Source organism: Acomys russatus, chromosome 13, assembly GCF_903995435.1.
Source record: "Acomys russatus chromosome 13, mAcoRus1.1, whole genome shotgun sequence".
Lineage (NCBI taxonomy): Eukaryota > Metazoa > Chordata > Mammalia > Rodentia > Muridae > Acomys > Acomys russatus.
Genome location: NC_067149.1, coordinates 45,318,330 through 45,461,924, shown reverse-complemented (window position 1 = coordinate 45,461,924; position 143,595 = coordinate 45,318,330). Strand labels below are relative to the sequence as shown.

Sequence of the window (143,595 nt, the reverse complement as noted above, 5' to 3'; positions counted from 1 at the left end):
GTCGATTAAAAACACAATAATCCAGGTGAAATCCCCGGTTCTTAAATTCCAGGCCCAGGATGGCTCCACCCAGTCTATCTCAAGGTTAATCTCAGAGATTATCCATGGTGTGTCCAAGGACAAAGCCCACCAAGACAGCTTTCACCTGTGACAAAGCTTACACTCCTTCCCATAATGAGTCTTGGGGCAACAGAGCGAGATCTTGTCTCAAGAACTAATTTAAAAAATCCAAATCAAAGGCAGATGGGCAGACGGGTAACGGTATGGCAGGACCCTGATGAATGAATGCCATATTGGTGATTGGCACTACGGGCTCTTCCAGATTCATATACTGAGGTGCTAGGTCTCAATGTGATTTTATTTGGAGATAAAAATCTGGGGCAGGGTAATTAAGGCTAAGGGATTTCACAATGGTGGATTTCATATGTCATTATACGAACTTAAGAAAGACCATGTTAGGACCCAGAAAGAGGATGGCCATATGCAATAGAAGAAGCGAGCCTTCACCAGAGACCTCATTTGCACCTTGACTTACGCTGCCAGAAGTATAAAACTAAATGTCTTGATTAAGCCACCAAGGCTATGGTATTTTGTTACGGTGATCAAAATAAATAAATAACATGGGTAGAGTGGCTGTGTAGAGAGGTGGCCAGAGGAGCAATGGCTGAGTGGGTGGTAGAGGAGTGGACTGATGACGGTGGACGAATGGATAATGAACAGGTGAGTAGACATATGACTGAATATATGAGAGGAGACTGGAAGGCCAGACGGGAGGCTAGTGGCTGGAAATATGGTGGGTAGATGATTGGAGAGTGGATGGCTAGACAGACAGACAATGCCTAGACCCCTCCTGAAGACCTCCTGCCTACTGCTTCGGGCTCAGCACACTGCAAGCAGTTTTCTGTGGGAGCAGTGTGACAGTCTTGGGAATTGATTTCCTGGCTTTTCAGCTTTCTACTACACAGCGCCAATCTGGAGCCAAAGGGTCCCTTTGCCTAGGGGAACCCTGATTACAATGCCACCGGGACTCACACACAAGTATCCGAGACTCCCCGGAGAAACATCAAGGTGCTCTGTGGAGGACCCGAGAGGTAAGAGGAGGAGAAGCTCTGCTCCAAGGAGCTGGTGGGCCACTTCCATCAGCTCCTACTCAGCCTTTAGTCATCCCCTGACATGCGGACGAGAGACGCGAGGGGCCATCCTCTTCCTCCTGGAATCCTGAACCCAGCTTAGGAGCGAAGAAAGACAGGCAGAGCCCTGGGGTAGAGTCAGGGAGACCCAAGCAACAGGTTCAAGCCAGGAACCAAACCATTTGTAACCCGAACCGCAGCAGTGCCCCGGAGAGCGCTGTGTGCTCCACTCTCTGCACAGTTCAGGGGCCCTTCAAGAATTTCGGAAGCTTCATATAAAATGTTCTATTTCTTTTGCAGCCTCCTTTCGTGTCACGGTGCTTCCAGGCCTGTTTACTATCAACTTATAACCAAGAAAAATAAAATAAAATTTGAAGCCATCAGCAGTAATTTCACTCATTTGCACCTTGACTTACGCTGCCAGAAGTATAAAAATACATGTCTTGATTAAGTCACCAAAGCTATGGCATTTTGTTATGGTGATTTGTTTAATGTTGGGTTTAATGACAAGACCAAAACATTTAGTTTGCTTGTAGAGTCACCAACATTTTTGAAATTTACACATCTACTTTTGTTTGTGTCAGAACATTGCAAACCCTTCGCGGAGCTAACTCATCTGAGGGGTTTTCTTTTGGGGAGGCCTGAGTGTTCCACCAACTCTCTTGATTTTGGAAAGCTGAGTCTGGACCCCCTGTTGTAGCTGTCCTCCGCTCCCCCCCACTACCCCTAGAGTGCTGGCCAGAGAGGGGGAGTCTTAGGAGAGGAGCCGCCCCCACCCCCAGGGCTGGCTCCAGCCTGCCAAGGAGGCCTCCCTGACATGCAGCCGGCCTTCTGTTCCCATCTACACAATTGATTTCAGTTGACCTCTGCCTTCCATTTTACACTTCAGTGCTTCTGTGGCCTGTAAACCTCTTTGAACAAGGGCTTAGACACCCAACAAAGCTAGTGGGGGCACAGGGTCACACGGTCACAGGGCCGGACTCCTTCCTGTCCAGTCTAGGCGAGTCCTCAGCCTTCAGCTTTACCATCCTCTCTCTTCTCTTCTTTGTAAATTATACAAATTGCATTGCCATGATGGTAAAGACACACTTTGTAATCTCTAAATTTAGAAAATAGGAATTTTCAGGAACAATGCAAAAAATTCCACATGCACTTTGCTTAGGTTCACCAGCTGCTAATAAGATAAGGGCACTGTCTTATGGGGACTCAGTATAATACTCAAAACCAGGTCATTGAAAAGTGTGTGTATATTTGTGTGTGTTGGGGTGGGGGGGGGGGTGTACAAGTTAGTGCAGTACCTGCAGAGGCCAGAAGAGGGCACTGGATTCCTTGGAGCTGGAGTTAAGGCGAGCATCCTGACATGAGTGCTGGGAACTGAACTCACATAATGGAAGAGCAAGATATTCTCTGAACCCCTGAGCTATCTCTCCAGCCCCTAAACTAAGAAATTTAATGATGAGGCAATACCATTGCTAAATATTCAATCTATATTTAGATACCTTCCATTGTCCCAATATGGTCGTTTGTAGCATTTATTTTGTTATTTGTTTGGTTGGTGGGTTTTTTTTTTTTAATTTTTAAAAATTTGTTTATTCACTTTACATCCTGGTCATATCCCTACCTGTTTGGCTTCCTAATATAAAATCCAATGTCGGACCTTATGAGCCTGTAACCCGTGCCCAGCGGCCTTTCCTTAAGACATTTTCAGAAATGAAAGCACAATCAACGTGAGTGGACAGGTGTCACTGCCTGCTCTCCTCCCATGCTGTCACCCAGTTGCACATGCCTGCCATGGACCTATGAGCACATAAATACATGTGTGTGCACAGGCACATATCCATACAAGTGCCTGTGTATACACCGGCACCCAGAGTCTGTGAAACTGCCAGTCTGTGGCTAGAAAACATCAGAGCTTCCCTGGCACCTGCAAGCCACAGCGTCCTCATCAGAAACATAGAAGAATCTATTATCTCTTATCTCTTGCAGACACATCTTTGGGGATGGGGCTATAGCTCAGTGGTGTAGTGTACTTAGCACACACATGGCTGTAGGTTCAAATCACGGCACACACACACACACACACACACACACACACACACACACACACACACATTGTTTTTTGTTTTGGAACGTACCAGCTATTCGGTACACTGTAGCCACCATCCCTTGCTGTCCTTTTTTCCTTTCCCAGGAAAAGCACAGAGACCCACCCACTATCTGACCCACACAATCAGCCCTTCTTGTTCCTTAGAGCTGTGTGAGACCTGGAGTCCATTCCCGCCCCCAGCAGAAGGATCCATGTTCAAGCCCCACCCCTTCCTCCCAGGCTCTCCCTGGCTTCCTGTACTCACACTCCTTTAGGGACTCCACACGGGTGAGGCTCACCCAGGGCCAGGCACATGACCTGTACACAGGACTTGAGGCCACCCTGAGTAGTGACTGCAGCTTCTTCTCTGTGATCATCTGATGATGACTGGCCTGCTTCCAATCCTGTGTAAAATTAGAACAAGCACTTTCCCTCCAGCGTGCAATAGACTTACGTTTACCCTGAACGACCCCTGCTGGTTTTGACAGACTTGAGTCTTTTTCCTGCCCATACCTTGTTCTCTTAAAGGCAGTTGTAGCTGTTTATAAAAATATTACAGGAACATGAGTTTATCGGGGCCCTTACAGTGCCTACAAAATGTCTCTGGCCCCTGGAGGTTGGTGCGAGCCTGTATCACACCTATCTTGGCGGCCCTCTCATCTGAAGCCTATCTTTCCTGGGAAGACACTAGGGCCAAGTAAGGGATCTGTTTCCGAGCTCTGAGAGCAGAGGTACTGAGGCACCTCACAGATGGCTGTCCTGAGTTTAAACTCACTTGTTTATGAATCCATCCTGTCTTCCCTGTGTCAGAGAAAAAACCAAAAAGAAAGAGAGAGAGAAAAAAAAAAAAGAAATCAAGAAAACAGTAGCATCCACTTTTCTCCTTTCCTATCTACCCCAGAACTGTGAGCTCAGCCCTTTGTGCCTGGAGTTTATGCTGGAACTGTGGCTCTACCGAGCCACTCCGTCACATAGGAGCCTGTCACTCACTGGCATCCACCCAAGACCTCTCCCACTGTAATATGCCAGTGGGCATTCAAAAGGTAGCCCACCACCCAAGGCCACTCTGAGGGGGCCTAGATCCCCTGTCAGCCCTTTACTCACAGCTGCGTATTGTAGAGCAGAGACGCCATCCAGCACACCCACCGAGAGTGACTGTCTCTGGACAGACGTTGGCCTAGGAGGCGGCCCTCCAGGCCCACCACCAGCATCCAGATGCTCTTCGTCGCACATGCTCACTTGCCTGTAGCTAGGCAGGGACTTCAGAGTTCGGAGGCAGGGGTAGGGGACCATGTGCAGAACCCAGGAGGAAAACAGCTGCTGAAGAACCCATGACCTTGTGGAGCAGCAACAGTGCAAGGAGGTCTGATCTGGGGCTCTCCCTGTGACGTAGCCTTCAGAACCCACATCAAGGGCTGACAGGAGCATAGGATGTTCAGGGATATTATCCGCAGCTTTGAGATGTTTTTAAATTATTCGTTCCTTCCCATCTTAATTTGTTGCCTGTGCGTATTTCTGTACAAGCTGGCCGTTTACACTTTTGTGACATACCCGTTCAAGGCTTTCCATCACGCTACTCATCTGCTATTTCCGAAGAGGGGGAGCCTTGGTTTGGGAAGGACCTCTGTGTAGTGCACTGAGTGTGTGAGCGTGTGTGTGTGTGGATGTACACATACGGGAATACCACCCTGCGCCAGCATTGTGTCGCTTGTGTATACGATTACCTGGATCTCTGTTGATTACTAAATGTAAACAGCACCACTCAGTGTTGTCAGAAACGCATTCATGGTGATCAAGGTCAGAGCTGGGCTCCTGATTTGGCTACTCTCCAGGAGCAGCCTGCTTCCCAAGAGCCCAGGAAAGGGCTGCAGGCAAGCTTATCAGCATAGGTACATACCCTGACCTGAATTAACTTGGGACATCAGTACTGAGGGCCTGGGATGCAGCCATTCCTTGTGTGCTTCTGTCCCATACCTTCCATCCTGCTCAGTACATCACCCAGACAGGCCACCCGCCCATCTTCCCCTCACTCGCCCGCAATTCACTCGTTCACCCATCTATCCCTTTGCCCAATCTCTGTCTGTAATGGTTCACCTTGAGTTTTTCTACCCGTTGAGACACAAGTTCACTCTGTCTGGCCAATTTGACGATATTTATAATCACCTAGGAGGCAAACTTCTGGACGTGTCTCTGTGGGTGTCTCCAGATATGTTTAAGGGAGGTGGGATGACCCACTCTGAATGTGGGTGACACTATCTGATGGGCTGGAGTCCCAGGCTGGTTGGAAAGGAGGACGCCAAGTGAGGGAAGCCCTAACATTCCTTTGACTCCTTCCTGACTGTGCACACAGTATGCCTCACTGCCTTACGTTCCTGTTGCCATAGCTACAACCACTCTTGCCAATCACTCAGACAGACCCAGTCTTCTTCAAATTGTTTTCGTCAAGTACTTTGTCACAGCAAGGAGGAAAATAACTAACATATTACCTGTGCACCCACCCATCCAATAATCTGTTCGCATTCTCATGGCTTACCTTTTCGCTCTTCCGCTATCCACCACCCACTCACCCAGTTCTCTTTCCGGTAACCTCACTAGAGTGGCTTGAATCGCTCCAGAGTCCCCAGCCCCAAACTTCATGCTGCAGCCCATGACTGTGAAAGCCTGTCCACATCTGGGATCCTGGGACCCAATGGGAGCTCAGCCTGTCCATGTCTGGGATCCTGGGGCCCAATGGGAGCTCAGCCTGTCCATGTCTGGGATCCTGGGACCCAATGGGAGCTCAGCCTGTCCATGTCTGGGATACTGAGGCCCAATGGGAGCTCAGCATGTCCACGTCTGGGGTCCTGAGACCCAATGGGAGCTCAGCCTGTCCATGTCTGGGATACTGGGGCCTAATGGGAGCTCAGCATGTCCACATCTGGGATACTGGGGCCAACAGCTCAGTGGCAATCAGGAGGCCCTCAAGGACGTCATCACTTTGCTGATCCGCATGGCCTCACTGCTGCCCTTCCCACTCTGTAACTACCTGATGTGACGTATATCCTGGCCTGTGAGCCTAAGTACCCAAGGCAGCTGTGAGTATGGCCTCGGTGAGTGGACCTGCTGGAGTCTGAGGCTGAGACACAGACATACCCCACGTCCTAGTGGAGAATGAGGACAAAGCAGAGCTGCGGCTGCCACAAAGAAGGGCACTACCAGAGGAGGGCTCCCGGTGTTGTTTCCACTGATGAGTGAGAGGGAAATGATACAGTGATGGTAGCAAGTGTCATGTTTAGCAAATTCTAAGCACAGGACAGAATGCTGTAACTTGAACAGTTCTCAGGTTAACCTGCTGTCCAATCCTTCATCCCTAGAAGGAAGAGGCTTATGGGTCATGATGCTCCAAGCTGCCCGAAGGACTGGAGTCAGGCATGGGTGGCAGTAGATAATGCTGATTCCCAGCAGCTCCCTGGAGCAAGTGGTCTAGAGACCAGAGGCCTCCGGAGACCTGAGGTTAGACCATGTGGGCATGGCTATGCACGCTCCAGGACAGTGACAAGGTAACCATCTATGATACTATAGGTAATGTCCTTCCGGGGAGAGAGGGGGTGTGGCAACTCAGACCTAGTCATGGCTAGGCAAGCTTGTGAGTGAACCCCAATATCAAATCCTCTTCATTTTAGCTATGGGAAGGGCTGCACCCCGTCTGTCTCCAATACCACTTAATTTTTGGAGTTTAAATTTTATTTTACTTTTTAGGTTTTTAAAGATAGAGTCTTGCTGTGCAGACCTGTACTTCACAGTCTCCCTCCCTCAGCCTCCCTAATGCTAAGGTTATATGCTCAACAAAATTCTTAAACGCTCTTTTAAAGTAGTTTTTCCTCAACTCTCTTCTTATTTAAAAAATTGCCTAAACATTTTATTTAAACTATAAAAAAAAGTAAAGAACAATATAACAAATTCCAGTATAATCCAAATGCCAAAGACTTGATAAATGTTGACATCTGGTGGTCTCTAAATGATAGAAGTTTTACATTCATGTAAAAGTAATAAAATATACAGATAATATTCCCTCCTGACTTGGAAGTCATGTGATTTCCCTCCTCCCTGGAAGCAGAGCCTGGCGTGACCTTACTCACAGTTTGTGTTTTCGTGTTTCACCGCACATGAACATGCATAGGCACACACAGAGGGCATTGTCTATGAACACCATGTCTCAAGCTTGATTCTGAGCTTACCACATACGTGTGTGTGTGTGTGTGTGTGTGTGTGTGTGTGTGTGTGTGTGTAGATCTAGTCCATCTATGATAACCTGTCCACACATCCCAGAAGTATCTCACAGTTGAATCATCTACTCCTTACCGGCTCCCGACTTTGCGCCATAACAAACAGTATCACAAGGCACGCCACTGCGGCTTAAGCTTCCTCATTGTGTAGAAGGGTCTGGCTCAGGGGCAGTTTCAGCAGCTTCGGGAACACACTTTCAAAGCCACACATGTCCAAGCTCTGCTTCTGCAGGTGGTTGGGTCAATGTATTCTTGTCCCCACCCTAGGCCCTAGTGTCCACCATGCTCTTCATGTACTCATTTGGGCATTACCAGACATGATTTCCCCCCTAAACTGACAGTATTTTATAGTTTTAGTTTGTAGTTTCTACTATTAGTGATGCTGAGCACCGATTTCACTTTTTAAAAAAAACATGTATTTGATGAGTGGAGGAAGTGACAGGCCATGTGGACATCAGGGGATGTCCTGTAGAGTTGGTCCTCCCCTACTTCCATGTGGGATCCAGGGATCAAACTCAGGTCTTCAGGTTTGCAGCAAGTGCCCCCTCCATGGCCCTTGACTTCATATATTTTATTGACCACTCGTATTACCCTTTCAGTGATTTGTTCATTTTTATTCTTTACTGACATTTCTTATAGACTGCATTTTTCCATTGATTTTTACATCACTGATCTTCCATTTTTCCCCATGTAGAATAAGCCCGTCTCTTCATTGATTGCTTTGCTGCCTAAACACTACATATGGATTACACATCTTAAGGTGCAAGAATTCCCCAGAGTACAAAAGTCCACATCACTTACTCAGACTTTTATGTCCCCTGACGATGACGCAAGCCCAGCCCACAAAAGAGTATCGGTTAGCACCTTTCCTCGCGAAACCACACCGTCACGGTTGTGGAATATTAGTCTCTCAATGTACAGTTCGTGTTATTTGCTAATTTAGCCAATCCTTGGTGTTGAGGTGGAGTTCATCCCAGGACCCCTTGTTGATGCCAAAATCCTTGAATACTCAAGTCTTCCCATAAACTCACACAGCACTGTGTATAACTGAGGCACGATCCGCCCATACACTTTGTTTCTTGTGCGCTTATCAGTAAATGCTGTGAATATAGCTGTTACACTTACATTTATGGACTCATGGGTAAGTTTGTACATGTTCAGGACAGATGCAGTCCCCACCCTTCAGAGTGCCGATTCTGAGAATGGGTGTGGGGGACTGCACCACATGGGTTTTGGACCTACCATTATGAGGGAGAATGTTCTAGAACTCTCTTGTTTTCACTTACTGAGCTGTATTTACAATAATGAGTTCTGTAATAATGTTTTCAGATATCAGTTTATTGTTAATCTTTGAGTTTGGTTAGGGTAAGAGAAAGCAGCAAAGACCCGAGGATCACAGGAGGCTTCTGGGTAGTTCCCCACCCTGGGCTGGCTACAATGAGGCACCCTGGGAGCAAGCCTGAATTCCTTCTGGGTATGGCATGGACTCCTTAGACTCTCAGGTCTCTGCCTGAGGCTGGGGTGCTCTAGGATGGCTCTCGAGGGACACACTAGCTGTAGTGAACCTCTCGGCCGAAGTGCACAGGCCCCCAGGGGCACATGGAGCAGCAGGCTTGCGAAGCTTCCAGCTTCACTGCTGCACGTGATTTTCATCGCAGAACGTCTCAGAACTTTCTGCATTTCAAACGTAAGCCTTCGGGCTCTGTCTCCCACAGGACGTACTGGAGAGTGTGGCTTGGCATCAGCAGGGCATCTACCATGTGGCCCTCTTACTCCTATCACCAAGCCCATGGCTTCCCATGGCTGTCACTGGCTACTTGCCCTTCCTGAAGTCTTTTACTGGTGATATCCTGACTGCTTGGCTCAGAACACAGAAGGATGGATTTGAACCACCAGCAGAAGCCTGCAGCAGGAGAAGAGGGTCCAGGAGAGGAACAAAGACTCTAGATAGAAACTGAGGACCTTAGGGTTCCACACATAGAAGCAGATCTGCCAATGGGTTTTGTACTTCGTGCCTCTGCCCTGGAATATGTAAACGCCACCTTAGGCCAGTACCAGGAGCCTTTGGCTCAGCAGATGAAATCCAAGGTTCTAATCTCATGAATGAGGTCTATGGCCCAGAAAGCTAAGCCACACACTTGTCATTTGTGATCATTAGTTTTAATTGCCAATTTGACATAAACTAGGATCACCTAGGAAGAGAGTCTCGAGGGTTGTATAAATCAAGTTGAGTAGGTCTGGAAGGGAGGGGGGAGCGGTTGTTTTGATTATGTTAATTGATGTGGGAGCACCCCGCCCTCTGTGGGTGGCATCATCCCTTAGGCTGGGGAATTGAGGCGTAGGAAGAGTGCCAAGCCCACGAAGCACACTAACATTCAGTCCCAGCTGTGGGTATCATATAATTAGCTGTCGCAAGAGCCTGGCACTATTACTTTCTTGAAATGATGGGCTATAACTTGAAATCGTGAGCAAGTTAAACTATTTCTCTCCTAAGATGATTTTTTGCTGGGAGGTCTTATCACAACAACAGACATGAAACTAGCACGTAATTCATCCTACTAGAATAAGCTAAAAGGGGTATGGCTAGCCACAGCACCTGCCTAGAGGAGTTCCACTGGAAGACTAAAAGGTAGTGTATAGGTGAAATGAGAACAGAGACACACAGGCTGCCTCTCCCCCAGAAAGGCAGGGGACTCCCAGACAGAGCTTCTCCATGGATGTGAAAGGCACTGACAGAGCAAAGCATAACGCATATGCATGAGGTGAAGAAAATGAAGCACACAAGAATTACGGAGGGCTGGGGCCGGGGCCGCAGGCCGGCCACAGGATGGGGACTGTGTATAAAACAAAAGGGCATTGATCACTTCTCAGAGGGATGACAGGATGTTCCCAAACTCTTTGCTTTTCCTGAGTGGGAGCAGGCCCTCTGTACAGCAGCTCCGGGGCTTTGGATCTGTGAGCAGAGAGGACACAGTCCCTCCCAACTGTAAGTAGTACTTGTAAGGGTAGTCAGAGGCAAGCAAGCTCCCCATCTGCAGTCAGGCCTGGACCTCAAGGAGCCCCACCCAGCAAAGAGAGAGAACACCTGATATCCTGTAGGAGACATGTCTGGGCCATGCTCCTTGCAAGCTTGCCTGCATAATGCTCAGGAAAACATGCCTTTGTTGTGGAGAACGGAGGTCTGGGATGCTCCCTGCTCAGTTCCCGTCCTGGTTGACAAGAACACTCAGAAAACTAGTGCGGTTAGTGAAATGGTTTGAACGATAATGGTCCCCATAGACTCCTGTGTTTAAATACTTGGTCCCTAGTTGTTTCAACTGTTTGAAAAGAATCAGGAGGTATGACCTTGTGGGAGGAGGTGTGTCACTGGGGACAAGCTTTAAAGTTTCAAAACACAGCACTCCCAGTGCACTCCCTCTGCCTCCTCCTTAAGGATCAAGATATGAGCTCTCAGATGCTCCAGACAATGTATCTGCAGTGCGCTGCATGGTCACAAAGGACTCTTACTCTCTAAAACTGTAAGCCCAATTAGACACTTTCATTTCTAAGTTGCCTTGGGCATGGTGTTTTATCACAGCAATAGAACAGTAGCTAAGAAACTCCATGCCATCTTTTGGGTTATTTCCAGCTTGAAAAGACCCTGGGAGAAAGCAAGAGAAACACTCACAATAGAAAGCAGCTCTGGGTGGGCGCCATGCTTCAGAGAAGAAGTCAGAGAAAGCAGGCTTGGCACACAGGCACCAGCCAGATGCCAGAAAGGGTCTGTCCAGTGCAGGCCGCAGAGCTGAGGTCTGGGTGTCTGGTCTTCTTCTTGTAAGAGAACAAGCTGTTCCCTGGACTCATCACCGAGAGATGCCAGCTCAGCTCAGAGCCAGAGTGAGCCTTGCAAGGACACGGAGGACAAGATAATAACCCCATCTCACTGAGTTCCATTGTTCTCATCTCATTGTCCCTTTCATCCTTTCACATGGAGCTGCTACTAAAGCTTCTTGTGGCCCTGAGGTCAGGTATCACAGGTGACATTTTGGTAAGACTTGTGTCAGGCAGGTGCCGGGCTTCTACCACCTAAGGCACAGGGTAGTGAGAGAGCTCTTCCTGCCAGGTACTGAAGATGACCAGGGCCACCTGGGGAGGCACGGGGCAACCCCGGCATCTGGAACCATGCAGGCCTGTCTGGAGGAGATAGGGGCAGAGGAACAAAGATGAGCAGACCAAGAAGGCAGTTGACAACCCCTGTATACTCCCCTGGCCAAACCTACATTGCCCTAAAACACCCCTCTGCCCTACCCAGGGACTACAAAAGGACAACCGCTAGCCCTGGAGCTGGCACATAATCCTGGTGGCAATCGTGAGGGATCTGAAGTACCTGCTCCTCTCTAGCTTTGGGTTTCTTCACACTTGTGTCCTCTGCCCCCTGGACAGGAGAACCGCTGGGCTAGAAGGCCTGTCCTACAGGTGGACCATGTCAACAGCCCAGACCTGAGCATGGTCTCTGAGTTGCCTCTGACTCCTGCTCCTGGGCAGGCTTCCCTGAGCACAGGCTCTAATCATCCAAGAAAGAGAAGGCTACCCTCTGGAGGTTTCCTACCATCCACAGAGTGGGTGGTCCTTCACCAAATGGTGAGTGTTCTGCATGTGGCTGCTAGCTAGAGCATCTCTGTGCAGAGATGCTGTTCATGGCCACTCCCGCCTGCCTCTCCCTCAGCTCCTGCTCTCCCCACACACAGCAGAACTCCTGCTCTCCTCATGCTCATCTGTCCCTACTACATGAGCTGCATCCTGCTCTTCAGTGGCACCACCTCTGAGCTCACTCTCAGAAGTAGCCCTGCTTTTAAAACTCCGTTCCTCAGAGCCCAGCGTGGTGGCACACATCTGTAATCCCAGCACTCGGGAGGCAGGCGGATTGCTGTGAGTTTGAAGCCAGCCTGGTCTACAAAGCGAGCCCAGGACAGCCAAGGCTACACAGTGAAACCCTGTCTCAGAAAATAAATAAATAAATATAAATATAAATGAAATCCATTCATCACTTAGGCCTATAAGGAACTCCAAGTAGAATAGAAAACCTGGTATCTCCTTATTTTTCATGTCTACCTCAGTTTGGGTCACTCTCTTACCTCTGTGTGTAGATATGTTAGTAACTCAAGGAATTTCTACCCCAAACCCAGTGCCACCTAACCTACCTCACACATGAAGAGTAACTGAGGTATCTTGCTTTCAGCTTTTACAACGTCTTGTTTCAGATCTCTAAACAGTGCCTAAAGGTCATTGTCCTAAACCTGCAGTAAGATTAGATCCCAAGACCAGCTGTGAGCCTCGGGACAGACCACCAGGGCTCCCGACTCAGACGAGGGCAGTTGCCCTCATGATGCTGAGGTTGCACCCTAGATCCCAGGAATCGTAAAAGCCAACATGTTCCCTCAAGAACTAAGGATGCCTTCAGACTAAGCCTCGCCTTGATGAGGACTGACTCATTTCGCAGATGTCCTGCCTCCTGCTCCAATCACGCCTCTAATCTAAAGCTCTCAGGTCAGTATTTTAAAGATGAACCCCTTTGCTTACTCTTCTTCCAAATCCACGTACTGATTAGCTCTACCGCTCAACCCCTTGCTAGGACTCCTCACTTTGATTGGTTCCTGGGATTGCAGCTGTGCTAGCCTGGTGGCGCCGATGGCCTAGGGGCTTTTGCCCTAAGTTCTAGTTTCAATATGAATCTGAGAACAAGTCACCCTTCCCCAACACTTACTGTGAAGTGTCTCTGAGACCCTACAGTAGTTGAGCTACCGGTTAGGGCTATGCCTCTAGAAGTTGAGCCTTGGAGTTCCCACAGCACTAAGGCAGCCCATAATACTGTCTCTGTAACAGCAGAGCAAATCCTGGTTAATCTCCATGCAGATCTCAAGGGCCCTGGCGCTGAGCCGCACAGTCACATATACACACACATCTGCAGGAACCTCTACCTCCCTGGGCTCCAGGGAGCTAATTACATCATAGGAAACTGTAGTGTGAATCTCACACCGTCCCAAATGTCCCTAGTGGAGGGGTCGAGACAGCACATGTGGTAGAGTGAGGGGGCTCAGCTGCTGCAGTTGTTCATCGCAGCTGGAGGCCAGCCAGGTATCATGGGCAGCTGGCCCAGCGATGAGCCATTCTGAGGCCAGTATCTGTAAAGTGAATCTGAGCAGAGAGGCCTTTAGTGGGAGTTGCTTCTACACTCAGATCCTGGGCCTGGGGCATGAGGTTTCCAGGATTTGGCATGGTGACCATCAGCACTGTAACCCTCATGGTGACTGGCAGAATGCCCTGAGTGCAGAGGCACGGAGCACAGGAAGTGTCCGTGACATCAACTGTCAGCCGGCCTGCTGAGTAAGATGAGGTGACGTGCCAAACCAGTGGGACACAGGTGTGTGTGACCCTCCAAACTGAAATGTTTTTATCCTGAGGAGATGCTCCTTAAGAGTCATAAAGTTCCAGCTTGAAATGTTCCTTCCCAATCCTTAAGGCTTAAAAACCAAACAAGTCTCAGCAAGTCCCTGAAACTTACAAGATTCACAAGATTTCTCCTTCATCCAAGGTTATATATAAGCAAAAAGAACTGCTAGGAAGAGAGGAGCCCCTCTGACCTGTTGAGATGCCTGCAAGTTATTCTGAGAATGCCAGGATTGTAGCTTTCAGGAATAACTCATTGCCCATGCTGTGGTGGGATTTTCAGTGATGTGTTGTATTTGAGTTGTTAATACTCTTGTAAGTAACTCTTCACCCATGCTCTCACAAGTATCTCCAGTGTACTCACCAGCTCGCCAAGGTGGACTTGGGTAGAGTCATGGTCTGTTGTCAGTGTCCTGACTAGGGTGAGGAGATGTTATCCAATCATCCTAGGAAAAATAGTCTCACACACTGTCAAGGAGCAGGCAAGAGAAAAAACCATTCCTCCAGAGAAGCCTTTCCTGAGGAAGGACACTTGAGCTGAGGCTGAGAGAGAGCAAGACAAGTGAGGGGAGGGGAACCAGGGGCACCCAAGGAGGGAGAGGACTGCAAGATAGGCTGGCAGGGCCACAGAAAGGACCTGCTAGATGCAGCCACTTGCAGATGTAGCAGTATGGAGCCTGCCCACTTTTCTGAGTGCCAACTCATTTCTTTTTTAAAGTAACTTCTTTTCAGTCTCTATATGTCTTTTTCTTTCAGAGGCTGGCAAAAATTTGAGCTTCCTCACTTCTTCTCCAAAGGTAAACCTCTCCACTCCCTGTCCCTGCTTCTGCCATGTGGCTGGTTCGAACCTCTGCTACTGAGCCTGCCTGCTTTCTTGACGCCATGGCCTCCTTCCTCTTTTCTGTCTCCTTCCTCTGGCAGCTGCCTGAGACTTACAGCCTATCTGCTCTGTCATTTCTTTTCAAACTCTGATAAAATTGTCCTTAATTTAAAAAAAAAAAAAAAAAGGAAGTGGTGCTGGAAGATGAGCCACCCGTAGGAATGGGGTCTTCTGCCTGCAGGAAGTTGCAGGAAGGTCTGTGTGGAGAGGCACAGGCCACTTGGCTAGTGTGGGAAGACCAACGAAAATCACAAGGCCAGTGGAGGTAGACAGAAGTGAGGGGTCCCAAGGACAAAGGGCTGACAGAGCTGCTGAGCTGTGGGAGAAAGGCCAGCTGTGTTGAAGGTGACAGACACACTATATTGGGGAGCCAGGTGACAATAGGGACTGCGGTAGCTGAAAGGTGGGTGACGGCAGTGGGCAGTTGCAGCGTGTGCTAAGTGCAGAGAAAGGTTGGGCCCTCCTGAGCCTCGGCGGTGATGTACTGAAGATGTCAGGAGTGTTAGGTGCCTCCAGCTTTCAAGCACCTGTCCCTCCCCTGTTGTCTCTCCCCTATTCCTGCACCTTCTCCAGCCAGCTGCTCCATCCCCAGGGGTACCCCAGGCAGCTGGTCTGGGGCTTTGGAGAGGACACCCCTCACCTTGACCAAAACTACCACTCCTGCATACACCTGGAGGGCACCTCAGAGAGGAGCTCTGTGGAACCAGAGCGCCTCACAAGCTGCTGAATTCTCACCAAGTCCTAATGGTTTCTGTGCCCCTAATCAGGAGCCGCAGACCTCAGCCACAGCCACGGAGCAGCGCAGGATTTCTCATTACTTCCATGGGGCAATGGAGACTTCTAAGCCCTCTTCCCTCAAAAGTGTCTTTGTGGCCTTTGCTTAAAGTTCTGGCTCCACCCTTGGGCAGTCCAAAGAAATAGTCTCTCTCTCTCTACAGGCCCTGCAACCCCAGGTTGGAAGCCCCCACCCAGGTATGTGTCTCTGGATCTTTTATGGCCAGGCCCTCAGCCCTGCCCCACAGAGAGTTCCCTAGACCTCACCTATGACAGAGATATGATTCCCTTGGTACATCAGGAGGTGCTACAAGAAAGACTCCATATCTTCCACTCTGGAGATCACTCGCCCAGCTTCTCCCCTATTCCAGAGACTTCTGTGGTTCCTCTATATGGAAAGAACTTGCGAGTGGAAGGGTGAGATGGGCTGCCCATCTCTGTTGCATGCCTCTTTCCCCCCCATCTGTTATCCCCTGGGGTCCCATTGCCCTCACCCTATGAAGTGATTCTGGGTTAAGTCTGGTCTCCTAGATCTGTAGGCATGCAAAACAGGCAGCCGGACATGGTGCTGAGAAATCCTGGTGATAGCCAGTCCCAACACAAGCCTTGTGCCAATTAGATGGAGATGCCCTCTGTGTGTTTCTGGTGAAAGCCAGAGTGGAGGGTATATGGGGATGTTTACCCAGACGTGCAAGGATACTGCTTGAGCCCATCAATTTACTTCTGTGCATATGCCAGGCCTGTGGCAAGATTTAATTAAGGCCAAGTCAGCCACAATCTTTGGCTTTTGATGCTGAGGCCCGAGCAAGATGGGCATGCTGAGTGGGCCTTTCTTTTCTCCAAGACTTCCTGGTTAGATGCCCTCTCTACTTCTGGGTCCCTGATCCCTCTGCTTGCCAGGCCTGGCTCTAGAACCTGGCCTCTGCTGTTTGACAGGCACTGCAAAGAGATGAAGATGCCTGCCTGGCTGTCCTGGGAGGCCTAAGGTACCCAGTATGCTCCCTGGAGTATTCGTGTAAGAGGCTGTGTCCCCTCAGTGCAGCAGCCAGTAACAGGACCTGAGTCCTTTCTAGGTCATTCTATATAGGACTCGGTACCCAGTCCCCAAATAGTGTGAGGGTGAGTCCATGGTCTTACTCTGGGAATGTGGTAAGTGTAGGAAGAATCTAAGCAGAGTGAACACCCAGAAGAGCTGTGAGGGCTGAGAAAGGTGAACATAGTGACCCTTCTTCAGAAAGGGATACATGATGGCTGAGGGAGAGAGCAAGCCACCTGTCCCCTCAGGGTAAAGAGGGATGAGCACAGACATTCTCCTTCAGAAGAGCAGAGACAGAACACCTCCAGTGAGAGTGGCCAAGAGAGACTCGAGGAAGGATGTAGCTAAGGCGGAGCCCAAATAAATGGCATCTATTCACAACCACTCACCTCATGGCTGTCAGGGCACAGAAGCTGATACAAGACAAGAAGGGGAGGAAAGGGCTCTGAACACCACAGCCCATGACAGACTAACACCCGGTCTAGTCTCCAGAGCTGCATCCTCAGCCCAAGCATCCTGCTCCTCTGCCGTCGGAGCCAAAGCTCCGAGAGCAGACAGGGAGCCGCCACTTACCCTCTGCCTTGCCCCTCATGACCTAGTTCAGAACCAAATAGAGACCTGGGGGGGGGGGGTGGTCCGTGCACCTGGGGTTAGGGGTAGCCAGAGTCTCTGCATGTGGTGAAGCAGTGTGGCTGCCCACCTTGCTTTTCAGGACAGAAGAAGAATGAAGCCACATACATCCCTGCTACCTTACTGCATTCTTGCTTGCACTCTGCACAGCTCTCCAAGCTACCACTGGTTCCTGCTGAAGTCCCTGCTCCCTGCCTGCTACTCTAGGGAACTGGGGGCCAGAGGCAGAGAGCGTAAGCTCTGCGCAAACATCCTGCCATCTCCCAAGGATATTTTCTTTAATAAGAGACTGGAAATGTCAGCCAGTCTAAACAAATAGCAAGTTTTATGGAGCATGAACAGCCTGCATACAACCCTGGAGGTGACTTTGGGAAGAAAAAAAAATCATACCAGAAAGCAGGCACAGAATCTCTTGATAGGGGAGCATTTAGGGTCATGATGACTGAACCAGAGATACAGGGACACCACCACCCCCTATCCCCCAACCCCGGGAAGAAAGGAGATGTACCCTTGGGCCTGGATACAGTGTGTCTGTCCCAGGACTCTAAGGAACTGTCTTAGCTACGTTTCTATTGTGACAAACCACTGTGACCAGGCAGGCAGCAGGCAACAGGCAGGCAGGCAGGCAACAGGCAGGCAGGCAGTAGGCAGGCAGGCAGGCAGGCAGCAGGCAGGTAGGCAGGCAGCAGGCAGGCAGGCAGGCAGGCAGGCAGCAGGCAGCAGGCAGGCAGCAGGCAGCAGGCAGGCAGGCAGGCAGGCAGGCAGCAGGCAGGACACTGAAGCAGCAGCTCACATTCTGATACATAGGCATGAGGCAGCGAGAGCTAACTGGAATGACATGGGCTTTTGAAACCTCAAAGGCCACGCCTACTGATTGACCTCCTCCAGTAAGGCCACAGCTTCCCAAAATCAACTGGAGAGCAAGTATTCAAACATAGAGCCTCTTGGCATTATTCTAATTCAAACCACAGGGATTAAAGCCACATCAGATAACGGTCCCCTCCTGAAGACCCTCAGGCAGAAGAACAAAGTAGGTGGATGCTACTGGACACACCTTGGACAGCCTCCCTCATACCTCCTCAGAGGCCTGTTCTTGGAGCATCTAAGGTTTGTCTCATGTTCTCCGTGTTAGGGAGGTCCCAACTTAGGACTTGGGTCCGAGGGACCTGCTGAGTCCAGCAGTGGGGAAGTACTTTGTTCCCTTGTGCCTGACTATGGGCTTGGGTCTTGCTGGGTTTAGGGTCAGAGGTTGAGGCTCATGGGGCAAAGCGGTAGGCCATAAGCACCCACACTCTTCCTGGGCAGCACGGATCCAGTTGTAGCCAAACTCAGAGTATGGGTAAGAAGAAATAGGTAGGTCAGCGGCCTGGGTCCTTAGGAATACATCGCCTCTAGGCCCTTCCTGCCTCACTCTCGGCGTCCTATCTGCCATACAATGAGTAGCCTCTGAAACATGCTTCTGCATCATGATATGAACCCAGAACCACAGTGTCCAGTAACCATGGGCTGAAGTACGCCTTCCTTAAGTTGTTCTACTAGATATTTGGGGTCACAGTAGCAAAAAGGAAATCCGCCAGGAGCTAGGACCAAAGTCCATGGTGAGCTCTACAGGCACATCAAGGCCTCCCTGAACAGCAGCGAGAGACTGAAGGGTGAGGTAGAGTCCATGTCAGAGGTCTGACTGGCCAGAAGCCTGTAGAAGGAAGCCATGATGAACAGAAGCAGAGACTAGGTCGGATGAGGACATTCATTTTCTGCCTGGGTCTCTCTTATTCAAGAGGACCATCCTTGGCAACTAGCCACCATGCCGTGAGGGACCCCAGAGTTCCTGGAGAAAAACAGCACAGTCTGTGTTCCCCAATCTGCTACAGTAAGTTGAGCAGAGAACAGTTGGCCCCCATCACATGCAGCCCAATGTACAGTTTCAGGAGCAAAACCCACTTCGTTGGTCAAACTGCTAAGCTTTGCAGGGTTGGGTTGTCAGCATCAAGAGGCAACAGAATCGGTATTTGGGGGCCTGATCCCCAAGCTGAGTGTTGAGCAATGCAAAGCTGAGCTACAATGTCATCCCCTTCACGTCAGACTCTCATCTGAGAGAGTCTCTATCCTGAGGGACACGGGGCCCAAGCGGCCTTCTATCCCACATGGTCTGAGGCTCCAGACAAGGCTAGACCTGGAATCCAGAATCTCTGTCTCTCTGGGGCAGATTCTGAGCTGCTCGATTGTGTGCTGTCTCACTTTTCACTGTTCAGGGCTCACTTTTCACACACAGCTATGGCTCCAGAATCAGCTGAGTCCCTTGTCTGGCCTGTCCCCACTTGACCTTGGAATAGGCACATCGGGGGAATGATTTAAAAGGCCTTGTTCTCAATTCCTCCCCAGTGGTCCACGTCTGTCTGCCCACCCACTACTGGGACCATAGCAGCTCTCAGCCTCAGCCACCCGCCCCATCAATCAATATTTTTAATTACTTTTACATGATTGACTAATAAAATTCTCCACTGCCTAATTGATTTTTTGATGGGGAGATGAATTTTATTTTCCCCTCACCTAAATGGCAAGTTGTATTTCTTTTGGTCATCTTAGAAGAAAAAAAAATGGGAGAGAGCAGGAACATGGAGAGACCCAGAGGTCAATGAAGACTATAGGCCCAAACTGAGATAAATTCATAGACAGCCCCAATCAGCATGTGCACCAGCAGACACCAGAGGCTCTTCCTAGGCTAGGCCCACCACGTTGGTCAGAGGGACACTGGACACGGGTTCTGCAATCAGCATGTGTGATGCATTGCTAAAGCATCAACGGTCCCATTGTTTTTCAACTTGAACTGTAATGTCTCCTTTCTGTTTTGTTTATTCATGTACTGCCATGTCGAGGATCAAACCCAGAGCCCCCTCCCACATGCTAGGTACATCCACATTATAAGTTCCCATCTCTCTTCTTTCTTTTTTTAAATAAAGACTTATTTATTTATTGTGTATACAGTGCTCTGCCTGCATGCACACCTGCATGTCAGAAGAGGGCATTAGATTACATTATAGATGGTTGTGAGCCACCATGCGGTTGCTGGGAATTGAACTCAGGACCTCTGGAGGAGCAGACAGTGCTCTTAACCTCTGAGCCATCTCTCCAGCCCTCTCCTTCCTTTTTAAACACAATCACTGAGCCTCATATTATTAAAGCAGCTTATTTATTGCCTGTAATTTGGAAAAGGCAGGCAAATCTAATTAAACAAAAAGAGAGCTTGCCACAGGCCATGGTGTCAGTGGTCAGAGGCCACGACTGAGTCTGGTTTCACTGCCAGTCATCCACCCTCTCCTATAATAGCCACATTTTATATCCTGTTCTCTCCAGTGCCTAACGCAGACCAACCCAAGAGACCTCCAATCCCACCCTTTCATTTGAAGAAGCTACTCAGGTCCAGCAATATGAGAAAATGGGTCCCAATGAAAATGCAGAGTTAAGAGAAATATAATTTTAATATTTATTATGGGGGAAATCAGACATATGGACAAGAAAAAGAGCAATACGATGAGCTCCCATGTCTCATCAACGCCCGCCACCAGTATCTATAGCTTCATCAATCCTCACTGCTGCTCAGTCAGTCTAGCTCTTCTCAGAGACAAAAGCTACTACACGCATCAGGCTCGGGGCAGAGCATTTGTCTGCTGTGCAGACAGCCCTTAACTTGAGACTTAGCAACACACACACATACACACACACACACACACACACACACACACACGCACACGCACACGCACACGCACACGTTGTTCTGAAACTGAACAAAGAGCAACTAAGGGAGAAGGCAAAGCCTCTTGGCTTCTAGTTTGGTACCACACAGGAGATGGCCACCACCATCATCTGTGCTTTGCAGGGACTTTGAGGCAGGTGGGGTGACATCTTTACAGTAGAGAGAAGGATGGTTTCTGGTGTGCCCAGGGGAGACTGGAGGGAGCTGGCAGGAAACAGGTGTGTGTGATAGGTAGGGGGGTTGCGGGGGGCGGGGGTAAGGGCCGGCAACTTAGGTTTGTTTTTCTGGCTACTCCTAAGTAGGACATGGGGAGGAGTTAGAGAATTTGTCATCAAGGTCTGGCCATTTGGGGTCAAGTATTACACAGGTTATGCTGATACCTGGATTGTCGCTGGAGACAGAAGGCTAGCTTCCCAGATGGCTTATAACATGGTTTGCTTACAATAGAAGTCTAGGATCCTGGGCTGGTTGCTTCAGAGTGTGGATCAGAGGGGTTTTTAGGGGGGTCCCCCATTTTTTTCAGACAGGGTTTCTTTGTGTAACTCTGGCTGTCCTGGAACTCACTGTATCGACTAGGCTGGCCTAGAACTCAGAGATCTGCCTGCCTCTGCCTCTGCCTCTGCCTCTGCCTCTGCCTCTACCTCTGCCTCCTGAGTGCTGAGATTAAAGGCATGCGCCACCAATACCCAGCTATTTAATAGTAACCACTGTCTGTAGAGTCACCTTCTCCATGAAGACGAGCAAATTCAGCTGCAGGCCAGTGATAACTAGGTACCACTGTGTAGAATGTGGTGTTTTAAGTTGTTTTTAATTGCTAAAACAGCTCAGAAAGTGAGGAGGCAGTCTGTAAATATTGGTTGAATGAAAGGAGGAAATGTGAATGAGTGGGGGGGTGGGGCGCGTGGATTTAAATCCCAGACCTCAAGATCCCGGCAGCACAGGAGGAAGCTGCAAAGGAGGAAAGTGGAGGATGGGCAAGATGACACACTCATTTCTAACAGAAGTAAATGCAGCTGCTAAGTAGATTTCTTGAGAGAAAAATCAAATGCAAACATTTAAACTCCAAATTTAAGAATAACTACCAGAAAAAAAATAAATAAATAAAACAGACTTAGCAGTTTTCAGTAATGTAATTATATAAAAAGCTTAATTCACTTATTTAGATTTGTTAGAGGAAGGACTTACCATAGCCTTGGCACTGTTGTTGGGGGTGCAACAGTGAACAGACAAAAATTCACACACACACACACACACACACACACACGAACAGAAAATAACCAATATCAAAAAACGTATAGTAGATTAGCTGGTAATCAGTGTTTTAGAGACAAATCAGAGAGGGAACAAGCGAGTGCCGAAGGCAGCTTGTGGTTTTAAACTGAGTGGTTAGGGAGGCCTCTGAGTCAGGACAGAGCTGAAGAATACGGGAAAGCAAATGATACGGATGGAAGGGAAATGAATCTCAGCCAGGAAGCACGGGAAGTTCAAGCAGTCTGCAGTGAGGGTGTGGCTGGCACAGCAAGCCAATGTGGCTGACGCGGAGAGCACTGGGGTGGGAGGCAGCAGGATGTGAGGCCAAAGAGAATCCCAGGTGGTACTCTGTGGATAAGTGGACGACCATGGAGGCAAATTCCTCACCAGAGCACTTGCAAATCAAACTCAAGAACCTGTCCAAAAGATCAGTCACGATGATCAAGTTGGCTTCACTGCAGGGATGCGAGATGGTTCAACACAAGTAAATTAACAATCATAATTCACCACATAAATGGGAGGAAGTCACGTGATCGTTTCCATTGATGCATTGAAAGGCCCTTAACAACAATCAGGCATCCCTTTATGATGAAAGAGAAACTATGGGTGGAGGGAAACACACCTCAATGTAGTAACAAGTATTCATGAAACACTGATAGCTCCTGTCAGGTTAACTGCAGAAAAAGTCGAAACACTCCCACAATGTCAGAAACAAGGCCAGGGCCTCCATTGTCACCACTATTCGCTATAGTGCTTCAAGTCCTACTTACATCAACAAAACAACAGAAAGAATAAAAGGGGATGACTAGGAAAGAAAGTCCAAGCATCCCTGTTTGCAGATGAATTGGTCCTACATATGACAGACCCCAGACTCCACCAGGACACTGCTGGAGCTAACACTTTTATCAAAATGGCAGCTTACAAAAGTAACCTGCCAAAACCAGTAGCCTTCCTACATACCAATGACAAACATAAGACACACTGGAGGCTGGGGAGACCGCTCAGCAGTTCAAAGGCTGCTCTTCCAGAAGTCCTGGGTTCCAGTCCCAGCACACACATGGTGGCTCACAGTCATCTGTAACTTCAGTTAGGGATGGGGGAGGGAGGGATCTGATGCCCTCTTCTGGCCTCTGTGAGCACCACATGTTCGTGGTGCATGTACACACATGAAGGGAAACATTTATACATATAAAATAAAAGTTAGATATTAATAAGACATGCTGAGAATGAAATCAGGGAAACAACCCATTCACAGCAGCCTGGAGTACACCTTGGCATAAACCTAACCGAGGGAGTGAAAGGCCACAGAGTGAAAGCTTTAAGACACTAGAGGAAGAAATTAAAGATGCCAGAAGATGGAAAGACCTCCCATGCTAATGGATCGGAAGAATTAATATCATGAAAATGACCATCCGGCCAAAAGCAATCTACAGATTCAATGCAATCCCAGTTAAAATTCCAATGTAATTCTTCACAGAAATTGGAACCAAGAATCTAAAATTCAGATGGAAGCACAAAAAGCTGAAACAATACTCATGACAAAACACAGTGAGAGACATCAGTAGTATCAGCATATGAATTTCAAGTTACACCAGAGATACAGAGAGGTAAACAGCCACAACAGCATGATACTGGTGTGTATGCATGCACATATACATATACACATGCACACACATTCACACATATATACACGTATTCACACACATAACACACACATGCACACACATACACATATTCACACATGCACGCACACACACACACACACACCAGCCATCTGATTTTTGAAGAATAAAAAAAAGATGCCAAAAATGCACAGTGGATGGTGAGAAGATGGCATCTTTAACAATCATGCTGAAGAAGCTGGGTATCTACATGTAGAAGAGTGACAGTTAGCCTAATCTCTCATCTTGTGCAAAAATGAATTCCAAACAGGTCCAAGGTCTCGATGTTCATCCTGCAAGTCCGGCATGTGTAGAGGAGAGGGTAAGGAGTGCACTTGAGGTTAGCGCTCAGTAACGACTTTGGAGTTTGACTTTGGTCACACAGAACCAGCAATCGACCGTCAAGTGGGACCTCATGAAATTAAAAAGCTCCCATATCACTGAGCACACTGTCAATTAACTGTAGAAGTACAGAATGGAGGATAAAGGGCACTGGAGAGATGGCTCAGCGATTAAGGGCACTGACTGCTCTTCCAAAGAACCCAGGTTCAATTCCCAGCACCCACATGGCAGCTCACAACTGTCTATAACTTCAGTTCCAGGGGATCTGACCCCCTCACACAGACATATATGCAGGCAAAACATCAATACACATGAAATTAAACTAAACAGAAAATTTATCAGGATGGAGGAAAAAAACTCTTTGCTAACTATGTATCTGACAGAGGATTAGTGTTTTAAATATACAAAGAACTAAAAAAAGATCTAAATGTCAAAAAAACAGACAACTCAATTAAAAATCAGCCATGGAACGGAACAGAGTTCTCAAAAGAAGTACCAATGGCTAAGAAATGCTTCAGAAAGTGTTCGTCATCCTTAACTATCAGGGAAATACAGATTAAAACTACTTTGAGGTTTCACCGTACCCCAGTCAGAATGTTAAGATTAAGGAAGTTAATGATAACAAATGCTGGTGACAGTGTGGAGAATGGAGAACCTTGATCACTGTTGGTAAGAGTGGAACTGGTACAGCCACAGCAGAGGCCACTTGCTGAATGCCCATATAAAAAATGCATGCTCGTCCATGTGCAAGGCTGATCTATTCACAATAGCTAGGACTGTGCAGTAACAACCTAGATGCCCATCAACTGATAAATTGATGATTGAAATGTAGAATTTTATTCAACTGTAAAAAAAATTTTTTTTAATTCAGGCAAATGAATGAATTGGAAAACTTTATATTGAGTGAGGTGCCCCAGACCCACACAGATATACATTGATTATTGTCATTCATATGTCAATTTATGTGTTTAACTTGGAGTACCTATAGAAGCCAAGAAAGTAGAAAAGGGCCACTGTGAGGAAAGGAGAGACCTTAAAGGGGGGAGGATGGCAGAATGCAGGTGTTGTGAAAGGGAAAGAGGGTAATAAGGAGGGGAGTTTAAGTGGGGAGAGGGTTCAGGGGTATAGCAGAGGAGTGGGGGATGCTTGAAAAATCCACATGGAACTCTATTTTTTTGGAAACCTATTTTATAAGCTCTGTGTGTGTGTGTGTGTGTGTGTGTGTGTGTGTGTGTGTGTGTGTGTGTTCATATAACACTATGTAGGGATAATGCCCCCTGCAGAAGGCATCAAATTGCCAAATAAAAACCTTAGTGTCAGGTGTAAGATGCCTCCCTTGGAGTTGTTGGTCATAGGTGTTCCAGAGACTCCCCAAACAATACAGACTATTATCGTTGCTCTTGGCTGCTGACAAGGACTTGATGATAAGATCCTGTTGTTGAAGACATGACACACTTTAGTCACTGGATATGAAGAATCAACATTGTATTGATCAGGAAGCTTCCTTCATGCTGGCTAGCTTTCATGGTACTGGAAGGTTCTTTGTAGGAGGAAGTGAAAAGTCATCAGCAGCCGTACTCAGCTATAAACCTTCTGTGCTACAGTAACGGCCTGAATGGCAAGAAATGCCCAGGGTGCAATAGTGACACAAATGTCATAAGGGTAATCAACCACTTTTTGGGTTGATTTAAGGACTGTTCCAAAGGAAAAAACACATACCTAGCACTGCAAATCTGGCCAAGAACACTTGGCTGGGGAGTTCATAGGCTCTTTGCATGAACCTTCTATTATTGTCTTGCTAAGTTAACATACGTCAGACTATCATCTAAATTCATGTATGTACACCCATAGACTCATGAAGTTGTCAGATCTCATTGGCAAAGTGGTAATTGTACAATGGATGACGGTTAACACAGAAACTCATAGCTGCTCCAAGTGTAGAAAATAAACAGCTGTGGTATGCTCAACCACAAATGGAACGTCCATATCATACTCCCTTATTCCAAAGCCCAGGTACCTCAAGAGCAGCAACATTTCAAGAATTGGAGAGGACCAGGGTAAAACACTGTCTTCTGTACAGGACAGGACCACTGCACTCAGGAACTCAAAGTAGCCGCAGTTGCCTAAACAAGGCCTGCGCTACATGAAGCCAGTCAGCATTCCTGTGGAGAAGAGTGTAAAGCTCATGAGCACCTACCTGTGACTACTCATAGTTGGTGGCAGCTGGAGTCAAGCATGTCAGTTTTCTTTAAGCTCTTGGTAAGTCGGCCATTCTCCAGCGAATGGTCCATAGCCATCAGAATATGGTAGCACAAACTGCACTGGTTTGAGTACGCAGTTGAGGAGAGGGGGGGGGGGGGGGAGGGAGGGAGGGAGAGCATGAAGTTGGAGGAAGATTAGCGGACCTGGGAAGAGTTGGGGAGGAGGGAGCAATGATCAAAATACATTGCGTTCATGTATGAACTTCTCCAAGACTTCATAAGATAACGAAGAATTTTAACTTCTAATTTTAATTTTTTTTTTTAGAATTTTATAGAATGTATTTTGGTAATATTCTTTCCTCTCCCCCAGCTACTCCCAGATTTCCACCCTCCACCCCCACCTTCCTTTTCACCAAACATCATTTTCTTTCTTGCTCTTAAAAAAAAAATCCACAATGACAAGAACAACAAGAGCACAGACAGACAGACAGACAAAAGTGGAGCCTGGTTTGTGTTGGCCAACTTCTCTTGAGCATTGGACCTGTCTAGGACTGTTGTTGATATATACAGTGTCACTCCACTGAAGAAAATGGATTTTTCCTCTCCCAGAAGCTAACAATTGGCAAACAGCTTCTTGACTTGGGGTGGGAATTTGTGCCCACTTCCCCTCCTCAGTGCTGGGGTTTTGTCTGGCTTGAACTTGTGCGGGTCTTATGCATAGTGTCACAGTCTTTGTGAGCCCATATGTGCATCGCCCCTGTGGTGCCTGGGAAATGCAGTCTCCTTGGAGTCATCCCCCACCTCTAGCCCTGACAGTCTTTCACCTCCTCTTCCTCATCGATATCTGAACCTTACGGGGAGGTATGCGGGAAAGGTATCCCAGAATTTTTTGATGTTTAAGGATAGGCACTCCACCATTTGCACGTCTTTGTGTTAATTGCCATCTACTGCATGAACCTTCTCTGATGAGGGTCGAGTGATGCACTGATCCATGGGTACAGCAATACGTCACTGGGACTTGTTTTATCGCTATAAATTTAGCAAATCGCTAATCATTTAGCAAAATAATAGTAGTGGGTTTTCCCTTAGACCCACGGCCTGTCTAACTGGATACCCTTGACCTCATTAACAATATCAGGTGTGGGTTCCATCTCATGGAGCAGACCTTAAGTTCCATCAAAAAGTGGCTGGTTATTCCTATAATATTTACGCCACTATTGCACCACTGGGCATATCTCACAGGCAGGTCACTGTTGCAGCTCACAAGGTCCATAGCTGGGTGAGATTGATGATTACTTTTCCCTCTAGTAGTAGTAGCATGTATTGTACCTTCCGGAACTACAGATGCTTCCAGTTGAGCACAGGATCCATTTCTTTATGTTCTATGACGTAAGTACGCAGTGTCTGAAGCAACAGAGTCTTACAGTCAGGTTGTGGAGGCTAACCAATAGCACTGGCAACAACCTGTAATGTTTGGGTGGGGTCTATGTGATCCTCTTGGCAAAGAGCTGAAAATGTAACCTATTCCTGGTACTGGGGGTTTATTTTGTGGCATATGGTGTTTAGTTGTGGTATTGGCTCCTTCGTTGTATGGTAACTCTATTTAGATTCCTTCTTATATGTATATATTTTAGAAAGCTTCCAAGAAGAAAAGAGAAAAATATTCAACTAGAAAAGTACTCCAGGGGGTAAAAGTTGTACAATTCCCATATTTGGAAGAGATGTCAAGTGTAGGTCTGAGACACTGAATGAATAGTGAGCAGAATAAAATCAGATCCATCCAAGACACAGTGAAATTAAAGTGATGAGCTACAAAGACAAAGGAAAACTCCTAAAAACAGCAAGAGAGAAATTGCCCTCCAATGACAGCAGATTTTTCTTTAGAATTTTGTGCCAGGGAAGTGGTACAGTGTTTTTCAAATCCCAAAAGTAAAACTCTGTCAAGTCAAAATCCAGTACCCAGTGATGCCCACTATGATTCTAAGCAGTGTCAGTGTGCAAGCCTGCTCATGTGTGCACTTGGTGAGTGTGGCAGAATGTATTATATACATATATGAACTTGTCAGAGAAAATAAATTATATTTTTAATGCTAGGTGGTGGTGCATGCCTTTAATCCCAGCACTCAAAAGGCAGAGGCAGACAAATTTTGAGTTTGAGGTCAACCTGGTCTACAGAGCAGGTTACAGGGTAGCCAGAGCTACACAGAGAAACCCTGTCTTATAAAACGAAACAAAATTTCCAGATAAATGTAGATTCACATACAATTTTTACAAGTAATGTATTTTGTTTATGATCTTTATCTAGATTCTCCCATTGGTAAAATCTTGCAAAGCTATAGGATACTGAAGACAATATGGCGGTCAACAGCTATCTACTGTCTGCTTACTAACAGTCCTGTCATGACTGAGTAGAAATGACATTTTCAAGCCACTACTGTGGCCCTCATCCATATCTCTACTGAAATTCCTCTTTAATGGCATTCTCTTTCTTAAAAGGAAGCATTATACACTGTGCAACTTGGGGGGTTACTTAGTGCGGTTTTCTGGGTTCATCCAGGTTGTTCCTTGTGCCGATAGTTCCGTATGTTTTACTGTGAATAAACATAGTCCATGATATAAATGTCCCCCTTTATTCAACCATTTGCTTTAGAAAGAACGTGTCTTTAGTGAAGGAGATGGTGTGTGGTAGATGCCACAGTCATTTTTCTTTCTATTATAAATGAAGAACTATAATATTTCTGCATGTAGGTCTTTGTATGAATAATGAGCCTTCATTTGTTCTGGATAACAATTTTTATTCATATGGTAATTGCATATTCATTTATTTATTTGGTTTGTTTATTCATTTGTTTTTTTGAGACAGGGCCTCATAATGTAGCCCTGTCTGGCCTAGAAGTCACTATGAAGATCAGGATGGCTTCGAACTCACAAAAGTCTGGTTTCTTCAGCGCCCTGAGTGCTGAGATTAAAGCATTTGCCACCATGCCTGGCCCCTTTGATTTTTTTTTTTAAAGCATTTAAAGCAACTATCAAACTATTCTCTAGAGATTCTTAACCATTTCCCAGCCCAACTGGCAATATATGAGCAACGCAGCTTTTCCACATCCTCCATTGCATTTGCTGGTGGCGAGTTTAGCTGTTCTAATGCTGATGGGTTGACAATGATGTGTCGCATTCAGGAGCATGAATTACTAAGAAATAAGAAGCAAATTTATAGAAAGTGATCTATAGAAGAGTGCTTATAGAAATCTTGTCCTTCATATTTTAAGCAAACTATGTGTGGTCCACAGGTGGGTGTGTTTGTACAGACAGCTATATGTTCTATTAAAACGTTGCCATGTGGGGGAAAGCCTTGGCGGACGCACTCAGATCTCTTCAGCAATGCCATTCTTCTTGAGTTGTCTGCGGTGGGGTAGGGTGAGAGTCATGAGGTAGAGTTTGTAAATATCAAAGCAGAAAATGAAGTTTTATTTATACACTCTTTTGTTTTTCTAATGTTAGGTTTTACTTTTTGCCTTTCATCAAAAACAGGTTCTATTCTCATACAATATATCCTGATTACAGTGTCCCCTCCCTCTCCTCCTCCCAGTTCCTCCTCACCTCCCATCCCATCCGGATCCATTCTTCCCGTCTCATTAAAAAGAGAACAGGCATAATAATAATAATAATAATAATAATAATAATAATAATAATAATAATAATAATAATAATAAAAGAGAGAACAGGCTTCTAAGAGATAACAACAGAACATAACAAAATAAAATATAATAAGGTAAAACAAAGACAATCACATCATTGGACAAGAGCTCAAGAGAAGGCACAAGAATTAGAGTCCCACTCATTTACATACTCAGAAGCCCCATAAAAACACTAAATTGGGGCTGGAGAGATGGCTCAGAGGTTAAGAGCACTGACTGCTCTTCCAGAGGTCCTGAGTTCAATTCCCAGAACCCACATGGGGCTCACAACCATCTATAATGTGATCTGATGCCCTCTTCTGGCCTGCAGGGGTACATGCAGGCACTGTACAAATAATAAATAAATAAACAAATATTTTTAAAGAACTAAACTGGCTGGGCGTGGTGGCGCACGCCTTTAATCCCAGCCTTCGAGGGCCAGAGGCTGGCGGATCTCCCCGAGTTTGAGGCCAGCCTGGTCTACAAAGAGAGATCCAGGATAGGTAGAGATACACAGAGAAACCCTACACAGAAAAACAAAAACACTACACTGGAAGCCATTATGTGCGCAGAGAACCTGGCGAGGACCCACGTAGACCCTGTGGTGGCGGCTGCTTCAGTCTCTGTGAGGTCTTATGAGCTTCACTCAGATGATTTAGAGATTCTCCTGGCATCCTTCATCCTCTCTGGCTCTTACACTCTTCCTGTCTCCTCTTCTGCAGGGTTCGAATCTCTCAGGGGAGGGATTTAACGGAGACACGCCATTTAGAGCTGAGTGTTCCAAGTGGTTCTTTCTCTCCCTCTCCCTCTTCCCCTGCTTTTCCATTCCCCCCTGTGTGTGTGTGTGTGTGTGTGTGTGTGTGTGTGTGTGTGTGATGTCTGGTAGCAGGTCTCTGTATTTGTTCCTATCTGGTACAGGAGGCAGCTTCTCTGGTGATGGCTGAATAAGGCACTGATCTATAAGTATAGCAAAATAGTATCATTAGGAATCATTTTCCCTCTACTTTAAAAAAAAAAAAACAGTAGTATTTGGTTTTACCCTGGGTCTCTGAACTATCTAGTCTCTGGTTCTTGGTCACCTAGGCAGTGTAGGGTATGGGTTCCACCATATGGAGTGGGTCTTAAGTTACATCAGACATTGGTTGGTTATTCCCACAGGCTTTGCACCCTAGCATGTGTCCCACTATTGCCCTGGCATATTTTGCAGGCAGGACAAATGCTGATCATAGGTTTTGTGGTTGGGTTGGTGTTTATGTTTCTCTTCTGGCAGCCTGCAGGGTAGCTCCCCATCCCAAAGACACTAGAGCGTGGGGCAAAGGTTCAACCGAGGCACCAGTTCCAACCCTCCACATTCAGTGAGTTGCGTGGCTGTTGTCCTCAGCAATGGAGCCTCACTGTCAGTTTTCTGAGGAGCAATATATTGTCTTGGCAACAGCCTGGGTTGTTTGGGGATTTCCACGGGACCTCCCTGGCCAATATAACAGTTGGCTATAACTCAGTCCCAGGCAGTTCTGGAAGCTTCATTTGGCGATGAAGATGGCTAGTTGGGACTTAGTCTCCCCCATTATTTGGAGACTCCATTTCCATACGACCCCTCAAAAGACCCTCAATTCCATCTCCCTCCCCACCTGACCTTCCTGTTCCAGCTCCCCTTACCCCAGTCCACCCATAAAAATCTATTTGAATATATTTCCCCCTCCCAGGGAGAAACACGTGGCCCTGCTTCGTCCCTTTTCTATAGCTAACCTCTCTGGGTCTACAGATTGTAGCTTGGTTGCCATTTACTTAACAGCTAATATGCACATCCAAACAAATACATACCATATTTATCTTTCTGGGTCTGGGTTACCTCACTCAGAATGATTTTTTTTTCTATTTGAAAATTGTATAACAGCCATCTATTTCCTCTATAATTTTTAAAAGAAGAGACAATAGGTCAAAAGAGGCAAGCAGCTCACCCAACTCACAAAATTACCCAGCTCTGTTGAATGTAAGGAAAGGGTGTTCATCGGAGCAAGGAAGTCCAATTTATAATAAAGCAAAAAGAGAAGGCGGGGCATATTGTGGCCATGTTTACCAGAGATGCCCTGAGCAGATGTAACAGTGATTTGCCTATGGTCCAAGCTGTCCAGGTGGTGTGCAGGATCCTCCTAACATCCCACCATTACTCTTGGCTTTTGTCCTGGATTCCCCTGAGTGGTCCATGGAGGTAAAGAGATGCAGGAAAGATGCCTGGGTGTGGCTGGATTGTACTTTACTGCCTCCTAATCTCATAGATGGAGACAGATGCGCGTTGATGAGAAGAACCATTTGTGATGTAGACTATCTGAAATCGCACCTGCCCCACAGCACCGCCAACTCCTCCATGCCTCGTTGCCAACATAGATAAAGTGTCCACCATAGACTTGATGGTAAGAGCAAAAGAGTAATATACCAAGTGTGTGGGAGCAGTGTTTGAACGCTTATTTTTCTGTACCAGGGCTTCCCTTCCCTGCCTGAAGCTGGCAGATGGTTTGCTGTGGTGGGATGCCTCAGTGGGGATGCTTTCAGCTGCAAGGGGTCCAAGGAAAGCAGCTTAAACAAAGAAGAAGGCTTTGCTGCTGTTCATATCATATTAGGACTGCAGTTCAGCCAATCAGAGCATTCGCTCAGAAAGTACTTAGCTCCTCTTGCATGCGTTCTGCCTCGTGGTTGCCATGTGGGTGACCCAGCCCTCTGCTGCCATCACATCCACCTTCGATGTAGGAAAGAAAGAGATGGAAAGGACCTGGAAATGCCAGCTCTATGTTTGGTTCTTTGTCAAGAGAATGAGCCTTCCCCCCTACCCTCCCCCCCCAAAAAAAATCTCTCAGCTAACTGAAAGCTAACCACTATGAGGTTCGTTTACTGAATCTGTATAATTTGCCTACGGTCAATCTAAGACAAGCTAGGGATATGGACAACCTTTGGCTTCAGTAGTGCAGATTGCAAGGCAAAGGAGGCTGGCAACATCCCCCGTGGAGTGCACGCCTACTTTCTTTATCCCATTAAGAATCTCTTGTGTGGCTGGTAGTCTAATGAACTGGGGGTGGGGCATAAAGTTCTCCAAATGCTTCTTAGCCATAAGTCTATTAATATGCCCCTGCTCATTTCTCGGGAGGGAGTTCCATCCATAAAGGAAACCCACTCGCTGAGAAACAGTTAGGGATGGGAGCAGCCAGCTGTGGGGCCAGCTGGGCGGTTAAGCTTGGCTTCGGGACATAGCAAGTCTGATAGTCAAGCAGCCCGAATGGGAGAATGAGAGGTTCAACCTCCCGTCGACTCCCTGTCAGCCCAGCTCATAGCTGTCAGCTGGAGCTGGTAGAATTTGCTGGAGGCCACCAGACTGCTCATTTCCTCCTGGGTCATTCAACCTGTTCCCTATCTTCTCTGCTCCGGGGAGCCCTGGGTGGCCAGCTTGAGATGGGGGGCAGAGCGCATAGCCACCACCTCCTTTTCACATCCGCCAGGCAGCTGAACTGATGCTATCTAGTTCCTGAGACCCCGTAGTGAACTCAGACCCCAGATAGTCTCTCTTGATAACAGCCTGGCCCCTTTTCATCTCTTTAACAAACATCCAAACCTGGCTGAGGCTCAAAAGTTGTAGCTGGGGACCAACTCCTGGCTCAAAATCTGGGCTGCTTTCCTGAGGCAACCTGATCTGCCGTGAATGGTGGGAGAGGAGAGTGAGCTAGGGCCCACATGGGGTCCTGCTGCTCTTTAGTAAACTGAGGATAAGTACCAGAAGCCTCCTGTTTTGTTCTCTTCTGTTCACAATCACCATGTTTGGGGATGGTGCCCATCAGAGTGCCCAGGCTCTATAGAACTGTCTGGCATTCAGCAGACGCTTCTCATGTACAGCGTTTCTGACATGGTCGATGCTGCACACCGTCCTCAACCTCCAGAAAGGGTAGTTCATTTTTCTCTAGTTTGTAGAAAATATCTCTTTATTAATACAGTTGTATCAGTGGAGAAAGTAACATCTTTCCCAAGAGGAAAAAAAAAAAAGAATGAAAAATCACTTTGTCTAAATGTTCAGGCCTTGGGGCACCTGTGGGGCCCAGATACTCTGCTTTCCGACCCAGCACAAACCAGGCATTTTCCTCGTCCTCGGACACTGTTCCCATTGTATCCCCTCAGTCCTGCACTCTGCTTATCCCCTCTCCCATAAAGTCTTTCTGTCAGCCTTCAAAGATGCTGCCATTCGCTATCTGTCTTTGAAACACTCAATGCTTGACTGTCTTTTCCCTTCAACTACACCTCGTGTCATTGTTTCCTCTTAATGGTAAAAGCACTCCAAAGGAGAGCGTCTGTATGTTTGGGTTCAACCCTTGCACCTTCTGCTACGCTCCCTCAGGGCATCAGCCTGCACCTGAATGCACTATGCCCAACACTGGCCAAGAGTTAGTCCTCTTCCTGCAGGTGGCATCCTCCCCGGAGTTCTAGGTATCATGTCCCTCAACTTCCTTCTCCCTTCTAGCATCTCATCCACGCCTTTCCCTGCGCTTCCTTTTAGCCACAGTCTAAAAACTCAACGTTTCCTGCCTTCTTCATCTCCTACCTCAAGGCTAAATAGGCTTCCTGGGCTTTTCTGTGAACCCCAATAGAGAGGAGTCCCCTAAACCTGCCTGCCACCACTTTCTCCTTTGATGTAAAATGGCCCTCTTCCTTCACACCTCTGTGGTCTAATTTAAAGGTAAATCTCACATCTCTGCCACTTCCACTGCTGCCCACTCCCCACCTGCGTGACCCGGATGTCTGAGCTGTGCTAGTGTCTCTCCCCGCCTTCCTCTCACTTGTTTACCCGTCTTGATCTAGTCCAGTCATCGTGGTCTCCTCTGCTTTCTCCAAAGTGCACCTCCAAATCGAACAAGCCCCAGGGGCCCATGGCTCCCTCTCTCCCTTATCTTAACAAATAACCTGTCTCTGCTGTTCTCTCAAACCGCACTCCAACACTGGGATTCTCCACCTTCCTTGTGCGGGTTAGCCATTACCGGGTAACAAGAGCAAAAGTCAAACAAAGCTTAGGTGCTTACGATATTGATTATTGCGATTTCTGTGAGGCAACAAATCTGGACCGAACTTAGTTGCTCCTCTGGTCAGGGTGAGCCTTGACAGCCAGGACCTATCAACTCTAAATATAGCCTGAACATGTGAGAAGAAGACAGAAAATTGCCAAGAGGGCCTGAGGGCTTAGCAGGTAAAGTGCTGGCTGGCAAACATGAGGGTGACCTGAGCTTGGATGCTCAGCGCTCACACAATTGCTGAACACATCTGTACACACCTGTAACCTCAGCGCTGGAGCCAAAACAGTGAGCTAGAGACCAACCACTGGGAGACCCTATCTCAAAAACAAGGTGAAGAGTGATCAAGGAAGACATTTAGTGTTGACCTTTGACCTCCACATATGCTTGCATAGACATATGCGCAGTCACACACCACACCACACCACATCACACCCAACACACACACAGAAGAGGAGGCAGAGAATGAGGAAGTGAAGGAGGAGGAGGGGGGATGGGGAGAGGGAGGAGAATTAGAAGATGTCAGGAGTTAGAGAAATTTTGCCTAAGCCAATCTTGCAGGGTGTTACTTAAAGACAGGCCACAGTGCTCAAATGTCACTTGGGAGGTGATAGAAGGTGAAGAACCCAATTAGATCTCAAGATTGGAAAGTTATTGCCAATACGGTGTCATATAAGAAATTACCCGGGGGCCTGGAGAGATGGCTCAGAGATTAATAAGAGCACTGTGTGATCTTCCAGAGGTCCTGAGTTCAATTCCCAGTAACCACATGGTTGCTCCCAACCATCTGCAATGAGATCTGGTGCCCTCTTCTGGAATGGAGGCAGAACATTATAAACATAATAATTAAATCATCTTTAAAAAAAAAAACCGTAAAAAAAGAAAAGAGAAAAAAAAACGTAAAAAAAGAAAAGAGAAAGAAAGAAAGAAAGAAAGAAATTACTCTGGGGCCTAGGAAAAGTTTGAGCAGGCTGCCTGAAATTTGGCCAAGCAGAGGAGATAGTTTTCTTCAAAGAGGACAGAGTGTGAGGGACACAGGATTCCAGGGCTGGGATGGCCAGTCATTGGTCAAGGTGGTAAGCTGCAGGCACAGAATGGGGTTTCGGCATGGGAGGCTCAGTTGGTCCCACTGGTCAAGGTTCTGCTAGATGAGCCAGGCGTGGTGGCACACGCCTTTAATCCCAGGACTCGAGGCGGGTCTCTGCGAGTTCAAGACCAGCCTGATCTACAAAACAAGTCCAAGACAGGCAAGGCTGCACAGAGAAACCCTGTCTGATAAAAACAAAAATAAACAAACAAACAAACAAAACCAAGGTTCTGCTAGATAAGCGTGCACTACTTTGAGTCATCCTTGGGCTGAGCTCTGGAATATGGATGATGTTCATGACTCAGGAGGAGATAAGGAGAGACTCAGGAAATAGGCCAAAGATGGGCAGGGATGTGATGTGAGGGAAGGACCAGGACAGTGATGGGCATGCCCTGAGATGCCTAGGACCAACCCATTGCGAAAGCCTCCCAGGCACAGAACTTCAGAGAATGTCAACAGGAGTGATTGGCAGTCCTTATCTGTCTTTATAGGCCTTGGAGACAGCCGGAGTGCCTCCTGAGGCAAAACCCCACGGCTTCTATCAAGAACACAGACTGTGCTAGAAAACTTCATCCAAGCACTAGAGAGAGCATCTTCTACTCGCTGGGGTCTTCACAATGCTTTTCTGGCGCTTAGCCTACTCCTGTCCTCAGTGCCAGGTGCGCCACGTGCTGGCCAGCCATAGGTCATTCTCCATCCTGAGAATGTCAGAGCCACACAAAGACCTCACCCCCGTGACCTCGGATTCCCAACCAAGGACCCCTCAAGAACCTAGTTCCATCCTTACCCTCATAGAAAAAGAGATGCTCCCGGAACCCACACTCCTGGGCTCTCATCCCTTAACATGCCTTACGGTGAGATGGGAACCATTTGTACAGCAGGGGAGGCAACGGCCTCAGGTGGGCACACTGGGCAGTGCGAGAGGAGGACCCAGGCCCTGCTGTTCCTCATCATGTCTGTGTGTGGGCACACTGGGCAGTGCGAGAGGAGGACCCAGGCCCTGCTGTTCCTCATCATGTCTGTACACTGACTAGTGTCCTTCCTCCCTGGGCGTTTTCCTCTTGTTGAGACTGAAGGGAACCCAGAGCGGGGACTTCTGCCAATTCCACAGGCATAGAAGACCATGATGAATGGTCAGGCCCCACTCAACCCCAGCTAAGTGTGCCGGCTAATGGGGTTTCCCTGATGAAGGTGGGCTCGAAGCCCTATGGGGCGGATAGCCCAAACACAGCACAGCTATCCCTCTCTGTGTCCTTGATCAGACTGCCTGCCCTGATGACATCACCCCATGCCAGCCATGCTATTACTCACAGAATTACTCTCCTAGGCAGCTTGATAAGATTTATAAAATGCCCCAGGCATGACGAATGCTCCTTGTGAGTGGGTCATTTCCTGAAGGAGACTCCAGGGATGGCTCGCTGCAGAGATGGAAGAGCACGGCCATTGCAAGCAATTGGTGTTTGAGATATCTGTAATTGTTTTCTGTGGGAATGGCCTGCGGATCAGAGAAAAGACTGGTATCTCTGTGGATGCTTGAGTGAAATGTGGAGTTATTTTGAAAGACTTTGCTCCTAATGCCTAGAAGGTATTTGGAGACTCCTCGGAGAGATCCCTAGCCCATAGTATGATAGGTGCCAGATTCTAATGATGACCGAAGCATTTCTGTCCCCCATGCTTTCCCAGGATCTTGTCATTCCCAAGAAACGGACCCTCTTTCCTCTCTCTGTGAGGCCAAGTCAGCCTCTCTGGCTGCCACAATGGCTGTGGAAACTTCGGAGGCTGTGTTTCAGAAAGTAATGTGGTCTTTTAATCGTTTAATTATGTTGGTTGAATTTTAGTTAAACTCGTTTTTTAGCCTTTTCTTTGACAGTTTTACACATGCATGTAATTACTTTAGTTGTTTTTACCCACATTGTCTTCCCATCTCCCTCTGAAAACTGTTTTCTTCTCAGGTGTGTGTCTGTGTGTGAGTGTGTGTGTGAGTGTGTGTGTGTGCGCGCGTGCGCACACGCGCATGTCACACTGAGTTTGAGTTTAATTAGAATTGCCCACATGAACATGAGTGGAAGGCTATTGACAGGAGCACAGGCATGCAGTAGATATGCCACTGCAGAGAGTGGCAGCCCTGCTTCCAGCAACCATTAACCAAGGATGAGAGGTTGATGGGCCCAGTTTTGTGGGGTCTTCTGTGATGGCCACAACAGCAGCATGCTTCCCCACTCTTCACCTTTACATTTTCTGCCCCATCTTCCTAGATATTCTCTGAGCCTTGGAGGAGGTGATAGAGTTGTCCCATTTACGGCTGAGCACTCCACTGAGATAACATGCTTTTGGCTGCCATGTTGTAAGAAAGCTCAGAGCCTCCTGGAGAGTCCACACAGCATTCCGATGAAGGCTCCAGTTGACAGCCAGCACAAGTCACTGGCTACTGGCTACCAGCCATGTGAGAAGGATTCAAAGAGTTCCAGCCACAGACATGGAGCCACCAGCCCTAAGCAAGGTGGAGCTGAGAAGAGTCAAGCAGCCCCTCTGAGTGATGCTCAAATTGCCCGTCCTCGAGCAAAGGAAGTGCTGGAGCTACTTTCAGGCACTCCGTTCTACCCTGGGATGATTTGTTATGCAGCAGTAAACACAGAGCACAATGCCCTTGGGTGAATTCAAGCTTCACTGGGAGTCCAATGCTTGTGCATGAGTGTGAAAAATTCCTGGGTGGCCATATCCTGTCAAGATCGGTGGCTCTGCATCCTGGTGAGCTCAGACTGGTCCCAAGTGACTTCTGTGTCATATTTACAGTAACAGGAGCCCGGTGGCTCTGGTACGGGACAGGGACATGCTACATATGACAAGGTCTGACTAGGGTTTTCTAGGTAATGATAAATGTCCTCATAGCAGCAGAAAGCTGTATAGTCTCATCTAGAATTAAGTATCTCCAAAGAGAGATAATAAAGTCTAGGGTGAGCAGAAGAGAGTGTGTCAGAGATTCCAGAGCCTTCTCCACCTGAGGGTAGTGTGCACACATCCAAATCTGATTCCATCAATCTACCCCTGTAAATGGGAACGTGTGGTAGACAGGGATGCACGGGCCCCACACTGCAAAATATCTCAACATATCTGCAGATGGCCTCTTAAGGAAGATGGTCATCAGGGCAGGTCATGCTGTGATAGACCAACTGACCATTGTACCTAGGAACGTGTGGTATCTTAACATTTGCAGTACTAAGCAACGTAGTAATCCAATAGTTGAACCCAGTTAAGTCTATTTCTTTTTCCTTAGTCAGAAATTTCATTGTTTTTGCTTTAGACGTTTTAGGGGGAAAACGTAATAAAGTGCCCCTCAACTGGAATTCCCCTTGAAAGATTTAAAAATAGGCCATGGGTAGGCATGAGCGAGTACATTTTATCTTTGCGTTTTATGGCCAGGTGCTCATGGAATTTCTAAGCTGACAGGACAGGAAGTCCAACAAGCAGTCCAGAATAAACCAGAAGACAGTCAGTCAAATAAAAGGGTGACACCTGGACCAGAAAGAACTCAAAGCATCCATTCCAAGGAAACAGGATGGTCAGGCGCAAGAAGCACATGCTGGTACCTGATGCCAACGGGGCTGAGCCAAGAGGCTACTGCAGTGAAAGTGGTCGTCCTGGGGGCTCACACTGGATTGCCAAAATGTTGATGCAGCTGCTTTCATGCCAAAGGGAGTAAGATCATTTATTCTAAACCAAGTTTGAGCAACTATGGCTGGAAAACACAGACTTGAGACACCACAAATGACAAGTCCCACTATGGAACTTTTTACAGATACAGAACAGGTACAGTAATAGATCAATACATGTGCCAAACATATTAGTGGGAACAGCAGGTGGGTTCCAAAGCAGGAGAAACCTCGACGTAGGTCCCATGAATTCATTGTCCAGTGACTTTCTTCACTTCTGAATCAGTAGAAGTAAGGAGTTTGACTAAAATTCATTCAAAATGTTTACCCAGTTATCAAAAGGGATGTTTGGTCAGATACTGAAGTATGCAATAATAAGACGCTGTTAAAAGGACTAAGCACACCCTAGGCTAATTCTGGCTCTTAGTCTGCACCATCCAACACTCCACACTCAGGAAGTTGGATCAGTCAGTTGGCAGGATCTTCATCATAAGTATGCCTTTTTCAAGTAACTCCAATTCAGGAAAATGAGGCAAGGGAAAGAAATAAAGGGATTTGAGGAGAAAAATAAATCAAACTATTCCTATTTGAAAATGGAACGATTCTATACTTTAGAGACTTAATTTAAAAACTCTTGGATATGATAAACACCTTCAGGAAAGTAACAGAACACGAAGCTGACACACATAAATCAGTACCTTTTGTCAATATCAGTAATGAACTTGCCAGGAAAGAAACCACAAACAAACAAAACGCCTAAGAATAAACGCGTCCAAGGAGGTGGGCAGGAGGTAGGCAGTCTTCACAAATGGGAAGTTTAAAGCACTGAAGGAAGAAAGCGAAGAGGACAGAAGATGAAAAGCCTGCAACACTCATGGGCTAGCGGAACAAATACTGTGAAAGTCATCTGTATTACTGAAAAGTCATCTGTATTACTGAAAGCAATATACAGAGTCAACATAAAATGTCCATTTAAAAAATGTATAAAGCCGGACGTGGTGGCGCACGCCTTTAATCCCAGCACTCGGGAGGCAGAGGCAGGCGGATCGCTGTGAGTTCGAGGCTAGCCTGGTCTACAAAGTGAGTCCAGGACAGCCAAGGCTACACAGAGAAACCCTGTCTCGAAAAACCAAAAAAATAATAAAATAAAATAAAAAATGTATAATACTTTCGCAGAATTAGGGGGGGGAAACCCCACAAAATTCATTTGGAAGCACAGAAGATTCCAAATATCCAAGATAGTCATAAGCAGAAAGAGCTGGAGTTTTCATAATTCTGGATCTCAAATTATACTGTAGAGCTATAGTAACTAACACAGCATGGCGCTGGAACCATGAAACACGTGGGCCAGAACAAAGAGCCCAGATACAGGCGCTTAATATGATAAAGGTGTCAAAAATTTACACTGGGGGGAAAAGCCACAAAGGACACTGGGAAAATTGGATTTCCACGGGAAGTATCTAACCTTCCAGATACAGTCATAAGTGAAGACTTTCTGCAAAGAACTTATTGCACAGGAAATGATCATAAAAAGGAGAGTCATGGGTTCAAGATCAAGCTGGAGAAATGGCTCAGCAGTTAAAATCACGTACTGTTCTTGCAGAGGACTCAGGATCAGTTTCTAACATCCCACGTGGCAGTTCCAAGAGATCCAATGCCTTCTTTTCATCCCCACAGGCAACAGGCTTGCACACGGTACACATGTATACATACATGCAGGCAAACACTCATATACATAAAATAAATACACCTGTTTTTCAGATCATTTTTGAATGCATAAAGGAGGATTTGAGACCTCTGGATTCAAAAATCTAAAGAGTGGACTGAGACCAAGAGAGGACAGAAGTGAAACAGAGCATGTTATCTGTCATATATAGAACTTATATTCAACCATACGTGTGTGTGTGTGTGTGTGTGTGTGTGTGTGTGTGTGTGTGTGAGTGACATGAAAGCAGGAAGACTTTGTGGGACAAGGAGTAGACTAACAAGGAAGGGGAGGGAGGGAGGGAAGAGGGCAGCACATGGAAAATAGGAACAAAAATATTATGTGCGTGTAATGTAAGCATCACAATAAAACCCATTATTTTGTGCACTAACTAAAAGAAAATGTAAAGGAGCTATCCTCCATGTCCTATCTAGCTCCGTAGGAGTTGTGCACGGGGGCGGGGGGAGGGAGTGTCAAGATCAGAGACTTGGGGCTGGAGAGATGGCTCAGCGGTTAGGAGCACAGTCTGATCTACCAAAGGTCCTGAGTTCAATTCCCGGCAACCACATGTTGGCTCACAACCATTTATAATGTGATACAATGCCTTCTTCTGGCATACAGGTGTACATGCAAATCGAGCACTCATAAACAATAAATAAGTAAAATCTATTTTTTAAAAAAAGGATCAGAGACCTGAGAACTGGCACGGTACTCACCAGGTCTACACAGGAGCAGAGGTATTGAGAGTGGGAGGGAGGACCTGTTACAGGTGGTAAGAAGCTGCCACATCAAGGTTTTAGGAACCCTGGTGGACAGTCATGGCTGAAGGAAGAGGACCCATGGGGGAGCCTGGGCCTTGGAGGGTGGGGCTAAGGATGGGACATCTGTCCCTCCAGCGTTGATTCTCTCTCCCCAGGGCTTCCAGACTGAGAGACAGGTGGTTGCATGCTCCTCTGTCACAAAAAGAGGACTGAGAAGGGAAATAAAGGATTTGCCTGAGGACAGACACCAGCCCACATATGGCACGTCCCGCCATCTCTGCTTCAGTGCAGCCCTCACCACGGAAGATCGCGGAGGATCCAACCCTGGCCCTGCACTGCAGGACAGTCAGCCCCACCCCTGCATGGCTGTGAGAGTCATCTGCTTGTGAGCTGGAGCCCAACCTAAAGCTCCTCTATCGGAGGAGGGGAGGCAGAGAAGCATCCCAGAGGCAGGTCAGGGAAGGCAGAGACTCACCAGGAACACAGCCTCATCTAGATGTGGGGCTTGGGACTCAACTGCTGCTCAAGCAAGCTTCGTCATAGCCAAGATGTTTAGGTGATAGAAAAACTAACTGCTTTCTGTGACTCAGATGGGTCAGGCCGGTAAGCAGTGGGCGGGTGGAGAGAGGTCCGAGGCCAAAGTTGTTCAGGTGACCCACAGGCCTTCTTGAACTGGCAGCTAATGTGGGTTGTGGCCCGTTCTCAACTCAGCTGAGCCTGTTTGCTCTCTGTGTCCCAGATGGGCCAGGCTGGTAAGCAGCAGGCGGGAGGAGAGAGGTCCATGGCCAAAGCTTCTCAGGTGACCCTCAAGCAAAGAATGGATAAAGAAACTGTGGTACGTCTACACAATGGGATGCTATTCCACTATCAAAAAACAAGGACATCATGAAATTTGCAGGCAAGTGGATGGAACTAGAAAAGATCATCCTGAGCGAGGTAACCCAGACCCAGAAAGACACACATGCTATATACCCACTTATGAGTGGATATTAGCCAAATAATACAGGATAACCACACTACAATCCATAGACCTAAGGAAACTAAATACCAAGGAGGACCCTAGGGAAGATGCTTAATTCTCATTCAGAAGGACAAATAGAATAGACACCGGAAGCAGTTGAAGAGAGGGAACAGGAAGGGAGCCTACCATAGAGGTCCTCTCAAAGACCCCACCCAGCAGGAGATCCAAGCAGATGCTGAGACTCACAGCCAAACTCCAGGCTGTAACACAGAGAGTCCTATGGAAGAGTTGGGGAATAGAGGGACCTGAGAGGGGTCAGGAGCTCCACAAGGAGACTAACGGAGCCAACAAATCCTGGCAGAGAAGGGGAGTGCTGTAGAAACTGATGCACCATCCAAGGACCATGGATGGTGAGGACCTAGACCCTCTGCTCAGATGTAGTAGACAGGCAACACAGTCTCCTCATGGGTCCCATAATATGGGGAGTAGGGAGTACTGACATGGACTCTGGCCCCCACACGTTGATCACTTCCCCCTGGTGGGGCAGCTGTGCCAGGCCACAGAGGAAGAGGATTCAGGCAGCCCAGATAAGACTTGATAGGCTGAGGTCAGATGTTGGTAGAAGAGGGCTCCCCCTTTCTGAGGACTAGGAGAGGGAGGGAGGGAGAGGGTATAAGGGAGGGAGGGTGGCGCTGGGAGGCAATGAGGGAGGGGGCTACAATCGGGATGTAAAGTGAACAAATTAAAAAATTAAAATTAAAAATAAAATTAAAAAAAATTAACCGCCTGATTTGGTGATCATAAATGTACTGAAACATCATAATTACCCCCAAATATGCATACAGTCTCAATGTGCCAATAAAACTTTGTAAATAAATAAAACTGGATGTGCAAATCCAACTGAAGGTCTGCTCTGGCCCGGGGTCCTGTAGGAAGGCTGTCTGTACCAGCACGGGGCAGCCTGGCTTGTGTGCCTCTCACAGCCCCTGGAAAGGCTTACCAAGAAGGTTCATGGGCCGTGGCACCTGTAAGCTCCAACCAGAGCTCTCCAGAGAGGCAGGGGTGGGGGCAGGGATGAGATGGGTCCCCTGCTCCCAGTGGCCTTCAAGCAGAAGGCCTGCTCCCTCTGTCCCAACCCGGGGAGACGGGCCCAGCTGGTCCCATTTCTCATCCCTATCGATTATTGTGGCAGAAGTCCTACTAGCAGAATGTAAATCAGTGTCCCTGGGGTATTTAACCAGGGAGGGTTAGCTGGAGGTGGCATCCCTTAGAAGTCCCTCATCTGATGTTTTTATATTAATTCCTATAGTGGCCAGATTAATTTTTATTCCACTGACTGTTATCTCTTCTTCATTGACTAGGAGACATTTCTCAGAAGTGCATATCTCAATGAGTATCAGTCATTTAATGGGGTGCTGCCCCTGGCTGCAAGGTTTTCATTAAAGAATGAACACTCCCTTTGATCCAAAGACTCGTCCCTTTGGAAATAACAATGCGCAGGCCAGCCTACCTCACTGTCACAGTCATCACCACCTGTGGAGGAGGGTGGAAGCTGCCTAGGAACCCACAGCCATAGGCACAGGGTGCCCTTCCCCCACCCACATCTCCCCCTTGCTCTACCCATACCCAGCATCCTAGTCATCACAGAGGATTCACATGACCACACTTAACAGAGGGACCCCCACCCACACCCCAGAGACGAACATATGGTCACCAGCCTTTGCTCTGCACTGGGCACCTTCTCCCATCTCTCCAGATCAGCTCCCCTTTCCTTGAAAACATAGTGACGTGACGCTGCTGCCTTTTGAAGGCGAAAGGAATTCACTAGTCAGAAATTCCCTAAGGTCCAGTACTGTGCACGCTCACAGATCATAGGCTCGGGTCACCAAAATGAGTCGCATCTTTGCTGGTGTGGCGTAAGCATTAGGCTGGTAAGTGTTGAGGGGCCTGGGCCTGGGTCCAGAGAAGGAAGAAGGGAACTGGCAGAGCTTTAGCACTGTCTGCAGATACAGGTGCCTACAGAGGGCATGGCAGGTAGATGTGGGGACTCTAGCTGAAGACAGACAGGGCTGTGGCACACATCAGAGGGGCGGAAGCTGAAAGGAAAAGAGCTGCAGGGAGGAGGGGCACTTAGCACCCCTGAAACAGATGGCTGGCCTTACACGAGGGAGCCCCACACCTCTCTCCTGTCGCTCCTTACATTAGAACAATAGCTCCCAAATGTGGTCCCAAAAAAAGGAGGAAGAAGAAGAAGAAGAAGAAGAAGAAGAAGAAGAAGAAGAAGAAGAAGAAGAAGAAGAAGAAGAAGAAGAAGGAGAAGAAGAAGAAGAAGTAGTAGAAGAAGAAAAGCCAGCATCTGAAGCCAGAAAGCCTGTGACAAGGGGCAGGCTCTCTCCCATCTAATATTTGCAGACCAGTCCTCCACCAGCTTGAGAGGACAAGCAGTATGGAGCGAGCAAGGTATGATAGCTTGAATAAGAAATAGTCTCCATAGGCTCAAGCACTTGAGCCCTTGGCCCCCAGGTGTTTGGGTGCTGTGAAGGGAGGGGTTGAAGCCATGCTGGAGAGTGTAGGACACTGGAGGCAGGCATTCAGAGTCAGCCTCTCTCTGTCTATCTGTCTCTGTGCCTGTCTGTCTGTCTGTCTCTGTCTGTCTGTCTTTGTGTCTGTCTGTCTGTCTGTCTCTCTCCTCTCTCTCTCTCTCTCTCTCTCTCTCTCTCTCTCTCTCTCTCTCTCTCTCTCTCTCTCTCTCTCTCTCTTTCTCTCTCTCTTCCTTTCTCCCTCCAGAATGCTGATAAAGACAAGATGTGGTCTGTTAGCTTCCTGCCCCCCCCCAGCCATGCCTGTGACATACTGTCACGCCTTCTCTACCATTGAGGACTCTCCCTCTGGAGCTCTGAGCCAAAATAAACACTCCCTTCTATAAGGAAGGGAGCCGCTTCAGACTGTCAGCGGCAGCTAACTAGGATTTGACCCATGCTCTAACAGGGGTGTGATTTTGCCTGCTGCATATAGTTTCTGCAAGTATATGACATTTGGAATTCTGGGGGCTGCTGAGAGGCTTTATAAATGCTAGAACCCCTGAAAGGCGTTGTGGTAGTTGCTGCTACTGCTGCTCCCCCTCCCGCCACCGCCCCCCCGCTGCTGCTCCTGGTTGCTGGTTGCTTTTGTTGTGGTTTGTCAAGTGGTCATAAGCAAAAGGAAGAAATTGGTTATCTTGATTGCGAAGATCAAACCTGTCCCAAGGAACTCAGTGCCCCTCATCAGCAAGAAGTAGTCTAATGATAATGACGTCCCCTCCCCCCTCTAAGCTTTCTTGCCTACCTAGGGTTGGAAGGGTGGGAGAAGGGTGGAGGAGGGTGGAAGAGAGTAAAGAACCCACAAAGCAGCAAATGCCAGCTACAGCGTGTCCCTGATGGAGATACTGGGACACCCACTATCAGGTGAGCCTTCTCCTCTGTCACACACCTGCTGCTACGATGTGCTTCACCAAAGCTTCCAAACCTACGAGCCAAAGTAAAACGTTTGCCCTTTCAGTTATTTTAGGTGTTCTGCAGTAGCAGAGAAAAGCAGACTAATACCACACCGAAGCTTGTGCTTCAGTGACCTCCCCCGTCACCATCCAGAGGTGCTGTGGCCCTGACAGGGTCAGAAGCTCCATGCAGTTTGTAGGTGCTCACCACCTGGGCTGCTGCCTTTTCTAGAGGACACAATTCCCAAAGATTTATCTCTCAGAATGAGCTCACTCAACTCAGGCAGAGTCAGTCATGTGCGTAGTAAGAGCCCAAGCCTTTAGGATTTGGAGAGTGTTGGTAAGCAGGCAATACTCCCTCCCTGAGGCTGTGCATCAGCTCCAGCAGATCAGGCTCTTCCCTGGATCCACACACTATTCCTAAAAGTCCAGAAGATGGACGCATTGTTTAGGGAGCTGCTTCCAAGACCCAGTGGGGGGGGGGGCGGGTGTTGCTGTAAGTTGTGTCCAAAGAGCCAGCTGCATTGTGGGTCTGACTTCTGCAAGGAAGTGCATCATGAGGTGGGGTCAGTGAGGGACAGGGCAGGTCTGAGGATGGGGACAGCCAGGTCTGGTTCAGTTCCAGCCCTTTGGCATCCGCTGCCCCAGCAAGCCAGATGGTTGGTCGCATATGATGTCATGAATGAACAATCTCTAGAGATCCTCAGTGGAAGACTGGGCTAGAGTGAGGGTCTGAGGCAGCCCTTGAGAGCTAGGCTGGGAACAACAACAAAAAAAAAAATCCACAGAGATGGAAAACCTGAGGCAGGGTTTCTCCGCTCCAACTGCTGGAGATGCTGGGAACACAGCGGCAGGTGTAAGAGAACACACTTGAAGCAAGGTAAACTTTGTGAAGGTCCTCACTGCCATCAACACGCAGCCTCTGAATAAATGGTCCTCTGGCCCTTAGGAAGGGTCCAGGGAATAGTAGCAGAACTGCTATTTGAACTTCTCTCCTGTTCTCCACCAATGACCTGCTAAGACACTGCGACCCCTTCCTCCACCCCCACACCCTCTTACCCCCTTACCCCAGCCACATCCCTGGACTACCTCTCCTCTAACATTCATGTATGTGTGTTCTCTGCCAGGCAGCTCTTGGGGTCATGGTGCCCCACCTCCCCCGAGGCTCTATCATATTCACTGGGCTGCAAAGACAAACTTACCAGGACCCTACCCTGAAAAGTGGCTATGGCACAGGCTACCTGGTGCGTATTTGGCACTTGATAAAATGCAATTTTGGATGAAACTGAAGAGGGGCACCTACCCCCCTCATGCAGGGGCCCTGTCATGGAGGGGCTTCAGAGAACAGAACAACATGGGAGGGTATAGGCAGCTTTACACGTGTCTCACCTAAGCTGGGCAGAAGGCAGCTCAGGACCTGACAGAGCCCAGGATGGGCAGGTAGAGGCCCATGTCTAAGCTGCAATAGTAACTTGCAGACATGATTGCATCTGACCTTCCTGAGTCTCCTGTCTCTGGCGGAGGGCCCACGGTGAGCTCAGCTCCCTTCGTACATCTAAGCTTCGTTATGGAGACATTTGTAAAGTGTCCAATCTACAGAAAAGTGCCAGCTTCTGGAATCATCGAGAGGATCCGCGTCCTTTGTTCTGAACTCTTTTCGTCCCTGATGACCATTTGCCCAGCCTTCTCTCTGGGGACACAGTAGGCTGGGGAGAGAAGTGTCTCTGAGCCAGCAGGATACTTCTAGCCTTCTAACTCAGGTTTCCAAGAGACCTCCCAGCCTAGCCCTGCTGGCCTGAAGCACCGAGGCCTCCAGAACCTTCCTGAACATTCATTCCTCAGTTGAGCAATCCCAGCCCAAGCCAAATCTCAAGGGAACCTGGAGAGGGCAGGCCCCTCCTCTCTCTGAGGTGGCTCTGAGAGTTTAAAGGGGCAGGGGAAAAAGCATTCCTCAGTCTTTTAGAGTCTCCACAAAACACTTCCTGATGTTTGCCTGACACTAAAAACCTATTAAAGTCGTAAACTTCTCCTGCAGAACGCTCCTCAAAAAATGTATTTATCTAAAGGGCATCTGTGTTTGGTCTCTAACACAAACGCTCCAAATGTCGGGCCCCAGGTGATTTATTTGGGGGCGCTTTGTTCTCTCCTTCCTCAAGCCCTTTCAGCTTCAGACCCTGGTTGCTTGGCCCCTTTGCTCCATCTGCTGATGTTGAAGGATGGCTTCGATGTAGTCTGAGGGGCGGTGCAGAGGAAGAGCGGCCCAGGGAAGCAAGTGAGCACTCTGTAGGAACTGCAGAGGGTGGGGCAGGGGCTACTGCTACAGCGGATGCAGACGCGCACAGAGCCCACCTGCCAGCCTGGTCCCATTCCTCCATATCCAGCCAAGCTAGCCTCTCTACCAAGAATGCCCTTCGTGCTTAGATATGGTGCCATTAGCAGTGAGTCCTTACTAGGTCCCCAGCTACATGAGATGCTGGACGCTCACCTTCAACAAGCTATTGTCCCCACCACACACAGATGTCGACCAGAGAGCGTACACAGCAATGAACAATTGTCACACACACACACACACACACACACACACACACACACACACACACACACACACACACACCATTGACAATCAGATGCCCAGGGTCATTCCAAGACTGCCCCCCCCCAGCTTGTGGGTCAGCCCAGCACTGCTGGGGGGAGGGGGGCAGGGCAGGGTCTCTCATGCAGTCTCCACAGGGTATCAGAGCAGGAGATAACTTCTGAGGAATGAAGAGTTGCTCGGGGGTCTAAGAATAGAGAAATGGGGTACCGGGGTGGTGGGATGGAGGTCAGTGCTGGGGAGCCCCTGTTAAGTCTGTGCACCGAGGAAATAGAAGAGCTTTCCTCAGAGGGGAGAAGTGCTAGGATTTCAGCTTTGGTGAGCAGGCCCTTAGGCTTCAGCACAGAGTCCCTTGACAATCCTTCATTACAGCATCTTAATATGCATGAACTCATCAGCCCCTTTGCAAAGAGGCCCTGGAGAGCAGGCCCTGCTGGGACTGCACTATGTTTGCTGGCAGTGGGAGAAATCTCAGAAGGCCTGGGAGGCTAGGGACTCTGCTTGGAGGGGAACATAGGATTCCACGGGTGGGTGGACACCTGGCGTGTACTGCCATGATGCTATCCTTCTTTCGGGGGGCTTTGGCGTCTTCAAGCTATCACAAAGTGAGTCCACAGAGCAAAAGCTGCTGGGGCAGTCCATTGGAGCCACCACAGCACTCCACAACCACTGTGCTGCTTCTGTCACTTCCCTGGCAGAGGCCCATCTTTCCTCCAGGAATCTTAGGGAGAGGCCGTGAAGGTGGGGTGTTTTGTTTTGTTTTGTTTTGTTTTAGAGCCATGCCATCTGATAGGTATACTAGCTATATCTAGCTATATAATTTTACATTTCAGTTCACTTTCTTTTTTTGTTTGTTTTGTTTGTTTGTTTTTTGAGACAGGGTTTCTCTGTGTGGCCTTGACTATCCTGGACTCACTTTGTAGACCAGGCTGACCTTGAACTCACAGCGATTCAGATCCACCTACCTCTGCCTCCCAAGTGCTGAGATTAAAGGCGTGCGCCACCACGGCCGGCTTCAATTCACTTTCAATTCAATAATACCAGTTCAGTTTTTTGGTCGCACCTGCCACATTTCAAATGCTCAGAAAGCACACAATGGATCACAGCCACCACGGCTGTGCCACGTTCAGCGGACACTGCCCTTTCAGGCGGTAGGCGAGGCTGGCCACTTCTGGTGAGCTGAAAGGACAGCATCTGGTCTATGGGAGGCATCGGTGATGTGATCAGAAGCCCCCAACAGCCTTTCATGCAATGGAGCTGGTGCTGAGAGGAAAGCAATGAGTGGGAGCTACTGAGGTGTATTTGCAGCTGGCTTCACAGCTGGACTGCAGAGGAACCTAGGGGTTGGAGGCAAGTCAAGACACTCCATGGTCCTGTTTGCAAACAGAGGCCTAGGAATCACAGAGGGCTAGGAGTGGCTTGAACTGTGTCCCTTGCCCAGCACCCCTTGGCTCACTTGCAGCACTCCTGCCTCTAGCTCATGGCTGCTACCATGTGTGCAGCAGGCAGGTAGTGACCATGTCAGTACTGGCAGGCCTGAGCTGACTACGAACGGCATGCCCCATACCTAGAACTACAGCCCACAGAGATGCTGCGCAAGGGCAGCCCACAGAGGGCATTACAGGGCATTAAGTCAATGGAGTTCCTATTTGTCAACATTCCAAAAACGCAGCAGGTGTTTTTGCCTGTGAAGGCAGAAACTCTCCCAGAGGCCAGAAAGAATGGGGACAAAGGTTGCAAAGGGGAAGATTCATGTGGTCCTGTCCCTCCCAGGCAGTGTGGGACTTCCAAGCCCTTGGCATTACACCTCTGGTGTCTACGGGGCAGCACCGTACCCCCACACACACAAGCTCCAGCCTCTTTGCTCAAAGTCAGTAACCCCATATTACAGGCCTGACAGTCACCTTTCTGTGGCCCTTGTTAGCTTACATATCAATGAACATGTGTCTGACAGTTCAAGGAACATCCGTGGAAAAATAGCATACAGGGAGAATCTTCGTTTTTCTTCTCTATAGTGTCTGGCTTTGGAGGATGGCACCTCAAATATTGTAAGTACCCAGTAAATAAATGTATCTTGTTTTGTATTGGTTTTCGAGACAGGGTTTCTGTGTATGTAGCCTTGGCTATCCTGGACTCCCTTTGTAGACCAGGCTGGCCTTGAACTCACAGAGATCCACCTGCCTCTGCCTCCTGAGTGCTGGGATTAAAGGCATGCACTACCACCCCTGGCTAATAAATGCATTTTTAAAGGTCAAGTGGAAGATGTACAGATTGGGTGAAATGCAGCTCTACACTGCCTATGGGACAAACTGAGACCCCTGCCCCCGTCCAATCTGAGACCTAGCCAGTGTTGCCAGGTCTAGGCCATACTCCTGGCCTTGTGACTGAAGACACTTGAGGGTCAGGCTCCTGTTCCTGAACTGAGTTTTCTTGACATCTCTAGGTTCCCCCATACCATGGCCCCAGAGAACCCCATAATAGCAGCTCTCTACTTTATCCCCAGTTTATCATTTTAGAGTCCGTGACAGGCTAAGACAACCCTGAGGACATTAGCAACCTGGGTGGGGCATTAGGACCACTGAATCCTGTTGAATTGTCTCTTTCTTCTGCCTCTGCTTCCTGCCACAGAGTCAGCATCTCTGGGTCCCCTAGCACAGAGCCCCCCGTGTGTGTGTGTGTGTGTGTGTGTGTGTGTGTGTGTGTATTTCTCTCTCTCACACACACACACACACACACACACACACTCTGCCACTGTACTATAAACCAAATCTAGAAGCATCATCCATCCTTCTTGAAGGTTTATCTATTTTAGCCTGAAACTTGAGAAGTCAGAGATAGGTTTTGTGATGATAAGGGTAAGCTTAATTTTTCATTTACTTCCAGCTAATAACTGACTGAAAATAGTCCCTCCTTTGCTTCCAGAAGCCAAGGGAAAGAAAAATGCTTTCTGGTGACAGGATAATTTGTCAGAAAGTTATGAGTGAGTTCAGCAGAGCTGTATAGGAAGTGTATATTGAACAATATGACACACTGGCTTCTAATTGCTTCTGCCTTTCTGATCAATAATACATGTTTTCAAAAAGCCTTCTGTTTGCATTTACACAATGGACAGTAACTACTGCAAAGGATCCATTAAGACCTATTTTAAAAAGTGCATTCTTAAAAAAGTTGTCTAAATCTGCATTACAAGGCAGATTGTGAAACTGCCTTGGGAGACGTTTTTTTCTAAAAGGCATTCAGGCCGTTTCTGCCGGACTTGCCAACTAACTGTGCTCACTGCCCTCTCCATGGCTTGCTTCTGAGCCAGAAAGCTTTCTCTACCGCTCCAGATGATGCATCAAGACACAGTCAAGCCCGAGGCCTCTGCAGTGGCCAGCTATGCCCTCCACCAGGACACAGGATGAGCCCAGGAGCTCAGGTAGGTGGACTCACGGCTCCGCCTACCACTCTTGAAACTCCGCTGAAGAATCTGAAGTGGCCAGGGGTGGGCTCCGGGGCTTGTTTCCTCCCAACACACCCGTGGGTCAGAAGGCCTGGCACCTATGACTAAGCCAGGAAGGTGGAGAACAGGAGTTAGCTCTGGCAGGCAGGCTTGCATTTGACACAATTGGGTCTTACCTGAGCAGGTAGGCAACCTGGAGCAGAGGGAAGCAGGCAGTTTGGAGGAGGGGCCATCAGGCTTCGCATGTCACCTTAGCAACAGCTTCTGTTACCTTTGGCTTCATACTTCTATAGCTGACGGGACCAACCATAACAACAAGGACTACTCATAGGGACTGTGGTGGGCCCTGACTGAGGGCGCGCGCTCCCCTCTCCCTCCCCCCCCCTCTCTCTCTCCCTCCCTCTCCCTCTCCCTTCTCTCTCTCTCTCTCTCTCTCTCTCTCCCTCCCTCTCCTTCTCCCTTCTCTCTCTCTCTCTCTCTCTCTCTCTCTGGGAGGCCCCAGACTTGAGACAGAAAAAAGCCTAAAAAAATGAAGAAAGGTACCCACTGTCCACCAAGCCTCCATACGTTATTGCTTAAACTCAGAACAACTCTGCTGAGCAGTTGTCTCGATAAACCAGTGCCAAAGACCTTTCTGGAAGATGTTGGGCAATGTAGTCAACCTGATTCATAGGCTGGGGGGGGGGGATGGGGTGGGATTCCTCCAGGGGAAGGGAGATGGCAGGAGGGAAGAGGGAGGGAAAGGGGAAAGGGAGAAACTTGGAAGACCCCGCAGGAGAAGCATCTGGAAAGCTGGGGCAAGAAATGAGGTTAAGTCAGTCATGTGAAGGGAGGCTCTGTCCAGTCCCCTGTCCTTGTTGCTTGCCTTCGTGAGACAGGAGCTGGGGCCTCCAGTATCCAGTCAGGTGTAAGAGGAATGTCTTTTCACAGACAGACTCAAGTCCCATCTACAAGTGTCTTCAATGGGTGCTGAGGCAGGCAGCCAGGCAGGATCTCCAGAAGCCATACAAAGCACATCCTTTGGCTACACCCTGCTAGCCCAAGCCAGGTAGCCTGTGATTATGCTAATGATTTAGCATATTCATTTAGGAGGCACACCTACTTGCCTCGACTGAGGTAGCTGACAGGCATGCTTTTCTTCTTGCAGCTCTCTGGAGGGTAGCCAATGGCAGGCAGGGAGGTAAACTACGGAAAAGAAAAATGCTCCCCCCACCTCAACACCCCATTGGGGTAGCAGAGTGCAGTTGGGGAAGAGTGCTAAGTAGTGACCACCTGCACCCCTCCCCACAGGGTCACAGAATCTGTGCTTCCAACTATCGTGTCCCACCTGCCTGCAGGAGAAGTACCATGTCCACTCTGAAGCACCTAGCCTTCTAGTACTTCCCAGTCTGGGCTGGACTTCCGGACTTAGGACACCTCTTTTAAGACCCCAAGGGTCACGTTTCTGTCCCTGCTTTTTTTTGATACCTCTGGACATCCCTATACCTACAATTCCATCGTCTAGACACCCCATCCAGTGTCCTATCCAGAAGTAGCTCTTTTCCACTGGAGCAAGCCTGTGCCACCTGGGGTCTCTGCCTGGCCTCTACCCTCTCATCCTTGGGTTGTGTTTTGGGGACAGATCCAAGGGGCTCCAGGTAGGCCTGGCATGCTCAGAAGCCACGCACAGCCTTTACAATCCTGCTTACTGCAAGGATACCATGCGAGCTGTCCACCTACTAACTCCTCACACCCAATCAGTCGGCTTCCCCTGGGCAGCAGATTCCACAACAGGTGGGGAGAGGCAGGGCTGCAGAAGTGTCAGGATCGAAACTCAAGTTAAGTTACTCCAAAGCAGCAGTGTGCATCACAACCTCTAGGAGATCCGTCTTCTTTAGAATGTGTGTGAGCCGTGGCTAGGTGTCAGAGTATTTGCCTAGCGTGCCCGCCATTGTATTTTTTTTAAAGAAAGAAATAGTAAAGTGTCTCTATGGGTGAAGCTTAGCACCTACCAGACCATCCCAACTCTAACTTCTAGAGCACTTGTGACCTTCAGTGAGGGTCAAGGTCAAGGAGGAATCTAGGTAAAGCAATGGCTGTGACTTACTAAGCATGTACTCCGTGCTGACAGTGAGTTCCATCCACACCGGCACTCCCTTTTTATTAATAGAGTAAGTTTACAGCTGGGGGAAATGAGGCTCCGAGTACAATTAGGAAAAGTATAAAAAAAACAAAAAACAAAAAACAAAAAACCAACAACAAAAGTAGAGCTTTATACAGACTCGACCCTCCCCCTGGGCTGGAGGAAAAAAGAAAGGAGCAAAGGATGGGGCTTCCTAGGTGAAGCATAGCCTAGCCTCAAACCTGCCCTAGGGACAGTGACCTAGGCACCCTGCCCACTCCCTTAGAGGAAGTTCCCTCCTCCTATGCTCAGATTCTGAACACTGAGTTAATGTCAGTGGCAGCAGGTCCAGGACTTCCCTCCCATCTAGACGCCGCTGTCTCTGCTCAGCAACCTGGGCATGCACCCAGGAGGGTAAGATATGCATTCAAGTACACAGGTATGCATGTATCCCAACACTGGTTTTGTGTGTGTGTGTGTGTGTGTGTGTGTGTGTGTGTGTGTGTGTTTTTGGAGGTTCACACAAGAGTCCACTCAAGATCTTCTGGGGAGAGAGAAATGTCCCCACTGTGGTATCTGGACATTCGGAGTGCAAAAGCTTGAGGAGCAGACGGGAGTGAATTCTTGCACGGGTGCTTAAAATGGCCAGAGCTCATCCCAGTGTCGTGCCAGTGAAGGGTGCATGAGGGTGAGGCTGGTTGGAAGAGCAGACCAGACTTCTCTTTTCTCTCCGCATTCTATTGGAAAACAGCCAAAGGAACCTGTTTGTGGCCAAGAAGTAACTCCCTCCCACCTTCCTATGCAGGTCCCATCCTTAGACACAGGCCCAAGTGATAAGGTGTGAGTCAGGTGTGTTAGCAGCTACTGCTAACTTCAGCTCCCCATAATCCCAAAGGCCAGTGATCTCAGGGTGCCACTCCTGGACTGGCAGGCTAGTAGTCTGGATACCCTCCCGCCAGCCGGCAAGCTCTGAATAACATCTCAGCTGGCCTGGCCCCAAGTCAGCCTATGTCTTGGCAGCTTCTACTCCTGCCTGTGAGGGTGACTTCACTTTGACTTCATATCTGCAGAGTGATGTACAGATCGCTTATGCAGCCCTGAGCTCAGCCAGGTGGGAGGGTGCTGCTGAGCCCCTCCCCAGGCTCAGGTTCCGGGGGACCTGTTCACTCCAAGGTCCTACAGACGTCTGTTTTCTTTTCCTTCCACCACTAGGTGTAAAGCCAGGCTTCAAAAAGCAGCTGGGAGTGGGGAGAGCTGGGCTTTTCCCACAGGGCTCTAGAATCCACATGTGGCCTTCCATTTCCTGCCCAGAGGCTCCCATATCAAGGGTAATTATATTTAGGCATAATTTGGGGAGGAGGGTTAGGGTCTTCGGGAAAACTTCTGCTTTCACCCTCCCCCAAGACACCCCTGTAACGCTGCCCTAGTCTGGCAGTGCACATCCTAAGAGCTCTTCTATTTGGTGGGGTAAGAGCCTACAGTTCCAAGCACTCCACCAGACTACAGCAGCAGGTCTGTTTGAAGGGTGTGCAGTTAGCCAGTTTCTTGGTCCTATTGGTTGTACCTGTCCTGGGAATCACAAACAAGACCCACAGGGCGCCCTCACCCTCTCCTCCACAGGATACAATATACACTGGAAGCAGGCTCTTTCTCTTGGTCAGGGCTCCTCCCCTCTTCCCGCCTCTAGCCCCAGAAGAAACTGCAAGCTCCAAACGCACTTCCCACTCCCGCCCCCGTAATAAATGGCGGAGGATGCTCTCCACGACCGGAGACTGGAGGGACATCAGTCTAATCTCTGGTTTCTTTGCGAGCAGAGGAAATCAGTCGTCCCAGAATCCAGAATCTTCTGTGTTGCTCTTTCTGGGCGGCAAAGGACAAACCGCAGAAACAGCAAGCAGGCGCACAGGGTGAGAAAGTGGCTGTGCCGGCAGATGACCATGGATTCAGGCTACCTTTAGTCGACCGGCACCCGCGCCATAACCACATGCACCCAGCTCCGACTCGCCCTCTGCCAGGGAGGAAATCGCGGGTCTCGAAGCAGTCGGGTGCCGCCCCACCTTGTCCCACGCTGTACCTGGAGCCCCGCCCCTTCGCACACACCCGCACCCCTGGTCCCGCCCCTCCTGCTGCCCCTCCCTCTGCACCCTGCCCTGCCCCTGTCCGCTCCGGGGGCGCCCGCAGCGCAAGTCTCCCCTCAGTACCGCAACTGGAGCCGCGCAAGCAGCAGCGGAGAGCCAGTCCAAGACCGCACCTAGGAGTCGCGCCCGGAGGCAACGCGCCCGCAGTGCCCGTTGCGCCCCGGCTGGCATGGGGAGGCCCGGCTGAGCGCCGCACCCCACTGCTGAGACCCGCCCGCTCTTCAACCGCGGCCCTTGCGCGCACGGGCGATGGCGAAAGCGACGTCCGGCGCGGCAGGGATGGGGCTGAAGCTGGTTTTGCTGCTGCCGCTGCTGGGCGAAGGTGAGTCCAACGTGTGGCGGGGACGGTAGCGGCCGGGGCGAAGTTAACACTGCGCACCAAGCCGGGGAGCTGACGCGCGCAGAAGCGCGCTTACATTGGCTGGCAACGGCCGATTGCGCTGCTGGCGGTCTTGGGGCCTGGGAACCCGGTGGCTGCTCTGCCTAGAGCGCTCCGGCCGCCGCCTGGGCGGGGCTCGGGTCGATGCGGGCCCCGGGCCGGGCAGCGTGGTCGGTGCTCAACCAAAGCCGCAGCTGCGCATCCTAAGCTGGTTGCGCCTCCAGCCGCGGCCGCGTGCCCAGGCGAAGCGGACAGATCTTGTTGCCACTGGGGAGCAGCTGCGAGAGGACAGGGTTAGGCAGCCCCTGGAAGCCCGCGACTTGCACCAGCGTTTGGAGACTGCTGTGCCCTAATTTTCTTTTCGGGTTTCACTCCCGCACTTTCTGTAGCTCTGCTTTAATGGCTAAAGGTTGCTGAGACTCTTTAGTTAAGGTTATTTTTCTCTTGTGTGTTTTTGCCGCCCTGGTCTTTATAAACCTAAAAGCCTGTGTTTTTCTGGCGTTATCTTAGCCCGAGAGTTCGACATGGTCTGAGTCCGGCCCGGCAGCTGGGAGCCCTGTGTCCCCCTATATTCGGCTGGAGCACCTGAAAGCTTTTGGAGGCTCAATAGAGTCCGGGGCTGACATTTACCCAGCACTTTGGGGACAGCCACTCAGGAGCCGAATGTGATGTGTGGTCAGCATCATGCGCACATAGGAGTCCCTTATTAGGTGTGGCCTTTCAAAGGCTGGTCACTGCCCTCGCTCCTATACCCTGACCAAACGAACTCTTAAGGACACAGGATGTTGACCTCCTTGGCGGCGCATTTTAGTGTCCTTTCAACCTACCCTAACTTGGTTCCCTCCGGAAATATATGTACATACCAGATTTTCTTCTGATATCAGAACAGAGCCCAGGCCACTCTCCTCCCATTCCTTACAAAGGGCGCTCTCTCTCTTTGCACCCACCCTTTAGAAACAGAAAAGATCACCTTGTCTCTAGCTCCAAGTCTTGCAAAGATTGGGCTTACAAACCACCCCAGGGCGGCATATGTGGGCCTCCCAGCACCCGGGGTATGTATGCAGAGAGGGGAATAGGATAAAGACCCTATCGTTCTTGAGATGAAAAAAAAATAGATTGGACAGTCTGTTTCTAGGTGTTGGGGTGCGGGGGTTACAGTGCTGCATGGGGGTCTAGGCATGAAACACGGAACCTGTGAACTCTGAAGCTCTCCAGTGTCTTTGGGTTTAAATGTCATAGTCGCAGCTGTGTTGTCAGGGGGAAAACTAGGAAGACGTGTTCGGCAACTTTCCTAAACCTTCCCAGCCCTGAATTTAGTGACGTGAGGTCCCCAGCCGGTTCAGGGACCCATCTCAAGAGCTGGCCTGTGGCATTTGGCAGGGAGAAAGGGAGCTTTCTGTTTGAGACCTCTGGCCCATAAAATCAGGTGGCCACGGACAGCTTATAGAGTCCAGGGACTATGAGCCCCTGTCTTAATACCCACCCTTTTCTGGATGGCCAAGAAACAGGATAGAGGTACAGAGAGGTCAGGGAAGTTTTTGTTTGTTTGTTTTTGTTTATTTGAGAAACCGGCTAGCCTGGCCTCTGGAGCAGCAGTCATTCATTGATCTGCTTCAGACTGCCACTACAGATCTCGGGTGCGGTTCCTCAGAGTATGAGGCTAGGGGGCAGCGTGGCCTCCAGCGCCCTCTTGTGGATACAGTGTTCTAGTTGCTGGGCCTGTTGCCCACGGTTTTGAGTGGGTTTGTAGAAAGTGAGGGGACCTTGCTCAGGAGACTCACCCATTTCAAGTTATCAACAAGACATGCTCCCCCATTTCTCACGAACTCACGAACTCACGAACTCATGTACTCCCACAGCGTGGCCTGGTTCCCTTCTCACTCTCCTCCTAACACCCCACATATACACAGTGCCTTGTCTCGCGTTCCCTCATGGTCTCAGGACTGTTGGGCCCAGTGTTCTGGAACTAGAGACGACAACCTTCTATAATTCGTTAATTTTTTCCTGCACTTTTCACTGCTCTATACAGATACAGCTTGACTGTGTGGATGAGACTACTAAATCTCCACATCTCCGTCTCATGCATGTCCCAGGGCACCTTGGTGCCCCCCCAGCCCCCTCCCCCCACACCAGACTGCATAATAATATTCATGTCTCCATCTTCTTGGCTTGGCATCTGGCTTAGCATCTGCAGCTGTGAGAACCAAAGAATCTGGCACCATGTCATGGGAGGGACCCTGCCTGGACAGCCCTTCTGTGAGTGTGAGGGACCCATATCTGTCTACACGAGCAAGAGCTTCTCGTAAGCTCCTGGGGCATGGGACACAAGGCTTCATCTCTTCGCTTTTTTCTTTCTTTCTTTCTTCCTTCCCCCTTCCCTTACTGAGCTCAGGGGGCCCTGGAGGCTTGTCCTGATTCTCCAGGCTCACCTGGGCCCTTCGATGTCTTCTTCTTCCAGCTGCTGAGCCCCAGTGTCCATTCTCAGGGCTGGGCCAGCCAGGAACTCCTGAGGGTGGGGCTGAGAGCAGACAGCAAGTGGGGAAGTGGCCGAGCCAGCCGTTCACTAGATTGCTTTGATTTTGCAGAATTGCTTTAGGAATGGGCTAAGTAAATCCCTGGTTCCTTGGTGTGAAGAAAATGGGATACATTCACCTAATGGGGTACTAATGGCCTTTTAGCCAGGGGAGGAGAAAACTAATTAAAAATTATAGTATCTGTTGAAATGGAGCCTGGGATAGGAAGGGAAGGGGTAGCTGGAAGTGGCTGCCTCCCTCTGGATCTTCTCTACAGCCTGGCAGAGGACTCTGTTGGTCCCCTTTCCTGTGAACACCAGCAATAGCTAGCTAGCTCTTGCCGTCCTGTTGATGACCCAGCGAGGTTTGTGGTCTTCTTTTCCCATTTAACAGATGAACAAACTGAGGCTCTCCCAATCTGTAGATCCCGAAGCGCAGGGAAAGCTAAACACTCTCCAGGTCCAGGACTCTTGATTTTAGCCAGGCCAGTGCAGCTTGGTACCAGGAAGAGAGATGAAGAGGGACCCGGGAAACGAAAATGTCCGCGCCCGTCAAACCCCACAGCAAGTCAGTCATTGTATGACAGCGGGTGCTCTGGAGATAGAGTGGACCCAGGCCTCTCTGGGTCTGAGTAGAATTCTCAGCGAGATGTTTGCTTTTACTGACTGGCTGACAGTGAGGGGTCTGTCTGATGGGCTAGGAATGAATACTAGGCCTGGCTCTGTCAGAGCTCTCCCAGAGAGGGAGCCTGTGTGCTCCAGGCATGGTAAGAAAAGTCATGTTTGTATATAGCCAGAGGGCTGTTGGGGAGAAGACACTTCTAGGAGGCCTGTCTTTTGCACAGTGTCTGCAGAGGCACCCTGGCACCTTAGCCCAAGTGCTATGATGATCCTAGGGGAGGGATGCAACTATGTGCCCTCATCCAGGTGGAATCAACTTCCCTACGGCACTGGGAAAGACCAATCAAAGAAAACTCCCACTTCATGCCCAGGAAAAAAGGGCAAAGTTAGTAGCTAAGAGTCTATCCTCCATTCACTTAGTAATTCCTTCCTTCTAGTTGAGTGGCCGTAATTGCACTGTGGGGGTGGGGGGCGGTGTTGTGTTGGTGGGGGCTGCTTCTGGGGTGAGGGCTGGAGCCTGCCTGGCTGCTGATTGATCTCTTACCTCAGTCCTCTTCCATCAACACTGCGTCTTCTTCCTTTTCCTCCTTTCCCATTATTTTTCGTATGCATGGCTTGGTGTAGTGTTGCTTTGCAGGGAGGAACTAACAGCAAAAGACACACATAATAGTTAATGGAGATGGAGAAGGTGGGGGCAGGGGCCGTGTGGTTCAGTTAGAGGTGAGCTGCTGGCAGCAAGACAAGGTAGTAAGGACTGGGCGGCCTGGCAGGGCGCCCTGGGCATGACCACAGAGGAAGTGATGTTGGGGTGGGGGTGGGGCATGTCCTTGTCTGTCTAGTCTATGAGGACTGTCCTCTGTGGCCCCTGGTAGAGGGTGTTTCACCCTAGAAAGCTGTATGGAGTTGGTATAGCTGACTCTAGGCTGACTCATTCATAAGAGCAGCCAGAGCTTTGTTTCCCGGAAGTAAGGAGAGGCTGTGCCTCCTGCCGCAGGCCTCCAACTCTTCTCAGAGGACACAGATCCTTTCCTGACAGGTTCCGGGACCCCAAAGGGCTCTGTGCACTGCACCTTCCTCCTTTCTTTCCCTAGCTGTTGCCTCCCTAATACCTGCTTTCCTGTTTTTCCACAGCCTGAGCAGGCCTCACAGTTGTGTGGTTGATGGGAGGGGGTTCTAGGGACCTTCCCCTCAGCCTGAGACTGAAATCTGTCCAGCCAATAGACCCCTGAGCCATCCCACAAAGTCCTGACCTAGTCATGTGGGGTAAGAGGAGGAGGCATACTGTTGTATTCTGCCAGCTCCTTCCCAGGCACCCAGGTGGCCCCTCAGAAGGTGGCTGGTGAGACCTTGAGGGCTGCCGTTGAAGGGACATCACCTGGGCTCCGAGGAGAGCAGGTGGCCAGTGTTTGCTTTTGCCTCATAGGTAGCGCTACTAAGCAGAGAGCGTCCCAGATGCTACTTGCAGGTTCACTGTTCACATGACTGGGTGTGAGCCTGCCTGGTGAGCTGGCCATGGACTCATGTCTCCTTGGTGTCATTAGTTACCCAGTGGGCTCTACAGCAAGAGGGGCCAGTGGCCCTGTGGCCCAGACCCCAGCAGATGGAGCCCCTTCTTCCAAACTCAGGAGCTTGCAGGTGCCCCTTGCTGTGCTCCCAGGTCTTACCTCCTCTGTGACATGGAGTGCTGGTGTCTGTGTTCTTTGGGGCTGTCCAAGGGACAGCGTGACCCTAGAGCAGGAGACAGGGCATGCTGGACCGTGTTCATTGTCACTGACTCCACTCCCTCACACGCCCCTTGACATTTTCACACTTGGATTCCGAGAAGGGAAAGATGGGATTTTTTTTTGTTTTGTTTTGTTTTTTTGAGACAGGGTTTCTCTGTGTAGCCATGACTATCCTGGACTCACTTTGTAGACCAGGCTGGCCTCGAACTCACAGTGATCCCGTGCCTCCCAAGTGCTGGGATTAAAGGTGTGCGCCACCACCACCTGGCTAAGAGGGGATTTTTTTAATGTCTTGAAGCTTAAGAAACCAGAAAATGCTGGGGAAATATGTGCTGTGGGTGGCTGAGAGCAGAGTAAGCTGCAGGCTACATGGTGAGTGGCGGAAGGCTTCACCTAAGTTCCTTAGACATTTGGCCAGTGTGATTAGAAGAGATAGGGGCTGATTCTAGGGGACCTGGGACTTTGTCTTCTCTACTCTTGCTTTATGGCCCTCTACCTTTACCTGGGGGCATTGGCAGCATGGTAGAAGGCAGGAGTTGATCCCAGCCCCACCCCCCATCCAAGCAGCAATGGTTCTGGGAGCTACTTGCCTTCCAGGCAAGGCAGGTTTGTGTGGGCTTTGACCCCATGAGAGCTCTACCTGGCTTCTGACTCAGCACAGGTGCTCAGCTGGAGGTCACTTTTGCAAAAGATTAATACAATAGGTCCACGGCCACATGGCCTTAGAAAGTCTGCACTGAGGTACATTTTAGGCGTTTTCTTCCCTAGCCATGCCAGCCTGTATCTGCAGTAGTGGGCAGCAGGTGCTCTACCTATGCCTTGCTTTCTATAGCTCAGGTACAATCCAGGACCATATCTCTAGGGATGACGCCACACACAGTGGAATGGGTCCTTTCCCCTCAATTGTCAATCAAGAAATTTCCCTCACAGACTTACCTATAGGCAAATGTGATGGTGGCATTTTTCTCAATTGAGGTTTTTCTCTTCCCAAATCACTCTAGCCTGTGCCAAATTCCCCTCGCCCCCGTGTGTGTGTGTGTGTGTGTGTGTGTGTGTGTGTGTGTCTAAACTAAACTGACAAGCTCAGAGCCTGTCACTAGCTTTTCCTAGTAGGCCTCTCTGCCCATTTTCCTGGGTGGCTCTGCAGGAGCCTGTCTTGGGCCCCACACCTGTGGGTAACGGAAGTGATGGCTTGTTGAAGTTGTCTTTTTAAAAAACGTTTTAAATGAAACTGACATGGGTAACTATTTTTAAGAGAAAAATGCAGTAGCATTTAGGCTATACCAGGGTGTCCAGGTGGCACCTCTCTAGTGACATCACACCCTCATTACCCCCCAAAGGATACCCACTCCACACAGTTGTGCCCCGTTCTCCATGCCCCTGTCTCTGGTCACCACCAGTGGACGTCCATCTCTGGATTTAACCATTCTGGGGCATTTCGTGTAAACAGTGCAATGTTTGTGGAGTTTATTTTCATGGTAGCGCATGCCAGGATGCCATTCTCTTAAGAGTGAGTAACAGCTCTTCTTGTTTGGACCGGCCACTTTTATGTATCCATTCCCTTGATCCGGAGGTGTTTTTGTTCCACCGTGAACAATGTTTCCAGGCTTGACCTCTGAAGCCTCCTGTTTAAGACTTGTTTTCAGTTTTCCTAGGCAGCGTCAGTTTCAGCCTCTGTGAGCAAAGGTTACATCTCACCCTCACCCTCTCCAACTCTTAACTAGTTCCTGTTTTCACATCCCAGCCTTCCCAGTGGGCTCAGAGTGGTATTTCATTGTGGTTTTGGTTTGAGTTTCCCCTGGAGATTCGTAGTGATCTAGTTCTAAGACTGAATGAACATCTGTTTACACACTCACTGGCCAGTTGTGCATAGTATTGGACAAGACTCTTGGTGCCTTTGCCCATTGTTTGTATTAAGATGCGTATAAGCGCATTCTGTTTACTAACACACACCCCTCTCTTTTCTCCTACCCACCCCTGTCACCACAACCCTCCACAAGTCCCGTTCCCATACTTTTTTTTTTTTTTTTTTTTTGTCTTTTTGTTTTGTTTCTGTGATGAAATAATTTTAACCAGGACGCTCTGTGAGGCCGTGGGTTTAGAGCTACCCATTGGAGTTTGTTGGGTTACCACAGGAACTTTCCCTCTCTGAGAACCAATCAGAGCCAATAATTACTCAACAGGGATGGCTAGGGCCCCTTGAGCCCACCCCACGAATGGGGCTTGTGCAGTTCCAGTGTGGGCATGCGCAGCTGTGGTGAGCTCATGCAGTGAACAGTGACTGTGTGATGCCCTGGGGATAACAGTTCTGGGCCCTTCTCCCTTTCTTCCTGCTCTTCCGCTCTTCCACAGTATTCCTGAACCTTGGAGACTGTAATATAAATACCTTTCTCGAGGTTGAACACCTTTGGCCATTTTTAAATTCAGTGCCTTGGACCAGTCATCCCTGCCAGGCTTGACTGAGAAGCTACTTCACCCTGTAGCATCAGTCAGTTGAGGGGAGTCTTCTTGAGAGGACAGTGGTGTCCTTGTATGGATAGATGTTGAGTCTGCACTGCCGACTGAGTGTCTGCATTTCACAGGAGACTGGGACGCTTGCGCATGTCACACCGAGCGCACATGTTTCACAAACAAAGACATCGCAGCTAGTGCAGGAGCAGATGTCCTGGGACCTCCCTGAGAAAGGGGAAGATGCTGGAGACCAGTGACGCATCCCACACCCAACAAGAGAACTGGCAGGCTGGGAAGCTAGGGCTGCCCTCTCACTCTGCTTCTAGCTAGACTAAAAATAACCAGGCCGATTGGTCTAAGTTGATTACAGTAATTGCTGCCGTGATGTCATGCTGCCGGCCAGAGCCGTGTTGCAGGGACGGTAGTCTGTACGGAGGCAACGGCCTCCCTCCTGCATCCGTGCTCAAGGTTTGCAACCACAGATAACAAGGTCCAAGGTCCAGGTATGAGGGAGTGATGGGCCTCCAGCACTGGCCTGCTCTGCCGTACCAGGGACTGCAGGCTTGCAGTGTGTTTGGCTCCAGGTCCTTATGGGGCCAGAAAGGGCTCCTGTGAGGTTCCCAGCTTTTATCCCTCCAGAGCAGATGCTTGGGACTTTTTTATTTGCCACACTGTCTTAGGGTTTCTATTGCTGCGATGAAACACCATGACCAAAAGACAAGTTGGAGAGGAAAGGGTTTATTCAGGTTCTGCTTCCAGATCAAGCTCCGTCATTGGAGGAAATCAGGACAGGAACTCAAGCAGGGCTGGAACCTGAAGGCAGGAGCTGATGCAGAGGCCATGGAGGGGTGCTACTTCCTGGCTCGCTTCCTCAGGCTGCTTTCTTCCAAAACCCAGGACCACCAGCTTAGGGATGGCACCACCACAGTGGGCTGGGCCCTCCTCTATTGATCACATAGATCATTGAGAAAGTGGCCTTACAGCTGGATCTCACAGAGGCATTGTCTCAACTTCGGCTCCTTCCTCTCTGATGATTCTAGCTTGGCTCAAGTTGACTCAAAACCAGCTAGTTCACACCCCCATCCCAAGAAACGGCTGCTGCTTCTGCTCCACAGACTGCAGTGGCCTCCTTCCTGCTGCTGCAGCACCTTTGGTCTGGACATAATGGATGGCCAACTGATTTAATACCTTCTCCCTCGCCCAGGGCAGATCCTCGCAGTATGGACACACAGAGGCACACTGAAGGACTGTCACATGTGGGCACACCTCCCTCAGGGGCTGTCCTGTACAAGTTGTAGGTTACAAGTGAGACACCCACACGAAAGCAGGAAGGGCTCCATACCTGACCACAGCCTCCACCGTCTGACATGTTCAGTGGGAACGGGACCTTGTGACCATAAGAGGGAGGACTCCATAGTGTTCAGTCAGTTCTCACTGTGTCCAGTGAGTTGGGCTCGTGAGAGTCCAACAATGGCTTCTGGACCTGTGGGTGCTCTTTCCGTGTTGGAACCCCACCCCCACCCTGGCCCGCACACATTCCACCCGGCTTCAGCATTCTGAGCTCTCGGTTTGTTTTGGGTCTCCTGCCCCTACTCCATCTCACTGAAATATTAAAGAGCCATCTTATAAATGTCAAAGAAACTTGCAGGGCCCTTGTAGATGGCCCTTGGTCCTGGGACTCTGTGACCTCGTTTCTCCAAAGCACTATATGAACAGCTGTCACTGAACAAGGATCCTGGGCCAGACTCTGGCTGAGTCCTAAATCACTCTCCGTGGCCTCAGGCCACTTTCTGTCTCTGTCCATTGCTCAGTGAGAGAGGAATCCTAATGTCCACTAAGTGCTTAAAACAGCAGGGTGGAAATCCCATTGGTGAATATTGAAGGTGACACAAAGAGTGCTGGGATGGAGTGTCAAAATGGAGCTTGAGGTATGTGGGGTGGTCACTCAGCGTGGAGCCGTGGTCTGAGTCATAGTGCTCTGCTGGCTGTGTGGAGAACAGCTGCACAGTCCTGAGTCATCAGGGTCAGAGACGCTAGTGCCTTGGCCCAGTTGCCACAGCAGTTAGTTAACTGGGGCTACAAAGCTCTAGAGAGAGCCGGGGAGTCAAAGGGGCCTGGTCACTCATAACACACTCAGCCACAGGCCACTTGGGTGGCCAGGCTTTGCCCAAGTAAAGAAATTAATTGTCACCTAATTGACAGTTTCCTTTGTATAGCAACCGGAAGGAACTGCCAGCAAGACCCGAGATTAAGTCTGTAGCAGCTGGGAAATCACATTTGGGTGGGAGCATCCTTCATCTCAGGGAGGCGCTACTGCAGCTGGTCTGGGTGGGCATGGAAATGCAGGTGGTAGCCACAGTGCATTCTGGGTAAAGCCTGGTGCCCACGTTCTTTGAAGAAGAAGAAGAAGATTTGTGTATAGAGGACAGTTCAGGGCTCTGGCTAGTCCAGTGCCCAATTAACCCCTAAATTCAGCTGTGCAGTAGATCCCTGCCCCAACCCAAAGCAGGGAAATGTAGATGGTGCTCTGAGACTTGAGGGCTGAGCCCTGGAAGCAGTACCAACGTGATTATGAGAGGTGATGTCCTACAGCGCAAGCTCAGGAGATGAGACATGTGAGTCCCATGCCTGGCTGTGCAGGGGGAGCAGAGCCTCTCCAGCCAGGAGCAGCCCCACCCCACACCGTGTCTCCTCTTCTGTGCAGCGGCTCTTCGAGGCTACCAGCCACTCTACTGTGGAGGCCCAGTAAGAGAGGTGACTAAGGCGGTCCCAAACACTGAATCCTTTGCTCTACACCGGTAGGGGTCCAGACTTGAAGCTGTACTACTGTGCGCGGACTCTGAAGATGGCTCTGCGGGTGATGCTAGTTATTTGTAGAGAAGATGAAAGTGATGGTTAAGACTGTGATGGTGGTTATGGTGCTGATGGTGCTGGTAGACAGTGGAGATAAAAGTGTGGGGATGGAGATGATGCCATTGTTCTTAGAACATCACGTCCATCAGCTAAATTTTGCTCCCAACAAAGAATGTATAGCCCTTGCCCAAGCCAGTGCCCCCACTCTGTCAAATGTGGTACACTCTGTCACCCCAGGTTTAGTCCATGGTCTTGCCTAGAATCCACAAGCTGGTGCAACCTGTCGCTTCTGACAGGCCTTCTGAGGTTATGGTCTCTTAGCCCTGAGAAGCTAGACTTAATTATTAGCATCTGCCTTTTCTGGCTCTCTTTCCTGAACTTAACATCTTCTTCAGCCCTCTCTGTCCTCCAGACCAGGCTACCCCTGACCTGGCTGACACTGTCACCTGTTCCATGCTTCCTAGGAAAGCCCCACTGGCCTCCACCTGTGCCCACAGTCAAGTGACTCAGAACAAGCAGCTTAGGTCTGTGTTGTCTTCTTGTTGCTGTGACTATGTGCCTGACAGGAAACAACACTTAACTGCTGAGCCATGTCTCCAGCCCCTTGGTTGAATTTTGCGCTAGTTGGGGTTACTGTTGCTATGATGGAACACCCTGACCAAAAACAAAATTGGGGGAGCAAAGGGTTTGTTTGGCATACACTTCTACACCGTAGTCCATCATTGAAGGAAGTCAGGACAGGAACTCCCAACAGGGCAGGAACCTGGAGACAGGAGTCAATGCAGAGGTCATGGAGGATGGTGCTTACTTACAGTGTTGCTCCTGATGGCTTGCTCAGCCTGCTTTCTTTTAGAATCCAGGACCACCAGCCCAGGAGTGGCACCCACAATGGACTGGGACCTCTCCCATTAATCACTAATTATGAAAATGTCCTAAGGCTTGCCTTCAGCCAAGTTCTTACAGAGGCACTTTCTCTATTGAGATTTCCTCCTCTCAGATGACTATAGCTGGTTCAAACTGACATAAAACTGGCCAGCACAGCATAAGAATATTTTTCATTTGAAATTAAAGCTGAAAGATGCCTGTGCTGTCCATTGCACCTTCTGTGTTCCCATCTACCCATACGCAGTAAAGATGCCTCCAGCTTTGGCTGTTGTGATTGGTGCTACTGTGAGATGGATGTATAAATGTCTTTGGGATTTAAGTTTTGGGGGATGATACTGAGAGATGCAACTTCTGGATCCTATGGGGGAATATGTGATCAGTCATTTGATAGACCCGCATGTTTTCTGGAGCATCCATACTATTTTTCACATTCTGACCGCTAGTGTGCACAAGGCTTCTGAAGAGCTCTTACTATTTAAAACATTATCATGAAAAGTAGAGGGCGTATACAAAGTCAGCAGTGCAGCAGAATGAGCTTCAGCCAAGGCCAACACCTGCAGCCTCTCTAGTTGGTACATCATCCTTTTAGATGGAAGTTGCATTGCCTAGTGGTAGTTCCCATAGCTGTGACCAAATGAACGTATAGGAACAACTTAAAGGAGAGAAACAGTTTGGGCCCTGGTTTAAGTCCATCTTGGCTGGAAGGACGTGATGGCGCAGGACAGTCTACATCATGGTGGGCACAGGAAGCAGAGACTGAGTCCTGGCTCTCATTCGTTCTCCTGGGAAGCCGTCCAGGCCGCAGCCTACGGGACAGTGCAGCCCACATTCAGCGATGATTCGCCTCCCCCCCCCCGTTCCCCCCCTAAGTCGAACCTCTCTGGAGATGCCTGACAGACACACCCAGAGTATGTGTGTATCACTAACCTCTGAGGTGCTTGCTAATCAACCAAATGGACAGTCAAGATGGGCCATCACAGATTGGAAAGCATCCATCTTAGCTGTGCGATGTTAGGAACTGGATCATGCCCACATGATCTGTCTCATACGGACGCAGGTTATTTATATCACCCTAAGCCCCCTTCCGCCTATACCTACCTAACAGCCCGATTAGTCACCTGAAACCCGTTGAGAACCCAGTTCTGCCTGACTGCTTCAGCTGGACCGGATGTCTGTGAGGCCATCGGGGCAAGCATGGGTAGTGGTGGCCCATCTTTTTCTCTTTGCTGTAATGGGGTTATGTTTAGCCATGCTAATATCCTTTGGACTAGAGGCGAGAAGTTCTTGCTAAGATTAGAATTTTGTATTTGTTTGTTTTGTCCATGAAGGAGCTGCCTCTCCCACCCCCACTCACGCTCTTATGTCTCCTGCAGCCCCACTGGGCCTCTACTTCTCAAGGGATGCTTACTGGGAGAAGCTGTATGTGGACCAGCCAGCTGGCACCCCGCTGCTCTATGTCCACGCTTTACGGGATGCCCCTGGAGAAGTGCCTAGCTTCCGCCTGGGCCAGTACCTCTACGGCGTCTACCGCACACGGCTGCACGAGAATAACTGGATCCGTATCCAAGAGGACACTGGCCTTCTCTACCTCAACCAGAGCCTGGACCACAGTTCCTGGGAACAGCTCAGCATCCGCAGTAAGCTAATGGCCTGGTACCCCATCCCCACTCTACCTTGGCCTAGCCCTCCAGCTGCCCTCGTCTCAGCTGCCAGTCTGAGATTTGAGATGGCTGCTGTGGGCAAGGGTGTGTAAGGCGCAGGGCGAAGGCAGCTGCTTTGTATCCAGCCCAGTGGGGGGACCCATGTGACTTTGGGGGCACTAATTACTTCTGGACCTCCTGAGGCTATTGGGAGAATGATGCAAATGATTTGGCACCATCCCCCTCCCCCTTTCTGTGGAGCAGAGTCTACGTGCAATGGGGAGATAAGGGTGTGCAAGTTGTGTCAGAGATTCTGAGGGGCAGGGATAACCCCAGGGGGTTAATTTAGCTAGTGACCTGGAACTTGCTAAAGACTACCAGGTCCCAGGAAGCATGTCTCCCCATCTGCAACAGGCTGGCTGGGGTGTCCAGGACAGAGGCAGAGCACATGGAGACCCAGCCAAGCCAGCAGCACAAAGCTAAGGCTGGAGCTGTAGTCAAGGCAACATAGGATGTTAGCCCTGGTGGGGAGAATGAAGACCTGAGTGGCTTGTGTGACATGAGGTGGTGACACACCTCCCAATACCACCTCTGAGGCGAGGCCCTCACTCATCCTTAAGTTCCTGCCCACAAGTAAGAGGCAGCGTAGAATACTGTGAATACAGAGTGAGCAGCATCCTTAGAGTGTGTAAAATAACTGACCTGTCTGACAAGCACAGCCAGGATGGTAAGATGGAAAGGTGTCCGAGATGAGCAATTCCCTTCCAGCATAGTCCCGACCAGCAGTTCTCAACCTATGGGTGGAGACCCCACGGCCGGGACTCATATCAGATATTTTACTTATGTTACAGTTTGTAACAGTAGCAGCATTAGAGTTACAAAGTAGCAACGAAAGAATTTTATGATTGGAGGGCACCACAACACAAGGAACTGTATTAAAGGGTCTCAGCATCAGGGAAGCTAAGAACCACTGGTCTACACAGCTCCTGGAGGAAGTGCTCTGAGATGTGCCTTGGTTTTCGTATATGTTCTTTCTCCTGAGCCATATTGGAAAACTGAGGAACGAGAATCCCTCAGGGGGAGGCCAGGGTGGGATATGCTGTGAAGCTGTAGTTCCCTGAGGACCTATACCACTTTGTATTTGGGCACTGCCTGCTCTAGTCAGGAGAAGCACACAGCCATCCAGACAGTTTGTTCAGAGAGCACTAACTGCAGTGGGGGCCGTTGTAATGCAGTGTAGGCTAAGGGAAGGCGAATAGAACCCTGTAGCCACCAGCCGGCAGGGCCTAAGGTGGAGGGAGGTCTTGGGGAATGCCTGCCTCAAGTCAGCGCTGGACTGCACTAAACTAGGATGTGGTTGCCTCAGCGGTAAAACTTAAGTGAAAAAGTCTTCCTCTGCGAGTTACTGAAGTCTGTGCATGGGGTGTGCCTGTCGAGGGGGGGGTCGTGGGGAGGGGGAAGCACTTTCCCTGGAGGGGGAGACCTGGTGGCACTCAGAGGAAGGACAGCAGGTTACCAAGAAGAGACTTGATACCCTATGAGCATATACAGGGGGAGGTAATCCCCTTCAAGAACAGTCATAGGGGAGGGGAATAAGGGGGAAATGGGAGGGAGGGAAGAATGGGAGGACACAAGGGATGGGATAACCATTGAGATGTAACAAGAATAAATTAATAAAAAAAAGAAGGCAGGTAGTGCTGCTGGCCTAGGAGCCTACAGGAACTACACTATGAGGTTATACACCTGGAGGGACCAGGATCATTAGCCCCAGGGCCTGAGCAGTTCTGTCAGGAAGCACCTTTTGAACAGAAACCCAAAAGACAAGAGAAGCAGAGAAGAGGGCTGCTGACCTCTAGGCCTCAGCGCCCTGCAGCAGAGGTGGACAGGCAGCAGCTGAGGCCTGAGGACCAGGCTGGGCCCTGACGTTCCTGGCCCCTCCTATTCACTCTTTGCCTGAAAAGAGGCTGTCTCCTTCTCTTCCCTACAGATGGCGGCTTCCCCTTGCTCACCATCTTCCTCCAGGTCTTCCTGGGGTCCACAGCCCAGCGAGAGGGTGAATGCCATTGGCCAGGCTGTGCCCGAGTGTACTTCTCTTTCATCAATGACTCCTTCCCAGATTGTGGCGCCCTCAGATCCCGGGATCTCTGCATCCCGGAGTCAGGCCTGTCCTTCCGCATCAGGGAGAACAGGCCCCCTGGCATCTTCTATCAGTTTCACCTGTTGCCTGTGAAGTTCCTTTGCCCCAACATCAGTGTGGTCTACAGGCTCTTGGAAGGTGAGTCCCAGCTTCGTGGGGCTGTTCCTTTGTCACGCTGCACAGCAGGCGTAGTGCTATAAGCCCCTAGGATGAGCCACAGGTCCTTTCTGTCACTGTTCAATATTCCAGAGATACCTCTTGCATGTCAGTCATTAGCCATTGAAGGAGCTTAGGCTACAACTGTAAGCAATCAGTCTGGCATCTTGGGGTGCCTGGAGCCTCCGGCCATCTAGGGGATAGTGTCCACGAGTGTGTCAGGGAAGCTGGATGGCTTCTGGAAGGAATTCGGAGCAAAGAGAAGCCAAGAGAACAGAAAGGTGGCTGGCCTCGAAACAAGGTAGGTTGGTGGCAAATGGCTCTAGCCCCAGAGGGTTTGAAAGTAGGACCTTTTGTGGCTGGAATACAGTTAGCCACTGGGAGGAGCAGAGTCCAACAGGTATAGGCTAGTCATGTCAGGAGACACTTGAGGGCTTTGTTCCCTGGAACAGGGGGAGCGGTGGAAGGTGGGGGTCCGGGGATATGAGAAGTCTCCACTTGCATCTAATAGGGTTTAGTTGGATTCCTGTGTTGGGCATGGTTCAGGGTCAGGGAGGAATTAGGGAGGTATGTGGTACCAGGAGAGACCCCTGCGTAGGAGGATGGGCTGGCATGGAGTCAGGGAACCGCCTGGCATACTCCTACAGAGACCTGGATGGCCTGACTCATCCTGAGCTGGCTCTGAGGTGCTGAGCCCAGTTCCAAGGACCCTGCTAGTGTCAACAAACACGGCAAATCTTGCTGGGGAGCTGGCCCTTCTGGACAGGTGGACTTCACCCTTTGACATCCTGTCTGCTGACAAGAAACCCCAAGAGAGCCATCTCAGGGCACACCCCCAGGAGGTATACAGAAGGAGTGTTAATACCACATAGAGAAACAACTGTTTTAATAAAGTCAGTCTCCTACCCTGGATGTCCAGTATTTGTTTTAAAGTCACGGAGCTGGAATGTTTCTCTCACGTTGTCTAAAATGAGCAAAAACTATTGTCTGTGATTTAAAAAAAAAAAAAAAGCTGACATTCCTAAACCAGCTTGTACCTGGAGCTGACTCTCCCACCTATAGCCGCTACCTTCCTGTGCCTCCTCCCCCACCCAGCCCACTGCAGAGACCCGACTCTGTTGACTCTGTCGTTACTTGTCTGCCCAACTGCGTAAATGAGGGCTCCAGCCACACACACACACACACACACACACACACACACACACACACACACACACACACACAAGAAAACATAAGCCTCAAGCAGCCTACAGTTGGAGTATTGAGTGCCAGGTTCCACAGAGCCAGAGAGGGACAGCCAGCCACTAGGGTGCCAGACCCCTCACTGCTGAGTCGTCTTCCATTCTGCCCTCCACTCTGGGTGGAACCATAAAGGAGGCAGGCTACCCCCTCCCCCCCCCCACCCGAACTCTGCGGTGGTCATGCGGGATTCCCTTCTGCTTGGTGACAGGGGAGAACCTGCCCTTCCATTGCAACCGAGACCTAGAGGTGAGCACTCTCTGGGCCCTCGACCGGGAGCTTCAGGAGAAGTATGTGTTGGAGGCAGAGTGCATTGTGGACACTAGTGCCAAGGAGGAGAAGGTGACCGTGTCCTTCCCAGTGACGGTGTATGATGAGGACGACTCGGCACCCACCTTCCCCGGAGGCGTGGACACCGCCAGTGCTCTGGTGGAGTTCAAGCGGAAAGAGGTTTGTCCAATGCACTTGTCTGTCTGTCTTGTCCTGGTGCCTGTTTGGTGTTTGTCTCCGTCGGCAGTTTATACTTAATCTGTTTTGCTGTTCCACTAGCCATCTGGTCACATGGCGCTCAACTTGTCCTTTTTGTCTTGTCTGTTTGGCTGACTGCCAGCCAGATAGCCAGCCGTGAACTGGGCTCTGACTGTGAAGGCCTGAGCCTGGGGGGTGGGGTGGGATAGTGGGGGGTGCTTTGTAATCAGGCCAAGGCTCCCAGGGGTAGCATCGGGGAGAACATTCTGGCTCGCCTGACCTGGCAAAAAAAGAGGGTTACTCTCTCTTTCTGGCAGCTGGGCAACCTGTCACAAGAGTGTCTCAAGCAGTCAGGAGACTGGGGATAATTCTGTGAGGATGCCCTCACCCACGCTGCTCTTCTGACCAGCCTTGGTGGTGTGCTGCTGCCACCTGCTGGGCATCAGGTTGCTCTGCAGCCTGCTCCTAGGGGAACCAGGCACAGGATTCCTAGAGAGTGAGACTCTGGGGAAGGGAGACAATGTCTGATTGGGCAACCATAGAGTGACCGCAGAGGCCCTGTGGCTTTGCTCACAACTCTTACTGAGGCCCTGGGGACAAACATTCAATTCAGATCATCTGCACCTAGGGATGGTTCTGACGACACATACACTTGGGACAGTTCTAAGCTGTGCTAGGGCCTGTGGTGTTCTGACTATGCCTGTGCTAATGGCACTGTCTGCTGCTTGCAGGGCACTGTGGTGGCCACTCTGCAAGTGTTCGATGCAGATGTGGTGCCAGCATCTGGGGAGCTGGTGAGACGCTACACAAGCGCACTTCTCTCAGGGGACCCCTGGGCCCAGCAGACCTTCCGGATAGAACACTCACCCAATGAGACGATGGCCCAGGCCAACAACAACTCCGTGCGGGCAACCGTGCACAATTACAGTAAGGAGCCAACGGTGTGATGTCTTCTCAGAGCTTCAGGATGCTCGGTACACACCACGCGCACACACACACCACATACCACATGAAAACCACATACACTGTACATATATTCCATACACACCTAAATATACCCGACTGAGTACACCCATCCCAGCCACACACAGTCTGTGTATACAAATACTACGCAAACACCTTGTACACAAACCCATGCTAATTCTACACACACACACACACACACACACACACACACACACAGGCAGACACACCACATAGCACACTACACTCATAAATATGCATATACTCTGTATACGTATCAAATCACAGGACGTGGTATCCTATATATAAACACACAACACACATACCATGTGTACCTCCTGTCTCTGAAACACACACATGTATACACACACACAAAACACAGCTCAGTAGAGTGTCCAGCTTTTAAATGACCAGTACTACTGTGAGACTGCCCACCAGGCCTATTATCTAGGCACATATTTGAGAGCTGCATGTGTGTGCGCGGCTGTGTGTTAGAGTGGGTGTGTAGCCTGTGGCATAGAACACGCTACTGAAGCTGAGTGATGGCCTTTTGTCTCCTCCTGTGCTCACCTACAGAGCTGGTTCTCAACCGGACCGTTCCCATCTCAGAGAGCCGGACCCTGCAGCTGGCGGTCCTGGTCAATGACTCGGACTTCCAGGGGCCTGGGACAGGTGTCGTCATCCTCCATTTTAACGTGTCTGTGCTGCCTGTCACCCTGAACCTCCGCAGTTCCTACTCCTTCCCAGTGAACAGAAGGGCCCGCCGTTACGCCCAGGTGAGCCTGTGGCTCTCTGCACAGATTGAGGTTAGGGGGTCCCAAGACTGCAGGCAGGGCTGTGGGGGTTGGCACCTCTTCCCTAGCCCACCCAGTGCAGAGTTAGCACAGGTGGGGCCAGGAAAGGTTCCAGGGTGAATCCTTGAGCTCGTTTGTACATTTCTGACAGGGCTCCTAGCCCCTTCTGAGCTCCTGGATCAAGCTCTTCCATTTTTACCCCTCTCCCCTCTTGATCTCTTTTATAAAACATTTTTCCACTAACACAAAGCCTACTTGCCTACTTGGAAAGGTGTTCCTGGTGGACTTGTTCAGTGGGGAAAGAGGTTTGAGGAACCATTCCTCTCCGGTGACTCCATCAGGCCACAAGCACCAGTTTTTATTGGGGAGATTCCAAGCACACCGCAGACCGTCGTTAGCAGAAGAGCCCTGTGGAAAGAGGGTGGAGGCCACACCTACTTTTATAAGTTTGTTTGCTGGAGAAGTTAATAAGAGTGTAATGTTTGTATTTGTCTTAATTGAAATGGAAAAGCAAGAGACCAGGGCCATGGCTCCATCTGTGGTGTAGAACTTTCCTAGCAGACACCAGGTTCTACCCTCAGCACTCCTAAAATAAATGAAAATCAGAAGAGCGGAAAGTGAGCTGTGGTGTTCATTACAGATGAGGAGTGAGGTGGGCTTGTCCCTCACCCACCCCTTAACCAGCAGTGAGAGCATGCGCTGCAGTTCTAACTCAGTTTTTCTCCAGCGTGTTCTGGGTTTATTTGCGGTTTGGTGTGTATGGCTTAACTGACGGTGGCAGGCTGACCCGTCTTCAGAGTGCGTGTTTAGGACTGTCTCCTCTTGTCTCTGCAGTCTTTCCAGTTCTTACAGTCAGCTCCCGATCCCCAATTCTTCCTGTCACCAGCACAGTAAGGGACCTCACCTGTGTCCCTTGGCCCTTCTCTGGGGTGTGAACATCTGGTCAGGAGAGGGAAAGAGAAAGCCAGGGCCTGAGGAGGCATTAGAGGCATCCATTGGAGGCATAGCCACCAGTATTTAACAGACTCAGAAGCCCCAATCACTGTCCTTGAGGTGTGACTAGTTTCTTACTGTCTCCATAGTCTTTGAAGACAACATTGAGGTCAGGGACCTTGGATTGGTTTTGGGGTTTGGGTTTGGTTGTTTTTCGAGACAGGGTTTCTCTGTGTAGCACTGGCTGTCCTAGACGTGCTTTGTAGACCAGGCTGGCCTCGAACTCACAGCGATCCCCTTGCCTCTACCTCCTTGATTGAGTGCTGGGATTACAGGTGTGCGCCACCACACGGGCCTTGGATAGTTTTAAGGATCATCTGAGCAGATGGAAATGGCCGTTCTTTGTAGGGGAAAGTAAAGCAGATAGGAGGCTTGTTTGTTGGGGTGTCAGTGTGGCTTGTGGGGGACATGCCTAGCTCTGCCCTGGGTCTTAAGAGGCTGGCCTGTAGGTCTATTTTTACCTATAGACAGGGATTTGCAGCCATGACCACTTCTGCAGCGCTTAGCAGCCCTAGCTCACTGGAGTAGCTGAAAGGTAAAAGTCCAGAAGATGGCTCCCGAGTCAGGCATCCCCAGAAGGGTTCTCTTTCCAGAACCCCTAAAGAGGCCTCTTGACCTCAAGGGTGGGCAAATGACAACATTGCAGTCACACAGCTAGAGTACAGTGCTCTTAACAATCGGGAGAGACACGCAGGAATTATGGCTGTCACAATGTGACTCCCAGTGGATGTGTCTGTCTGGTGAGTTGATGCCCTTAAGCCAAAGGCTGGCCAGGCAGGTGGGCTTGTAGGTTCTAAGAACACTGGGCATTGAGACAGGCTGCTATCCAAGGTACTTGAGGAGCAGCCGGCAACTTGGTCCACCCAAGAACCTCTCCAGCTACTGGCTAAGGGGTACGGGTGCCACGCTCCTCATCCTCTCCTCCCTCCCCATCCCTCACCTCCCCGCCCCCAGATCGGGAAGGTCTGTGTGGACAACTGTCAGGACTTCAGCGGCATCAACATCCAGTACAAGCTGCAGCCCTCCGCCACCAACTGCAGTGCCCTGGGTGTGGTCACCTCAGCCGAGGACACCTCGGGGACCCTATTCGTAAACGACACAGAGGCCCTGCGGCGCCCTGAATGTACCGAGCTTCAGTACACCGTGGTGGCCACTGACCGGCCAACCCGCAGGCAGGCCCAGGCTTCATTGTTCGTTACAGTGGAGGGGACATGTGAGTGTCAGGCTCCACAGAAGGGGGAGGGACATTGTGAACGATCACAGAGAACACATGTTTGCCATGTCTCTGAAACTCTGGTGCGACCAGCATCGTATGTGTCCTATGCCATGGTCACCCTTTTACCCTTCTTGTCTTGGTCTGCTTCCCAGACAGTGGGATAGTGAGTATCTGCTTCTGGCTCTGGTTCATACAGTTTTCTCTAGTTAGTCCAGAACCCATAGAGCCTCACTACAGAGGCAGGGGAACTGTTGTCACGCTTTGACCACAGGGGAGGTCTGGAGACTAGGCCTACAAGCAGCCCCCTGTGACCTTGGCTTGTTTGTCACTCCCAGCTATTGCTGAAGAAGTGGGCTGCCCCAAGTCCTGTGCAGTCAACAAGAGACGACCCGAGTGTGAGGAGTGTGGTGGCCTAGGCTCTCCAACCGGCAGGTGCGAGTGGCGTCAAGGAGATGGCAAAGGTAGGCTGGGAAGGTGGGGGGTGGGGTGGGGCCCATGCTGGCTGCTGTCAGGAATGAGGGTGGCCACTTGATAAGGGTTCCTACAAGGTCCCTGTAGTGAGCTTCCCTAATTCTTGTCTTCTGAGCCTTGTCCCTCCTGTGGAACCAGTATCAGAAGAGAAGACAGGGCGTTGGGGTCACAGGGCTCTTGCCACCTTGATACTACAGGCCTCTCAGTTGGATTTACTCTAGGTTTGGAAGGGCCTGTACCAGCTGGGATGTACAGGGGACAGTTTTTCTTCTGGAAAGTCACAGCCAGGAGGTGTGACTGCCACCCTGCGGATGTGCCTAGCCCTCGAAGGCTTCCATTGCTTAGCTTTAAACAGATCCTTGCCTTTAAGTGGCCTTCTGAAAGGAACGCTATCTGCAGTCCTGAGGCTGCCCAGCACATCAGCCCTTCAGGGGGGGACCCCCTTGTCTCACCATTCCTCGGGTGGTATCTCAGGTGTGTGTGGTTGTCACTCTTACATGGTCTTTCATTTCCCTGTCCCTAGAGAGGCAGGGTTGGCCAGGGGACCATGACAGAATCAGACTGACCATGGTGGAATTTGCGCATGTCGGGGTAACAGCCTGCTTGTGTGCTCCATCACAGGCATCACCAGGAACTTCTCCACCTGCTCACCCAGTACCAGGACCTGCCCGGATGGCCACTGTGATGCTGTGGAGAGCCGGGATGTCAACATCTGCCCCCAGGACTGTCTCCCCCGTAAGCCCACCCTAGGCCTGCGGTGATGCATTTTTATCAGTGTACAGGGAAGGGCAGAGGCAAGGGAGCTAGTAGCAGCAGACAGCTTCGAAAACCCTAGTCCCTACCTGTACATGGTGTGGAGCTACATCTGTCTATTTGAATACATTATGCTGGCCTGGGGCATTGCTTCATGCCTGTGCATGAGCTTAGCTTACAGAGGGCTGTGGGCTCAACTTCAGCGCCAAAAAAGACGACAGATGTGTAACAGTGGGTTGAACCAAGCAGGATGTGTCAAGCCGCTCTTCCTAGCATTTCATTTGAACAATTGCTGTGTTTCTGCAAGTCTGAGCTTTTTGTAAGCCAGGCCTGTCTTATCCTTGGTGGAGCTCTGTGCTGCATTGCCCATTCTATTAGCTCGGGGCCCCACCTCCCTTGGTCTATTTCCTACATCTTTACTGTTACTGGGGGATGGGAGGCCAGCCATGGTTGATGCCTTCCAGGACCTCAGCAATGACTGAACAGTCTCGGTTCCCCCTACTTCTGTAGCCAGTGTAGAGGAACATCGTGTTAATCCCCCTGCCCAGGTGGAAGTGCTGCTGAGGCTTCTGCCCTTCACTTGGCTTGAGTCACAATCGGAGGACTCGGATATGTCAGGCCACACCAGGAGACTGAATAGGCCGCTTGTATTTCAGGTGGCAGCATTGTTGGGGGCCACGAACCGGGGGATCGTCGGGGGATCAAAGCTGGCTATGGCGTCTGCAACTGTTTCCCTGACGAAAAGAAGTGCTTCTGCGAGCCAGAGGATAGTCAGGGTAAGGGGTGCTCCACACCTTGGGGAGGCTCCCTGAACTCCCCAAACCCTCAAGAGAGTTTAAAGTAACATTTGTGAGATCCACCAAGGGAAGAGACTATGGGGAGGCAGATAGATGCCAGGAGGCTCCTCTGCCCCTTGGGGCCTGTTACCCATTCATACAATCATGACTAGGGGTACAGTTGATGTGGCTGGCACACTGCCTCTGCTATCTGACCCAGGCAGTGTGCTCAGGCCACAGTGTGCCACTGTTTCTATCTTGAGAGGAGAGTGAACAGTTGTCTAGGAGAGGCAGCACAGCAGTACCTGTACCTGGTGGTCAGTGCCATCTTGGACCACCACGGTGCAGTACCTGCAAGGCTGCTGACACCTGTCCCCATGCCCCCACCACAGGCCCACTGTGCGATGAGCTGTGCCGCACAGTGGTGATGATCGTGATCATCTGCTGCTTAGTCATCTCTGTCATGCTGACCATGTTCTTCTGCTACCACAAGCATGCGCACAAGCCACCCATCGCCTCGGCGGAAATGACCTTCTGCAGGCCGGCCCAGGGCTTCCCAATCAGCTATTCCTCTTCGGGCACCCGCCGGCCCTCACTCGATTCCATGGAGAACCAGGTCTCTGTGGAGTCTCTCAAGATCCCGGTAAGGGGCCCCAAGAGGTAGGTGGACAGTGTTGGGGGATACCTGGCCACACAGGCTTGCTTTGCTACTCGGGGTGTCCACAGGTGGTCAATATGGCATTGCCTATATCTCCTGCCGCATAGGACCAAGAGCAGGGACATTCCTGCCCTCAGACAGTCACCTTCCAGTGGGAAGATAAACTGTGAAGGGAGCCTTTCCAGGAAGTGACAGGTACTGATTTAGATGAGGTGTAAGGCTTTGAGCTCCCAGGGAGAATGGGCTTGGCCCTACATAGTAGGGGGAGGTGTAAGCAGAAGCCCCAAGGGATGGGAGCAGTAAGTCCTACATGTGCACACCCGCACAGGCACACACACACACATACACACACACAAGTGTTTTATCCCAGTGTAGAAACAGTAGAAGAGGCCCAGTGTTCCCATGGCATTTCACCAGGTTTCTCTATTGAGAAGTGAGATGGCTGGAGGTTGGGGGGGGGGGGGGTCGGGCGGAGAGTATAGGGATCATGATGAAGTGCTGGTGTCCAGAGTTCGGGGCAGCAGCAGTGTACAGGGCAAGTACCCCGGCATGGAGGGAGGAGGCACTGGGGGTGCAGAGGAAAGCCCCAGCCACTCCAGAGGTGGACGTACCTTTCCCTGGGTGCTGCCACTGAAGCCTTCCAGTCCTGGGCTTGTCTGGGCTTGCCATGCATGCCTTCTGGCCTTCATGTCCACGTAGACCCCACCTCTTCAGCATCCTGCTCTCATCCATCCAGGATTCGGAAGCCATAGGATGCTCTGAGATCAGCTAGGGGACAGTGTTCTGAGACAAGGGGTTATGAACAGGGTAAGCCACAGGTTTCCGTGGAGGAGCTGGGATGTGGATACCTGTGGAAGTACAGTGGCTGTGGCACTCTGCAGTCTCTGTTTCAGGCTGCAAGGTGGCCTTAGGTGGCTAAGAAGGCCTACTTCCCCCAGGGCCTATGTGAGTGACACCCAACCCTCCCCTCTGTCAGGGCCAAAGAAGCACCCCCTCCCCTAGATGTGCCACTGCTGTTCCTAGTGTGTGGTCCCTGTCCCGGGCAGCAGCTGGGATCTACAGCAGGCTCCTAGGGTAAGCTGCCAGAGCTGTCTGTAACCCAGGTAGCACAAGGGGCTGCATAGCAAGACCATGCTAATGTCCCCAAGGGTAAAGACGTACCATTCTCAGAGTCAGCCTGGCACCCTCAAGCTATACCCACCAGCTCCAGATGCGAGCACCACAACTCACCACTCAGCCTGAGGTCCCTGACATAAAACATGGAGAATTGCCCGGCGTGGTAGCGCATGCCTTTAATCCCAGCACTCAGGAGGCAGAGGCAGGTGAATCGCTATGCGCCTGGTCTACAAGGCAAGTCTAGGACAGCCAAGGCTACACAGAGAAACCTTGTCTCCAAAAACCAAAAAAAGAAAGAGAGGGAGAAGGGGGGGGGGACGTACTATGGTCCATTCCTGTCATCTCAGCACTTGGGAAAGTCAGGCAGGAAGATCACAAGTTCAAGGCCAGACTAGGCTGAAACAAAGCAAGCAAAACAGTAAGGATATTGGTTTTTTCTTAGAATTTTAAAGGAGGAGGTTTATACCAGTTTCAATGCACTTAGCATACCTCTGGTAAATGCCTCAGATAGGTTTCTAATGCCTGCAATAGCGGTGTGGCAGTAGGGTTGTGACACTAGGGATGTCCAAGCTTTCTTCACACCCAGAAGCTTTAGAAAACACCCAGGTCAACTAGGAGTTTGCTAGAGTGTGTGGTTGTGTGCTCCAAGGAGGCTATCCCCACATGCCATGGATGTGTGTATGTGTCAGAGGATGACCTTTGACCTGGGCCCATGTGTGCTCACTGGGCCAGCTTTGTGGAAGCCTGAAAGAGTCTTGCAGACAGAAACGTCAGGACATATGGGTTAATGGGCATCCAGTGTGGTCCCAGCACCACAGGGGAGGCTCCTTGCAGGATTGTGCCTGCCCGGTGAGAGTCTGGGGATATATCCAGAATGGTAGTATTAAGCCTGATACGTGGAAGGGACTCAAGTGGGGTGCTGGGAAGGCAATTTGCCAACCAGAGCTGGAGCTAGGGTATAGCAAAACGGGTGCAGAGGCCAGGCCATAGAGGGGCATCTGCCTCATACTTCAGGGTGGGCATTTCCCCAGGAGTCAGAGGTGCCTTTCTCTTTTTTTGTTTTTTCGAGACAGGGTTTCCCTGTGTAGCCTTGGCTGTCCTGGACTCGCTTTGTACACCAGGCTGCCCTTGAACTCACAGTGATCCGCCAGCCTCGGCCTCCTGAATGCTGGGATTAATGATGTGCGCCACCAGGCCCCGGCAGAGGTGTCTTTCTTTACAGGCAGCCGCACAGGGAGATTGCTCTTGAGTGTTTCCACTGTGGGGAAATTCTGGGCTGACAGTTATCCTGAGCTGTGGGTGCCCATTCAGCCCTTTAGGGGCCCCTGGGTGGGTGAGGTCAGAGAAAATTTGGGTCTGGGCTGCTGTCTAGTCAGCACAAGCAGCACTTTTGGACCCAGCTGGCCTTGAGGCTCAGAATTTGAGCCTGACTGGTCCTGAGTTGTTTGGCACAGTGGTGGGTGGGGCAGGGGGTTGGGGTCAAGAACTGAGTCTAGGCCCTCTGCCCCCCCCCCCAAGCCTCACTTAAGGTCTCTGCATTCCCAGTGGATGAGCGGTGCGATGCTAGGTGTGGCTTGGGTAATGGCCAGCTCCCTGCATGCTGGTCCTTGTCAGGGCAGGGTGAGGGGTTAGTATTTAATACCTTATTTTCTTGCTCAACTTTGCCCCTTGCAAGTTTCCCCTCAGCTCTGCTAATGGCCCCTGTCTCTACTCCAATGTAGGAAGATCCGAAGTGGGAGTTTCCGCGGAAGAACTTGGTCCTAGGGAAAACCCTGGGAGAAGGCGAGTTTGGAAAGGTTGTCAAGGCCACAGCTTTCCGTCTCAAAGGCCGGGCAGGGTACACCACGGTGGCCGTGAAAATGCTGAAAGGTACCTCCAGGGCCCATGGCTGTGGGTGGCTGCGACCCTCCTTTCATGAGACCTCCCCCTAAGAGCCCCCATTGCTGTTCTATGATGGCTGCAATCCGAGCACCGCCATGGACACGTAGCAGTGTCCCTCAAGACGCATGGTGACGGTAGAAGATTCTGGGTACCGCTTCTGCACTGTGTCAGGGAAGAGCCCAGGCCTTAAAAAGTTTTAAAGCCCTTTAGGATTAAACTGATAGTTGTCAGCACCCAATCTGCTCCATTCATTCCCTTCATCCATGAGGTTTCTGGGGTCCTAGTGAAGAGACCCTGTCCATAAGACCTGCCCCCCATCCTAGCGATCCCCGAGTCTTCTCTGCTGCTGTGTCCAGTCAAGCTCTGGGTCTGGCTCTCACCGTGCAGTCAGACCTTTCTTATACAGGGGTGTGACTCTGGCCAGAGGCTGTGGCTGTCCTGGGTGGGTAGCCCTCACTGTGGTCATGTTTCCAGCCTCATGAGCTGAGGGCCCTGTGGCTGCCAGACTGTGCGGTGAAGAGCTGCTAGTGCCTAGCTGTGTTCTAGTGCTGTGGTTAGGGACTGCAGCAAAGAGTGCTCCTGGTACCTCCCCAGACCCTCACACAAAGTTCAACCCTCAGACTCCTGGTCTGTCTAGACCTGTCTCCCAATTATGCCTGTCCTTCATCCCACACCAGTCTACAGACCAGAGGCAACAGTGTGTCACCACTAGCTAGCCAACCAGGATGGCTACATGTCTGACATTTTGTGTACCTATGTATTCAAGTACCTGCCCTCAGAATATGCTTTCCTATGACTTGGGTAAAAGCAGGTCACCTTCACAGTGTGCCAGATGGAATTAGGCACTCAAAGGAAGTATGGCCTCTACCTCACTGGGAAAATGCAGGCCTGGTGTGTGGTGTGCCGCAGAATGCTAACGCTGCCTTCGCTCTGGTACGTTCGTGCAGGATCTCACAGTAACTGAGCATAAGTTCCAAGCATACAGTAGAAGCATTAGCGAGGCCGCAGGACTCCACGCTGGCGTCAGGCAGCAGTGGAATGGGAGACCTGGGCTTAGGGTAGGGTCCTCACCTTTCTTCAAGACCTGGCTGTGTAAGCAAGTGTTTGGGGACATAGGCAAGACCGCTGTCCTTCTGGAAAGACTTTTTTTTTTTTAAAGGAGAGAGTCTCTGTAGGTTTTCCCCTGCTGAACGGAGCAGCTAAAGAGAGGCACTGCCGTCTGTACAAGCGGTGACCCTGTTAACACGAACGTCGCTCTGTAGGCTTTTACCCAGGGGTACATGAAGCCATTGTTGACTTGACTCTGAGGACTGTCAGGAGCCTTAACTAGTTGGGTGCTAAGCACCTCCATGTAAATCCAGGCCATGTCTGTGAGGCAGTCTGTTCCCTACTCAATGTGGTCACAAAGGAAGCCCAAGGGCTGAGGCAAATCCAGGCTCTCTGTGCTGGGTTTCAGAAAACGCCTCCCAGAGTGAATTACGAGACCTGCTGTCTGAGTTCAACCTCCTGAAACAAGTCAACCATCCACACGTCATCAAGCTGTACGGGGCCTGCAGCCAGGACGGTAAGTAAGGCCAGCCAGATGACAGGATGGCTGGGCAGGTGACTGCCAGCGCGAGGCTGGGATCCCTCTTCTGCCCTTTGCTGTCCTTCTCCCACTCCACTGAATTCTCCTTTCTGGAAGCAGGGCTTCTGGCTCTGCTCTTGGTGTGGAGTATCTGTGTCTGCTAGCTGAGCAGGCACACCTCGCAGAGGTTTGTGTTTGTAGCACTCCTTGGGCCTGCTGAGCACAGGTCTGTTAGCACCCACTGTGGGGAGCTCTGAAAATGAATGAACGAATGCATCCTGGGGACCTACAGAATAATGAGTATGCTGTTAACCACAGGTGACCCCCAAACCCAGCCCTGCCGGGAAGGACCATTATCAAGTCTCTGGCTCTGTGTGTGTGTCTGTCTGTCTGTCTCTGTGTCTGCTCTCTCTGTCTCTGGCCTGACTGCAGCCCGTAGGAATCATTGAGGGCAGGCAGGTTCAGGGAGATGGACTGCTGCAGAGCCAGGCTAAGGCCAAGACTGAGATGTGAGATGTGCACAGGCCTTCCTGCCGTTGTAGATTTTCCCTTTCCAGCCTAGAGGATCAAGGATGGAAAAGGGTATGAAGTCCTAGTCTAGGGCATGGTAGCCCACAGGGTAAGGCCGAGAGCAGTGTCCATCCACTCGGGCACCATGGTCAGTGTGGGCCAGGAGTGAGTTGGCCTTCCATAGCTTTGTGATCCATAGAGCCTTGACTGCTAGCTGCCCAAAGCAGGGCCACACCTTCCCACTTGGTCGTGGAGTGACAGAGCATGCAGCTTCCCCTTTACGTGGCTGGCCTGACCCCATGCCCAGGGATGCCCCTCTTTGTCCCCAGGGCCACTTCTTCTCATTGTGGAGTATGCCAAGTATGGCTCCCTGCGTGGGTTCCTTCGTGACAGCCGCAAGATTGGGCCTGGCTACGTGGGCAGCGGAGGCAGCCGCAACTCCAGCTCTTTAGACCACCCCGATGAGCGGGTACTGACCATGGGTGACCTCATCTCCTTCGCCTGGCAGATCTCAAGGGGTATGCAGTACTTGGCTGAGATGAAGGTGAGAGCCACAGACACTGTAATGCCCCCCTGGTGCCCATCTCAGCCCCTGCCTACCATGGTTTCTAAGGGGTCTTGCTGCTTTCTTTCGGCAGCTTGTACATCGGGACTTGGCTGCCAGGAACATCTTGGTGGCTGAAGGACGGAAGATGAAGATTTCTGACTTTGGCCTGTCCCGAGATGTTTATGAAGAAGATTCGTATGTGAAGAAAAGCAAGGTACCAGGCCACGAGGGTGCTAGTGAGTCCCCTCCAGGAGGGCCAGTGGACTCACAGCTATATGGACAGGGCAGGGTTGGTACCCTTAGAATGGCCGGAAAAGTGGAAATCTATCCCATGCTGGGTGTCCAGGACTAGAACTTTCTTGCATATGATCTTCCTGAGGTCCCTGGTGTTTTGTTGTTGTTGTTGTTGTTGGGGTTTTTTGTTTGTTTGTTTTTGTTTTTGTTTTAGTCACCTTGCAAGACCTCCCCATACCATAGAACTAGTCTCTCCACTAGGGTTAGGGTTTTGCTCTCAGTTGCATAGTATACGGCTGTGTAACTGCTCTTCTGCTCCTAGGAAGGTGAAGTGAACTACACGGGTGATGTTCCTTGTCTTGTTGATTTACATAGGAGTCTAACTGGGATCTCTGGGTAAAACTGAGCCCAGGGATGCACTTGAGGGGTCTTGAGACATTCCTCCAAATCCAAGCAATATTGTGGACATCTGACTCACTGACATCATCCTGTTCCCATGGTGACTGCCTTGCCTTGCCTCCTGGCATCTACTCTCCTGAAGGCCCCATCTGACAACACAGGCAGAAGAAGTTCAAGGGCGTGCTCAGGGGGCTCCTGATGGCTGAGGCATTTGAGGCAGCACACACATAGCTTTGCTGTAAGGGTCACCACAGGATGTGTGTGCTGTGTTTGTGTGTTCTGTGCTTTCTGTAGTGATAGCAGGTCTCAGAACTGCATAAAGGAAGTAGAAGGGGCTGCTGTGCCACAAGGCAGAGGGTGTGACAGATCCTTCTACACACACACACACACACACACACACACACACACACACACACGCATATACATATCTTTCAGGGAGGCCTGACTCTGGGCTCCACAGACAATATTGTCAGGAGCACAATCGTACATCGTTAAGGGCAGAAGTACAAGGAAACGTGTTCAAGCAAATAGAAATGACTGTGAATGTGGGCTTTTAAAAGTGATAAATTCGGGCCAGGCGTGTTTGCACACGCCTTTAATCCCAGCACTTGGGAGGCAGAGGCAGGCAGATTGTTGTGAGTTCAAGGCCAGCCTGGTCTACAAAGTGAGTCCAGGACAGCCAAGGCTACACAGAGAAACGCTGTCTTGGGGAGGGGGGGAGACTTCCTCGTTGAGCCATCTGGGGCAAATGGTGATGTTAAAGGGCAGGACACGCCTGTTAAAATTGTCTGTTCTGTTGTTGGAAAAGATTTGTAAGAGCGGGTGCCTGCACTGCTGCTGGCTGGGGGGGGGGGTGCTCATTCTGAGATGCTGGGGAAACCCTGAGAGAAGGGAAAGTCAGCTTTGGTACACAAACATTTTCTTCTCCCTCAAGGCTTCTCAGATGTGCTCTTGGGATACTAGAAAGTTACCTTGCAGGGCTAGTTCTTGGCTCTGTCCTGAGGAAGCAGTGTTGTTCCCACCCAGAGTGCCTCAGAGCCCTGGCAGTTCTACCGTAGGTGGATTTCTTAGGTTTCTTCTTTGCAGGGCTGTGGCGCATAGAAAATTGCCCTCCGTGACTGTGAGTCATTACCCTGTAGAATCTTAACAAAGCCAAAGGTTCAGGCTGGAGCTGTGGCCCCTTCAAGAGTGTGGACAGCTGGTCTGTCCCTGAGACACGGTACCGCACGTTCCCTCTAGAGCTATAGTTAGGAGGACGTGGCTGACTACTTTGGTTACAAAGCTTAGAGCTGTACTGATGCCTTTTTCCACCCCCTCTAGGGCCGGATTCCTGTCAAATGGATGGCGATCGAGTCCCTTTTTGATCACATCTATACCACTCAAAGTGATGTGTAAGTATGGGAGTTGCCATCCTGGGGTGTGGGAGTTTTGGACCATGATGCCCTTCTCTTCAGCTTGGCTAGGGAACACCGGTAGTTCCGAGTACCTGTCTGCAATGTTAGTCCTCCACAGCGAGTCCAGGTTAAGAGGTCAGCAGCCATTCATTCAGCAAATGGCTGGGCCCAGGCAGCAGGTCAGCCAACCACAGTGGACTATGTAGAAGTCAGGCGAGAGGTGGGGCAGTCATAGCCCACTTCCTGCCTATTCTTCCACACCTCCCTCCTCTCCACTGGGTAGGACTCCTCTTCCATGAGTGCCAAGAGGACTATGACTCAGACAGGGTGGCCTGTGATGTTTACCTGCCCACAGGGGCCGCTCCACTGCCAGTAGCTTTATATGAGTTAGTGGACTGCTGTATCCCAAAGTGCTTAAAAGATGGGAGACTAGGACTAGAGAGGTGGCTCAGGGGTTAAGAGCACTGTCTGCTCTTTCAGAGGTCTTGAGTTCAATTCCAGGCAACCACATGGTGGCTCACAACCGTCTGTAATGTGATCTGATGCCCTCTTCTGGCCTGTAGGTATACATGCAGATAGAGCTCTCATATATATACATAAAATAAACAAATCCTTAAAAAAAAAAAAAGATTGGAGCTCATACTTGCTTTTGCACACAGATGACAAAACATGACTTGCTTTGCTAAAGACAAAATATTTGCTTCTGAAGTGCTCTGCAATCTGCAGGCATACAGGGCTTGAAGATAGAGTTCTTTCTTAAACAGTTTTAAACAGTGGTTTTCTGATAACATAAAGTTGACTTAGAAGAATTGGAAAATGCAAAGAAAATATAATGGGAGACAAACAGCCTTGAATCACACTAGGCCCCTCCCTCCTGGTGACCTCCTGCTGACCCTTCAGATCCCTTCTGTGGTGTGCATACATTATCACTGGGTGGCATATGTGTTTAGTTATATTTTTATTCCCATCCATAATGTCCTCTTATTAGTAAATATTTTCTATAAAAGTTTGAAGACTTGCTGGGCATGGTGGTGCACACCTTTAATCCCAGCACTTGGGAGGCAGAGACAGGTGGATTGATGTGAGTTTGAGGCCAGCCTGGTCTACAAAGTGAGTCCAGGACAGCCAAGACTACACAGAGAAACCCTGTCTCAAAAAAACGAAAACAAAAAAAGACTTTGGAAAACTTTCACATCACAGCCTGAGTTCTGTTGGTAGAACAGCAGCTCTTTAAGTGTCCATTGCTCCAATGGCAGCAGCTTAGGAAGGACTTGATAATCCCAGGGTCTGGTCCAGGTCGGCAGGTGGCGCTTGCCCAGCTCTGTTAATGCACCTGCCTGTACAGCAGAGCCAGGAGAAAATCCCTGCACATCATCCTCTTGGGTGCTGGCCCCTGGTGAGGTTAGTTATAGACTTAGACATCTGGGGTCCACCAAGAGGCTTTAGGGGCCAGGAAGCTGCTTACTGGTTCCCTCCCTTGCCACAGGTGGTCCTTTGGGGTACTGCTATGGGAGATCGTGACCCTTGGAGGCAACCCCTACCCTGGAATTCCTCCTGAACGACTCTTCAACCTTCTGAAGACGGGCCACAGGATGGAGAGGCCTGACAACTGCAGTGAGGAAATGTGAGTGGCCTTTACCTGCCCAGCCAGCCCCGGACGGGAAGCAAGACACCCACCATTCTTCTCCCATTCCCAAAAGGCCCTGCGCCACCAACCCTGAATAAGCTGGCGGATGGGGAGTGGCGGAGCTGAGCCCAGACAGCCATCAACAACCCCTGGCCCCGTGAGGGCTGGTGGGCTTCCTAGCAACTTCTGAGAGTTGATGGAACTGGCAAGCGCCCAAGGCCTCCTGTAAAATGTGTGGGAAGGCAAGTGCTCAGGAAGTAAGGTACAAAAGGGGGACAGACACAGCCTCAGCCAGAGTGTCAGAGACATTGTGTGCTTTGTGCTAGACAGCTAATCAGATGGTCCAGAGACCAGGTTAAAGAGACAGATTGATAGACACACGCTGGTACATCCATGCCATAACCAGTACCTACCTGAGAGCAAGGTGAGGCCTAACAGGCTGGGAAGATGCCTCCTTGAGCGTGGAGCTGGCAGTCAGTCACCAACATAGCAGCTATATCACAGCCCCAGATTCCTTGGCCACGCCCAGCTCCTGGGAAAGCAGAGGTTCAGGACAGAGGAAAGAGTGGTAGCCACATAAGCTTGGTTTTTGTTTTTGTTTTGTTTTTTGTTTTTGAGTTTTGTTGTTTTCTTTCTTTCTTTCTTTCTTTCTTTCTTTCTTTTTTCAAGTCAAGGTTTCTCTGTAGAACAGTCCTAACTGTCCTGGAACTCACTCTGTAGACCAGGTTAGCCTCAAACTCACAGAGATCCGACTGCCTCTGCCTCCCAAGTACTGGGATTAAAGGCATGTGCCACCATGCCTGGCTCTTTTCGTCTCTTTTCTTTCTTCCAGAGTCAGGGTTTCTCTGTGTAGCCTTGCCTGTCCTTGCCTCTCTTTGTAGACCAGGCTGGCCTTGAACTCACAGCAGTCCGCCTGCCTCTGCCTCCCTAAGCGCTGGGATTAAAGATGTATGCCACCACACCCAGCATAAACTTGATTTTTAAGCTTTTAAATTTTTGAGAATCCCATCAAAGTATGGAATGAAATACGATCATACCTAACTCCCTTTTCATCCCCCAGCTCCCCACATCCCTGCAACACGTCTCCCTCCCAACTTCATGCCTTATTTCTGGATAATCCATAAAGACCAGCTAAGACCAAACATACCCATACATGCACTGGTATGGGGTCATCCACTGCAACATGGGAATCTTCTCAGTGGCCACACCCTCTTGAGGAGAATGATTCTCCCCCCCACAGCAACTATCCACTGCCAGTAGCTCCTCAGTAAGGGCTGGGGCCTAGAGATCATTTGCCCCATATGTGCCAGAATTTTGGCCATCTTAATCTTACTGGTCATGTGTAGGTAACTACAGCTGTATGTGTTCATGAGTGTAACAGCCATGCCAAGACCAGAAGATGGCGCTCCTCCCTGTCCTCTGGACCTTACATTTGTTCTGCCTCCTCTTCCATGGTATTTGCTGAACCTTGGATGGGAGAGTGAAAACTGATGCATTCATGTGTGTGAGTGTGGGGGAGTGGGGGGCAATGGGAGAGAGAGATGGGATTTTTGACTAGGATTACAGAACCAGGCTTGGAATTCCCTCAAATCCAATCAGAAAGTGTAATAACCAGACATTGTGTTTGTTTCCACCCCTGAGAGTCTTCAGTCAGCTACTCCTTTCTACAGACTTTAAGGATTTTGCTTCCTACTCAACCACCATAGTGGGTGCAGGGTCTAAATAAACACTGTTCACTCGTGTTGGCCTAAGGAAAGAACAGTGAACCCCTCTGGAGAGAATGCCACCAGAGGGGGCTGGGCCACAGTGTCAGTGTCCAGCCCTTGGGTCCAACTCTGAAGCTCAGCCTTGCAAATGGTTTAGGAAGAGCCTAGAGAGGAGACAGTGGCCTTTTAGAGGCACCCTGGGTGTGGTGTCCCTGCCCAGGCCATCACCACCTGCCTCTGCTTCCCCCACAGGTACCGCCTGATGCTGCAGTGCTGGAAGCAGGAGCCAGACAAGAGGCCAGTATTTGCTGACATCAGCAAGGATCTGGAGAAGATGATGGTCCAGAGCAGAGTGAGTCCCAGGGTCCCTGCCAAAGGCTCGCCATGGGATGGTAGCCTGAGGCTCTCTGTGTTCCCACTGAAGGCCAGATGGGATGGCTGCACTATCCCCAGGGCAGGCAGCACACGATATCGCTCCCCTCAAGCCAGTCCTCTTGGGCCTTCCAATAGCAGAAGCATCTTGGTTTCTAGCTTTCTTCAGGCAACAGGTCTTCACAGGCAAGTACTGGAGAGTATTTCAGAACCAAAGGGAAGCCTTTGCAATAATGGAATGGAGTGTTGGAAAGTAGAATCCAAGCACGTGTCCTAAATGCATACGCTCCGAAGTACCTGGAGGTGGATGTGACTGGAGTTGGCGCTCTGGCACCCAAGAACGTGAGTGTCCCTCCAAGGGCATCATGCCGTCGACACGTGACCTGCAGGAAGAGGAGTCTTCTGAATTTTAAGAAGTTTATGTTGTCCCCCAGTTTTAATTGACTGCTCATGTAGAGACTCGTGTCAGCCAAACAAAACACGGTTGAATAATTTCTGCCTAATATTTATTGAGCAACTGTTTGCGCTGGATGTTAGGGAGACGGGTAAACATGACTGAACAGCCATCCTCAGTCACACATATTTCCACAGAAGCCTTGTCTTCATCTTTACTAAAAGTTCTAAACGTTATCCTTCCTTTGGATTCCAAAAGAGTACACAGTGTAGGCTCCCAGGGATAAAATGTAGCACTTTGTGTTGAAGGGGATGGCTTAGCCAATAAGAGCCTGCAGCACAATCATGAGGACCTAAGTTCAAAGCCCAGCACCTATGTAAAAAGCCAAGTGTGGCTAGTGCTGTAAAGGGCAAGGACAGAAACAGGAGGATTCCTGGGACTTGCTGAGAACCAGCTCCAGATTCAATGACAGACTCTGTCTTGAAAGACCAACATGAAGAGTAGCCAAATAGGATGTCGTCCTCACGTGTCACGCACCCACGCAGATAAGCACATACACCACAGTCATAGACACACATTCTCACACTGACAAGCTAAAAAAGAAAACTTAGTAGTTTTGTTTTTTTCCTTTTCTTTTACTAAAAATAGATTTCCCCCTTTCTTTCTATTTTTTTGTTTATGTATTTATTAATTTGGTTTTTAAAAAATATTTTATTAATTTATTCATATTACATCTCAGTGGTTATCCCATCCCTTGTATCCTCCCATTCCTCCCTCCCTTCCATTTTCCCCTTACTCCCTTCCCCTATGACTGTGACTGAGGGGGACCTCCTCCCCCTGTATATGCTCATAGAGTACCAAGTCTCTTCTTGGTTATTTGTTTTTTTGAGACAGGGTTTCTCTGTGTAGCCTTGGCTGTCCTGGACTTGCTTTTGGGTAGACCAGGCTGACCTCGAACTCATGTTGATCCACCTGCCTCTGCCTCCCAAGTGCTGGGATTAAAGGCCTACACCACCATGCCCAGCCAAAAATAGGGTTTTTTTTTTATACAATATATTCTGATTATGTTTTTCCCTTCCAGCTTTCCTCCCAGTTCCTCTCCAACTCCCCTCTCATCCACACCCACCTCCTTTCTGTCTCTTGTCAGAAAACAAATAGGCATCAAGAGGAAAATAATAAAGTGAAATAAAATGTAATAAGATAAATCAGAGTAGGACAAAACAAACAAAGGAAAATAACCAAAGAAAAAGCACAGGAAACAGAAATACATTTGTTCACACACTCAGGAATCTCATAACACAAACCAAAAAAAATACATGATATATATATAAAATATATTATACATATATATTTTATATATGTATTCATTCTGGCACAACAAGGAAGCCTCCAGAGATGTGGGTGGGTCCATCATCCGTTGTACATCTACTGCTGGGCATGCATCCTACCCTTGAGTAGTTTGTTTCTTCAGCCAGACTCCCTTGAGAAAACTAAATTTTCATTTGCAAATGCTCATCAGTTGGAGATAGCTTCTGGGTTAGGGATGGGCACTTAACGTCCATTCTCCTTTCGGTTCTAGGACCCCACCCGGTGCAGACCTATGTAGATCCTGTGTTTCAGTCTCTGTGTTTAGAAGGCGCCATTTCCTTGGTGTCCTCCATCCCCTCTGCCTCTGACACTCTTTCTGCCTCCTCTTTCACAGGATTCTCTGAACCCTGAAGGGAAGGATTTGATGGAGATGTCCCACTTAGGGTTGAGTGTTCCAAGATTTCTCTCTCTTTGCATATTGTCTGGCTGTGGGTCTCTGTATCTGTCCCCATCTACTGCAGGAGGAAGTTTCTCTGATGATGGCTGAGCAAGGCCCTCACCTATGACTATAGCACACTGTTCTCGGAGTCATTTTACTGCTACATTCCTTTAATAGAATAGTAGTATTTAGCTTTCCCCTAGGTCCCAGGGCTATCTAGTCTCAGGTTCTTTGTCACTAAAGCAGCGGGTTCAGACATATTTTCTATCTCATGGAATGGCCCTTTAGTCAAGTCAGATATTGATTGGTTATTTCTGCAAGCTTTGTTGCCACCATTACATTAGTATTCCTTACTGGGAGGATACCACTGTAGATGGAAGACCCATGTAGCTGGCTTGGTGTTTATGTTTCTCCTTTGGTAGTGTGCAGAGCACCTTCTGGTATCAGGAACACTGGCATCTAGGGGTGAAAGCGCTAGGCAGGCACCAGCTTGAGTTGTCTTCAGCAGCAGAGCCTTGCCGACACTGTGTGAAGAGCAGCCTATAGCCTTGGCAACAGCCTGGGTTGTTTGGGGGTTCCCATGGGACCCCTTTGGCCAACAAAATTAAATGTAACCCATTCCCAGTACTGGAAGCTTCAGTTGATGACAAAAGATGTCCAGCTGGGGCTCCATCTCCCCCATTATGTGGTAGTTGCCCTTACACTACCTTCATATAGATACATAGGTGTGAAGCTTCTACTGTGGTTTCCATAGCGCCCCTCTAGCGGTCCTTCATTTTAGCTCCTCTCCCTGTATTCCCTACTCTTCCCTCCGTTTCCCCATTTGATCCTTCTGGTCCAGCTCCCACCCTTGCCTATCCATAACTACTCTTATTTCCCCTTCCTAGAGAGATCTGTCTGTCCCCAGAGTCTCTACTCTATACCTAACCTCTGTGGTTCTGTGGATTGTAGCTTGGTTACTATTGACTTAACAGCTAACATCCACATATAAGTGAATATGTGCCAATATTTGTCTTTTGGGGTCTGGGTTACCTAACTCAGGATGAGGTTTTTTTTTTTTTTTTTCTAGTTCAATTCATTTACCTGCAAATTTCATGATTTTGATTCCTTTTAATGGCTGAGGAATATTTCATTATGCCAATGTGCCACTTTTTTTTTTTTTAATCCATTCATCTGTTGAGGGACATCTGGGTTGTATCCAATTTCTGAATTTCTGGCTGTTATGAATAGAGCAGCAATGGACATAGTTGAGCATGTGTCTCTGTAGTAGGGTGAAGCATCCTTTGTATGTATGCCCAAGGGTGGTGTAGACGGATCTTTAGATAGATTAGTTTCCATCTTCCTGAGGAACGGCTGCAGTGGTTTCTATAGTGACTGTACAACTCTGCACTCCCACCAGTGATGGGTGGGTGTTCTCCTTATTCCATGCCCTCACCAGCATGAGCTGTCATTTGTGGTCTTAGCCATTCTCACAGGTGCAAGATGAAATCTCAAAGCAGTTTTGATTTGCATTTCCCTGTTGACTATTGGGTGTTGAACATTTCTCTCAGCGTTTGAGTTTCCATCTTTCGAAAATCCTGTTTAGAACTGTACCCATTTTTAATTGGGTTGTTTTCGTGATATGCAGGGAGGGTTGCTTATTTATAAATGTTGGATATTAGCCTTTGATCAGATGTGTAGTTCATAAAAAATCTTCCCGTTCTGTAGGCTGCTGCTCTGTCTGAATGACAGTGTCATTTGCTGTGCAGAAGCTTCTCAGTTCATCCCGTTTGTTAAGTGTTATCTTAGCGCCCGTGCTGATAGTGTTCGGTTAAGGAAGGTATTTTAGAGATTAGCTCGAAGCGGGGAGGGAGACTATCTAAGTTAACAAAATTGGAGGTAAAAAGGAGGACATAACAATAGACACCGAGGAAGTCTAGGGAATCATAATGACACTCTTTAAAAGCCTATACTTCACTAAATTGGAAAATTTAAAATAAACAGATACTTTTCTCAGTTATGCCACCTGCTATAGTTAAATCAAGATCAGACAGTTTAAACAGACTTGTAACCCCTAATGAAATAGAAACAGTCATTGAAAACCTCCCAACCAAAGAAGGCCCAGGGCCAGTTGGTTTTAGAAGATAATTCTATTAGACTTTCAAAGAAGAATTGATCCCAATACTCCTCAAATTATTCTTCAAAATAGAAACAGAATTAACATTGCCCAATTGTGAGGCCACAGTTACCCTGATAGCTAAAACATGTTAAAATCCAACAAAGAGTCAGAACTACAGACTGGTTTCCCTTATAAGCACAGGTGCGGAAATTCTCAATAGAATACTTGGAGGCTGAAGCCGAGAGCACATCAAAAAGAGCATGCACCCTGACAAGGAGGTCTCGTCCCAGAAATCCAGGCATGGTTCAGCATGGGTAAATGGGCAAATGTAGTCCACTATATAAACAAACTGAAAGACAAAAACCAAACGAGCATCTATCTCATTAGATGCAGAAAAGACCTCTGACAAGGTCCAACACCTCTTCATGATAAAAGTCCTGGAGTGATCAGGAGTAGGAGAGACATACCTCAGCACATAGTAAAGGCAGTCTACAGCAAGCCCATAGCCAACATCAACTTCAGTAGAGGGAAACTTGAAGCAGTTCCACTAAAATAAGGAACAAGACGGGGTTGTCAGCTCTCTCCATATCTGTTCAATATGGTACATGAAGTCTTAGCTACAGCAATAAGACAACTGAAGGAGATCAGAAGGATGCAAGTGGGAAAGGAAGAAGCCAAAGGACCTGTATGTGCAGGTGATACGATAGTATGCACCAGTGACCAAAACATCACACCGGGAAACTCCTACAGCTGATAAACACTTTCAGCAAAGTCGCTAGATAGAAAGTTAACCCACAAAAATCAGTAGCCCTCCTGCGCACACATCACAAACGGACTAAGAAAGAAATCAGGGAAACAACACCTTTCACAATAGCATCAAATAATGTAAAATATCTTGGGGGTGCCTTTAGACAAGCAAGTGAAAAACTGGTATGATAAAAACTTTAGGACATTGAAGAAAATATTTGAAGAAGGTGTCAGAAGACGGGAAGACCTCCCATGCTCATGGATAAGTAGAATGAATATAGTGGTAGCAATCTACAGATCCAATGCAATCCCCAGCAAAGTAACAGCACAGTTCTTCACAGATCTTGAAAGGCTGATTGTTTGGCTTCATATGAAAACACACATACACACACACACACCCCAATCCTGACCAATAAAAACTATGAGAGTTATCACAATCCCCTATTTGAACTTGTACTGCAAAGTTATAGTGATGGTATTGGAGCAAAAATGGACCTGTTGATCAGTGGAGTCACATTGAAGACCCAACATAAATCCACACACCCATGGACTCCTAATTTTTTGAAAAGGAAACCAGAAATACACTGGGAAAAAAAGTCTTCAACAAATGGTGCTGGTCAAATTGGACGGCTGCATGTAGAAGACTCCAAACAGGTCCGTGCTTCATCACCCTGCACAAAACTCAACTCCAGATGGATCAAGGACCTCAACATAAAATTGATACCCTGAGTCTGACAGATGAGAAAGTGGGGAACAGCCTTGAATACATTAGCAGTTTCGTTGTTTCTTGAGAAAATTCTTCAAGATCTGTGGTACAGGCCTGTCCTGGGCAGAAGTAACAAGAGATGGCAAATTGGCAGTGTTGTAAAAACAGCCAGGATAGTACTGGAACTGGCTACATGGTTAAGCGGTGCAGCAGCAGGCACCTGACGTTTGCTGTGCATGGGAGTATCTGCCCTGGCATAATCCTCCCAGACAGCAGAGGTGCTGCTACACCCATTGGGTTGACTCTACCACTTGGCACACTGCACTTCTGCAAGCGTAGTGTGACCGCAGCGAGTGTATTCAGGCCCAGGATCATACAAAGAAGCCGCTTCCCTAACCCCCTGCTCTTGGTTGGAGTCAGGAGCCCCAGTGCTGTACCTCAGTGCCATCCTCCCTGACGGAGGGCTGTGGTCTTAAGAGAGAGGCCAAGAGATAGATAGTACAGGGCAGGGTCCAGCCAGATGCTCTGCTCTGTGAACATCAAGAGGCCCTGAGTGTGTTTAGGAATGGCACAGGGTCAAAGGTGACTGGCCATCTCTCTCTCTCGCTGTCTCTTTTGCAGGACTACCTGGACCTGGCTGCATCTACCCCTTCGGACTCACTGCTTTATGACGATGGCCTCTCAGAGGAGGAGACGCCCCTGGTGGACTGTAACAGTGCTCCCCTCCCGCGCTCCCTCCCTTCCACATGGATTGAAAACAAACTCTATGGTAGAATTTCACATGCATTTACTAGATTCTAGCAACGCTGTCCCCTCTGCACCACCCCAGCTCTCTGTAATGCTTTCTAAGAGTGTTTCTGATCCTAACGAAACCAAAGCCTATTCTGAACCCTTTTCTTTGTAAATATGTTGACTTTGCATCCAGTTTACATTCAGGCATTTTTGCAGCTATGTCTTTCTGAAAGGATGTGAAACATTAAGGTGTCATTACCACACGGCCCAGCAACCTAAGATGACACGGGAGAAGCAGATTAGAGCAGAATTCTCAGGGGACATTGGGAAGCAACTCAACAGCACTTCTGACTTCATTACTTAGCTTAATTTACCTGGTCTGGGGAGGGATTAAATTTAGCAAAGGGAAGCTGGCATCCCCTCAGCTTGCAGTGCTAATGTAGCTACGGGGGGGGGGGGGGGGACACCCAAGCTGCTCCTAGGCTGGTGTGTGCCTCCCGAAAGCCTTCCATACTCCCGCTTCTAGCTACTTGTCCACCGCCATGCAGTGTGGGGCTGCAGGGAAACCACATGGGCCTCGGGCAGACACCAGGCTGCTGCCTTCACATCCTTTGCACCCTACTCCCACCCCCACCACCCCCCGTTACGATGTTGTCACTTACAAAGCCAGTGCTAAACACTGAGCCAGTGCTTTCTGAAAGAACATAGTCTGTGGTGCTGTGGCCTTGCAATGGACAGTAAATACGGTTCTTGCCAAAACTCCTTCTTTGTCTTGGATTAAATACTTGAAATTTTTTCCGCTTCCTAACTTCATCATTGATCCTTTTTGAAGTCTTGGAGTTGTCAAGCACTTTCGAGCTAAGGTAGGTTCTATCTGCATGCTTCCTGAGTCACGGGTCCTCATTGGCTTTGGGTGTAGTGCTGCACGCCATGAGTACTGATGGCACTTCAGGGCAGCCTGTGTGTGCCCCCTGTGGGAAAGGAAGCCTTCCTCCTCCATTGTAGCTGGAGCGACAGATAAACAGCCTCTACCTTAAAGAAGCGTGTAGTGCAGCCATTTGCTGATACTTGACACTGTCCTAGGAGAACAGCCAAGCGGGTCACCAGATCTGTTTCAGATTTGAGACTGGAAACTCATAGATTGGTAGTGTCTGCTAAATTGACCTTTACAGGAGCACGTGATAATTGCCCAAAGTAGAAGAGTGTTTTTGGAAACCTGGGATGCAGAACCAGTAATGTAATTGGCACCGATAGCACAAGTTGGTTTAACCGTCAAAGGGAGTTTTGCCAAGGCCTTACTGTCTGCACATGAAGTCTGAGTTCTTCAGTGCAGAACAAATGATCTGTTTTCATTTTTAGGCATGTCAGACCCGAACTGGCCTGGAGAGAGTCCTGTACCACTCACGAGAGCCGATGGCACTAGCACTGGGTTCCCAAGATATGCAAATGATAGTGTATATGCTAACTGGATGGTTTCACCCTCAGCGGCAAAATTAATGGACACATTTGATAGCTAACATTTCTTTGTGAACGGTAATGGACTCCCAAGGGGAAGAAACATGCCAAGAGCACCAAGCCCACCGGCCCCTCTGTGCACATCACACTGGCCAAGACCAGCCCCAGGGGCAGACTTGTTTACTGTAGTTTGTTTTAGCTGGTTTCCAAAGTGGTTTTACTTCCAGTAGCTGGTGGTCCTCCCTCCCTTCTAGCACGCCTGCCCCACTGGGTGGGTTCTCCTAGTCTCCGGTTAGGTCCCCATTCTCTTTAAACATTGGGTAGCACCTCTGTTGGTCTGTTCATGAGAAGCCACCACGAGCTCTGTGTTGACATGTGCAGAGTCTGCCATTCACCACTTGTATGAGAAATTGTACCTGAACTGTTTGGTTTTACTGCTTGATAAAAACCTACACACACACACACACACACACACACACACACACACACACACACACACACACAAGTTTCTCAACATGAAGCACACAAACAAACAACATCAGTTGAAAAACCTGGCCAGCATGACCTGTCCTTGTTTGGAATGAAAGCTCAGCAAGAACCTGAATAGTTGCATCCAAGCCCACCAGGGCTGGAGCAGAGAAGGGAGCCTCAAATCAGCCCTCGGCTCAGCATGTGACATCCTCAATATAGATTTTTAGGTTTAAAAAAAAATGTAGCCTTTTCTTAAGGTAATGTTTTGTTTCAGTCGTGGTTAAATGGCTCTTAGATTTAGCACAATGGAGATTCTCATTATTAACCCTTGCTATGCCCAAGGCAGCTTGAAAGAAGTGGCCCCACGAGACGTATTTTCCCTGTTGAGCTCTCTGCACCCTTCTCACACATTCCGCACTGAGTGTCTACTACCTGACCAGGATAGGATGAAGAAAGGGACATGTGGAGTGAAATGGCCTTCAGGCCCAGAATTGGTGGCAGTGAGGCCTCAAGCCACAAATGCTGCCCTCCCCCCAGCACACCATCCTCCAGTACACCCCACCACCAAAGAGTGCGCCCATCCTCTGCATCGCACACACACACAGGTGGGTCTGTCTCACTTTAATTGGTACCCTGTTAACTCACACCCAGAGGGAAGAACAGTTCAGCTGCTTGTATTAGAAGTTGCCCTGATAACGACTGAGGTGAGAGAGCAAGGTTTTGGCTCTTATAGAGCTCATGTGAAAGGCACATGGATCAACTCTTCCTGTTTGTCGTTGATGCTGCTAGGGCATGTGTTTTGGTTTCTTCCGTTCTGAGAATCACTCATGTATGGATCTTGTCTTCGTGTGCTGACGGTTTGTAGCCACAGCCGCTCCACGCTCCTCTAGGGTTTTAGGGGGGTGGCTCTTCGAAGTCTCGGCAGCTCTCTGGCTGTCTCTGGGCTGTCACTTTCCAGGAAAAGGTCACATTACCAAAACACTGCCTGGTCTCCAGACTTGAAGCACTGTGATAGAACTTTTAAATAGTCATAGTAAAATACTCTTATTTTATGGGCATTTCACAAACAATAAAATTGAGGCATTTTATGTGGGTGAGAATGCTCCGATAAGTATACCAGATAGAGCCTTACGGAGTCCATGTGGTATTTGTGTGCACACACAGCCAGACGAGACAGAAAGATGAAAAATGCTTATTTAGGCATATACTATGGCTTTAGTTTAGGCCATTTTTTTTTTTCAAATACACTGTGATACGTTTTTTAAAATAAGTCTCTCGTCATGGGACCCTTTTGTTTTTCAGATGTGCTTAATGATAGTTTTATTAAATGAAAAATAAGGATAAATTCAGATTATTCAACATGCCTACATAGTGACTTGCTACAGAAACTAAGCTCTCAAGGGCTGAGAGCTCCAAGTCTTAAGTAGCTGGCTCATCTGTGGGGAATTAACAATAACCACTTGTCTGTCTGTTCCTGAGATATAAAAGTACCCATACTTGTTAGCGCTATCAGACAGATTTTTCATCTACGTATATGCAGAAATTACTACGTATAAATATTACTGAGTGTGAAGTAGCAATCTGTCAGACATTAAAGTTTGTAAGATCCATTTAAGGCGATTAAAACATACCGTGTTGATTTGTTTTTGTAATCAAGGTGACTAAGGAAATCGTTTTCAGTTGTGTAAATAAATGATGAATCATAAAATGTGTCAATTTTTTCTCTCTTCAACTTCCTGGTTGAAAAAATCAGGATGCTGACTTTGAAACGTTTCTGCATATTGTAAAAATGTAACAGAAAATCTTCTGTAGTAATCATAGGAGAGCAGTAAGAGAAGGGCAGGTGGCTCTCGGTGGATGTTACTGATGTGTCTGGTACAGTAGTCAACCCTGTGTTTGGGGGACTGACTGACTTCCTCCCTGCAGCAGGTGACCTTCCTTAGAACAAAGCAGTGGCTAGGGTTGATAAGTTAATTCTCTGGAATTCTTAGCTATTAATTGCCTGAAACCTCAGTAACCTCTTGGTTATTAACATTTTAAATCTGCATAGTCATGAACAGACGTCACGGAAGGTGGAGAAAACTGTTCTTAGCCCCTTGCAAAGCTTCACAGAGCTGCTACTTCTGTTTTTTAGCTTTGGTATTTGGGATCCCACGAGGTCCCCGAGGCCAGTCTGCTCCTCCATCCAGGGGCAGTGGCGAACCCTAGTTAGCACCAGTCTGGTTTGTGACCACGTGTGCTGAGTCATTTCCAGTGTGCACGTGTGTGTACTCACAGACATGTTATCACCCAGCGACTGCCTCACCCTTCCAGGCCAGACTCCAGGCCAGGCCAGCTTGCCAACCCTCTCTTTCTCCTGCTGCAGTCTGGACCATAACAGCTGGAAAGAAGGAAATAGAATGCTGAAGCTTCAGAAGGGCATGGACTCTTGAGGGTCGTGTGTCTCTGTGTGTCTGTTTTTTTCCCCTTTAAAAAAAAAATATCAGCTCCCATGAATTCCTCTCTTGTTCCGCCATGTGGCCAGCTTATTTGGGGTAGAGAACTAGCTAAATATATCCTAGATAACTCTTACATATGTCAAAGAACTGGAGGGAAGCACACCACTGTATAAAGAAAGCATCGCCCTCCCCCAGGCAGGCAGAACGGGGGCCCATCACCTCTCCTCTTCAAGCGTGTTCACATAGCATACTCAGCTTCCCTTGGACTGGAGGGAAAGGCTTAGGGCCTCTCTACTTCTCTGGCTATGAACAACGTACAGGGAGAAAGCCCATGAGGAGCAGGCTCCTGGGCCCCACTCTTCAGTGTGCAGGTTGGCCACCCTGGCCTCTGTTCCCAGCATGCGCGGGAAGTCCCTCTTACTGCCTCACCTTCCCTGAGCTTCAAAGAAATCCCCATTTCACTGGGGAGCTACAATCCACAGGATAGAATATCTTGGGTAAGGTCATAAGAAACCCTATTTTGTGTGTAGAGAATGGTTAATTGTGCACATGGCCGTGCCCTGTAGCAAGGCCAGTAGCCCGCTTGAGATAAGCTTCAATTCCAGTATTACGGAAACAAATGCAGTGAACATTTAAGAAAAATTACAGTTTACCTTGGTGACCATGGCATCATATGTGGTGGCAAGGGACGAGATGATTTTGCAGCTGTGGGGACATGTCAAATTACAAGTCCTGTCCAATGAGACCCCTCAGCTGAAGCCTAGGCGTGGGAGACTTGACCAGGGACACATCCTTGCTGTAGTGGCATTGCAAGGAACGGAGTCAGGCAGTAAGGAGGGAGCCCACAGCCTGAGGCCACTCTAGCTACTATGACCTCACCAGCTCTGCCCTGTACCAGGATGCCCATGACAGATGACATAGCAATTCAAGTCTTAAAAAAGTGTTGGTAAGAATGGTAAGGGAGGAGGGAGTACATTCTACAGCTTGAATATAATAACCAGTTTTCAGTTAGGAAGCAGAAAAACAATATCTTTGATATTTCATAATGAAGCTATTTATCTTGAAAACTCTCAACTTCATTAATAAAAAATACTAAGGTCCCTTTAAGTGTCTGAGTGTTTTCGTCTTTGTCATAGAGGACTTAGGCCTGGAGAAACCATGTCTTTTTGGATGTTTTCATCTTGCCTCCATCCGATCCTTTCCTGGGTTTAGAAGGGTCTGGTCCCTGTTTACCACATTTAGGTAATCCATCAGAAACTTAGTCTGCTAGGAGCACATTTGAGTTTTCACTTGTGGTTGAATCAGTACAAGAATATACACAGTGTTGCATATACTTTCCCATATATGCTTATACATACATAAAATTCAGATTATGAAAACCTGTTTTAAATACATACACCTAAAACCTGTGTCTTTACCCAGATGAGACCTGGTAGGCTATGATCATGTAGTGGGGGAGGAGGTCCCCTTCTGTCGCAGGCCTCAGAGGGGGGTAGGGTGAAAGGGGAGCAAAATGGGAAGATACAAGTGAGGGTATAACAATTGAGATGTAATCTGAATAAGTCATTTTAATAAAAAAAAAAAAAAAAGAACAACAAAAAACCATGTCTCTAAAAATAAATACATTAAGCTGCTTGCTAGTAGCTTGTTCTGTGTTCCCCGCAAACTAATCAGAACAGTTTCTTACAATGGCAAGAGCCATTAGCTGCCATTTAACCCTCTGTGTATAGTAAACACTATAATGCAGCTCCATCAACCAGATACTGTCTCTCAACACAGGTGCATCTGTAGCAATGTTCACTACTGAGATACTGTCTCCCAACACGGGTGCAACTGTAGCAGTGTTCACCACCAAGATACTGTCTCCCAACAGAGGGACATCTGCGGCAGTGTTCACCACCGAGATACTGTCTCCCAGCACGGGTACATCTGTAGCAGTGTGGGCAACGTCTTTACTTCACCCACGTTTAGCCTCTGCAGTGCCTTTGCTGTACTCTGGGAGGACAGCATTTTCTAGAAACAACCCCTCCTTCAGTTGACATTACCTTCTAACCAGAGGAGTAAGCTGCCATTGCTTCTGATGCATTGTTGAGGGAAGTGACACAACACCGTTTGGGTTTGATAGTGCTCCCAGAGATCACAGTGAGTGGTGTGTGATGATCCCACGGAGGTAAAGCAGAAGATGTGTGAAAGAAGCAATGTTCCCAGGACAGCAGCACGTGAAGGACCTGGGCTTCTGTATGTAAGTGCTACAAGGTGACTCAGAACCACTGCAAGGATGGGATCAGCACACATCTGACACTGTGGTTCGAACAGGAAAAAATGGTAAAATACTCAAAGTAGTTTATAGGGCACAACTCACAAAAAAAGATGGAGCTTAATATGAATAAATTAATAAAAAATATTTTTTAAAAAAGATGGAGCTAAGTTACTGTTTTACTTTTTCATCCCACCTTCACAAAAACAAAAACAAAACAAAACAAAACAAAACAAAACCTTCCCTTCTCAAAATGATATATCCAGACCAAACAGTTTAATGTGCATAATATTGGCCTTATCATTGTTTGGAATATAGAAAATTCAGAAATACAGGAAATCCATGATAAGTGATAGTGAAAGGGTCTAACGCCACTGCCTACACTTTTAAGAGGAAAATAATAAAATCTAAAAAGCTCAGTGTGCTCACAGTTTCCAATTGCTAGTTGTGAATAAAATGTAAAGCTATCTGTTCATACACAAACAAAGCCTCTATTTCATTGACCTCAACCTGGTTCAAACCTTTGGATATTTCAGTCTGCGGACTCCATAAGGTAAGGCTGAATTTATCAGGTATAAATAAAATGTTTAGGTCCAGGATGTACTGTAGTTCTGAGAAGCCAAATGTACCAAATATATACAGCCTGGTTACCTGTCGTTCCTTAAAAACACATCTGCCAGTACCTAGCCACACTTGTCTCTTTAATTTTTCTGGCTGAGAAAATGAGGCAACAGCGTTCTCGCTCTCCTTTCCTCCTGAGCATGAGGTCAGAGGCAGAGACTAGGTTGGCCAGTGTAGTCTCTCGGGCAGTGGCTGTAGCATGAGCTCTGTGTCAGGGTCCAGGGGATGCTTTTGCGTCTGTCCATGGGCAGCTGCTGCACATCTGTCAATGAACTCAGACAGTGTCTCCTTGGTGACAGGATTTGAGATGCTAGTGCACACGGCCATGGCTGTGTTGTAGGCATTTGGGAAACCTTTGCCCATTCTTTATCTCATGAACACCTGGTTGTTCTCAAAATTGCATTCTATAATTCGGTTGTCCATACTGTTTTAGTTCTTTTGTCACCTTGATTTGTGCGAAGGGTCTTTCATAACATCCAACATAGAGAAGACCAGCATTCTGTGGAAGCAGCCCTTCTTCTCCCATTCTTGTTATCTTAAGTCGAAAGTGCATGGAGTTTGGACTGGGAGGTTTCCGTTTCAAAATGTTACCACATCGACCAGGTTTGTGTTTTCCAATAGGCTGAAACATAAGTCCATCTATTACATGGCCAATTTCTTTGGTAAAATTACCTTCCAGGAGCTTTCTTGAGATCTGTCAAAAAAAACTGCTTAGGTCTGACACTGAACGGTTCCTGTATTTTGTCAATTGGCCCAGTCTTCATTTATGTGTGTGTGTGTGTTGTCAACTTATAATTTTACATTCAGTATCCTGTAGATGATTATTAAAATTGTAATCTCCAACTGGTTGTGTGTTGTGGTTTTTTTTTGTTTTTGTTTTTGTTTTTTTTTTTTGGTTTTTGGTTCTTGGTTTTCTTTGAGACAGGGTTTCTCTGTATAGCCTTGGCTGTCCTGGACTTGCTTTGTAGACCAGGCTGGCCTCGAACTCATAGCGATCCGCCTGCCTCTGCCTCCCGAGTGCTGGGATTAAAGGTGTGTGCCACCAGGCCCGGCCTTGTGTGTTAAATTTAATTATGTCATTTATCAAAATATTTTGGAATGGCCTGTCCATTTACTTTATCAATGATCATTTCCCCGGTGCATGCGGAGATCTTTATGAAACAGAAATTCCAGATTTGAAACACTGAGTTATCTGTCAATCGTAAAAACTTCATTCGTGCCATCAGTCAACATCATGTAATGAGCACCGTCCGCTTTCCAGCTTACTCTGTATGGCTTCTGTTGTAAAAAGTCTAATATTTCTCTTGCCTGCAGAAACAGGCTGCACTCCAGGGAACCCAGACCCTTCCCAGCCACAGAACTGATGACATTTCTACTGTACCGCTCCTGACTTTAATAGTTATGCCTTCCAAGAAAACAGCACCCAGTTTTAATCATTCTTTTCTCTTTTACCAAAGGAGCCCCTTGACCCTGGTTCTGAGTCCTTTTTTTTTTCTTCCATATTCATCCTCATCTTCTTCATCATCATCATCCTCAAAACATCAATCTGGCAATACAAGTGATGGTGGTGCTTTCTTCTATATCATTATAGTGATGAAAAAGCTTCTTCAGGGCCTGGAGAGATGGCTCAGAGGTTAAGAGCGCTGACTGCTCTTCCAGAGGTCCTGAATTTGATTCCCAGCAACCACATGGTAGCTCACAACCATCTATAATATGACCTGATGCCCTCTTTTGGCCTGCAGGTACACATGCAGACAGACCATTGTATACATAATAATAAATAAATCATTGGAAAAAAAAGTTTCTTCAAATAATCACCCTCATAGATTCCTACTATACTATTCCTACTGCAGTTTTTGTTGTTTGTTTGTTTGTTTGTTTGTTTAGCTTCAACATAACCCCTTTTGGCAGAGTCCTCCTTCTTTGAAACAGTCCTTTTTCTGGGAAATAGAAGTATAAAAGCCACTTAATGTGCTGGCCATTGTGGTGGCACTCTAAGTACAAAGTCATGAACATCTAAAGCCATGTGCACACTCCAAAACCATATTTCCTGTCTCTTCTCTGTGTTTGTTTCCTGGGCTAGCTAGTTGACAGGTTGTTTGTGTATAACCATTGGGATGCCAGTTATAACGGGGCTTTCTTGGACCTTCAGATCCCAATAATGACACAGAGACTTTTTGTTCATTATGAAAGCTTGGCCTTAGCTTAGGCTTGTTCCCAGCTAGGTCTTATAAATTTAATTAACCCTTTATATTAATCTGTGTTCTGCCACATGGCCTGTTACCTCTCAATCTTAGTCCTGGCGCTTTCTCTTCCCCTGTGACTGTCTGCCTCAGGTTACTTCCCAGAGTTCCGACCTCTGACGATGTGTCCTGCCTTTCTCTCCTGCCTCAGCCACTGGCCAGTCATCTATTAAACCAATCAGAAGGTGTTGGAGGGAGTGTTTACAAAGTATGATGCAGATAAAAAGTAACAATACCAAAGTCTGGCCTGTAATCAGATCTCTGCTGGTACAGAATTCAGCATTTGAATAATACAGAGACAAGTTTTACACAGTGCACAAAAAGACCACTTCAACATATGTGCTATGAGCCACGTGGACTGACGTTGTCTCTGGTGGAGAACTACATTCTAAAGGGGAGCTTAAATTGCTATGACATAGCCTACTTGGTAACCTCTGACTTGAGTGGCTTTTTTTCCCCCAGAGACAGAGTCTTTCTGTGTAGCCCTGGCTGTCCTGGACTTGCTGTGTAGACCAGGCTGGCCTCAAACTCACAGCGATCCACCTGCCTCTGCCTCCCGAGTGCTGGGATTAAAGGCGTGCGCCACCAAGCCCGGCTTGACTTGAGTGTTAGTATATGGTTCATCCACCAATAAGCAGTAAGTCAGATCTCTCATGTGGCGGATCTGATACCCTGGAGTGAGGTCAGAGAGTAGGCTAAGTGAAGTAGGGTGTTACCGGGTTCCTTTCCTTGAGGGCCATCGGAGAGGCAGGACTCCATGCTGCCATGATGAAAGGCAACATAAGCAGGAGAGAACAACAGAATCTCATGAGAAATTAGCTGACCCGAGAGTGGGAAGGCGGGAGAAGAGGGTAATGAGAAAGGGCAGCTGTAGGCAAAGCTTGATGAGGTACACAGATGTTTCCCTTTTCTCTGCAGGCCCGCGAACTTCCCGTCGGTGCTCTCCCTACAGCATCCCCTCATTTCCCTCCGCACACCCTCTCCTTTCCAGTTCCCTCTCTGCTTCTTCTTCTTCCACTGTCTATTCTATTTCCCCATGTGAGCGAGAGTCAAAGATGGCCTCCCTTGGGACCTCCTTGTTACTTAGCTTCTTTGGGTCCAAGATTTGCACCCCAACCTGAGACCCACCCTATGAGAGAGGGGGGGACCCCTGACACTATCAATGATACTCCGCTATGTTGCTAGACAGAAGCCCAACTTAACCACTCTCTGAGAGGCCCCACCCAGCAACTGATGGAATCAGATGCTGAGACTCACAGTCAAGCATTAGGCGGAGCTTAGGAGTCCTGTGGAAGACTGGGAGGGAAGGACAGAAGGACCTGGAAGGGCAAGAACACTGTAAGAAGACCAACAGAGTCAACTAACTTAGACCCGTAGGGGTTCACAGAGACAGAGGCACCAACCAAAGAGCACGCATGGACCGTACCTAGGCCCCTACACATATATACCCGATGGGCAGTTTGATCTTTGTGTGGGTCCCCTAGTGAGTTGAGAGGGTGCTGTCTATGACATGGACTGTGCTGCCTGCTTTCAATCACTTCGCCCTCGTCAGGCTGCCGGGCCTGGCCTCAGTGGATGAGAAGGAGCTCAGTCCTGATGCAACTTGATGTGCTGGGGTGGGTTGGGGGAGGGGCTCCCTTTCCAAGGACAAGGGGGTGAATAGGAGGAAGAGGGTGGGAGGGAGGAACTGGGAGGAGAGGAGGGAGGGGGGCTAAGGTCGGGATGTAAAATGAATATATAAATTAAAAAAAAAAACTTTCCCACCATCTTGGTTTCTGCAGCAGCAGAATGGAGTGCTGGCTATGAGAAGCCCCTAGGAAATGCATTAAGGTTCTCTAGAGAAATAGAACAAATACAATGAAACTATATTACAACAGGGGAGATATTAGCTCAGCTTACATGATACGGGTTGTGTAGTCCAACGATGGCTGTCTTCGCACAGAGAGGCTGAGCCCCCAGCAGCCGTTCATTCCATGAGGCTGGATCTGTCAGTGAAGGCCTGGAGAATGTTTGGGACTGCTGTAGGGTCTTTATTTGATTTAGAAAACCTGAAGAACCCGGTTCCAAAGCCAGGCGTGGTGGCGCACACCTTTAATCCCAGCACTCAGGGAGGCAGAGGCAGGAGGATTGCTTGAGTTTGAGGCCAGCCTGGTCTATAAAACAAGTGCAGGACAGCCAAGACTACAGAGAGAAACCCTGTCTCGAAAACAAAACATAAACAAAAAAGAACCTGGGTCCAATGTCAGCAGAAGACAGCAACAGGATCAGTGCTCTCACCAGTAAGGAGCGAAGGCAGACAGGTAGGTGCAGTACTGATTTCCCCTTAGACCTCTTTACACTGGTGCCATCTAGCCCACAGCTTCATCCATGAGCAGCATATCTCTTAGTTGACCCCTGATCAAATCAAGTTGATTAATCATCCTAGGCTGTAAGCGCAGGTTTGAACATTTGTCTAGTTCTGCCTTGGAGGCACATTGCAGAAGCGTGGGTAATAGTTTAGTAGAACCATTAGAGCTTTTAATTAGTTCTGCTCCTGTCATTTCCTTTCCTTAACTAGTATCTGCACAACATGTGATGCAGAAAGCAAAGGTCCTTGCAGAGTAATTTTCAACCTGCCGTGTGTGGAGAAGTCCTCTGGAACCTCCCAAACAGCTGAGGCTCTACTTGGTATTAATTATCCCTGGTCCACTTGATTCTCTTTGTTAAAGATTTCAAGCTTGGGGCTAGAGTGATGGCTCAGAGGTTAAAAGCACTGTCTGTTCTTCCAAAGGTCCTCAGTTCAATTCTGAGCAACCACATGGTGGCTCACAACCATCTATAATGAGATCTGGTGCCCTCTTCTGGCCTGCAGGCATACATACAGGCAGAATACTGTATACATTATAAATAAACAAATCCTTAATAAAACAAACAAACAAACAAACAAACAAACAAAAGCGATTTCAAGACTGGAGGCTGGAGAGATGGCTCAATGGTTAAGAGCACTTGCAACTCTTGCTGAGGATCCTAGCTCAGTCCTCAGCACCCACATGGTAGCTTACAACCACCTGTAACTCTAACCCAGGGGACCTGGTGGCCTCTTCTGGCCTGTGTAGACACAAACCAAGCATAGCGTGCGCAGACATACATGCCAACAAAACACTCAAACTCAGAAAAAAAAATTTTAAAGGGAGTTAAAGGTAGGTAAGTTTCAGGGCTGATATCACAGAGCAGAAATGTTAAAGTAACTTTTATTCACCTAAAGTAATTGCCTCTATCTGTTTAACTGAGGCCTAGTCCTGGAAGCTTCTAACCACCATACAATCCAATCTAAGCCCACAATGTTTTCTGCCTCTGAGACTTACTTCTGAATAAGCTTATCCTTTCTAGCTATTCCTGAACTCTGGCTGGCTGTTCTGACTCAAACTCTTCTCCAAGCTGACTGATTCAAACTGTTTTCTCTCTGCTTCTGACTGAATTGCTGTGCTTGGCCTCAAACTAACTCTAGCAGTTTGTGCTAATCTTCTGGCTCCTTCTCATTCTCTGTCTTCAACTGCCTCTGCTGACCTGTCCTGACTCACACACAAATGAACTCCAACCTCACTGCTCCCTTCTACAAACTAAATTTACCTCCATTGTTTGGGATTAAAGGTGCATACTAAGAGTGTGCCTGTATTCCAGAGGTGTGTGCTAAAGTCCTGTCTGTATTCCAGCCAAAGTAGCTGTGTTATTGAATTAAAATTCCTCTATTTAGAAAAGAACATTTTTTTCAGTCAAGTTTAACTCCGCAGAGGAAGTTATTTGAAAGGACCGTCTTTTAAAATCTCCCAAATGTAGCTAGCAATGTATTTTCTTATCTAGTCTTAAAAGCTCAGTGGTGGTTTCAATGAGATGGCATCCATAAGCTCATATGTTAGAGTGCTTGGGTCTCCACTTAGTGGAACTGTTTGGGCAGAATTAGGAGGTGTGGCCTTGTTGGAATGGGTGTAACCTTGTTGAAGGAGATGTGGCTTTGTTGGAGGAGATGTGTCAAATATATGGCCTCTTATTCTTTAATTATTACTGTTACATACATATGTATATATAAGCAAATAAATATATAAATTCGACCGCTGAGTCCATTTAGTGTTGCTTGCATATTTTCAGGACTGACCATGTGGGCTTGATAACCACTTAGGATGTACATTCTCTGGGCAAACTCAATCTCCCTCTCTCAGCAGCTTGAGGCCCTGTGTGATTTCACCCATCCACACTGGTATTTCAGCTGGTGTTGTCATCATCCAGGTCTTGTTTAAGTAGCCATATTGTTGAGATTTCATGGGTGTGGCCTCCCTGACATATCTGGAAGACTCAGTCCTCCAGCGGACACCCTGGTCCTTAGGATCTTGCAATCTTTCCACTCCCTCTTCTGCAACTTTCCCTGAGCTTTGGGAGGAGGGGCTACGTAATAGATGTACCCCCTCACAGTCAGCTCCCTGCATTTTGACTAGTTGTAGCTTTCTGCAATGGTCTCCATCTGTTGCAAAAACAGCTTCCTTGGTGAAGGATGAGAGATTCATGCATCTGTGAGCAGAAGGGTAAGTAATTAGAATGAAGTTAGGAATTACACTGGCTTAGGAACGTGATAGTTGTAGGCTCTCCTATTTGATCTATGACCTCACTAGCTACCAGTGGTTGGCTAGGTTGTCAGTACCAGACTTGATTTCCCTCCTTTTCCACAGGTCTTAAGTTCTCTTAAATAGCAGTTGGTTACTGTGCAGATGTAAGTACCACTATTGCACCTTTAGGGGCACTTTGCTACATTGACCATGATTGTGGTTCATGGGTATCACAGCTAGATAAGACTACTGAATGCTTTCCTCCCTTGGCAGCTTAGGTAGCACCTTCTGGTATTATGAAAACCAGTCAGGAGGCCTTTGAGACAGATCTGCTTCAATTCTTCCTCCAAGTCCTGTGTCTTAAATGTGTGGTGTCTTTAGATATAGAAACTTGCCTTCAGTCTCAGAGAGACAGCCAAGGGGGACAAAAACAGCCTATATTGTTTGGAGATTCTCTTGGAATCCTCTGACCAACAGCTCAAAAGGAGGATTCTCATGCCTTGTCCTGAAACTGGCCTCTCTCTGTGGGTTGAATGGTAATGGCCCCTGTAGGCCCATAAGGAGTGCCTCTATGAGGAGGTGTGGCCTTGTTAGAGGAAGTGTGTCACCGGGGGGGGGGGGGGGGGGGGGCTTTGAGGTTTCAAATGCTCAAGCCAGGCCCAGTGTGACTGTCCCTTCTTGCTGCCTGCTGATCTATGTGTAGAAATCTCAGCTCCTTCTCCAGCACCATGTCTGCCTGCGGGCTGCCATGCTTCCTGCCGTGATGATAACGGGCTAAACCTCTGAACTGTAAGCCAGCCCCAGTGAAATGTTTTCCTTTGTAAGCGTTGCTGTTGTCATGACAATAAAACCCTAACTAAGAAAGTATCCCTCCTTCATTTCCCATCTCTTTCTTAACTTCATCCCAATCCTGCTATTCCCTTCTTTAGTGTCCCTCCTCTTCTCCTCCTCCCACAATCTCTTTTACTTTCCTAGTTTTTGCACTTACTCCATGTTGTATAATCACATCTGAGGATTTGGAGCTAAGAACTTCAGATGAGAGAGGACATGCAACATTTTTTTTTTCAGCAGAATAGTGTTCCAGTGTGTGTGTGTGTGTGTGTGTGTGTGTGTGTGTGTGTGTGTGTGTGACATTTTCATTATCCATTCATTCTTGTTATAAAGAAAGAAAATCCCAAGTGTTGTATTTTTACCAATAGACTCAAGAGCCAGATATTGGGGTGAAAGCCTACTACCTCCAAGAGGCAGATAAAGCACCCAGCTGACCTTCCTATGACCAACCAATGATGTCCCAGAAGGAAAATGATGTCCCTTTCTCCTTCTCCACACTGTCTTAAATACCCTCAATTCAATGTCCCTCCTTTCTGTTTACTTATGTTCACTCCCTTTCAAGGTCACTTGCTCCACCTCTTGACCTATGTTTGACTTTATTTAGCTCTTGGATTAAAGGTGTGTGCTAGGGCTGACCATACCACAAGAAACAGGTTTTTCAGTTTATAATCTCAGGGTTCACAATGTGATCCAATATCCTGCAACAATCCATCAGAAGGACATTTATGTTGTATATAGTAAATGCCCCTCTTTATTCAGCTGTATACAATTAAACAGTGAGTTTTATGACACATAAACAGGACAGGGAGCTGACATTGTGGCGCATGCCTTTAATTCCAACACTAGGAAGCAGAGGCAGGAGGATCTCTGTGAATTCAAGGCCAGCCTGGTCTATAAAGCAAGTCCAGGTCAGCCAGGACTATTACACAGAGAAACCCTGTCTCAAAAAAACAAAAACTCCTCCTCCTCCTAATAATAATAATAATAATAATAATAATAATAATAATAATAAATAAACATGATAGGGTTCTATTCAGCTGCAAATAAAGTTGAAATTATGACTTTATAGGAAATGAAATAAGCCAAACTTAGAGAAATACCATACATTTTTCTCTCATATGTGGACTCTAGATTTAAATTTCTATGTGTGTGTATCTGTGTGTGGTGGTTTGAATAAAAGTGGCCCCCTAGGCTTATAAAGAGTGGCATGGTTGGAGATGTGGCTTTGTTAGAGTAAGTGTGGCCTTGCTAGAGTGGGTGTGGCCTTGTTGGAGTATGTTGTTAATTTACCAGTGTGGCCTAGTAATGTTTATCATTAGGCCTATAATTATTATTACAACAGTAATTTCTAACCTGTTAGCAATCAATCAAGACACAGACACGTGTTATATTATAAAATAGCCTTAGCTAACCTGGGGCAGGGCAGATATTAATCTTCTAAACTACCTGTCCCAATCCCATGTTATCTGCTTCTAATAATTTCTATCAAGATACCTCCCATCCATAATCCCATATACTTGTTAATGCTCGTCATCTGGGCCAAATCCTCCATCCACACTGGCCATGTGCTTCTCCTCCTAACCCATGATCATCTTCTTCTTCTCTCTTCTCCTTTCCTCTGGTCTCCCTTCTTCCCAAGATTCTCTCTGTCTCCCCAAGCCTGGGGAACCTAGCCACACCTATCCCATTTTCCCTGTCCAGGTGTGATGGCCTTTTATTAATCAGGATCAAAATACATCAGACTAACAGGAGTAGGTGTGGCCTTGTTGGAGGGAGAGTGTTACTAGAGGTGGCATTTGAGGTTCTAGATGTTCAGGCCAGGCCCAGTATTTCAGTCTCTTCCTGCTGCCTGCTGACTCAGACGTAGAATTATCAGCCACCTTGCCAGCACCATGTCTGCCTGCAATCCACCATGCTTCTGTCCATGATGATAATGGTCTAAACCTCTGAATTATAAGCCAGCCCCAGTTAAATGTTTTTCTTATAAGAGTTGCTGGGCCTTTTATTTGTTTGTTTGCTTTTGGAGGCAGGGTTTCTCCGTGTAGCCATGGCTGTCTTGGACTTACTTTAAGACCAGGCTGGTCTTAAACTCATAGAGATCCACCTGCCTTTGTCTCCCAGAGTTCTGGGATTACAAGCGTGGGCCACTGCACCCTGCTGGTGGTGCATGACTTTAATCCCAGCATTCAGGAAGCAGAGGCAGATGGATCTCTGAGTTTGAGACCAGCTTGGTCTGCAAAGCAAGTTCCAGGACAGCCAGGACTACACAGAGAAACCTCGTATCATAAAAAGAAAGAGAGAGAGAGAGAGAGAGAGAGAGAGAGAGAGAGAGATTTGCTGTGGTCATAGCATCTTTTTTTACAGCAATAGAAACCTTAATTAAGATAGACAGTGGTACCAGGAGTGGGGTATTATGTTATAGGCTGGACCATGTGTTTGTTTGGAGGAATATGGAACACTTTGGCACTTCAAACTAGAAAAATGATTGGACATTTTAAGTAGGACTTAATGGGCTACCCTAGTAGGAACATGGAAGATGGTGCTTAGGGTAGTTTGAACTGTGGAGGCCTGCCTCAAGATGTTTCAGGGGAAAAGAATATTAGTATTTGGCCTAGAGATCATTCTTCTAATATTTTGGTCAAGAATGTGGCTACTTTTTTGTCCCTCTCCAAAAAGTCTGCCTGCCTGAGGCTAAATTGAAGAGTTTTGGACTAACTGTGTTTGCAGAGGAGATTTCAAAACAGCCTAGTGTTGACTGTATCCTATGGTTGTTGGTGGCCAGTCTAATGCAGACCTGTAATAAAAAAGAGCAAGCCGAGCAAGGCAAAAATAGAAAATGTACAGTTTGAGGAGAAAGGGGGGCACCAGAAAGTGTAAACAGATTTAAGAAAAGCCTGATAATAAATGAAATAAAAGGAGCAGTGACCTCAGAGCAAGGCCTCACCCAACTATGCTTCCAACTTGTGAAAAGTAATTAAAGAAAAATGAAAAAAGAATTAAAGAAAAGTTTATGGCCAGGGGTGGTGGTGCACACCTTTAATTCTAGCACTTGAAGAGCAGAGGTCATTGGATCTCTGAGTTCACAGCCAGCCTGGTCTACAGAGCAAGTTCCAGAACAGCCAAGCTTAAGCAGTGAAAGAAACCATGGAAAACAGAAAGTTGGTGAAGATGTATTCGATCACTGGATCTATGATCCTGTCCCAGCAAGCAGTAGAACTTGGCAGCTTCAGCCAGATGGTTCTGGCTTTTGAGTCAAGGATACAATAAAGGGGTTATGAAATCTCCCTCCCCACCTAAGGAAAGCCACCCAGGCCAGGAATATGTCAGAGGTGTCACTACATGGAAGCCCAGAGAAGCCATTGTGTGAAGCTGTGAAAGTGAAGTTGGGATTGCTTTGGGGATTCCAAGATGTTGGAAATGCCAGAGCCGTAGAATATCTGCCAAGGAGAGCTGCTAACATGGAGTGAAACCAGACCAAGAAAAAGAAATGTGTTGCAGTCAACAAAGCTGAAAGGACTTGGAGAACTGAAGAGAGCTTAGACATCAGACAGGGCGATGCGGAGTTTGGAGCTTGCCCAGCTGGTTTTCAGTCTTGCTTTGGTCCAGCGTTTCTTCACTGTGCTCCTTTTCCTCCCCCTTTGAAATGGTAATGTATATCCTGTGCTACTATACGTTGGGAACATGCGATCTACTTTTTAATTTTGATTTTATAGGGATTATAGTTAAGAGACTGCCATATGTCTCTGAAGAGATTTTGGACTTTTAAACAAGTTTGAGACTCCTATAGACTATGGGGACTTTTGAAGTTGGACTAATGCATTTGTGTTATAATATATTATAAGCCTATGGTTGCCAGGAAATGGAATGCGGGGATTTGAATGAGAATGATTCCCACAGGTCCATAAGGCCCTAAAGAGTGGCATTACTGGAGGTATGGCCTTGTTAGAGTAGATGTGGCCTTGTTGGAGGGAGAATGTTACCGGGGGTGGGCTTTGCGGTCTTAGATATTCAAGCCAGGCCCAGTGCTGCAGTCTCTCCCTGCTTTCTGCTGATCCAGATGTAGAACTCTCAGCTCCTCCTCCAGTACCATGTCTGCCTGCAGGCCGCTGTGTTTCCTGCCATGATGATAATGGGCTAAACCTCTGAACTGTAAGCCAGCCCCAATTAACTCTTTCCTCATAAGAGTTGCTGTGGTCATTGGGTCCCTTCATAGCCAGATAAACACTAAGGCTATGATATGTATCTGTATTGCGCGCATGCGTGTGTAGGTCAAGAGATTGGGAGGAATTTATCCTAAGGGAAGGAGCCAATCCTATCACGGTGTTGTGTAGCATTCCTTCTGGGGAGACCCGAACAAATGTCGACTCACTCCAGATAGGGAACTGACAACAGATCAAAGTAGTAAAGATACCACCAAAGTCCAACTTGGATAACCAATGAGTTTTATTGGAGTTGCTTACAGAGCAAAACTGACTCAACGCTAGCTGCATCACCAGAAGCCTACCCCCAACATGAGTGACAGCTTGTGAAAACTGGAGCTCACTGCACAACTTGAAGAGATGATCTCTTTTAGATCACTCAGGTGACGTCTTCCAGGCAGCTTAGATTCCGCAAGGATGTCTTTAACAGTCCTTATTGCTTATGCTTGCTTAGAGAGAAAGGTGGTGTGTCTGGCCAGTTTCAGGGACTTCCCTGAGTTTCGCTAGCTTCCCTGCAGGATGGAATGTTTCACCTTTAAAGCATCCTGTGTCTTAAGGAGCCTGGCTTCAAGATGGAAGGTTTTATCTCGAAAGAAACTGCTACCTAATACCCTATAGTGGCTTCTTTCTGTTGCTGTGGTAACACGCTGACCAAAATCTACTTTTAGAGGAAAGGGTTTGTTTGACTTTCACTTCCACATCGAAGACCATCACTAAGGGAAGTCAGAAAAGTGACTGAGACAGGAACCTGGACTCAGGAACTGAAACTGCGGGCACCGAGAAAGCTGCCTACTCGCTCGTTTTCCATGCTTTCTCAACTTACTTTCTATACACCACAAATCCATTTGTCCATGGGTGGTGCCACCCACAGTGGTCTGGGCATTGCCACATCAGTGAATACCTCCCCCACCCCCGCCGCCGCAGATTTGCCTACTAGCCACAGGCTGATCTGATGGATGCACATTTTCAGCTGAGCTTCTGTTTGTGTCAAGTGGATAAAAGAAAAACTGGCGCAGCCTAGACTACCTTCAGCATTTTCATTTTTCTCTCTGGAGACAAAAGAGCCCAACTATGAGTTTGGGAAAGATTCATAGGTTCAGATGAAAGCCCCTGAGGCATGCCCACTTCCCAAGGAGTGGGCCACATAGAGAGTAGGCATGTGGCTCGGCCTGAAGTGTGATCAGGAAGGAAGGAAGAGAGCAAACACAGGAGAGACAGAGACCCGGCATCTGTGGAGCTAGCAAGGAAGGGAAAAAGGAAAAATGCCTGAAGTGGATGGAAATGGATCTGTCTTGGATTGCATTGTGCTGTGTGAGGTGGGTGGTTTTGAATTTGGTTAATGGGGGCACTTATTTCTCTTTTTGAAGACTTTATCAGAATGCATCCACTCACAAGTTCAGTTAGACCCTGTCTTTGGTACTGAGATGCCAGAAACTGCAGAGGAGGTCTCCTTCTTTTCCTCATAGTCCTCATGCAATTTAAAGTGTCCATAGGAAAAATCTAAGCCCAAGCATTTCCACAGCTGGAATGAGGCTATAGGGCACATTCCAAAGGCTCTACCTCTGAACTTCCTTTTTGGTTGAGATAGGGTTTCAGCATGTATCCAGGCTGGCCTGGGACTTACTATGTAGTTCATCGAAATTAGCATTCTTCTGCCTCAGCATCCTGAGTGCTAGGACTATAGGCAGGTGCCACACTTGGCTTCTGAGGACTTCTCAGTAACTGTTAATGAAATGTCAAGTACAGCGTGGGCACACAGTAGATGTGGGGCTTGGATTAAAAGTGCGGAAGCTGCCAAATAGCATCGCGGGTACCTAACATTTCAGTGGAACACCATTTCTATTTCCTCTATTCATGCCTTAGAGAACTTTGCCTCATCTTGGAAATCCAGCCATGCCGTGCTCCAAGTCTGCTACGAGAGAATTCTGTTGCATCTTTATACTTATGCTTGGGACTATGGCTGGCAGATAGTAGGCAACTGGCTCCAGTTTATTATCCTCTGTGAATGCCTTGGTGTAGGTGGATGGCTGAGGTGACTGCGAGGTGCATCCCACAGAAACAACATTGCAGAGGAAGACATCTGGGCAGCTGTTGGGATGTCTTTTACCCAGATGTCCTCCTCTAATGCCCCAGTGGAAAGCCCAAAAAGCTGAAGGGTCTTAGACCACCTACTTCTAAGGCAGGCTTGCTGGCTGAATATCCAGTCTCTTCCCGGCTTTTAGATCTCACTCTTCCTCATGTGATTTCTGAGCAACGTTTACATAGATAGTTCTGATTCCTTCTGGCCCAGGGATAAAGAACTCATCCAGTTGCCATACACTCTGCTGGTCTGTGCTTCCCTCAAGAGTCTGGTCTTTTCACCCAGTACTTTATACACAGCAAATGAAATTGTTTTCATTTCTTCTTCTTTTTTTCTTTCTTCTCTTCTCTTTCTCTTTCTTTCTATCATTTTTTCTTTTTCTTTTTCTTTTGGTTTGTCAAGACAGGGTTTTTCTGTGTAACAAGTCCTAGCTTTCCTGGACTCTTTCTACATCCGCCTGCCTCTGCCTCCAGAGTGCTGGGATTAAAGGCGTGTGCCACCATGCCCCGCCATCAAATGGAATTGCTTGAAATAAACCGTGTAAGGATCTCTGCAGTGTTTAGTATCGACCTCCCTTGAGCAGAAGGCATGTAGTCAGCTCTCTGCTGGCTTAGCCCGCTTAGCACTTATGTGGAGAACGGCCACGTGTGAGTCTGGTTAGAGTCTCTAGTGCATGATGTTGCCATGCTAGTTATCCCACAAATCTAAGCACTCAACTCAGCTTTTTGTTTGTTTTTAGATTAATCAACACTCTTAATTGTGGCGTTTTTGGTGCAGGGCATAGGACAGAAGAGAGAGGAATGGGTGTGTCCTAGCTGTAAAGGGACAGGCCTGGCCCAGGAAGAAAGGACTTGCACGTAGAGGGCGGGGCCTGGCCGAGGAGGGCGGGGCCTGTCCGCGGAAGGCGGAACCTAGCCGTGGAGGGCGGGGCCTGGCTGCGGAGGGTTGAGCCTGGCCGTGGAGGGCCGGCGCGCGCGACGGCGCCACACCCTCATTTCCTCTCTTTTCCTCGCGCGCGCCGGAAGTGGCGGTGCTCCGCGGTGGCGCGCCGGGCGGCCAGCGCAGGGCGCTGGCCAGGTGTGCACTTCCCCAGAGGCGGCCGCGCAGAGCGGCGGGCGCGGTGAGTACCGCCCTCGTCTGCCGCGCCTCTGGCCGGCGGCCGGTTCCCTCTGAGGAGCCCTCCGGGATGCCGCTGGGCGCGGCGCTTCACTGACTCGCCCTCCCGAGTTTGGTCCGGTTTCAGGAGACCGCTGCTGCCAGGGACGTTGGTTTGCGTGTCAGTTTTGGCTTTTTATTTTTGTTTTTAACCTATTCGCCATCGTCTCTTCTGAGTGGCTAAACTTTTTTCACTGCGGGGTTGGAAGCGTCCTCTGGCAGCAGCCTTCCTTACTCTAACAGAACGGCCTTCTTTAAAAGATGCTCGTGGAGTAGGAATTTGTGACCTCCGGAGCCTGGAAAAACGGACTTGTCAGAATGACCAGATAGTTTAGAAAATTCCTGCCTTTCTGGGCAGGTGGCTGGGTAATTTGTCAAACACCACGCCGGTGCTTGTTTGTGGTGATAGTTTTGGCAGTGTGACAGTTTGATTACCAATCTAAAGCTTTTCTTCTTAAGCCCTAATTAAATCTGGAGGTGTCTTTAGCCTGCTTTTGAAATGTATGTGCAGTGTCCTGACAGTTCGTGTCATTGAAAGCCCCTGGGCCTTTAATTCCTTGGGGATTAATGCTAGCTTTTAACGTATTAAAACAGCACCTTTGATTTCCGAAGTTATAAGAAGTGTTTTATGGCATAATGTTCAGGAACATTTTTGTATTATTATTTGGTACTAAACAGCTAAACAAGTTGTTTTAAATTTAAAAAAAAAAAATGGATATTGGATTTCCAGTATATGTGGCTTAGAGGATTTGACACTAAACAACCAGCTTTAGTTTCAAATAATTAGAAATAACCTTTTTTTTTTTTTCCTTCTTCACTTCTTTCGTGGAGGCGTAAAATAATATAAAGTCAACAAATGCATAGAAGTTAGCTGTCTAGGTCAGTGAATTTACATGATGCTTGTTACCCTGTCTACACACATGAGATTGTAACTGCAGAGCATTGCCACAGTGCTCTGCCACTTCCTAGTTGGTCTGCCCCCTACTTCCCCCCCTCTGTGCTCTGCCTTCTCTCACCAGCCATTAGTTTAGTCTATTTTGAGTTACTATGTAGTACTCTCAGAATATTGCTTTGTGGAAGTTGTTTTCTTTGGTTTGTTTTTTGTTTTTTGTTTTTTGTTGTTGTTATGGTATCATTCATTTCATGGTCTGGTGTTGATACTTCTTTTTTAATGTATCATGTGCCATTGTGTGATGTCACTGTTGGTTTGTTCATGAACATATGTGCTTCCAGTTTTGTGTATTAATTGTTTCAGACATTAGGAATGTTGTAACATTCTTGCGACTGTCTTTGGTGTGAGTGTGAAGACTTTTCCGCCAGGTGTAGAAAGACTGAGACAGTGGCAAAACATTTCATCTTAACACGGACTCCTTGTTTTTAAAAAGACTCTCTTAACTAATACAACAGTAAAGGTTGGTTTAAAAAGTATAGTTGTAAGACATGATGGTGCACTTAATCCCCGCATTTGGGAGGCAAAGGATGGTGTATCTCTGTGAGTTCCAGGTCAGCCAAGGATACACCCTACACAAACACTTGTGTAGTCACTTAGTAACTATTTCCACTTTGTATTTGTACCAGTGACAGTCTTTTCGCAGACTCATTATGTTTAACTGTCTTTTACCCGCAAGTCAGTTAGAGCAGGCCATGATGTGATTGTACAGTTTGATAATCGTTAGGTAAGAACTGTGTTACTCAAGGTGGTTGTTTAGGGGAAATGTGGTAGCCGAAGGGGAAATGAAGCACCAGAGGGTGGAACTAAAAATGGATTGCAAAGTCGTGAGCTTTCAAGACAAAAAACAAAACAAAACAAACAAACAAACAAACAAAAAACAACAACAACAAAAAAACCCTTACATTGTTACTGTCGTGCTACGTAAGTACTAGGTGTAAAGCTGAATGATAAGGTTAGTCTCAGGTGTGAATTTATTACAGGAGTATAGTTATTTACATAACAGAACAAAAACACTAAACATCTGTAGGAAGTCAGAGCATGTAATTTGCACAAACAAGAAGCAATTGAGTTTTAAGTATTAGTACCCTTAAGTTTAGAAAGATGCTTTGCCTTCTAAACACACCACGAGTGGTGGTTGCAGGGGGCGCATGGAGATATCAGGGGACAGAATGCTGGCAAACATAGTTCAACCCTTCCCTCTCTAATTCTGGTTTTTCCCTTTTGGGCGGATCTGACAGTATGACCTCTCCGAGTGCTTGTGGAAAGATACCTGTGCTAGTGGCTCCTGATACAGCCCAGGCCATCCTGGGACTTGAGACCAAGCTGGCCTCAGACTCTGAGATCTACCGGCCTCTGCCTCCTGAGTGCTGAGATTAAAGGTGTGCACCACCGTGCCCAGCCTACATTTTTAAGTCTTTAAAAAAAATGGAGAAAAAAATTTTAATGTGTCAGTGAGCTTTCTATTATTGTGATAAAACATCTGAGATAGAAGAGGAAGATTTATATTTTTTTTCCTTGAAGTTTCAGCTTTTGTTCACTTGGCACTGTTGCTTTGGTTCTGTGGCAGCACAGTCAGCACAGTGGCAGGGATGTGTGGCTTAGCGTGGGACCAAAAACCAGTGAGGAAGGACACAACTCCAAACTAAATTGTGTGGTTACGTCTGCTTTAGAGGCTAGATACAGACCTGTCTGCATAGAGGCATGTGTGTGACATTTCAGAGGGACTGTAAAAGAGTAATGAAACTTGCTTATCTGCTTGAGAAATTAGGTGCTAGTTTTGTGTTAGGAAAGCTGAAACTGAAAAGTCACATAGGAAAGACTTGACAGATTTGACTGTTAGCAACAACAAAGCATTACGTAGTGGAAAAGAACATCTGGCAGTTACTGATCACTTCATACTTGTCAGGTTTTGCTTGACTGTTGTAGTAGTATTCCAAGGAGAGTTCTAGAATTATCCCCACATAGATGAGGAAACCAAAACTCCCAGAAATGGAGGAATTTGGATTGTAGAACAGGTATTGGGATTTTGGCTCTCCAGCTCTGAAGCCATTTATACAGACAAGAACTGGAAAAAGTTAATTTGCAACACAATAATGTCATCTTACAGGTATTATCTGTGTTAGAAGGATCTGTTTCATTTCAGTATTCTATTGGATAAATGTAGATTATTTCATCTTTCCTATCCTTTGTTTTTTTTCAATAAATTGCTTCTATTTCTTTTTTATTTTAAGTGTATGATATTTTGCCTGCATATATATATATGTATGCATAGTGGAGGCCAGAAAAGAACATTGGATCCCCCAGAACTGGAGTTAGAGACAGTTGTAAGCAGCCGCTATATGGGTGCTAGGAATTGAGCCCAAGTCCTCTGGAAGAGCAGAAAGTACTCTTCACCACAGAGCCATCTCTGGAGTCCTAAATTGCTCTCATTTTTATTCTACTATTCCATAAACTTATCTTATGCATGTGATACTATATACTAATATTGATAATCGTATAGTAAATAAAATCTGAAAAGTGGAATTATAGATTACTGAAAGAGTATGCATTTTTAATTAAATCTGTTCCACAGAAAGGGGTACATTGTATGCACACATGTATATCTAGTTTGTCCTTAACTAAAGGAATCGTAACATCTTGGACAAAAAAAGTGGCTATCCAGGGGCTGTTAAAACTGCAGCTGCTCTAGCAGAGGACCCAAATTTGGTTTTCAGCACTACATTGGACAGTTCACAGCTGCTTAGAATTCCAGTCCCAGAGAGTCTGACACCTGCTACCTCAGGGGCAGGGGCACCTTCCCCGCACCCCCATCTCTCAGGGGCAGGGGCACCTTCCCTGCACCCCCTCTTTCTCAGGGGTAGGGGTACCTTCTCTCTCTCTCTCTCATACACACACACACACACACGTAGAAGTAATAAAAACTTAAAATTGGCTATCCAAGGAAATTGCTTCATTTTATAAAAGATGTTCAGAGAGATTAAACATTATGCTCACGATTATATAACTGTTAAGTAGCTGACTTGATTCTCAGGCTCATCTCTTACCACAGGCTGGCCCATTTTGTGCCATTGTTTGCCAACATTCAAGTACTGTGAATGTTGTTTTCTCTAGAAACACTGTGAAAAGAATCCATTTGGTGGTGTTCTTGGTACTGAGCACAGTGCTTGGCACAAAGTAGGTACTCAAGTATTTGTGGAATTGGTGATCAATTCCTTTGTTTCTAAATACTTAAAATTTGTAAATACTTAAGAAGTAAATGGTTCTAGTCTCCCCTCTCCCAGATACTTACACTTTATAACAGTATTCTGATAGTGATTATGTCTTTCAGGTAATCCTGTGGCTTTGTTTTACTGTGTAAAATTTTTTTTAAATTGAAAAATAGCTGCGGTAGCTCACGCATCTAATCCCAGCACTTGGAAGTCTGAGGCAGGAGGATTACGATGAGTTTGAGCTAGCCTGGATTACAGAATGAGACCCTGCCTCAAGACAAAAAAAAAAAAAAAAAAAAAAAAGGAACCCCTTCAATCCCAGCACTCAGGGGGCAGAGGCAGGTGGATCTCTGTGAGTTTGAGCCCTGCCTTGTCTGCATCGTGAGTTCCAGGACAACTGAACTATGTAGAGAGACCCTGGCTCAGGAGGAAGAGGAAGAGGCAGGGGAAGAAACTTACAGTTATATTTAAGTTTCTTTTTAACGTATAGTAAAAAAGCAGTTACCAGTGTAGTTAGCATTGCTGGTGCTGTCCATTGCTTTTCCTAGATCTATTTCCTATCTGAGGACTTAGAACAGCTGGTGTGATGGTGATGAGTTCCTTGGGCTTATTTTTGTTGTTGTTTTTGTTTGTTTGTTTGTTTTGGTTTTTCGAGACAGGGTTTCCCTGTGTAGCCTTTGCTGTCCTTGAGTCACTTTGTGGACTAGGCTGGCCTTGAACTCACAGCGATCCTCCTGCCTCTGCCTCCCAAGTCCTGGGATTAAAGGTGTGTGCCACCACACCCAGCCCTTATTTTCATACCTGAATAAAAGTATTTTACCTTTGTTCTTGAAATGTTATTTTAATGACTCTTAGCTCAGTGGTGGAGTGGAGAACTCTAGTGAGCAGTCTCAATGTTATTTTGCTAAGCAAAAGAGTTTGGCTTTTTTTTTTTTAAAGTAAATTTTTTTAGACTTAATTGTTTTGTTTTATTTTCTACCTGTGAGTGTTTCGCCTGCACATAGGTATGTGTGCTGTGAGTGTGCCTGATGTCCTCAGAGGACAGAAGAAGGCACGGATCTCCTGAAACAGGAGATGTGGGTGTCTTTGAGCCACAATCTAGGTAACTGCTGAGTCATCTCTCTAGCTCCTCCTCTGAGATTTAAAAGGTCATTCCACTTTTTCTTACTTGTATTGTTTCCAGGAGTTCACTTTGTCTCATTAATTTTTGAGGTTTTATTTATTTTTGTTTTCATGGTTGGGTGTTGTGTCTGCATGTATGGCAGTGCACCACATGTGTGCAGTACCCAAGGAGGCTAGAGAGGGTGGCAGATCCTCTGGGATGGCAATTCCAGGGGCCTGTGAGCTGCCATGCAGGTGCTGGGAACTGACCCCAGCTCCTCTAGAAGAGCAGCCAGTGCTCTTGGCCACCGGCCTGTCTCTCTAGCCCCACGAGACTGTCAGTGTTGTCTTGCTTCCTTACATGTGATGCATTTTCTTTCTAGAACAACTTGTAAGGTTGTCTAAAATCAGTTTGAAGAGTTTTATCGTGAGACACCTTGGTTTCTTTATTACTCTTGTATTTGGGATTGATTGAGCTATTTAGATCTTTTTGTAGTTTTCATAAGATTAGGATGCTTTTCAGCCTTATTTCTTTATATGTCTTTTCATTCCTCTCCCTGCTGTGGACTTTAGTCACAGGTCTATTCAGCTGCTTGAAGTTAACACGTAGTTTACTGATTCTGTTTATATTTTTCTCTTTTCCCCCTCTTGTTTCTATTGCTCTATCTTTAACCCACTAAATTTTCTCTTCTAAAATATCGAAGCTACTGTGTTGTGTTTGTGTGTAAAGTCTCCCCTTCCCCTTGGGCAGGCTCATATTTTAAGCTCTCAGTCTCTAGCGTGTGCTACCTCTGCAGAGCTTGTAGGTAGAGCTTCGTTGGTAGAAGTAGACTATTGTGGGTAGGCCTGTGGAAGGTAGTCCCACCTCTCCTTCCAATCTAACTTTCCTTGCTTTCTGCTCCGAGCTGTGTGGACAGCTGCTGCCTTAGGACTCCACAACCTTAATGGTGCCATACCTACCAAGATGGGCTCAAACATCTCAGAAACTTAAGCAAACATGAACCTTTCCTCCCATAACTTGTGTCTATACAGTATTTGTCACATGATCAGAAAAGTCACTGGTAATGTGGTTTTTTAATCTCAGACTTTGAAATTGTCATCTGTGTCAGCAGCACTAGATCAGTTTACTCAATGATATTTTGATATTTTTTCAGTATGGCTGGTAATTTTTGTCTTATTTTGTATTCTTTTTTTCTTTCTTTCAATTTTTAGAGACAGGTCTCAGGAAGCTGAGGTTGGCCTTGAACTTCTGATCTTCCTGTCTCTACCACCCAAGTGTTAGGATTGCAAGCGTGCACCACCACACATAGAATAATTTTATATGAATGCCAAATACTGTGAATTTTATTTTGTTGTATGCTAAATAGTTTATGTCCTATAAATACTCTTGAGGATTGTGGTATTATATGGAAACAGTTTAACCCAGGGTTTGTTTTTAATATTTGTTGGTAAGACTTAGATGAATGCTTATAGTTAATTGTTTCCACTATTTCCCAAGACTTTTCTGAATACCCAGTGCCCCATGAACTTAAATTTTTCTAGTCTGTCTACTTGGAGCATATACTATTCCTGGTCCTATAAAAATGCAGGGATTTGTGTCCTCTAGATTTTTGCAGTCTCTTCCTTAGCTTATTTCTTCATAAGCCTACACTAATGACAAGCACTCTGCCAAATACCCAATGGATACCCTCTGTAGGTCTCTGGAGTTTATCCTTTAAACCGTTACTGCTTCGGTCTTTTCAGACTATTGTGTCCATCCTGTCAACTCAGGAAATCTGCTGGGCTCTATCTAGGCTTGTCTTTCTGAATTATGCGTGCATACGTACGTACATACATACATACATACATACTATCAGAAACAGTTTCAGTAAGATGGGTGATCACTTGTTTCTCGTTTCTCCAAGGACCACTATGTTTTATTAATTGTTCAGCATCTGGAAATTTGTTGTTTCATATTTTGCGTGTTTGTAGGAGCTAAGCTGTATGATCTTGGTTGTTTCAAACATAAAAGTAAATCTGGTCCCTGTTACTCCATCTTGAAATGAAGTTTCTTAGTCTCTTTTTGAATTGGAATTTATTACTCTTAAAAATTCAACTAGCTCTAAAAGTATTTGATTTTGTCTTATATACCTTTAATATCTCATTTGCCTGTCACCACATTATTCCCTTAGCTCTTTAGACGCTTCACTGTGTTTAGAAGGTTGAATTGACTCTGAGCTGTGAATGAATAGCATATGTATAGTACATGAACCATGCATGTAACCAAGATGTAATAGCAGAAACGTGTGTGTGTGCGTGTGTGCGTGTGTGTGTGTGTGTGTGTGTGCGTGTGCATGCATGTTGAACCTAGGACCTCAAGCATGCTTGCAGATAGTCAGGGGCTCTAACCCCTCTAAGATTGTTATTATCTTAGAACTGTTATAATCTGGTCTTGTAGTATGTGACCACAAGAGTCCTCTCTAGGAACTAGGCATGTAAACATTTAACAGCTATAAGCACAGCTATGCAAGTACACTGTAAGTTAATTACAGCAGCCTTTATTTCATTTCAATGGAAAAAATCAACTGCAACATTAAGTCACATAGATATTAGAAAGCCTATATTTTTATTAAAATGAGAGAAAGAACACCTTACTTTTAATGCTTCCATTTAGTGGTTATATAACCGTATTTAAATCTGTCTGTTTCTGAATAATTTTTCTTCCATAAAATTCTTCTATAATACTAGCACTATCCTGAAAGGATTGTATAAAATATGTGAAAAGTGAGTTTTAAGCTAGTATCTTTTAGGATTTTTTAAAATCATAACACAATTATTACTTTGTTCTATGTGAAAGTCTCATATACATATTTAATTACAATGTAAAACTTACTGTTATAGACAGTTTCTAATCTTTCATTAAAAAGTAAAGTGACCTGCTATGAATTATAGGTCATTGAATAAAATATATTGTCTACATAAAAGAAAAGACTATGAGATATTAATAACAGGTTGTAGTATATAGGACCTATGTTACTTTATGATCAAATTATACTTCAAAACCATTTGAGCATATTGTACAATTAAGTATGTCAATCTTTATTAATGTTTTTGTTGTTGTTGTTCATGTTAATTTTTTAAGGCAGAGTCTCACTATGTAGTCCTGGCTATCCCAGAACTTTCTCTGCAGATCAGGCTGGCCTTGAACTCACAGGGATCATCTTGCCTCCGCCTCCCTAGTGCTGGGACTAATAGTGTATGCCACCATTCCTGGCTTACTGGTAGTTTATGAAATATTATGTTTCTCCCCTTTCAAATATAGCCTTTCTTTTCTCTAATAAGTAGGCTAGTAATAACTTAAATAGTTAAGAAATATCTCTTTATTATTTTCAATAATGCTACATAAGTGGTCTTTTTAAAAATATTATGTTTGTGAGGCATGGTAAATCCTTAAAACTAGTATTATCTTTGTAATGCCTTTTTTATGATATGGAGAAGGTTATTACATGAGCATGGGAGGAGAAGGAAGGGGGCACCCAGGGAGACAGAGACAGAGGAAGAAAGAAACAAGCTGTATTGTCTTTTAGTTTGTTAAAACTTAAGAGTTTCCCCTAATTCTCTGATTCTAAATAAGATTTATAATCATATATTGTCACAGTAAAAGACACTTAGTGAATTAAATTTTTCAGGGTACGTGGCTGTCATTTGGTTTACTTAGGTAACAAATGGCTTAGGGAAGTTAAGGCCATTATTTGGATCCAATAGCCATAAAATGTTTTGATCTTGCCTACATTTTAATGCAAATGTGCCACAAAAAAATATGATGGAGATTTTTCTGTAGAAGATACCCAGGTTTTCTAGTGGCTAAGAAAACAAGTACCTAGGACCGAGGCCCCCACGAAGAGTGACCATGGTTGTGCTGCACTGGAGAGAGCATCTGCTGTGTGGCGTCATCCTGCTGGGAAGTGCTTGCTTGGAATGGAGTTCTGTTTGCCTAAGCTAGTGTCTTCTATTTCTAGTTCATAATCCTTAGTTTAGAATTAGAGCAGAAGAGCTCGCAAGACTGGTTGGAACATGAAAGGCAGCATGCACTTTTGTAAATTCACCATTTTTCTCTAAACAGACAAACATAATTAAATCATTGGTGGTTTTCCTCTATATCGACTCCAAATCTTCCAGAATCGTAAGGAATCTTGCTGTGTCACACAGTGGAAAGTGATCTAATGCTCAAGTAATCTACCAGAGGACTTTGGATATAAAAATGTTCTTAATGTGTTTTCCATCTGTCTGTGACCTTTTGAAATTGTTCTCCACCCCGCCTGATATTTTAGGCTCCCTAGGTTGGCTGAGTTGAGCAATAGAAATTAATGAGCAAGAGTATTTGAGTATAACCAGAGGGACTTTCTCTTACAGTAAGTCATTATTGCTGTAATAAAAACTACTAACAGAAATCCAGTTCCCACATACTACATGCTTTACTTGGAAAGTGGTATGTTAATAAAGAGTTACAAACAGCATGATTTTAAAGTAATTTAATTAGAATCTACATAAAAAACTGAACATACTTTTACTATAGATAGTTTTGATGTTTTTTTGAATCAGGAAGTGATAGATGTATAAACAAACTGGTTTATACATAGTATTTTGGCATTTTGCATGTTATTTTTCTGAATATTTTCTCCCAGTGCTTACCAACTGCTGTAATCTATGTTAGCCTCTTCATAGAACTGTATGTAGAGTAGTGACACAGCCAATTTTATTGAAGCTGCCAGTGATTTGATATACTTAAGGAAATAAAATTCTGATTGATTCTGATCTGTTTCTTTCAGAAAGTCATCACCCATATAATGGATTTTATAGATCAGATTGCTTAATGTGGATATCATGGTAACAATACAGGAAATATACTTAATTTCTCACTTCTGCAAGTAGTCATGACTACTGAAGAAAGAATCTTTTTAAACTACAGAAGAGTCCATTTGGGTCTCTTGTATGGAAATCCTAATTTTGTTTTTAGCTTTTTGTAATTTTTTGCTAAAGTTATGAACAAGCAAAAAGCTTGTCTTGTGAGGCAAACACACACACGTGAGAATGTCTAGAAGAGGACAGATTCTTCACAGCCGGACCCAGTGGCTGCTGTTGGGCCTTGCTTTGCTCTTCAGTTTAGTATTATTTATGTACCTCCTGGAATGTGCTCCCCAGACTGATGGAAATGCATCTCTTCCTGGTGTTGTTAGAGAAAATTATGGTAAAGAATATTACCAGGCCCTCCTGCAGGAGCAAGAAGAACATTACCAGACCAGGGCAACCAGTCTGAAACGCCAGATTGCCCAGCTAAAGCAAGAATTACAAGACATGAGTGAGAAGATGAGATCATTGCAAGAGAAAAAGAGTATAGGGGCTAATGGCATAGGCTATCAAAGTAACAGAGAGCAATCACCTAGTGATCTCTTAGAATTTCTTCATTCCCAGATTGACAGAGCTGAAGTTGGCATAGGCGCCAAACTACCCAGTGAGTATGGAGTCGTCCCCTTTGAAAGTTTTACTTTAATGAAAGTATTTCAGTTGGAAATGGGCCTGACTCGCCATCCTGAAGAAAAGCCAGTTAGAAAAGACAAACGAGATGAATTGGTAGAAGTTATTGAAGCTGGCTTGGAGGTCATTAATAATCCTGAGGAAGATGATGAACAGGAAGATGAGGAGGGCCCCCTTGGAGAGAAACTGGTATTTAATGAAAATGACTTCATAGAAGGTAATATGAAAAATATGTTGGTAAGATCCATGTAATTTGTCATGTAACCTCCATCCACATGCTGTGGCATGTGCACATGTGCATACACACATATATAAAAACATTTTTAATCTCATAAATTCTTATGTTAGTATGAGGATGGTAGTAGCATTGCTAATATGTCATTACTACCCCAGTATTAAAGCATTTACATTTTTATCCATTCAATTTCACAAAAACAGCTTGAAATAGCTTTTGAAAACAGTTAAAATAAGATCATAATAAAAACAAGACTAAGCCGGGTGTGGTAGCGCATGTCTGTAATCCCAGCACTTGGGAGGCAGAGGCAGGCGGATCTCTGTTAGTTCAAGGCCAGCCTGGTCTACAAAGGGAGTCCAGGACAGTCAGGACTGCACAGAGAAACCCTGTCTCGAAAAACCAAAAACCAAACCAAAACAAAAAACCCGACCAAGAATTAGGAAAACAGTATAAATCTAAGTCAAACACAAGAATACCAAACTGAAGGGCTCTTGTGGGCCATGTGATTTGCATTCCTCTCTTATCTGCTGTTGATGTTCCTCTTATGTTTTTTAAAGTGTGTGAACTAAGGTTCAAAATTTGAAAACCATTTGACAAGGAAAGAAAAATATCTAATGCAGTAGGTTAATGGTATTTTCGACTGAGAGAAGCAAATGGTCACAGCATTGAAGGGAATACAGAGTTACATGGTTCTACATTTGGAAACATAAAGAAATGACACATTTTCATAATACAGATTACAAAATGGATATGGGGTCTTTATTTTTATTTGTATGGGTGTTTTGTATGCATGTATAGTGTACCTTGTGTGTGCAGTGCTTGCAGAGACCCGGGGAAGGTATCTCAATCCTTGACCCTGGAGTTACAGTTATCTGCTGTGTGGGTGCTGGGAATCAAACTCAGGTCCTCTAGAAGAGTAGCCAGTGCTCTCAGCCACTGAGCTATCTCTCCAGCCCCAGGATATATATTTTTAAGATGGTATATAACTTAAAGGTCATGTAAATTTTAGATATTTGTTAATTGTTCTAACAAGACATACTTGTGTATTCCTACCTCTCTCCATATTAATGTCCACTGCTAAATATTAAACTGCAAACAAACCCGTTTTGGATATTAAGTGTTTTTAAAAGTTCTTTTTGCTTTATTCTATAAAAAGCCGACCACATATAGCATTTTGTTTAACTCCAAACCGTCATGGCTGTCACAGGTATGGCTTCTGAAGTCTAGCAGGCAGGGCCCAGGGCTTTGCCGGGCATTTTAGCTGTTTTCTTTCAGGGGCTTCCATTTCTGCTGTTAAGTTATGTTAACTTTTATTAGTTGTTTCTCTCAAAATTCTTCCAGTTTTCTGGAAAGCTTAGTTTTTTGTATTATGCAGCGAAACTGGAAGCTGCAGAGGGAACAGGACAGTTAAGTACACGTGGCATGTGTTCATTCCCGCTCTGCGCTAACAGCAGGTAAACCGTGACAGTGTGTGTTCTGCAGCTTCTGTCTGTAATTCCCTTCTCGGCTCCTGTCACTCTGAGGACCTCACTTTTCCTCCACAGTGCCACGACTATCTTCTCTCCTAAATTACCAGCAACCACTAGGCAGCTTCTATTCCTCTTCCAGTCCTTAGTGTGGATGTCATTCCTTCCAGGAAGTGGCCTCTAACCTCAAGCCTAAAATAGCAGTGCTTTCTGTGTGCTCCTGTCACCTCTAGGATACATCCTCTGTCATAGGACTTGTTTTATTATGTTATGTTGCCCATCTCCTGGTTAGTTGTTCTTTCTAGACTGTAAGCCTTAGGAGGGTTGGGGTGAGTCTATCCTTTTCTCTCCTGAGTGTTACACTAAAAATTCATATTGTCCAGTCAGTCTCCACACTGGTTCCCTAAACAAATCTCACTCATTGTATTGAAGTCTGTACTAATATTTTTGTCTGACTTTTCTCTAGATAGATAGATAGATAGATACACATGTGTGTATATACATATACACACACACACACTACACATCACATTGCCACTGTTTATTTTTCTGTCTTCCTCACTAGGCTGACCCTTTCTCATAACTGAGGCCACATGGTCTCTGTTTCATCAATGACTAAGATGAAGGTATTTGATTCATTTTAATTGAGTTGCACCATGAAATAAAAGTTTTGACTCTATTTGTTGGCACTGTAGCAGTAGCGTCTGGTATTAAGAGGGAAAGTTGTACGTAAAAAGGAATAATTCCTATTGGGTGTTACTTTGTGAGTTGACTAATGTAGCGAGCAGTAGTCTTCTTTTGTAGACCTTTTCTTCTAAACAGGAGCTGGTTCCGGTTGTATGTAGGGGAGATATTTTCACAAACAGATAAATCCCTGTGGTGTGGCTGAATACTTCAGATCATTCCCTGAGGGAAATCTGTATTTCTCTTGAATTTACATTTTGACATGAACTTGGTTTGTTCCAAACTCTTTCCTTTAGGCTATTATCGTACTGAGAAAGATAAAGGAACACAGTATGAACTCTTTTTTAAGAAAGCAGACCTTTTGGAATATAGACATGTGACTCTCTTTCGCCCTTTCGGGCCGCTCATGAAAGTGAAGAATGAAGTGATTGACATCACAAGATCAATTATTAATATCATTGTGCCACTTGCCGAAAGGACTGAAGCATTTGCACAATTTATGCAGAACTTCAGGTAACTCGGGACTTGCAGATTTGGCTACGTTCTTCACCGTCCTCCATGCAGATTTGCTTACTTATCTTCACCAAGTATGATGGCTTAGAATTACAGAGTAATTTTATAGGCTTTCGGGGATACTTTCTAGGTTTTTCTTTTCCTTAAAGCATATATGGTGCATTATGTTTCTTGACAGTTTGAGCTCTGATATAAATTTGAGGGTGGCAACTACTTGGAAACTCGATTTGATGGCTGTATAATTATGTTTGAATTTAAGATAGCCTGAACTTTAAAAAATAGTTTTATGTGTATGAGTGTTCACCTTCATGTTTATATGTACACCACATGTGTACAGTGTGTCCATGGAGGCCATAAGAAGGTATCTGGTCCCCTGGAACTGGAGTTATAGGTTGTTGTGAGCCTCCATGTAGGCACTGGGAGCCTCATCCAGGTCCTGTGCTAGAGCAAGTGGTGTTCTTAATCACTGAGCATCTCTCCAACCACAATAAGGTGAACTTTTTTTTTTTTTTTCAAGACAGGGTTTCTCTATGTAGCGTCGTAACCATCTATAATGAGATCTGGTGACCTCTTCTGGTCATAATAAGTAAATCTTTAAAGAAAACATTTTGAAATATAGGAATAAAGTAGCCATAGCCCTCAGAGGGTTTTTTTTTTTTTTCACTGACACACAGGCTTTGTGCCTTTGCTGTAATACCTTCCACAATTGAGTGGTATCATCACTTTAATATTTGCTTAATACTGAGTGTGATTTCATTCTGTTGATAGTTTTTTATTCACTTCCTTGCCAAAATTTAATATAATTGAGTTATGAATGAGTGGTGCCTTATATGTTTTCTTGAACAAATTTTATTTTTCAATTCTGTTAGAGACGTTTGTATTCATCAAGACAAGAGGATTCATCTCACAGTTGTATATTTTGGGAAAGAAGGACTGTCTAAAGTCAAGTCTATCCTAGAGTCTGTCACAAGGTCGGTGAGCCAAAGCATACTGTGAAGTCCCTCGTGCTCAATGCTAAGTGTGTAAGAAGAATGAGAATTTCAGATACTTAGTGTTAGGACTTTTTAAAAATAATTTATTTATTTTTATGTGTATTGGTGTTTAGCCTGCATATTTGTCTGTGTGAGGGTGTCAGATCTTGAAATTACAGACAGCTGTGAGCTGCCATTTCGGTGCTGGGAATTGAACCTAGATCCTTTGGAAGAGCAGTCAGTGCTCTTAACTGCTGAGCCACCTCTCCAGCCCCCTAGTGTTAGTGCTTTTAAATAACTGCCGTCTTAAGGTCTGGCTGAGGTGCTGTGGAGACTGCTCAGTGGGTAGGCACTGCTGCACAAGCGTAAGGACCTGAGCGTGAGCCCTCAGCCCATGGACAGCTGGGCATGGCCGCATGCGTGTGTCATCCCAGTGTTCTTACGGCAAGATGGGTGGGAGATAGGAGAATCTCTAGAAGTTCACAGGCCAGCTGATGTGTTCAGAGACAACACAGAGACCCTGTCCCAAACAATATAGAAGGAAAGCGTAACCCCCAGGATTGTTCTCTGGTATTTACATGCATGCACACACATATGCACACAAATGTGCACCCACATGTACATGCATATACATCATGCATATACATAAATAAATCACACACAAAGTTGTCTGAGCATGTATTTGTGAATGGGTGGTAATGTTGGTAAGTTTTTCCTGTGACTCTGCAAACCCATCTTCCTTTAATTGCTTAGCAGGCAGCCTGGGCTGAGGAGGATGCTGTGTGGCCTCTGCTTGCCCACTTGCTGTACTCTTGCAGGCTCAGTTCACTTTTCTAAAGCTAATCTCTGCTTTGATACCATCTAAACTTAGCTCACCTTTCTTCCCTGCTATGTACCCGTGCTTCTGCTCTCTCCTGAAAATGGTGCTTATTACAGCCTCTCACCCGATTCTGCAGTACACAGTAGACACTATTTTGTTTCTGTGCTTCTACAGCCAAACTTAATGGAAAAGTACTTCTCTAACTAGCCAGGTTTGTACCTGGCACATAGTAAGTGTTCAAAGATCTGAATGAATGAAGGAGTTAGTAGTTCCTTAATAATTTTTCACTCTTTAAAGTGAAAATTTCTTCTCCAATCATGGGCCCAAATCTATCCCTTTTCTCTATACCCTCCGTAGTGGTTCTTTTACGTTTGATAGCCTAGCCTTCCTTCTTTAAAATGTTCTTATGCATATGAAATTTTAATGTAAATGTGCTGTATATTGTTAGGTTGGTTGGTTGCTTTCACTACATGTAAACTGCATGTCTTTTGTGGCCTTTTTGTCTTTGTGCTGGTTGTGAGCAGCCATTTCTCTTGGATTATCCAGCTAAGGTCTGTAGAGTCCCACCTGCTGTGCTCCAGGTGTGCTGCTCAGGCACTTGGAAGACTGGACACAGCTGAGAGGGTAAAACCCTGTCCCTGACCTGCAGAGGCTCTCACAGCCTTGAGGACAGAAGTACAGCCACCACCTTTCCCTCTCCACATCATGGTGGCCCTCCTTCAGCTCACAATCAGACCACTTTCATAGGCCCTGGGCCTAATTTCTGAGAGACAGACTTCTTTTACTCTTTGCTTCTACTTGTCTCTGGTGAGTTACTTCTAATTGGGACCTTTTCTCTGTTCCTTGCCTGCCACTGCCACCACCTAACTAGTTCAGTGACTCGCTAGCGTTGATGCCAGCGGCACCTGGTGGATCACTAAAGCATGAAGGCCTTCTCCACCCCGGCTTGTCTTGTCGTGGCTCAGGGTTAGCCTACAACTTGCCATCAGTCGGCTTGCCAGGAGGTCTGCCGGCTTCACTGAAAAACACCTGAGAGCCCTGCTGACCCCTCCTTCCCTGTAAAGAACTAACACAGTGGTTTGACCTGGGATGGTGGCGCTCCTCAGTCTGGCTTTCCTCTCATTCTTCCTCTTTCCGAGTTTGTTGGTGTGGCCCTCTCCTCACTGTTCCCCATATGCTTAATTTGACCCCCTACTTCCTCTAAAAATCTCTTCGCTTCTGAGAATGATTTGAAATGGCCTTTCTATTTGCCACTGACTTGGGGATTCTATCAAAAGACTTTGTAATTCAAGTTTCCCATCTGACATTCAGCTTCTATAGGCACAAGTAACCTCTTCCCAGAACCACTGTTTGTTCATTCATTCAGCAAATATTTATTGAACTTACTACTCTTTGAGGGCCAATGTGTCATAGTGACGAGCACAAAAATCAATTTTGATGGAGTGGGGAGATACCCAAATAAACATGTCCCATGATACTAAGGGAAGCAGCTGAAGAAGAGAGGGTAGAGACTAGAGAGCCGACTTCCCATGTGGTATCAGCGAGGAGGCCTCTGACAAAGCGGGGGTGTTTGAGGACCTGAAAGAGGGCAGAAGAGCACTTTATGTATCATTTGTATAGAATGCATTATTAATTACCAGAAACTATGGCTGTTTTTTCATGTATCTACATTTCTTCCACATGCACGTTTAATATCTCAAAAGGGAGTGCATCTTTTAAGATTCATACCATTAGCACATTGCTTCAGACGTGGCCATTTGATGAATATCTGCCACCGATAATGAACAAACGCATATTTTCTTTTTCTATGTGAATATCTAACCAACACGAATATAGAATGTATGTTGTAAGTTCTGTTGTAGAGAGGACATTGTCACACTTTAATGGACTTACCAGCTCTTGTATTTGCTTTCCTCATAGTGAATATAATTTTCATAATTACACCTTGGTCTCACTGAATGAAGAATTTAACCGTGGCCGAGGACTAAATGTGGGCGCCCGAGCTTGGGACAAGGGAGAGGTCTTGATGTTTTTCTGTGATGTTGATATATATTTCTCAGCTGAGTTCCTCAACAGCTGCCGATTAAATGCTGAGCCAGGTGCGTAAACACTGTTACATGAGCTGAGTGAATAAGTTTTTTATTAAACCTTAGGATATTTTTCAAAGTTACATTAGGCATAGTTTAACTGAAACTTTGACCCTCTGATTCCAAATCCTTTGTTTTCTTGGAGTCAAATTCCAGCAGTTCTTTCTGAAGGAGGGTGAAGAAAGGCAGGGCTGGGGTGATCTCAGTGGTGGAGCGCTTGCCTAGCATATGTAAACCCTCAGGTGTGTGTGGAGACGTGGAGAGGGAGGGCACGCAAAAGGAGGCAGGTCTGCAAATTGACTTTCAGGACAGAAGGAGTCACACAGATGGTGTAGAGGGCAGAGTTAGGAGTTCTTAGTCTCAGGAAGATACTGTGTGCACATACATGCACACAGGCAGGCACACGCATGCACACAAGAGTCACACAGATATGGTGTAGATGGGAGAGTTAGAAGTTCTTAGTCTCGGGAAGATAGTGTGTCCACACACACACACGCATGTGAGCATGCCCACACACATGCATACACACTCACACTCACGCATGCATGTACACACACGCGCGCGTGCGCACACGGGCACACACACACACACTCATGCATATACTTTACACAGGCATGCAGAGGTCTATACACAAGTGTTTGGTCTCCAGATTATACAATTTAAAGTGATACATTGTTTTGCATGGTAGATATGAAACAAATTTGTTGATTTATAATATAAAGAATTATGTAAGGAGGCTGCCGTGTAGCAGGTTCCTTGGGCATTACTAAGTAGTTGATGCTAGCATACAGGGCCGAAGCCAGTCATAGCAAGGCTTCCTCTACTGAGAGGAAATGACCTAACTAGCTGGTTAGGTCCTTGAGTGCCATCAGTTTGGATGAGAAAGTCTTCCCCGTAACTTTCCCAGATCTTAGTTTAAATCTGTCTGCAGTTCTGTTTTATTATTATTTTATATATCTATGAATTGCACAGTGTTCTGTGTAACTACTGTGTATCTACTATTACTGAAGAGTAATAATAAAAATGTCTGAGTTTCTTGGTGCTCATCAGTGGTTAACTTACATCTGTTACTGTTCCAGTTTCAGTTTGACTTTTAATGTGTTTTCAAATGAACAGTGTCATTCTGTAACTTGAGAATTGAAAGAATTATCACAATGATAAAAAATAAAGTCTCCATAGATACAGTAATAAAAACCAGCCCTTCATTTGAGTGGGATAAACCTATATTTTTATTTGTAGGTAAAAAAGTGTTTTATCCTGTGGTGTTCAGTCTTTACAATCCTGCCATTGTTTATGCTAATCAGGATGTGCCACCCCCTGTGGAACAGCAGCTGGTGAGATTTTTTTATCTTTGCTTATGAAAGGCTCCATGATTTTTTTCTAGTTTCCTTTATGTTTGTTGTACAAGTAGAAATAAAGTTTTAATTTAAAGAATTAGCTGTCTCGGGAGGCAGAGGCTGGCAAATTGCTCTGAGTTCGAGGCCAGCCTGGTCTACAAAGTGAGTCCAGGATGGCCAAGGCTACACAGAGAAACCATGTCTCGAAAAACCAAAAAATAAAAAATTAGCTGTTTCAAACAGTTTCATAGCCTCTTTTGCATTACTACCCCCAGCAAAAGGCTTTCATTTCTCTAAGTGGCAGTGACAGGAGAAAGCAGTTAACCACAAGGAAAATCCTCATGTTCCAGAGTGTACTGACTGTACAGCCACATTTCTGTCAACTTTTTAAAGTAACACTAAAACTAATACTAATTTTTAAACTCCACTAATTAGAAATTAAAAAATAACTATCAGGGAATAGTATGCTATAGGAAATTATGTAGAAAGTCATAAAAGGCAAATACTAATTTTTAAACCCCTCTAACTAGAAATTTAAAAATAACTATCAAGGAATAGTATGCTATAGGAAATTATGTAGAAGGTCATGAAAGGCAAATGCCATGCCTCAAGCCTATAGTTATCACCTAAGCTACACTTAAATATGCTTACTGTTTGAAATAATATGGTTCACAGAGATGTTACACAGCTAGGACATAGTGTTCTGTGTTTTATTCGCCTGGTTTCTCAGAGTTAGCACTGTATGTTCCCTTTACCCTATGTGGAGGCCAGTATGCTTAGTATATATACAAATAGGACCAAAGTGACAAATTGATTACTCACATCTACTTTAATGTGACGCCCCAAATCTCTTGATGTATTTAATATCTAAAGTGATACTAAAAATAATCAGTAACCACACATAATAGAAAATAAGTTAAGACATAAATATTAATCAACTTTACTAGGAATAAAAGAGCTTTGTGAAATCACTTCTTTTAAAACTCACAGCCATAGCCTGGCATGGTGGCACATGCCTTTAATTCCAGCACTTGAGAGGCAGAGGCAGGCGGATCGCTGTGAGTTTCAGGCCAGCCTGGTCTACAAAGTGAGTCCAGAATAGCCAAGGCTACACAGAGAAGCCCTGTCTCGGGGGTGGTGGTGGGGGATCACAGCCATGCAGGTGAAGCTAGTGGGAATGTAGGCCAGCTCTGTGGGTTCACGCTTAAACAGCTTCATCTGTGATCAGTGATAACTGCTCCTGGGATCTGCTGAGCAGAGAATCAGAGCTTAGAGTCGCACTGTGCATAAATTGATAACATTAAACACAAGCAAAGTCGAATAAGAAAGTCACTAGTACTTACTATAGTGAGTATTATATATCAAGAGGAAGGCATGAAGTGTAAATTAGTAAACCAAAGTGTGAGTATGGAGGAAAATGGACATGCAGTTATATTTCCAGGTGACTTGTAATATTGGAATTGTGTTCACTTCTTTTTTCCCTCTCTCCCTTCCTCCCTCCCTCCCTTCCTTTCTTTTTGAGACAAGGTCTTACTATATAGCTTAAGGCAGGCCCAGAACTTACTGTCTAACCCAGGCTGGCTTCAGACTTAAGCCTCAGTCTTCCAAGGTCTGGGAATCACAAGTATGTAGCACCGTGCCCAGATGGATGACATTATAATAGCAGCTGATGTTTGTATGCCTTGTACTGTGTATGGTTCCAGTTGACCTGCGTGTTAACTCACTTAATCCTCCTGACAGCCTTTGTGATAGATGTTTCATGACTCCTTTTGACAGATGAGAACATAGCTGTGCTGCTGCTGTATCCGGTGACCTGACCATATTGGGACCCTGGCAGTGTGCTCCATGGTCACTCTAAGGCACTGCACAGACTACCGCTGTTATATCAGTTCATCCAATATTGAGGGTCTGTTCTGTGCCAGACACTGTATTTCACTGGGAACCACAACACCCATAACCCTGCCTGGTTCATAGGGAGCTTTATTCTGGAAGAAGACAAAAATCAAAGTCTGATAACAAGCATGATTAAGACAAACCAAGTTGTAAAAACTGATGAGGTGGTTTCTGTGCTGTGTTCAGCCAAAAGTGCATTTCAGAGCTGAGGCTGCTGTCAGCCTTGGGGTGGCTGGAAGGAAGCAGCTAAGCAGTGGCTGAATCTCCTTGGGTGGTTGGGCACAGTGCTGGCCCAGGTCACATAGAATGTGTGGGGCCCCTAGGAGTTTGCATTGTATGCTGCCTATGCTAGCATTTAAAGAGAAGAAAAACTAACTCTGGCAGGAAGCAGCCAGAAGGACTTCAGCAACAGATGGAAGTGGGGGTGTGGTTGTAGCCGGGCAAAGGTGTTAATTATACAGAATGTTTAGATATATTTGGACACAGAACTGATAGCTTGTTGTTGGAGCAGATGTAGAGACTAAAGAAAAAGGAAGGAGTGGAAGTAGGGAGGGTCAGGGCTTAGCTGTAGCTATGGGGGATGTCAGAGAGAGTCCCATGTTGCCTGTTGTCGTGAACCTGGCATTCCCAGGCGTGAGACTCGGAGGCTAGAGATTTAGGTTATGGCTAGGCTACTGGTTCATACATCACTAAAGCTATGCAATGAGTATTGACAACCGAGATTAGAAATGAATATATATTGACTTGCTATTTTCCCACAAATTGCTGATTTTATGTTTCTCTACTTGGACTTCAGCAGCAAGAACTTTATTTTAATATTGGTTTTTCCTCATAGCAGAAAAGGATTTGGTAGCTCTAAGGGTCTAAATGACCCTTCAGCAGTTGTTGGCAGACTCTGTAAAGAGCCACTGGGAGACTCTTCAGGCCTTCTAGGCCAAATGGTCTAGTTGTAACTACACATCCAGCTCCCTTCCCTGTACTGTGGGAGCCCTCTGATGTCTTTGTCATGATAAATTTATTTAAACAGTAGGTGGCTGGCCAGAGTTAGCCAGGGCTGTAGTCTTTTTGACCCCTTGCTTATGCCACATACACAGAACAAGTTGTCTTTCCTGCAAACTCTCATGAGAGCAAGGGGATCTTTGGTTTCTAACGTGCCCAACAACTTCCCTTTTTAGCTTGTTGGTTTGAATTCTGTCTTAATACCTGTTAGCAAACAACTTACACAAAGTGGGTGAAACTGTCTCATGGCTACAAAGTGTCCGTGCCCTGCTGAGAGCTACAGATGACAAGAGTTCCCTAAAAGCCCACGAGCTGTATGGGATCAAATAGTTACCAGAACAGAACTACACTGAGGAGGCCAGGAAAGTGGGTGCTGGGAAACACGCAGATAAAGGGTGTGTATAGAGGTGATTGTGGTATATTGTAGTATGGTTACATTTAACTCCTGCCCTCCTATCATGAGGCCATTGAAGTTATTAGTAACCTCAGCTGGAACTCTGTACAGGCTTGAGTTCAGTTAAATTGAAAGTGATAAAAATTTTGTTTTCATGGAGATTAAGATATTCACTCATTTTTTAAGGATTTAACAGCATAAGTACATATGACCTTTTATCATTTACATAAATGGCAGGAATTTTTTTTTGTAAAATAGTTGTTTAATTTATTAAAGCTTATAGTTATTAAAGATTAAATTGATTTTTTTTTTTCTTCTTTATCATAAGGTTCATAAGAAGGATTCTGGTTTTTGGAGAGATTTTGGCTTTGGGATGACTTGTCAATATCAGTCGGATTTCCTGACTGTTGGTGAGTATTCAATACATCTAAAGCTAGACCCTCTTGCCTAGTCTAGGCCCTATGGCATTTTCCCAAAAGGCTTCAGATTTGAGTACTTTCTGTTAAATTGTGATGATTTATATCTGAACTATAATAAAAAATAAATAAAAGTATAGCATAAA

The 143,595-nt window shown here is 47.3% G+C and overlaps 2 protein-coding genes and 1 pseudogene across 2 annotated transcripts in view; 2 read left to right on the top strand and 1 right to left on the bottom strand.

The window, feature by feature from the left end:
* The first annotated feature begins 57,093 nt into the window (after nucleotides 1–57,093).
* On the top strand, nucleotides 57,094–100,232 carry Ret (ret proto-oncogene). The gene is made up of 20 exons (XM_051155175.1): nucleotides 57,094–57,387; nucleotides 69,864–70,127; nucleotides 72,118–72,405; nucleotides 73,874–74,112; nucleotides 74,862–75,057; nucleotides 75,670–75,869; nucleotides 77,835–78,093; nucleotides 78,432–78,557; nucleotides 79,189–79,302; nucleotides 79,977–80,096; nucleotides 80,489–80,739; nucleotides 83,592–83,739; nucleotides 85,208–85,315; nucleotides 86,158–86,372; nucleotides 86,467–86,589; nucleotides 88,329–88,399; nucleotides 89,889–90,026; nucleotides 91,988–92,087; nucleotides 98,421–98,568; nucleotides 99,891–100,232. Exons 1-20 carry the CDS (start codon nucleotides 57,315–57,317, stop codon nucleotides 100,046–100,048), a joined length of 3,339 nt encoding a protein of 1,112 aa, XP_051011132.1. The 5' UTR covers nucleotides 57,094–57,314; the 3' UTR covers nucleotides 100,049–100,232.
* A 5,700-nt stretch (nucleotides 100,233–105,932) lies between these two features.
* LOC127197665 (mRNA-capping enzyme-like) lies at nucleotides 105,933–113,586 on the bottom strand (annotated as a pseudogene).
* Nucleotides 113,587–130,995: 17,409 nt separating this feature from the next.
* The window catches only part of Csgalnact2 (chondroitin sulfate N-acetylgalactosaminyltransferase 2), a 16,787-nt gene continuing 4,187 nt past the window's right edge, over nucleotides 130,996–143,595 (top strand). The window contains exons 1-6 of the mRNA XM_051155174.1: nucleotides 130,996–131,851; nucleotides 134,316–134,532; nucleotides 135,402–135,503; nucleotides 138,244–138,422; nucleotides 139,650–139,744; nucleotides 143,362–143,443. Of these exons, the coding sequence (XP_051011131.1) occupies nucleotides 131,191–131,851; nucleotides 134,316–134,532; nucleotides 135,402–135,503; nucleotides 138,244–138,422; nucleotides 139,650–139,744; nucleotides 143,362–143,443 (1,336 nt within the window). The 5' untranslated portion in view covers nucleotides 130,996–131,190. The remainder of the gene's footprint in view (nucleotides 131,852–134,315; nucleotides 134,533–135,401; nucleotides 135,504–138,243; nucleotides 138,423–139,649; nucleotides 139,745–143,361; nucleotides 143,444–143,595) is intronic.

Bases quoted from the DNA above. Each gene is read 5' to 3' on its own strand.
- Ret (XM_051155175.1), top strand. From the start codon at position 57,315: ATGGCGAAAGCGACGTCCGGCGCGGCAGGGATGGGGCTGAAGCTGGTT. The intron at 86,590-88,328 runs GTACCAGGCCAC...CACCCCCTCTAG, and splicing joins CGTATGTGAAGAAAAGCAAG to GGCCGGATTCCTGTCAAATG. The intron at 88,400-89,888 runs GTAAGTATGGGA...CCCTTGCCACAG, and splicing joins TATACCACTCAAAGTGATGT to GTGGTCCTTTGGGGTACTGC.